Source organism: Leptodactylus fuscus, chromosome 1 (assembly GCF_031893055.1).
Source record: "Leptodactylus fuscus isolate aLepFus1 chromosome 1, aLepFus1.hap2, whole genome shotgun sequence".
Lineage (NCBI taxonomy): Eukaryota > Metazoa > Chordata > Amphibia > Anura > Leptodactylidae > Leptodactylus > Leptodactylus fuscus.
Genome location: NC_134265.1, coordinates 292,669,104 through 292,788,178, shown reverse-complemented (window position 1 = coordinate 292,788,178; position 119,075 = coordinate 292,669,104). Strand labels below are relative to the sequence as shown.

Sequence of the window (119,075 nt, the reverse complement as noted above, 5' to 3'; positions counted from 1 at the left end):
TGGCACTGTATACCAGTAGTAAAAATTGTGGGTGCACGTAACCCCAATATATTCTTTGAATTCCCAGTCAGACAATGGCACTATATACCAGTAGCAAGAAATGAGGGTATTTATAACCCCAATATATTCTTTGAATTCCCAGTCAGACAATGGCACTGTATACCAGTAGTAAAAATTGTGGGTGCACGTAACCCCAATATATTCTTTGAATTCCCAGTCAGAAACTGGCACTATATGGCAGTAGCAAGAAATGAGGGTATTTGTAACCCCAATATATTCTTTGAATTCCCAGTCAGACAATGGCACTGTATACCAGTAGTAAAAATTGTGGGTGCACGTAACCCCAATATATTCTTTGAATTCCCAGTCAGACAATGGCACTATATGGCAGTAGCAAGAAATGAGGGTATTTATAACCCCAATATATTCTTTGAATTCCCAGTCAGACAATGGCACTGTATACCAGTAGTAAAAATTGTGGGTGCACGTAACCCCAATATATTCTTTGAATTCCCAGTCAGAAACTGGCACTATATGGCAGTAGCAAGAAATGAGGGTATTTATAACCCCAATATATTCTTTGAATTCCCAGTCAGACAATGGCACTGTATACCAGTAGTAAAAATTTTGGGTGCACGTAACCCCAATATATTCTTTGAATTACCAGTCAGAAACTGGCACTATATGGCAGTAGCAAGAAATGAGGGTATTTGTAACCCCAATATATTCTTTGAATTCCCAGTCAGAAACTGGCACTGTATACCAGTAGTAATAATTGTGGGTGCACGTAACCCCAATATATTCTTTGAATTACCAGTCAGAAACTGGCACTATATGGCAGTAGCAAGAAATGAGGGTATTTGTAACCCCAATATATTCTTTGAATTCCCAGTCAGAAACTGGCACTGTATACCAGTAGTAAAAATTGTGGGTGCACGTAACCCCAATATATTCTTTGAATTCCCAGTCAGACAATGGCACTATATACCAGTAGCAAGAAATGAGGGTATTTATAACCCCAATATATTCTTTGAATTCCCAGTCAGACAATGGCACTGTATACCAGTAGTAAAAATTGTGGGTGCACGTAACCCCAATATATTCTTTGAATTCCCAGTCAGAAACTGGCACTATATGGCAGTAGCAAGAAATGAGGGTATTTATAACCCCAATATATTCTTTGAATTCCCAGTCAGACAATGGCACTGTATACCAGTAGTAAAAATTGTGGGTGCACGTAACCCCAATATATTCTTTGAATTACCAGTCAGAAACTGGCACTATATGGCAGTAGCAAGAAATGAGGGTATTTGTAACCCCAATATATTCTTTGAATTCCCAGTCAGAAACTGGCACTGTATACCAGTAGTAAAAATTGTGGGTGCACGTAACCCCAATATATTCTTTGAATTCCCAGTCAGACAATGGCACTATATACCAGTAGCAAGAAATGAGGGTATTTATAACCCCAATATATTCTATGAATTCCCAGTCAGAAACTGGCACTATATGGCAGTAGCAAGAAATGAGGGTATTTATAACCCCAATATATTCTTTGAATTCCCAGTCAGACAATGGCACTGTATACCAGTAGTAAAAATTGTGGGTGCACGTATCCCCAATATATTCTTTGAATTACCAGTCAGAAACTGGCACTATATGGCAGTAGCAAGAAATGAGGGTATTTGTAACCCCAATATATTCTTTGAATTCCCAGTCAGAAACTGGCACTGTATACCAGTAGTAAAAATTGTGGGTGCACGTAACCCCAATATATTCTTTGAATTCCCAGTCAGACAATGGCACTATATACCAGTAGCAAGAAATGAGGGTATTTATAACCCCAATATATTCTTTGAATTCCCAGTCAGAAACTGGCACTATATGGCAGTAGCAAGAAATGAGGGTATTTATAACCCCAATATATTCTTTGAATTCCCAGTCAGACAATGGCACTGTATACCAGTAGTAAAAATTGTGGGTGCACGTATCCCCAATATATTCTTTGAATTACCAGTCAGAAACTGGCACTATATGGCAGTAGCAAGAAATGAGGGTATTTGTAACCCCAATATATTCTTTGAATTCCCAGTCAGAAACTGGCACTGTATACCAGTAGTAAAAATTGTGGGTGCACGTAACCCCAATATATTCTTTGAATTCCCAGTCAGACAATGGCACTATATACCAGTAGCAAGAAATGAGGGTATTTATAACCCCAATATATTCTTTGAATTCCCAGTCAGACAATGGCACTGTATACCAGTAGTAAAAATTGTGGGTGCACGTATCCCCAATATATTCTTTGAATTACCAGTCAGAAACTGGCACTATATGGCAGTAGCAAGAAATGAGGGTATTTGTAACCCCAATATATTCTTTGAATTCCCAGTCAGAAACTGGCACTGTATACCAGTAGTAAAAATTGTGGGTGCACGTAACCCCAATATATTCTTTGAATTCCCAGTCAGACAATGGCACTATATGGCAGTAGCAAGAAATGAGGGTATTTATAACCCCAATATATTCTTTGAATTCCCAGTCAGACAATGGCACTGTATACCAGTAGTAAAAATTGTGGGTGCACGTAACCCCAATATATTCTTTGAATTCCCAGTCAGAAACTGGCACTATATGGCAGTAGCAAGAAATGAGGGTATTTATAACCCCAATATATTCTTTGAATTCCCAGTCAGACAATGGCACTGTATACCAGTAGTAAAAATTGTGGGTGCACGTATCCCCAATATATTTTTTGAATTACCAGTCAGAAACTGGCACTATATGGCAGTAGCAAGAAATGAGGGTATTTGTAACCCCAATATATTCTTTGAATTCCCAGTCAGAAACTGGCACTGTATACCAGTAGTAAAAATTGTGGGTGCACGTAACCCCAATATATTCTTTGAATTCCCAGTCAGACAATGGCACTATATACCAGTAGCAAGAAATGAGGGTATTTATAACCCCAATATATTCTTTGAATTCCCAGTCAGAAACTGGCACTGTATACCAGTAGTAAAAATTGTGGGTGCACGTAACCCCAATATATTCTTTGAATTACCAGTCAGAAACTGGCACTATATGGCAGTAGCAAGAAATGAGGGTATTTGTAACCCCAATATATTCTTTGAATTCCCAGTCAGAAACTGGCACTGTATACCAGTAGTAAAAATTGTGGGTGCACGTAACCCCAATATATTCTTTGAATTCCCAGTCAGACAATGGCACTATATACCAGTAGCAAGAAATGAGGGTATTTATAACCCCAATATATTCTTTGAATTCCCAGTCAGAAACTGGCACTATATGGCAGTAGCAAGAAATGAGGGTATTTATAACCCCAATATATTCTTTGAATTCCCAGTCAGACAATGGCACTGTATACCAGTAGTAAAAATTGTGGGTGCACGTATCCCCAATATATTCTTTGAATTACCAGTCAGAAACTGGCACTATATGGCAGTAGCAAGAAATGAGGGTATTTGTAACCCCAATATATTCTTTGAATTCCCAGTCAGAAACTGGCACTGTATACCAGTAGTAAAAATTGTGGGTGCACGTAACCCCAATATATTCTTTGAATTCCCAGTCAGACAATGGCACTATATACCAGTAGCAAGAAATGAGGGTATTTATAACCCCAATATATTCTTTGAATTCCCAGTCAGACAATGGCACTGTATACCAGTAGTAAAAATTGTGGGTGCACGTAACCCCAATATATTCTTTGAATTCCCAGTCAGAAACTGGCACTATATGGCAGTAGCAAGAAATGAGGGTATTTGTAACCCCAATATATTCTTTGAATTCCCAGTCAGACAATGGCACTGTATACCAGTAGTAAAAATTGTGGGTGCACGTAACCCCAATATATTCTTTGAATTCCCAGTCAGACAATGGCACTATATGGCAGTAGCAAGAAATGAGGGTATTTATAACCCCAATATATTCTTTGAATTCCCAGTCAGACAATGGCACTGTATACCAGTAGTAAAAATTGTGGGTGCACGTAACCCCAATATATTCTTTGAATTCCCAGTCAGAAACTGGCACTATATGGCAGTAGCAAGAAATGAGGGTATTTATAACCCCAATATATTCTTTGAATTCCCAGTCAGACAATGGCACTGTATACCAGTAGTAAAAATTTTGGGTGCACGTAACCCCAATATATTCTTTGAATTACCAGTCAGAAACTGGCACTATATGGCAGTAGCAAGAAATGAGGGTATTTGTAACCCCAATATATTCTTTGAATTCCCAGTCAGAAACTGGCACTGTATACCAGTAGTAATAATTGTGGGTGCACGTAACCCCAATATATTCTTTGAATTACCAGTCAGAAACTGGCACTATATGGCAGTAGCAAGAAATGAGGGTATTTGTAACCCCAATATATTCTTTGAATTCCCAGTCAGAAACTGGCACTGTATACCAGTAGTAAAAATTGTGGGTGCACGTAACCCCAATATATTCTTTGAATTCCCAGTCAGACAATGGCACTATATACCAGTAGCAAGAAATGAGGGTATTTATAACCCCAATATATTCTTTGAATTCCCAGTCAGACAATGGCACTGTATACCAGTAGTAAAAATTGTGGGTGCACGTAACCCCAATATATTCTTTGAATTCCCAGTCAGAAACTGGCACTATATGGCAGTAGCAAGAAATGAGGGTATTTATAACCCCAATATATTCTTTGAATTCCCAGTCAGACAATGGCACTGTATACCAGTAGTAAAAATTGTGGGTGCACGTAACCCCAATATATTCTTTGAATTACCAGTCAGAAACTGGCACTATATGGCAGTAGCAAGAAATGAGGGTATTTGTAACCCCAATATATTCTTTGAATTCCCAGTCAGAAACTGGCACTGTATACCAGTAGTAAAAATTGTGGGTGCACGTAACCCCAATATATTCTTTGAATTCCCAGTCAGACAATGGCACTATATACCAGTAGCAAGAAATGAGGGTATTTATAACCCCAATATATTCTATGAATTCCCAGTCAGAAACTGGCACTATATGGCAGTAGCAAGAAATGAGGGTATTTATAACCCCAATATATTCTTTGAATTCCCAGTCAGACAATGGCACTGTATACCAGTAGTAAAAATTGTGGGTGCACGTATCCCCAATATATTCTTTGAATTACCAGTCAGAAACTGGCACTATATGGCAGTAGCAAGAAATGAGGGTATTTGTAACCCCAATATATTCTTTGAATTCCCAGTCAGAAACTGGCACTGTATACCAGTAGTAAAAATTGTGGGTGCACGTAACCCCAATATATTCTTTGAATTCCCAGTCAGACAATGGCACTATATACCAGTAGCAAGAAATGAGGGTATTTATAACCCCAATATATTCTTTGAATTCCCAGTCAGAAACTGGCACTATATGGCAGTAGCAAGAAATGAGGTATTTATAACCCCAATATATTCTTTGAATTCCCAGTCAGACAATGGCACTGTATACCAGTAGTAAAAATTGTGGGTGCACGTATCCCCAATATATTCTTTGAATTACCAGTCAGAAACTGGCACTATATGGCAGTAGCAAGAAATGAGGGTATTTGTAACCCCAATATATTCTTTGAATTCCCAGTCAGAAACTGGCACTGTATACCAGTAGTAAAAATTGTGGGTGCACGTAACCCCAATATATTCTTTGAATTCCCAGTCAGACAATGGCACTATATACCAGTAGCAAGAAATGAGGGTATTTATAACCCCAATATATTCTTTGAATTCCCAGTCAGACAATGGCACTGTATACCAGTAGTAAAAATTGTGGGTGCACGTATCCCCAATATATTCTTTGAATTACCAGTCAGAAACTGGCACTATATGGCAGTAGCAAGAAATGAGGGTATTTGTAACCCCAATATATTCTTTGAATTCCCAGTCAGAAACTGGCACTGTATACCAGTAGTAAAAATTGTGGGTGCACGTAACCCCAATATATTCTTTGAATTCCCAGTCAGACAATGGCACTATATGGCAGTAGCAAGAAATGAGGGTATTTATAACCCTAATATATTCTTTGAATTCCCAGTCAGACAATGGCACTGTATACCAGTAGTAAAAATTGTGGGTGCACGTAACCCCAATATATTCTTTGAATTCCCAAGTCAGAAACTGGCACTATATGGCAGTAGCAAGAAATGAGGGTATTTATAACCCCAATATATTCTTTGAATTCCCAGTCAGACAATGGCACTGTATACCAGTAGTAAAAATTGTGGGTGCACGTATCCCCAATATATTTTTTGAATTACCAGTCAGAAACTGGCACTATATGGCAGTAGCAAGAAATGAGGGTATTTGTAACCCCAATATATTCTTTGAATTCCCAGTCAGAAACTGGCACTGTATACCAGTAGTAAAAATTGTGGGTGCACGTAACCCCAATATATTCTTTGAATTCCCAGTCAGACAATGGCACTATATACCAGTAGCAAGAAATGAGGGTATTTATAACCCCAATATATTCTTTGAATTCCCAGTCAGAAACTGGCACTGTATACCAGTAGTAAAAATTGTGGGTGCACGTAACCCCAATATATTCTTTGAATTACCAGTCAGAAACTGGCACTATATGGCAGTAGCAAGAAATGAGGGTATTTGTAACCCCAATATATTCTTTGAATTCCCAGTCAGAAACTGGCACTGTATACCAGTAGTAAAAATTGTGGGTGCACGTAACCCCAATATATTCTTTGAATTCCCAGTCAGACAATGGCACTATATACCAGTAGCAAGAAATGAGGGTATTTATAACCCCAATATATTCTTTGAATTCCCAGTCAGAAACTGGCACTATATGGCAGTAGCAAGAAATGAGGGTATTTATAACCCCAATATATTCTTTGAATTCCCAGTCAGACAATGGCACTGTATACCAGTAGTAAAAATTGTGGGTGCACGTATCCCCAATATATTCTTTGAATTACCAGTCAGAAACTGGCACTATATGGCAGTAGCAAGAAATGAGGGTATTTGTAACCCCAATATATTCTTTGAATTCCCAGTCAGAAACTGGCACTGTATACCAGTAGTAAAAATTGTGGGTGCACGTAACCCCAATATATTCTTTGAATTCCCAGTCAGACAATGGCACTATATACCAGTAGCAAGAAATGAGGGTATTTATAACCCCAATATATTCTTTGAATTCCCAGTCAGACAATGGCACTGTATACCAGTAGTAAAAATTGTGGGTGCACGTAACCCCAATATATTCTTTGAATTCCCAGTCAGAAACTGGCACTATATGGCAGTAGCAAGAAATGAGGGTATTTGTAACCCCAATATATTCTTTGAATTCCCAGTCAGACAATGGCACTGTATACCAGTAGTAAAAATTGTGGGTGCACGTAACCCCAATATATTCTTTGAATTCCCAGTCAGACAATGGCACTATATGGCAGTAGCAAGAAATGAGGGTATTTATAACCCCAATATATTCTTTGAATTCCCAGTCAGACAATGGCACTGTATACCAGTAGTAAAAATTGTGGGTGCACGTAACCCCAATATATTCTTTGAATTCCCAGTCAGAAACTGGCACTATATGGCAGTAGCAAGAAATGAGGGTATTTATAACCCCAATATATTCTTTGAATTCCCAGTCAGACAATGGCACTGTATACCAGTAGTAAAAATTTTGGGTGCACGTAACCCAATATATTCTTTGAATTACCAGTCAGAAACTGGCACTATATGGCAGTAGCAAGAAATGAGGGTATTTGTAACCCCAATATATTCTTTGAATTCCCAGTCAGAAACTGGCACTGTATACCAGTAGTAATAATTGTGGGTGCACGTAACCCCAATATATTCTTTGAATTACCAGTCAGAAACTGGCACTATATGGCAGTAGCAAGAAATGAGGGTATTTGTAACCCCAATATATTCTTTGAATTCCCAGTCAGAAACTGGCACTGTATACCAGTAGTAAAAATTGTGGGTGCACGTAACCCCAATATATTCTTTGAATTCCCAGTCAGACAATGGCACTATATACCAGTAGCAAGAAATGAGGGTATTTATAACCCCAATATATTCTTTGAATTCCCAGTCAGACAATGGCACTGTATACCAGTAGTAAAAATTGTGGGTGCACGTAACCCCAATATATTCTTTGAATTCCCAGTCAGAAACTGGCACTATATGGCAGTAGCAAGAAATGAGGGTATTTATAACCCCAATATATTCTTTGAATTCCCAGTCAGACAATGGCACTGTATACCAGTAGTAAAAATTGTGGGTGCACGTAACCCCAATATATTCTTTGAATTACCAGTCAGAAACTGGCACTATATGGCAGTAGCAAGAAATGAGGGTATTTGTAACCCCAATATATTCTTTGAATTCCCAGTCAGACAATGGCACTGTATACCAGTAGTAAAAATTGTGGGTGCACGTAACCCCAATATATTCTTTGAATTCCCAGTCAGAAACTGGCACTATATGGCAGTAGCAAGAAATGAGGGTATTTATAACCCCAATATATTCTTTGAATTCCCAGTCAGACAATGGCACTGTATACCAGTAGTAAAAATTGTGGGTGCACGTAACCCCAATATATTCTTTGAATTACCAGTCAGAAACTGGCACTATATGGCAGTAGCAAGAAATGAGGGTATTTGTAACCCCAATATATTCTTTGAATTCCCAGTCAGAAACTGGCACTGTATACCAGTAGTAAAAATTGTGGGTGCACGTAACCCCAATATATTCTTTGAATTCCCAGTCAGACAATGGCACTATATACCAGTAGCAAGAAATGAGGGTATTTATAACCCCAATATATTCTATGAATTCCCAGTCAGAAACTGGCACTATATGGCAGTAGCAAGAAATGAGGGGTATTTATAACCCCAATATATTCTTTGAATTCCCAGTCAGACAATGGCACTGTATACCAGTAGTAAAAATTGTGGGTGCACGTATCCCCAATATATTCTTTGAATTACCAGTCAGAAACTGGCACTATATGGCAGTAGCAAGAAATGAGGGTATTTGTAACCCCAATATATTCTTTGAATTCCCAGTCAGAAACTGGCACTGTATACCAGTAGTAAAAATTGTGGGTGCACGTAACCCCAATATATTCTTTGAATTCCAGTCAGACAATGGCACTATATACCAGTAGCAAGAAATGAGGGTATTTATAACCCCAATATATTCTTTGAATTCCCAGTCAGAAACTGGCACTATATGGCAGTAGCAAGAAATGAGGGTATTTATAACCCCAATATATTCTTTGAATTCCCAGTCAGACAATGGCACTGTATACCAGTAGTAAAAATTGTGGGTGCACGTATCCCCAATATATTCTTTGAATTACCAGTCAGAAACTGGCACTATATGGCAGTAGCAAGAAATGAGGGTATTTGTAACCCCAATATATTCTTTGAATTCCCAGTCAGAAACTGGCACTGTATACCAGTAGTAAAAATTGTGGGTGCACGTAACCCCAATATATTCTTTGAATTCCCAGTCAGACAATGGCACTATATACCAGTAGCAAGAAATGAGGGTATTTATAACCCCAATATATTCTTTGAATTCCCAGTCAGACAATGGCACTGTATACCAGTAGTAAAAATTGTGGGTGCACGTATCCCCAATATATTCTTTGAATTACCAGTCAGAAACTGGCACTATATGGCAGTAGCAAGAAATGAGGGTATTTGTAACCCCAATATATTCTTTGAATTCCCAGTCAGAAACTGGCACTGTATACCAGTAGTAAAAATTGTGGGTGCACGTAACCCCAATATATTCTTTGAATTCCCAGTCAGACAATGGCACTATATGGCAGTAGCAAGAAATGAGGGTATTTATAACCCCAATATATTCTTTGAATTCCCAGTCAGACAATGGCACTGTATACCAGTAGTAAAAATTGTGGGTGCACGTAACCCCAATATATTCTTTGAATTCCCAGTCAGAAACTGGCACTATATGGCAGTAGCAAGAAATGAGGGTATTTATAACCCCAATATATTCTTTGAATTCCCAGTCAGACAATGGCACTGTATACCAGTAGTAAAAATTGTGGGTGCACGTATCCCAATATATTTTTTGAATTACCAGTCAGAAACTGGCACTATATGGCAGTAGCAAGAAATGAGGGTATTTGTAACCCCAATATATTCTTTGAATTCCCAGTCAGAAACTGGCACTGTATACCAGTAGTAAAAATTGTGGGTGCACGTAACCCCAATATATTCTTTGAATTCCCAGTCAGACAATGGCACTATATACCAGTAGCAAGAAATGAGGGTATTTATAACCCCAATATATTCTTTGAATTCCCAGTCAGAAACTGGCACTGTATACCAGTAGTAAAAATTGTGGGTGCACGTAACCCCAATATATTCTTTGAATTACCAGTCAGAAACTGGCACTATATGGCAGTAGCAAGAAATGAGGGTATTTGTAACCCCAATATATTCTTTGAATTCCCAGTCAGAAACTGGCACTGTATACCAGTAGTAAAAATTGTGGGTGCACGTAACCCCAATATATTCTTTGAATTCCCAGTCAGACAATGGCACTATATACCAGTAGCAAGAAATGAGGGTATTTATAACCCCAATATATTCTTTGAATTCCCAGTCAGAAACTGGCACTATATGGCAGTAGCAAGAAATGAGGGTATTTATAACCCCAATATATTCTTTGAATTCCCAGTCAGACAATGGCACTGTATACCAGTAGTAAAAATTGTGGGTGCACGTATCCCCAATATATTCTTTGAATTACCAGTCAGAAACTGGCACTATATGGCAGTAGCAAGAAATGAGGGTATTTGTAACCCCAATATATTCTTTGAATTCCCAGTCAGAAACTGGCACTGTATACCAGTAGTAAAAATTGTGGGTGCACGTAACCCCAATATATTCTTTGAATTCCCAGTCAGACAATGGCACTATATACCAGTAGCAAGAAATGAGGGTATTTATAACCCCAATATATTCTTTGAATTCCCAGTCAGACAATGGCACTGTATACCAGTAGTAAAAATTGTGGGTGCACGTAACCCCAATATATTCTTTGAATTCCCAGTCAGAAACTGGCACTATATGGCAGTAGCAAGAAATGAGGGTATTTGTAACCCCAATATATTCTTTGAATTCCCAGTCAGACAATGGCACTGTATACCAGTAGTAAAAATTGTGGGTGCACGTAACCCCAATATATTCTTTGAATTCCCAGTCAGACAATGGCACTATATGGCAGTAGCAAGAAATGAGGGTATTTATAACCCCAATATATTCTTTGAATTCCCAGTCAGACAATGGCACTGTATACCAGTAGTAAAAATTGTGGGTGCACGTAACCCCAATATATTCTTTGAATTCCCAGTCAGAAACTGGCACTATATGGCAGTAGCAAGAAATGAGGGTATTTATAACCCCAATATATTCTTTGAATTCCCAGTCAGACAATGGCACTGTATACCAGTAGTAAAAATTTTGGGTGCACGTAACCCCAATATATTCTTTGAATTACCAGTCAGAAACTGGCACTATATGGCAGTAGCAAGAAATGAGGGTATTTGTAACCCCAATATATTCTTTGAATTCCCAGTCAGAAACTGGCACTGTATACCAGTAGTAATAATTGTGGGTGCACGTAACCCCAATATATTCTTTGAATTACCAGTCAGAAACTGGCACTATATGGCAGTAGCAAGAAATGAGGGTATTTGTAACCCCAATATATTCTTTGAATTCCCAGTCAGAAACTGGCACTGTATACCAGTAGTAAAAATTGTGGGTGCACGTAACCCCAATATATTCTTTGAATTCCCAGTCAGACAATGGCACTATATACCAGTAGCAAGAAATGAGGGTATTTATAACCCCAATATATTCTTTGAATTCCCAGTCAGACAATGGCACTGTATACCAGTAGTAAAAATTGTGGGTGCACGTAACCCCAATATATTCTTTGAATTCCCAGTCAGAAACTGGCACTATATGGCAGTAGCAAGAAATGAGGGTATTTATAACCCCAATATATTCTTTGAATTCCCAGTCAGACAATGGCACTGTATACCAGTAGTAAAAATTGTGGGTGCACGTAACCCCAATATATTCTTTGAATTCCCAGTCAGAAACTGGCACTATATGGCAGTAGCAAGAAATGAGGGTATTTATAACCCCAATATATTCTTTGAATTCCCAGTCAGACAATGGCACTGTATACCAGTAGTAAAAATTGTGGGTGCACGTAACCCCAATATATTCTTTGAATTACCAGTCAGAAACTGGCACTATATGGCAGTAGCAAGAAATGAGGGTATTTGTAACCCCAATATATTCTTTGAATTCCCAGTCAGAAACTGGCACTGTATACCAGTAGTAAAAAATTGTGGGTGCACGTAACCCCAATATATTCTTTGAATTACCAGTCAGAAACTGGCACTATATGGCAGTAGCAAGAAATGAGGGTATTTGTAACCCCAATATATTCTTTGAATTCCCAGTCAGAAACTGGCACTGTATACCAGTAGTAAAATTTGTGGGTGCACGTAACCCCAATATATTCTTTGAATTCCCAGTCAGACAATGGCACTATATACCAGTAGCAAGAAATGAGGGTATTTATAACCCCAATATATTCTTTGAATTCCCAGTCAGACAATGGCACTGTATACCAGTAGTAAAAATTGTGGGTGCACGTAACCCCAATATATTCTTTGAATTCCCAGTCAGAAACTGGCACTGTATACCAGTAGTAAAAATTGTGGGTGCACGTAACCCCAATATATTCTTTGAATTCCCAGTCAGACAATGGCACTATATACCAGTAGCAAGAAATGAGGGTATTTATAACCCCAATATATTCTTTGAATTCCCAGTCAGAAACTGGCACTATATGGCAGTAGCAAGAAATGAGGGTATTTATAACCCCAATATATTCTTTGAATTCCCAGTCAGACAATGGCACTGTATACCAGTAGTAAAAATTGTGGGTGCACGTATCCCCAATATATTCTTTGAATTACCAGTCAGAAACTGGCACTATATGGCAGTAGCAAGAAATGAGGGTATTTGTAACCCCAATATATTCTTTGAATTCCCAGTCAGAAACTGGCACTGTATACCAGTAGTAAAAATTGTGGGTGCACGTAACCCCAATATATTCTTTGAATTCCCAGTCAGACAATGGCACTATATACCAGTAGCAAGAAATGAGGGTATTTATAACCCCAATATATTCTTTGAATTCCCAGTCAGACAATGGCACTGTATACCAGTAGTAAAAATTGTGGGTGCACGTAACCCCAATATATTCTTTGAATTCCCAGTCAGAAACTGGCACTATATGGCAGTAGCAAGAAATGAGGGTATTTGTAACCCCAATATATTCTTTGAATTCCCAGTCAGACAATGGCACTGTATACCAGTAGTAAAAATTGTGGGTGCACGTAACCCCAATATATTCTTTGAATTCCCAGTCAGACAATGGCACTATATGGCAGTAGCAAGAAATGAGGGTATTTATAACCCCAATATATTCTTTGAATTCCCAGTCAGACAATGGCACTGTATACCAGTAGTAAAAATTGTGGGTGCACGTAACCCCAATATATTCTTTGAATTCCCAGTCAGAAACTGGCACTATATGGCAGTAGCAAGAAATGAGGGTATTTATAACCCCAATATATTCTTTGAATTCCAGTCAGACAATGGCACTGTATACCAGTAGTAAAAATTTTGGGTGCACGTAACCCCAATATATTCTTTGAATTACCAGTCAGAAACTGGCACTATATGGCAGTAGCAAGAAATGAGGGTATTTGTAACCCCAATATATTCTTTGAATTCCCAGTCAGAAACTGGCACTGTATACCAGTAGTAATAATTGTGGGTGCACGTAACCCCAATATATTCTTTGAATTACCAGTCAGAAACTGGCACTATATGGCAGTAGCAAGAAATGAGGGTATTTGTAACCCCAATATATTCTTTGAATTCCCAGTCAGAAACTGGCACTGTATACCAGTAGTAAAAATTGTGGGTGCACGTAACCCCAATATATTCTTTGAATTCCCAGTCAGACAATGGCACTATATACCAGTAGCAAGAAATGAGGGTATTTATAACCCCAATATATTCTTTGAATTCCCAGTCAGACAATGGCACTGTATACCAGTAGTAAAAATTGTGGGTGCACGTAACCCCAATATATTCTTTGAATTCCCAGTCAGAAACTGGCACTATATGGCAGTAGCAAGAAATGAGGGTATTTATAACCCCAATATATTCTTTGAATTCCCAGTCAGACAATGGCACTGTATACCAGTAGTAAAAAGTGTGGGTGCACGTAACCCCAATATATTCTTTGAATTACCAGTCAGAAACTGGCACTATATGGCAGTAGCAAGAAATGAGGGTATTTGTAACCCCAATATATTCTTTGAATTCCCAGTCAGACAATGGCACTGTATACCAGTAGTAAAAATTGTGGGTGCACGTAACCCCAATATATTCTTTGAATTCCCAGTCAGAAACTGGCACTATATGGCAGTAGCAAGAAATGAGGGTATTTATAACCCCAATATATTCTTTGAATTCCCAGTCAGACAATGGCACTGTATACCAGTAGTAAAAATTGTGGGTGCACGTAACCCCAATATATTCTTTGAATTACCAGTCAGAAACTGGCACTATATGGCAGTAGCAAGAAATGAGGGTATTTGTAACCCCAATATATTCTTTGAATTCCCAGTCAGAAACTGGCACTGTATACCAGTAGTAAAAATTGTGGGTGCACGTAACCCCAATATATTCTTTGAATTACCAGTCAGAAACTGGCACTATATGGCAGTAGCAAGAAATGAGGGTATTTGTAACCCCAATATATTCTTTGAATTCCCAGTCAGAAACTGGCACTGTATACCAGTAGTAAAATTTGTGGGTGCACGTAACCCCAATATATTCTTTGAATTCCCAGTCAGACAATGGCACTATATACCAGTAGCAAGAAATGAGGGTATTTATAACCCCAATATATTCTTTGAATTCCCAGTCAGACAATGGCACTGTATACCAGTAGTAAAAATTGTGGGTGCACGTAACCCCAATATATTCTTTGAATTCCCAGTCAGAAACTGGCACTATATGGCAGTAGCAAGAAATGAGGGTATTTATAACCCCAATATATTCTTTGAATTCCCAGTCAGACAATGGCACTGTATACCAGTAGTAAAAATTGTGGGTGCACGTAACCCCAATATATTCTTTGAATTACCAGTCAGAAACTGGCACTATATGGCAGTAGCAAGAAATGAGGGTATTTGTAACCCCAATATATTCTTTGAATTCCCAGTCAGAAACTGGCACTGTATACCAGTAGTAAAAATTGTGGGTGCACGTAACCCCAATATATTCTTTGAATTCCCAGTCAGACAATGGCACTATATACCAGTAGCAAGAAATGAGGGTATTTATTATCCCAATATATTCTTTGAATTCCCAGTCAGAAACTGGCACTATATGGCAGTAGCAAGAAATGAGGGTATTTATAACCCCAATATATTCTTTGAATTCCCAGTCAGACAATGGCACTGTATACCAGTAGTAAAAATTGTGGGTGCACGTATCCCCAATATATTCTTTGAATTACCAGTCAGAAACTGGCACTATATGGCAGTAGCAAGAAATGAGGGTATTTGTAACCCCAATATATTCTTTGAATTCCCAGTCAGAAACTGGCACTGTATACCAGTAGTAAAAATTGTGGGTGCACGTAACCCCAATATATTCTTTGAATTCCCAGTCAGACAATGGCACTATATACCAGTAGCAAGAAATGAGGGTATTTATAACCCCAATATATTCTTTGAATTCCCAGTCAGACAATGGCACTGTATACCAGTAGTAAAAATTGTGGGTGCACGTAACCCCAATATATTCTTTGAATTACCAGTCAGAAACTGGCACTATATGGCAGTAGCAAGAAATGAGGGTATTTGTAACCCCAATATATTCTTTGAATTCCCAGTCAGAAACTGGCACTGTATACCAGTAGTAAAAATTGTGGGTGCACGTAACCCCAATATATTCTTTGAATTCCCAGTCAGACAATGGCACTATATACCAGTAGCAAGAAATGAGGGTATTTATAACCCCAATATATTCTTTGAATTCCCAGTCAGACAATGGCACTGTATACCAGTAGTAAAAATTGTGGGTGCACGTAACCCCAATATATTCTTTGAATTCCCAGTCAGAAACTGGCACTATATGGCAGTAGCAAGAAATGAGGGTATTTATAACCCCAATATATTCTTTGAATTCCCAGTCAGACAATGGCACTGTATACCAGTATTAAAAATTGTGGGTGCACGTAACCCCAATATATTCTTTGAATTACCAGTCAGAAACTGGCACTATATGGCAGTAGCAAGAAATGAGGGTATTTGTAACCCCAATATATTCTTTGAATTCCCAGTCAGAAACTGGCACTGTATACCAGTAGTAAAAATTGTGGGTGCACGTAACCCCAATATATTCTTTGAATTACCAGTCAGAAACTGGCACTATATGGCAGTAGCAAGAAATGAGGGTATTTGTAACCCCAATATATTCTTTGAATTCCCAGTCAGAAACTGGCACTGTATACCAGTAGTAAAAATTGTGGGTGCACGTAACCCCAATATATTCTTTGAATTCCCAGTCAGACAATGGCACTATATACCAGTAGCAAGAAATGAGGGTATTTATAACCCCAATATATTCTTTGAATTCCCAGTCAGACAATGGCACTGTATACCAGTAGTAAAAATTGTGGGTGCACGTAACCCCAATATATTCTTTGAATTCCCAGTCAGAAACTGGCACTATATGGCAGTAGCAAGAAATGAGGGTATTTATAACCCCAATATATTCTTTGAATTCCCAGTCAGACAATGGCACTGTATACCAGTAGTAAAAATTGTGGGTGCATGTAACCCCAATATATTCTTTGAATTACCAGTCAGAAACTGGCACTATATGGCAGTAGCAAGAAATGAGGGTATTTGTAACCCCAATATATTCTTTGAATTCCCAGTCAGAAACTGGCACTGTATACCAGTAGTAAAAATTGTGGGTGCACGTAACCCCAATATATTCTTTGAATTCCCAGTCAGACAATGGCACTATATACCAGTAGCAAGAAATGAGGGTATTTATAACCCCAATATATTCTTTGAATTCCCAGTCAGACAATGGCACTGTATACCAGTAGTAAAAATTGTGGGTGCACGTAACCCCAATATATTCTTTGAATTCCCAGTCAGAAACTGGCACTATATGGCAGTAGCAAGAAATGAGGGTATTTATAACCCCAATATATTCTTTGAATTCCCAGTCAGACAATGGCACTGTTTACCAGTAGTAAAAATTGTGGGTGCACGTAACCCCAATATATTCTTTGAATTACCAGTCAGAAACTGGCACTATATGGCAGTAGCAAGAAATGAGGGTATTTGTAACCCCAATATATTCTTTGAATTCCCAGTCAGAAACTGGCACTGTATACCAGTAGTAAAAATTGTGGGTGCACGTAACCCCAATATATTCTTTGAATTCCCAGTCAGACAATGGCACTATATACCAGTAGCAAGAAATGAGGGTATTTATAACCCCAATATATTCTTTGAATTACCAGTCAGAAACTGGCACTATATGGCAGTAGCAAGAAATGAGGGTATTTGTAACCCCAATATATTCTTTGAATTCCCAGTCAGAAACTGGCACTGTATACCAGTAGTAAAAATTGTGGGTGCACGTAACCCCAATATATTCTTTGAATTCCCAGTCAGACAATGGCACTATATACCAGTAGCAAGAAATGAGGGTATTTATAACCCCAATATATTCTTTGAATTCCCAGTCAGACAATGGCACTATATACCAGTAGCAAGAAATGAGGGTATTTATAACCCCAATATATTCTTTGAATTCCCAGTCAGAAACTGGCACTATATGGCAGTAGCAAGAAATGAGGGTATTTATAACCCCAATATATTCTTTGAATTCCCAGTCAGACACTGGCACTATATGGCAGTAGCAAGAAATGAGGGTATTTGTAACCCCAATATATTCTTTGAATTCCCAGTCAGAAACTGGCACTGTATACCAGTAGTAAAAATTGTGGGTGCACGTAACCCCAATATATTCTTTGAATTACCAGTCAGAAACTGGCACTATATGGCAGTAGCAAGAAATGAGGGTATTTGTAACCCCAATATATTCTTTGAATTCCCAGTCAGAAACTGGCACTGTATACCAGTAGTAAAAATTGTGGGTGCACGTAACCCCAATATATTCTTTGAATTCCCAGTCAGACAATGGCACTATATACCAGTAGCAAGAAATGAGGGTATTTATAACCCCAATATATTCTTTGAATTCCCAGTCAGACAATGGCACTGTATACAAGTAGTAAAAATTGTGGGTGCACGTAACCCCAATATATTCTTTGAATTCCCAGTCAGAAACTGGCACTATATGGCAGTAGCAAGAAATGAGGGTATTTATAACCCCAATATATTCTTTGAATTCCCAGTCAGACAATGGCCCTGTATACCAGTAGTAAAAATTGTGGGTGCATGTAACCCCAATATATTCTTTGAATTACCAGTCAGAAACTGGCACTATATGGCAGTAGCAAGAAATGAGGGTATTTGTAACCCCAATATATTCTTTGAATTCCCAGTCAGAAACTGGCACTGTATACCAGTAGTAAAAATTGTGGGTGCACGTAACCCCAATATATTCTTTGAATTCCCAGTCAGACAATGGCACTATATACCAGTAGCAAGAAATGAGGGTATTTATAACCCCAATATATTCTTTGAATTCCCAGTCAGAAACTGGCACTATATGGCAGTAGCAAGAAATGAGGGTATTTATAACCCCAATATATTCTTTGAATTCCCAGTCAGACAATGGCACTGTATACCAGTAGTAAAAATTGTGGGTGCACGTATCCCCAATATATTCTTTGAAATACCAGTCAGAAACTGGCACTATATGGCAGTAGCAAGAAATGAGGGTATTTGTAACCCCAATATATTCTTTGAATTCCCAGTCAGAAACTGGCACTGTATACCAGTAGTAAAAATTGTGGGTGCACGTAACCCCAATATATTCTTTGAATTCCCAGTCAGACAATGGCACTATATACCAGTAGCAAGAAATGAGGGTATTTATAACCCCAATATATTCTTTGAATTCCCAGTCAGAAACTGGCACTATATGGCAGTAGCAAGAAATGAGGGTATTTATAACCCCAATATATTCTTTGAATTCCCAGTCAGACAATGGCACTGTATACCAGTAGTAAAAATTGTGGGTGCACGTATCCCCAATATATTCTTTGAATTACCAGTCAGAAACTGGCACTATATGGCAGTAGCAAGAAATGAGGGTATTTGTAACCCCAATATATTCTTTGAATTCCCAGTCAGAAACTGGCACTGTATACCAGTAGTAAAAATTGTGGGTGCACGTAACCCCAATATATTCTTTGAATTCCCAGTCAGACAATGGCACTATATACCAGTAGCAAGAAATGAGGGTATTTATAACCCCAATATATTCTTTGAATTCCCAGTCAGACAATGGCACTGTATACCAGTAGTAAAAATTGTGGGTGAACGTAACCCCAATATATTCTTTGAATTCCCAGTCAGACAATGGCACTATATACCAGTAGCAAGAAATGAGGGTATTTATAACCCCAATATATTCTTTGAATTACCAGTCAGAAACTGGCACTATATGGCAGTAGCAAGAAATGAGGGTATTTATAACCCCAATATATTCTTTGAATTCCCAGTCAGAAACTGGCACTGTATACCAGTAGTAAAAATTGTGGGTGCACGTAACCCCAATATATTCTTTGAATTCCCAGTCAGACAATGGCACTATATGGCAGTAGCAAAAATAGTGGGTGTATATAGCCCCAATTCTATTGCTAGGGGACTTGCAGGGTATTTCTGGGGTGAAGGTGGGGGGGCACACCGTTGGAACGGGTATCGGGGGTATATATCGGGTATACGGGAATACACTGACAGTGTATTCCATTCAGGATCCTGGGAAAGCTGGGTTGCGGCGATTGAGCCCGTCAGTGCCACGTTACACTGACAAGCTTCTCCCTGGAATTTAGCTCTTACAAGAGCTGTTGTGGTTGTCTTCTCCTTCCTATCCTAGCCTGTCCCTTCCTACCCAGAATCTAAGCCCTAGCTAGCTGGACGGAAACCTCCGTCCTCGGTGAATTGCAAGCTCAGAATGACGCGAACCTGGGCGGCGCTGTTCTTTTAAATTAGAGGTCACATGTTTTCGGCAGCCAATGGGTTTTGCCTACTTTTCTCAACGTCACCGGTGTCGTAGTTCCTGTCCCACCTACCCTGCGCTGTTATTGGAGCAAAAAAGGCGCCAGGGAAGGTGGGAGGGGAATCGAGTAATGGCGCACTTTACCACGCGGTGTTCGATTCGATTCGAACATGCCGAACAGCCTAATATCCGATCGAACATGAGTTCGATAGAACACTGTTCGCTCATCTCTAATAACCATATAATCTTAGTTGATATAAAAGTGAAAGAAATAAAAAAAACTATGGCTTGTACCATGAGAAGCTTTGTATACAGTATCCCCATACATATGCCACCCAGTCGGGTCTGCATAGCAGCACATGGAGGCAGCTTGGTTGTCTCATAAAGGCCTACTACTTCCATGCACTGTACAGGCCTTGTGCATTCAACTTACGCTAGGTTCACACTAGCATTCACCTGTCCGTTCTGAGCTTTCCATCTTCTGCATGCCAGAAGTCGGAAAGCTCAGACCGGGTCCGGCCATGAGCGGCGGTGAGCGTTTTATGCTCTCCGCCGCGAAACCGGATTTTTTAATCCGGACACAGAGTACTGCATGTCCGACTCTGTGTCCGGATTATAATACACGGTTTCGTGGCGGAGAGCCTAAAACGCTCACCGCCGCTCACGGCCAGACAGCTTTCTCACACATTCAAATGAATGGGTGAGAAAGTCTCCTGCAGGTTTCCGTCTCCTGCCTCTGTTTTAGGCAGGAAACGGAAACCTGAACTACGGAGAGGAGAACGCTGATGTGAACGAGCCCTTAGCTGTGTGCATGAGCCTGTATTCTCTGCGTGTATGAGCCTTTATTCTCAGTGTTTTTCTCACTTAGTAAGTCCCTTCAAGTGCAAAATAAAGGCACATCTTTTTAGACAGGCCTATCACAATTCATAATGTAAACCCTTCTGCAGTTAGAATCCCTAAAACTAACCCTCCTCTGTTCACGGTCCAACATTACCCCACAGGATATGATGCCGAATCAGACTGTAACCGTATATATGTCCAGGCACCATCTGCACATTAAAGGACACGACTGGTGATGGTTCATATAGTTTTATGTGTAATGAAAGTAACGTCTATCACATAAACGGCTTCTGCACTGTATAAGAAATCAGTGGCGTAACTAGGAATGGTGGGGCCCCGTGGCAAATGTTTGTCATGGGCCCCCCCGACCGACACCGATGCCGAAGACCTCGACCAACCCACTCCTATGCATTCCTGCGCACTCTATTATGCCCCATAGTGGCCCCTCCACACAGTATTATCCCCCATAGTGGCCCCTCCACACAGTATTATCCCCCATAGTGGCCCCTGCACACAGTATTATCCCCCATAGTGGCCCCTGCACACAGTATTATCCCCCATAGTGGCCCCTGCACACAGTATTATGTCCCTCAGTGGCCTTTGCACACAGTATTATGTCCCTCAGTGGCCCCTACACACAGTATTGTACCCAATAGTGGCCCCTGCACACAGTATTATCCCCCATAGTGGCCCCTGCACACAGTATTATGCCCCATAGTGGCCCCTGCACACAGTATTATGTCCCTCAGTGGCCCCTACACACAGTATTGTACCCCATAGTGGCCCCTGCACACAGTATTATGTCCCACTGTGGACACCCATAAACAATTATTATACTCTGGGGTCTTTTCAGACCCCAGAGTATAATAATCGGTGTCCCAGGGGAGAAAAACATTAAAAAACTCTGTTACTCACCTATCTCCCAGCTCCTATGCTGTCGGCCTCCGAAGTAGTCCATCTTCAATGGCGTCAGACGTCACATGACCCGGGACGCAGGCCGGGGTCATGAGACGTCAGACGACTAGGCTGAAGCCTGCCCGGATCGTGGAGAGGTAAGTAACAGTGTTTTTTATGTTTCTTATCTCTCCCGGGCTGCCGATCATTATACTCGGAGGTCCGAAAAGACCCCGAGTATAATGATAGCAGCGGTAGCGGCTGTCACCAGGTCCCTAATGTCCCGGGTCCTGTGGCAGCTGCCTCTGCTGCTAAGGCGGTAGTTACGCCACTATAAGAAATGCTACCTCTTGCGAGCAGGGCCCTCAGTCCTGTTGTGTGAATTGACTATTGCTCTGCAATGTATCTTTTTGTCTGTACTTGAACTGTAAATCTGATCTGTAAAGTGCCGCAGAATATGTTAATTATATAAATAAAATGTATTATTATTATTGTTGTTATTAGTAGTAGTACTATAGTGTACTTAGACATAATAAACTAAGGAGGAATTCATGCCATAGACTTTCATTTCTATCACATGTTATGCATACTGACAACCTCCTAGATTACCATTTATCAAAAATTTTAGGTACCTATCTCAATCCGCAATCTTTGATGCTGTAAATGTAGGGTGTATATATGTATATGCTGTCAATCACCAAAATTCCACATGATACTTTGTATGTCCGCCATAAACAGCAGAATTTTTAGTCATTTCTAGATGTCCATGTGAGTGGAGATAGGCGGCTAGCACAAAGAGTATAATGTTTTTAATGTTAATTGTTTGATATTACACCAGGATGCAACCTTCACATTTCACAGTTCACATTATTATATTTTTTTCTACTTTCATTATGTTTTATATTGAGTGATTCATTCCAATGGTAATATTTTCCTGTAATTTAAAAGAAAAAAATAGCCTAGAGAAAATGTTAATAGCAGGCTGCATCTGTGCTTCCTCCATGTCTCAGCCAATCACCATGTCAATGTCAGCCAAAACTACTGATATTCCATTATCCAGTATATCTAATGGCCCATTGTTCACAAGCCCCCTATTGTCTTCAAAGCATAGACAGCAGTACATGATAATGGATTTTTGCTATATGATTCATATATGTGTTAGCAGCAGTCTGCATTACTGATGGTAGATAGATAGATAGATAGATAGATAGATAGATAGATAGATAGATTAGATAGATATGACACAGATTGATATCTGATGAATTTGTGATTCATGAAGAAATCTCTACACATCATGCAAATATGCTTTTTCTAACACCTTAAGTTGAGCTCTCATACATAGTAGTTATTCTCCCTGAGACATCAATATCAGCATCAATGACCATATTAAAGTCCACAGAAATTATAATGTATTTTCCCCATATTCTTCTATATATAAGATATTGTCTGTTTAAAGAACTGGTTAGTGTTTGGAGTCTAAATATTACCCCTTCCGAGTTGCAGACATTTAAAATTTTGGGGTTTTCATTATTTACTCTGTGCCTTCCAAAAGCCATAACCAGAGACGTAATGATCATGCACCAGACCCAGAGGGGTAGAGGCCCCTAGAAAGCTAGAAAAAGTTAGAGCCTAATTCTCCGACCGTTTTTTCCTATGTGAAGTGAATATACCCGGGCATCAGAGATGATGGGCACTAATCTCTGCTCTATGTGGAGTGACTAGTAAAAGAAAAAACTCATATTTTGCACTTGAAAAAAGACATCCCTTGCCTGAAACACGTTGTGTTTATGCTGTAAATAAAGACTATTTCCATGGACCAGCACCAGTGATCTCCTTTATTCTTCACCTGGGGATTCTTCTCCTGTGTTACTTTTGGATGCTCTCTATGGAGGTCACTGTACTAAACTCTCCAGACAGCAGAGATTAGTGATCTCTGTTATCAGAGGTGTATTAGTTTCACGTAGGAGACAGTGGTCAGGATGTCAGACTTTGCCCAACCATTATCATGAAACTGGAATGGTAACCCCTTTGAGAATACCACCTCTAGGCTAAGGGCCTATGCAACCAAAAAGCACTGTGGGAAAAACTGTGACGGAAATGCACCGTGCTTTTACAGAAAGTCTACAGAGTATTCCTCTGCGAACTTTCTGCTTCAATTACAGTATATCTATTCAGAAACTGCCAGTGTTTCCATAGGTATAATTGACATGCTGCGATTTCCAAAATCGTAGTTGTGTCAGGACCAGTCTCTCTAGGACCTTCATCAGGTGGGATGTTTAGTGCTACAGGTCGCTAGTCATTGTAGCCCATCGGGTTGGGTTTCTTTGGGACTGGTATCACACAAGATGTTTTCCAAAGTTGAGGTACCACTCCCAGCTTTAGACTCATATTGTACATGTGCATAATAACACCACAAAGCTGATCTCTGCACATTTTAAAAACTCTTGCGCTTAAACAATCGGGAACTCCGGCCTTGTCTGCTTTAATCCTCTTGATTTCCCTACACACTTGAGACTCCTTGAGGATCAGATAGTGAAATTGCAATTGACTGCAAGTCGGTGGGGTTTGGGTCTTGGTGTGTGAGGGGAGGGGGGTTGTCTGACATGCTGGTGAAGGAAAAATAGGCTTGGAGTCGAATCTGTTGTAGAATAGATTAAGCTCATTAAGCCACTTCCTGTCACCTACTATCTGGAGACCAGCCTTTTGTTTATGTCCGGATATTACCTTCAGGCTTGGAGATCCTACCTTCTCCCATCTGTAGTTCCATCTTCCGCCTGTAGTTGGCTTTCTCCTCTCTGATCAGTTGTCTCAGCTGTTTTTGCACCTCCCCCAGGCCATTTTTGTCCCCAGACCTAAAGAGTCTTTTTTTCTCCTTGAGAAGAGTTTTAATCTCAGAGTTGATCCATGGTTTGTTATTGGAGAAACACCTCACCTTTCTAGTTGGTACCGTGCTGTCCACACAGAAATTAATGTAGTCCATTATGCAGTGTGTAAGTCCTTCAATGTCACCTGGAAATGAGTCTTGAAACACTTCCCATAATGTTATATTAAAGCAGTCCTTCAGAGTCTCGACACTTTCCTCTGACCAAATTTTTACTGTATGGGTAACCGCTGGTTCTCTGTGCACCAGTGGAGTGTAAGTGGGTCACAGATGTACCAGGTTGTGATCTGATCTGCCTAGGGGCGGTAGGGCAGATGAGTTATATGCATCCCTTACATTGGCAAAGAGTAAGTCCAGCGTTTTGTTGTCTCTTGTGTGGCAGGTTACATACTTTGTGAAACCTGGTAGAGTGGATGCTGGAGAGACATGATTGAAGTCTCCAGACACCAGGAGGAGGGCATGGGGGTGAGATGATTGCAGCTCGTTCACAACAGCATGGAGGAATTCAAAGGCAGAGTCAGCTTTAGCAGAGGGGGGATATATGCCGCTAGCACAATAACATGTGATAGTTCCTTGGCAGGTAATAAGGTCTCATGCTCATGGCTAGTAGTTCAATATCCTTTTCAAACGATTGTTTCTTAACTACAGTATGTCCTGGGTTATACCATCTCTCATTCACAAATATTGCAAGCCCTCCTCCCTTGCGCTTACCGCTCTCCAGCGTCCTCTCCGCAACAAGAAGTTTGAAGCCCACCAAGGAGGCAAGTGTGTCCAGAGTGATTTCAGTAAGCCAAGTCTCTGTAAACAGCATCATACTGCACTCACGAAACTCCTGGTGATGCCTGGTCAGTGCTGTCAGTTCATCCATCTTATTCACAATTGATCTCACATTACACATAATGATGGCCGGAATCACATGCTTGTAGCGTCTTTTTCTCTCGCACTTTAATGTACTGGCTCTACGTCCACGTTTCCTAAATTTCCTAAGTTTTCTTCTTAGCTCGTGGGGTATGGTGAGTGCATACGTATCTAACATTTGGCAAAAAATTAGTCTTTTGATAGAGAAGGAATAAACTTTCTTTGTCTGCTACATCATCCATGTACTACTGACAATCCCTATTGTTCCTTGGGGTACATGTGTTCTAAACTTTATCTCTTTTGATAAGCAAAACACAAATGGGCTAGGAGGAAGCAATTTTAGTATTACTGACTATGTATGTAAGATATGTATAAAGCTGATGGCTGGTAAATACTATTTATCATGATAGAAACATATACGTAATATAAAACTCAGTGAGTATGTTGTGAGATAACTCATGCATAGACTCTGATATTAAGCTTGTAGGGTTGCATAGAATATAGATTTCTTATTGTATTCCATTCTGGATACATCTCTCAGGTTTGGCTAATACATCTATTTCCCTAATGAACTTGGAAGAGGTCCTGGAAAATGCTAATATTACAATTGACAGCCATTTTCAGGTTAATGTTTTTGCTTCATCAAAGAGAAATGTCAGACTGGTACTATTTTTTTTTTAACTATTCAAGATTGAATGACTTGACTGCATAAAACATTACGTTTTGTCTTTTATGCACATTTTCATGTTTTATTAATAATAATAATAATAATAATAATAATAATAATACATATTTCACCTTGCATTTACTAAATTAAAATAAAGATTGATGCTGATATAGTTCATGGTGTAATGAATATAGCAAAACAATAAAATAATAATAGTGTAAAAAAAATTATGAAACTTATTAAATGGCTAGACCAAATGTAGTATGTAATGGATTCATTTTTTTATTCACAAGGCAGAAGAAAATGATTAAAGTGCTTATCTGGTTTCTAGTATTGATAATCTATCATCATCTGAGTGTAGGTACTGCAGCAATGTCCCATACACTTTAATTGGACAGCACTGCAGTACATATTAACAAATTTGGGGTTATTCAGTTTAGAGAAAAGACATCTACGGGGAGATCTAATAACAATGTACAAATACATGAAGGGACAATACAAAGAACTTTCTAAGGATATTTTTACTACTAGGCCAGTGACTGTGACAAGGGGACATCCTCTATGTCTGGAGGAGAGAAAGATTCACCAGAAATATAGAAGGGGATTCTTCACAGTAAGAACAGCGAGACTCTGGAACTCTCTGCCCCAGGAAGTGGTGATGGTGGATTCACTGAACAAGTTCAAAGAGGGCCTGGATGCCTTTCTTGAAGAGAAAAATATAACAGGTTATGGACCGTAGATATTAAGGACACGTTGATCCAGGGTTTTATACTAACTGCCAGATTGGAGTGAGGAAGAATTTTTTTCCCCTGAAATGGGGCAATTGGCATGAGCCTCATGGGGTTTTTTGCCTTTCCCTGGATCAACACTGTAGGTTGGACTTGATGGACTGATGTCTTCATCCAACCTCATCTACCGTGTAACTGTGTAACTTTGTACATATACTTGCCACTACAGTTTGTATGGGAGAGCAGCATGGCTTGCAGTATGTAAAAATTATCAAGAGCAGCGCTAACTTGGTATAGGTGATCTGCAAGGGACCCAGGTGTTGGAACCTAACAGAGCTAATATTGATGACCTATCCTAAGGAAAGTACATGGGACATCACTCATGTACGTCACCTGTGCCATCTGGGTTACTTTCCTGAGGCCACTGATTGGGGACAGGTGAGTTTTTATTTTTTCACCTTCCTCAACCTCTAAAGAAAAAAATGTTTATTCCCGGACAACCCCTTTAAGCAGAATTTGTCTTGGGTTGGATAAAATGTACTGTAGTATGGAAAACAAAACAACAATGAGCAGGAGTGAATGCTCAGAAACGTAAAAAGAAATGTAAATAAGAACAAAATATTATATAAAATGACATTTCAGTTACAGATTTAGCAGTTGCCAAAGGAACCTACATCACATTAAAGAACATTTATTTTGCAATTTCATTTTACTGTAGGAAGAGGCTATAGAACACGTTATAGTTGTATCATTGGCTCTAGTGTCATATGAAAGCTCTCAGCTCTCAGCTTTCATATGCTACTAAGATCATGACAATAAAAAGTAAAAAAAGAAAGAAAGCAGTCATTGAAATCAGTCTGAAATGTAACTTTTATATGCAGCATGTAATCTTTACAGTGATCTAAACCACTGCTATTTCCAATTTTTTTTCCTACTTAGAGGTGCAATCTTAGTTGCATATGAAAGCTGAGAACGCCTAAGTGTTATAAATACTAGTTACGGCTCAGAAGTACACTGAATACCATCAGGATACCAACAATGTTACATTTGTATTTTGCTAACGTAATAGTATCTCCATGCAGTTACCATTTTGATACCAAAATTACCTTATAGAAAATGTGAAACATAAAAGTACTGATTATTAACATTACAAACCTCAGTTCATCTTCCAACTCAGTGGTAACTTCACTCTCTGCATCATCTGGGTCTTTAAAGCATATATAACATCCTCACTAGCAACGAAATCCAATCTTTGACTGGCCAGCCCTGTTTGTTCTTTATGGAGATAACACTGTGTTGCTAAGTAAACATAAATTTGGCTAATACCATCCAGACATTGCTGCCATCTTCAGGTTGAATATTGCAATTTTGTTCATAACAATAACAACGCTACTGCTGAGGATACTTATAAATTCAACAAGTGAAAATGTTGCTTAAAATTATGTCCCCCCCCCAGTCTGTGTTTTTTGAGCCAAAGCCAAGAATGGTTACAAAAGGAATGAGAAATACAGTGCAGTGTAGTGTATTGTCGGCTTTCTCATTATGTGCCCAGGGCTGGAGATATCATTGCCCTTATTACTTGCCCTTATTACTTGCCCCAGTACTAGTCTATGAGTGAGTACTGTCAGGAGGGGTGGGGTGACGTTCATGGCATGGCATCATGGCTGGGCGGTAAGGAACGCCCCCTCTGACAATACGGCACTATGGACAGTACTGTCTGGGAGGCGTTCCTCAGAGCCCAGCTACACTGTCAGGAAAGCCCTTCTGACGGTATAAATATATCGGTAAGGGCACCAATATCTCTTGCCCACTGTTGGCTTTCTAGCCATATATAAAACCGCATGTGCCTGAGGACATGAAAAGTCCTCTTTAATATGTGGGGAAAAAAAATGTATCCTTGGGAGGTTTGTCCAATAAAAATTTGAAGACTTGGACATTATTACTTACTGCTTTTGCATTGACCATCTTTGAAAATCAGAGAAAAGTATCATTTGCAAAATAATTTGGAATGTGGTGTACAAAGTGCTTCACAACCTGGTCCTACTCTACATCTTTGTGTTCCTCTCCAGATCTGTTTCTCATATAGCTTCTCTTTTCCACAAGACCTTCTGTTTCCACATGTCTCTCCACATGTCTTCTCTTTACATATTAGCCCTTAGGACTCTTCATGTGCATTTTCCTTCCAATGGAATTTAGACCAACGGAGCTGCCGCTGCTAGAGACAAGTTAGCAACAGTATTAAATAATAAAAATATGGACTGGTCAACCCCTTTAAATAGCTCAAGATATCAGATTTTTCCTATTCCAAAACAACCTTAAACATAACCCTTTTAAAGGGAGTCTGTTACCAGGAAATTCAATATTAAACCACCCACAGTGCATTGTAGGAGACAATCTGCTGAGCACCATTATATTTTTAGATAGTCCAATATGTGCACCATTGCCTTAAAAAAAGCAACATGCAAATGGCTTCAAGTGCAATGTGGCGTGTCAGAGGTTCCAAGAGCTCTGTATTCATGGTTGGCGTCCCCTGTTGTACTTTTATCATTAGGTTGGAAACCCACACAAATCTGTAACAATTGGTGTCAAACCAGACCCACATGTCACACTAACATCACACTGCACGACCACAACCCCAGTCATTCTTATTGTTAAAATAAACTAGATTTTTCTATATTCACCGTTCAAGTTTATCTTGGTTTTACACTTGAAGCAATTTGTGACTTGTGTGCAATATAAGATATTGAGTCAAGGTTTACAATACAAAAGCAATATTTTCAGGAGGTTTTTTTTTATATTTTTACTGTTAAGCGGTTAAGGTTAAATATATCCACATTATACAAAATGTGATCCCTCTTTCACTCATCTAGCCCTGTGGGTACCAACTGCCGAAATACAGTGTCTCATCCATCTCAGACTGTTACTTGGGTGTCAAGCATTAGTCAAAGAATCAGCATTTATGTGGCTTTTACATAAGCAACACAGATGGAAGCGCTCATTGCAGTGTTAGCAGAGCCAAGTGGTAAGGGTAGATGTTATTCTCACATACTGCTCTTAGCTCCTTGACCCACGCTCCTTCTATGCTCCAGTGCCGACAGGGTTAGGCCTGCTGGTCCAGGAACAGGAAAGGGGAGGGGGTTTGAGAATCTAAGAGTGGTAAGTGAGAATGAAATCTGTCCTGACTGCTCACTTGCCGGGACCCTGCATAAGTGTAGACATAACTGGGCATTGTACTGTATGGGGACATAAGGGGCTATTGCATGGGCACACTGTACTGGTTGGGGACATATTATACTATGTTATTATATTATGTGGGGTGTAAGGGGGCCATTATACTATATGAGGCATAACATGGGGGTGTTAGGCAGTGTTAGGGAACCCTGGAACAGGAACACAAGAGACAGTGAGCCCTAAGCTATGCCCCCTACTGTCCCTTCCTATTGCCAGGCCCTATCCTACGTAATAGGCGGCAACCATGAAGACAGTCCCTCCCTGAGTATGTGACACACAAAACTCAGACAAGACGAACAACAACAATGGGAAGTCAACTTAGCCAAGGGTCAGTAACAGTCGGGCAATACAGTACCAAATCGGAGTCCAAAAAGAGAAGTCAGTGAGGAAAGCCAAAGGTCAAGTATAATAGAGTAAACAAAACAGAGACAGTAAGAGCAGGTATGCGCACGGCAATAGCAAGCACTGGTGTGAATGGGAACCAAGGCTAAATAGGGAGAAAGAACCCGCCCATGGAGTTGACAGGAAGGCCGGCCGTCAATCACAGGGCAAGATCAGATTAACCATTAGAGGATCAGAGCAAACTGAAGGTGAAGGAGATGGGTGTGGTGGAAAATCAATTACCAAGGTAAAGAATAGAGCAGTGTTCAGACAGTGCAAAGAGAAACCAACTGAATAAATTACAACCGAACACATCTCCTGCGCCGCAGCGTGCAGCCGGATGATGACGCCAACGCCCAGATGGGCAAAGATGTTACAGGGGGCCATTATATTGTATGAGGCATAATATGGTGGCTATTATACTTTATGGAGACATAATAAAAGGACCATTATATTGTATAGGGGCCAGTTTGCTATGCAGGGGTATAGGGCAAACATTATATGTGTGGGGAAATGAGTGCTGCAGATCTCACCCACAATTTTCAACCTTTGCAATGAAGAGGTTGAAAGTTATAGCCCTAGAGTCATTCCAATAGATCTGCCGCAGCAAAAACAACCCAACTTCTGCGGAAGCTATTTGATTTGCGTTGCAAAGGGGCCCACTGAGTCTCTAGTGCCGAGGTGCCCACACAAGCCTGGAGTGGATCTTTAACAAAATCCATATTCACTAGTAACAGAACAGGCACCATTGCAGTTTGTTTCCCAATTGTTACATTTGATAACTAAGTAGAGTATTATTATTAAGTAGCATTTTATTAGGTTAAAATCTTTACATAAGGCATAAATGACTAAGGCTCAACTATCCAATTTTCCAGTAACTACTGGCCGTGCTCCTAAATAGGATAATTATATTACACTATGAAAATGCTCCCTGGACATTCTATAAAATTTGGCCAAATGATGACTATATGTTTTAGGCATTTCTCTTGGCCCTGTTCATTCTTTAGATTACATATGAGTTCCAAAATATTCTCTCTGATCTGACGGCCGTTTCCTAAAGCAGGAGCTCTGCCATTCCTTTCTATGATACTGGACAGTATCAGAATGTCATCAACAGCTCAACTTGATGGTTGATATAAAGCAATAAGGTCAAGGCTTAAAGTGTGATGAGAACGCTACGAGACCTTTCAGAAATGTAATGTTTCCATAAATATGTGGCTCATTGCTATATGCAAATCATATCAACATGTGGAAACATGTTTGCAGATGAAATTACTGTAATGGGTTGGCAAACACTGAAAGGTAATAAGAGCCATCCCGGGAAGTCAAATAAGGTCGTCTTTACCCTTTCATCAAAATCATACAAGTCCCTGAAATCTATTTGGCTGCAATAAGGGTGGGAAAAAAATTAATTTTGGTTAACATGTGCTCAATTGTTAGAAAATGCAATATGTTACAAAGCTCACAAAAATATATTGTAATATATTGTAATATTGTAATATATGTGATATAAAATACGCTTCCTTTTCCACTTATTAGACTGCTCTCCTCTTCCTCACCTTCACTCAGATTGACGATCTCCAAATTCAACTTACACAGAAGTCTATCTAGTGTCATATCTTAAAGATACAGCAGTGTCGAAATAAGCTCACAGAGAAAAAAGTAACTCAGCCTGATAAGTGAAGAGGAAAACATATTTCTCTAATAAGATATATTATATTACAAAGTTTCTTATTTCACTTCACTATTCTTTTATGAAAGGTTGTTTGAGGCTGTGACCCCACGTTGCGGAAACACAGCTTTTTTTGTTGCAGCTTTTGCAGCTTTTTTTGAGTTTAAGCCAAGAAGGGCTACAAAAGTAATGAGAAATATGTAGGAAGTTTTTCTATTTCTACCTTCTGCTCAATCCACTCCTGACAAAATCTGCAACAAAAAAGGCTGCGTTTCTGCAGATTGAGGCTCCTCTCACTCCCTGGATCTGCCCTGAAGTGCAGGATTTTCAGCCTTTTCTGTCCCAGTAATGAGCCAATCACTCACACCTGGAGTTGAGGCCTACTCAAGACCCGCACTGGATCACACATAAACTATAAACTTGGGGAAGACATAGCGAGATTCCAGCGCCCTGCCTTTCACCGTCTCATAAAATGTAATAAAAATGTTGCATTACACTTCTTGAACCAATGTTACAACGTCTCTATATAACCTTCTAAACAAGCTGGTGAAACAATTTTTTCTAGCAGTCAAATAGTGGCCACTTGAAAAAGGTGCTGAACACGCAACAGGAATCTGAAAGTCTTTCCTTTGTAGGCAATTTTACCCTATCCACAGGATAGTAGATAAGTGTTGTTTAACTGGGGGTCTGATCACTAAATTTCAGTAGTCAAACCCCCAATTATCAGGAGATTGGTGGACCACAAGCTCCCCTGAGTTCTTCATGTGAATGGAGCAATAATGTACCAGACCTGGCAGTCCCATGTAAGTGAATTGTGCAATGGAATTTTTTGAGTCATCATTGTCAGTAATGTTGTGGGCCTTAGTGGTGGAATCCCCAAAGAACAGACATTTATCCCCTACCATACCCTGTCATTTTCTGTCATGTCTGGAAGGGAATAAGAATTGCAGCATAGTGGAAACACAGGCACTGTGGTAGAGACAAGGAATTGGTGGAAAATACCATCAAAGAGGGCAAGACGTAAAACCCTACTGCACTTTTGAAATAAAGTTAAGTATTCGTTTCTACAGTTTGGCTCCATTCACACAGAGTAACGCGCCGCTCATTCTGACACGTAAACACGTGTCAGAGTGAGCGCTGCAAAACACAATCCCATTGACTTCAATGGGTTCCGTCTTACGCGCACTACCCATTGAACTCAATGGGAGGCTTTTTTACCTATTGCTTTCAATGTGATACGTGCGTAATTCAATGGGATTCTGTTTTACAGCGCTCACTCTGGCACGTGTTTATGTGTCAGACTGAGCGGCGCGTTACTCCGTGTGAACGCAGCCTTTGACTGTTTTTTTTCATACAATATCACTTTGGAGAAATTTTATATGACCTATTTGCCTAAAGTTATACTTTTCTTCAGTAACAGCAGCTGTCTAAATACGCTTTCTACAATTTCACTTCAAGCCCATTCATTTGACTGAAACTGAGCTGCAAAACTAGACGCGGCCATGGACACAAAGTGGTGATATTTCTGAGAAAGGAGCCCCTCTTTTCCTAATCTCATATAACCCTTTTCTCCCCCACTGCAAAAGATAGAAGGTGCTTTGTAAATAGTTATATATACTGTGAAGGATCCTGACCATATTTAAAAATTTCAGAAACATTTTTGGCCCCTTGCAGTTTTATGTAGTTAGCACCCTTACATTTCCCATAAACTGTGCCTGGAAAGGTATTTGGTTTAGTTAAAGTGCCACTTGTGTGGCTATCACAAGGAAACTCATTGTGACATCAGTCACCATTTCCCCCACTTAGTCATCAGCTACGAGCACAACAATATTTTTACATGTCAGTCTTTAACCTTTTAATCTCTTCCGGTATCCCTCACTTGAATGTTTGGGTTTTCACCATTCAGGCTTTGCTTTCCCAGCTGAGTAAATGTTGTATGAAGCCGTCATTATGTAATGTACATTAAACAGAGACACCTCGGTTGACTAGTATGCTGCTCTGCAAGGCTTATATTCAGTCCTTCTTTTCCGGTAATTTAGCAAGTGCAGGACGCGTAAATTAAAATATAAGCAAATGTGACTAAAGAGGAAGTATTTCCTGGAATTTCTGTACACAACACACAGGAAATACCTGACCCAGAAGTGAATGCTGCTAACTGAAGTAAGCGTTTCCTGATTCCTGACTATGAATGGGCACACTTGCTGCTCACAATTCCCATGATATTACTGCAGTGTAATAAATGACCTACACATGGACTTACATTCTCATGAGCTTAACAGCGTTACATCTGCTTGGAAAATTTCCCCAAGTAATTAAAAAGCATTATAATATATTTCCATCAGTCTATGGTTTAGAACACACACTAGTAAAGGCATAAAATATATAATAGTAATACTCTATTAACTAAGGCTATGCTCACACTAATGGTATTAATGTCCGCTGCCATCATCCATTACAAGATGACAGCAATGGACAATAACCGTAGCAGAGAAATGGACACTGAAGAACTCCTCCGTCTGTATCTGTTCCCATTAACTCTAATGTAAACAAAATAATGGACGCTTTCTTCTATCATATGTATTTTATGTTGTGCATGCAGGATTTTTTTCTTCTGTCAGAAAAATAAAAAAAACATGATGGAAGAATGCTTCATGTTTTTTACATTGGGGTGAATGCAGGCAGACCAACAACAGAGGGGATCTATCTGTGTATGTCATTTAGTGTCTGTTACTCTTTGCAAATGAACTCCAACATACCAATTCTCATTGTTATTGATCACCATTATTTCTGAAATTATGAACTGTGAACTTAATATTGAAGGGGAATATTTTGGGATTCATTTAAAATCCATTAAAATATCTGAACATTGAAATTTACCCAGGTGGACCCTGTTTTATTTTAGTTACTCCCAGCTCCCTTATTTTTACATTGGCTGAGGCAAACATCTGCTGAGAAGGGTTGGATTTTGATTGAAACGTTCAGATCTAATAGTCTAAACATTCAAATTTGCTGTAATCTAGTCTCTGTCATTACTTTTTCTGGCATTCTACATATTTGCATGTTATGTACCAATAATGGTGTTTTACTGTATACGACAACAGACACTTTTACTGACCATCTTTGATATCATCTGGAAGTCACACACCTATCTAGATGAAGTTACAGCCAGACGGTGTAGCAAGTACAGCTCAGAAACTCTGCTTAACTGTGACATATACTAACCATATGATTTTGCAGAGGTAAGATTGAGTTATACCTCAGTCTTCCCTGCAAGATGGTGTGGCCACTGGATGCCACAGTTGGGCAGGACCCTTAGGACACCCAATAGAGACAGCATGACATCTGAGACCCATCCAACTGTGATGACCAATGGCTGCATGCTGTTGCTGGTGAGACTTTCCTCACATTTATGTGTAGCCATTGGCCAGTGCATGTACTTTGGGCTTTGGATGCAGCTCTCTTTCTCTTTTTCTCTTTCATCTCTCTGAGATGTTTTCCTGATTCCAGATTTTTTGATAAACCAGATGCCCAGTCTGTAGACACCCTGAGCAGTCATCCCATGGAATCTCCCTCACACTATCTGCCTCACTTTCCTCCCCCTCTTCCTATATCAGAACCATGGCTGTGCTGTATCATTTAACACTATGCACACATACCATAGAAGTAATCCATACAGCTCATATAAGGTTCATACCTCTATGGACTTTTGTGAGTCTGCCAGGAATCCCCTTAGGACAGGTTATACAGTTTATAGGTGTAGGTATACGTGATGTAGAGGACGCAGTCATACCTAGAACCTGGTCAAGTAAAAAAAATCACAAGTTATATATTTGTCTCTTTGGAGATGGTAGGCTATGTAGATTTTCCTTTATGTTCCAGGAACTTCATTACTTTTCTCTTTTGAAGTATCATATTTTTCAAAAAGGCTCAGTATTCCACATGGAGGTTTATTATGTCATCATTTAGTTAAATTGCATAATTTGATATGTTGTAAATTGAAATCATTCTTGTTTGCTGCTTGAAATTGCCAATTTTTCTTGATAGTCAATTTAAATGTGAATTCTAGCTAGCAATAATATTAGTTGTAAACTGCAGGGTGTGCAGTTATTTCTGCCTTGTTGAAGTTAGTGTGCCATCTAGTGGCAATTGGCTTGCATTACTCATGATAAATATTTTTACAGCTGTTGATTTGTGCAATTAGAATATCTTTACAGTCACAATAATGTAATGCACAGTCTATGTGGTTACAAAATGTCGTGGATGGACAGACTGAAATTAACTGCAAGGTTAGAATGTAGCCCTAGATCCCTACATCTGTTATACCGTTATGATGTTACTGTTATACAGATATAGTGAGAAATAAAACAAACTCACTGTAGCTAATAAAGATATTGTGGATGGTATTGTGACCAAGACTAAAGTCTTGTGAGCCTGGGTGCAATCTTTTGCCTGAGGCCCCCTACCTCATCCCTACAGTGAATTCTTCATAGCGATGGTTACGGGTTCTAAGGAGTTTAATCAAACTTAGTGTGGTTAGGGGAATCTGTGGGTCTCATTGGCTTATGGGCCAGATGGGAGCTGCAATCTCAGTACTGATACCAGTGCTTAGGCTCCTGGGCCCTGGTGCAACTGCACCATCTGCACCCCCTCAAGCTGCGCCCCTAGTATTGTAATATTCCATACCTGAATAGATTCTCCATACCCGTGTTCTTGAGATCATAGTGGTCCCAGCACACTCCCATCGATCACTTATTCCTTTTTCCGGGGTATCGCAAAACTCAGACGACCATGTGCAATTTCAATGTGCTCTTCATTTCTATCAGCCATTAACATGACCATTTATTAGACTGATTAGTGGGCGGGCCAACATCCAGGCCACAAAACTCAGAACAGGTCTTATTCCTGTCCGGTGATGCGGCTGTACTTCCAGGGCTCCTATTCATTGAATGAATAGGGTAACAGAAGTATGGGCGGCACATGGATGACATCCGTGCACCGGCCATGGTCGCTCAATCTCATCCAGCGGCCAGTCATTTGCAAGGGGCCTAAGGATAAGTACTCACATAGCGAAACACAGCAAAAAAAATGCTTCATTGTTTTTTGACAGAGTTTTCCTTTGCGGACTTTCTGGCATTATTATACTTAAATGGAAAACCCAACATTTCCACAGGTATAATTGGCATTGGCATTTTTGAAAAACCTGTTTTTCCACTGTGGATTTTTTCTGCAATGTTTGGATGGGATTAGTCAGAATCCCATTTACTTTGCAGGTACTGTTAAATGCAGCGTTCTTTATCGCTTTGCTTCCACAGAGGCATTGGTTTTCGCAATGTGGGGCTTCATTCTAAAGAGGGTCTGTCAGAAAGAATACAATGCTAGATCATATGCTCTTTTGATTGACGCTGCGACCCCGATTAATTTTTATTTTTACATATTTTTTAAGTCCATCCACTCAAAAGGTCTAGCCCCTGATAGGTTATATGTAAATCCACCCGTTGGAGAATAACAGTTCATTTACATATAACCTTCAATAAGAAAATAGAAAAAAAAAAAAAAAAATTCCAAATTTTGGATTTTTTTTAACAAGTTAAATCATATCAAAAATTATATAAATCTGGTATTACCATAATTGTGTCAAACTACAGATTTCAACTAACGTCATTTTGTCTACAAGATGAATACCATAACAACTAATCCTGTAAGAATGTTGTACAAAGGCAGTTTTTCTGTAATTCAACCCAATTCTTTTTTTTTTCAGGTCCCCATTACATTGTAAGGTCTATTCAATGGTATATACACAGGGTTTAGAGTCCTATTTCAACATCTAATCAAGGGTACCATTACAAGGTACAAAAAAAGTATGGCTCTTGGAAGGTGGGGTGTAAAAAACGAAAGTAGAAAATGGCTTTGACAGAAAATGGTTGAGTGTTGATTACGAATATGAACAATCACGTACTTACTCATCCATGCTCCTAAGCGATCTGGTCTCCTGTTCAGTCAGTGCAATGATGAGTCTTGCTCTTGTGGCTAGCAGGGAAACTCGGTGGATTATTTCCAATTAATTTTTTCCACCATAGGCAGGGGAAAATAACAAAATATATGTACTTACCTGTGAATTGTCATATATGTACTTACCTGTCAGTTGTCATATATGTACTTACCTGTCAGTTGTCATATATGTACTTACCTGTTCGGCTGGGGATACAATGTTTTTTGGTCTCTGGTCTTTATTGATCTTCTGGGGGGTAATGCTTCATTTGAGTACAGCATCATCAGTGCTTACCCATTGATTGGCTGCATCGCTCACATTATGGACACAGCGGACATAAATGGAAACTTGCAACTGGATCCCCAACCGAACAGAAAGTTGACCATACATATTTGGTTATTTGTTATTGATGGCTAGTTTTGAGCAGGTAGTATTCGATCGATTACCTCGCCAGCATAGGAATGCGTGTAATTGGCCGAACACCAAGGTGTGTAAACGCTTCGAATATTCGATGCATTTAACCCCTAGGTGTTTGGCCAATTACACGCATTCCTATGACGCCGAAGTATTCAATCGAATACAACTCGCTCAACACTATTGATGGCCCATCTATAGGCTATCAATTTTATTTCCACAAATCACCTGTTCAGGGAGATGTTCCTTTAATGTTTACACAGCAACAATGCTCATATGTAGGTTTTTCTGGTAAAAAGCATCTTGCCAACTTCAGGCATTTTCCATCTAAAATTCCCATTGAGACAGTTTGTGCAAAAAAATCAATGTTTCAAAAAACATTCTTAGTTTTAGGAAACAGAATTCTGTATCCCAAGCATAAAATGCTTCAAATACTGCTTCAGACAACCTATTCAAAAATGCATCAAAAACCACACGGGTTTGACAAAAAGCTTCCAAAAACTCCTTCAAAAATCTGCCTGACAACAAACTCTGTGTGAACATACCATACAGTTTTTTGGTCTCGACAACTCTTTATCACATAAGACATCTTTTGACAATGCAGTCGATATATAGAAGATCACGTCACATTACATGATAAATACAGGTAGTCCTCGGCTTACAACGTTGATCCGTTCCTACACGGCGTCATAACCCGGTTTTCGACGTAAGTCAAAAACATATGTAACTGTACCATATACAGTACAGTACAGTAAAGTCTTCCTTGCTGCACACTAAATCACGTACTGTACAGGGAGAGCTGGCAGCTTGTGTTTATGCGCGAGCTGACTTTTTCTCATAGGAATGCATTGACCAGCATTGATTGGCCAGTGTACAGCATTCGGCCAATCAACTCTGGGGGTCTGTGAGGAGGCGGAGTCTAATATTGGACCACAATGGAGACTGCTGTGATCCGATCTTAGACTCCGCCTCCTCACAGATGAGCCTCCGGCAGAACCAGCGTTGATTGGCCGAATGCTGTACACTGTATAGCATTCGGCAAATCAACGCTGGTTCTGAATCGAATCTTTACTGCGAATAGCAATAGTATTCGAACGAGTACCCTAGTCGTAACCACGAAACGTCGTAACCCAAGACCGTCGTAACCCAAGGACTACCTGTATGCAAGGTACAGAGAAAAACATCTTCTTTAGCTTTATCTGATAGCTTTCCCTTTTGGCTGATGGAGGTAGTTTGAGAAGAAGATTTCAATCCCTAACATCGAAACATCCTAAGGGAGCATTCACACAGAGTTTTGGTGGCACTGATTTTGCCACAATAACTCGAGTAAACAAATAGCGCTGAAAAAAAGACCCCCATTGACTTCAACCAGCATGTCACTTATATCTACGGAAACGCCAGCAGCTTCCCCGTTGATATAATTGTAACAGAAAGTCAGCGGAGGAAAACACTGCAAAAGCGCTGTGGGAAGGACCACGATGTGCTCCAGACGCGGTTTTTCCCACAGCCCTTTATAGCTACAGGTCGTCCCATGGGGCCTTAGCCTTAAACAACTTTTTTTTTTAACATTTTAACCCTCTAAAAAAATATCCAACACTTTGCAAAAAAGATCAAAATTCTCGAAGCCGCCATATTCTGACATCTGCATCTTTTTTATATTTCATGTTTACGGTGCTGCATAAGGTGTCTTTTTTACGGGGCCAGATATACTTTTTATTTATATTATTTTGAGGAATATCTTATGTTTTGCTAGCTTTTTATTAAAATTTTTATAAGAAGCGAAACAGCAAAAATTCAAACAAGCAAAATCAATATTTTTATTTGTAGACCGAGCATTTCTGGTCGCAGCCTGTAATAGAAGCCTTCCTTGTAATGACAACCCTGGGAGTCTTAAATAGGCTCACGGCTGTCATACTTTGGGATTGCCGGCTACAAATTCACTCTATTGGAGGAAACCTATCCCATGGGCTGCGCCCATGTATTGATAGAAAATAGCTCCTTATTCAGCGCTGACTAAGTGATATGGGTGTTTTACGCCGTGATCAGTGTTTTAAAAAAAGTACTAAATCCTTCAATTCTTACTATGTCACTAAATTTACTAAGTCATTCCTTTTTATTAAGTCACAACTGTTAATAGACTGGCACTTGACAATTCTGAAGGTTTTTGTTTTTTGGTTTTTTTTGCTGAAATCACGCATTGCATCATAGGCAAGGCAGACAGCAATACAAAATGTAACATCTCTATACACATTATTGATTCTCCAACTACCCATAAATTATATGTCACAGCTTATCTCCTCTCCCTACCTGCTCAGAGCATGCCTTGAAAACTCACCCATAGACCTCAATGAGGTGCGTCACACTATTGCTGCCTATGGCTATGAGAGTGCTGTAAAGTATATTATTAAATGATGGTTAAGGGATTGTATGCAGTGAACAATGGCTTCGGTGCTATTACTTGAATAGGAGCGGTGCTACACACGTCGCCTGTCCTTTGGCAGCTTCCAGTACTCATTAGAGATGAGCGAGTAGTACTCGATCGAGTAGGTATTCGATCGAATACTATGGTATTTGAAATACTCGTACTCGATCGAGTACCACTCACTATTCGAATGTAAAAGTTCGATGCAGAACCAGCATTGATTGGCCGAATGCTATACAGTCGGCCAATCAACGCTGGTTCTTCTCCTACCTTTAGAAGTCTTCTCCGTGCAGCTTCCCTGCGGCATCTTCCGGCTCCTCATTCACTCTGCCAGGCATTGGGCCTGGACAGAGCCGACTGCGCATGTCCGCTTGTAGTGCAGGCATGCGCAGTCGGCTCTGCCTAGGCCCGATGCCTGGCAGAGTGAATTCAGAGCCGGAAGACGCCGTGGGGATGCTGCAAGGAGAAGACTTCTCGGAGGATGCAACCCGACCCTCACTCGTGGACTTGGTAAGTATAATTTGATCGAATGTTGCCTACCCCTGAAACCAGCATTTTCCCCCCATAGACTATAATAGGGTTCGATATTCGATTCGAGTAGTTGAATATTGAGGGAATACTCAAAACGAATATTGAACCTTGAACATTTTACTGTTCGCTCATCTCTAGTACTCATTCTGTGGATAGTTTATCAGTGTGAAAATTTGATTTGGGGCCGGACAAGCCCTTTAACAGAGTAAAAAGCTCAGGCAAGATGGCAGCCACATAACAATGGACAGAAGATACAATGAAAAAAACTACAATCACATTAGAAAAAGTGATACTTTTCACTGCCTGATTTTAATAAATAAATAATGGTGATACATTCTCTTTGTAGAAATTACAGGCATGGTTTATTACTATTAGTTCATTTTCTTTTAGCACCATGTTTTTTCGTTATTGAAAGATTCAATGGATTATCCTATCACTAAGATCTTTCCTACTAGCAGGGAAGAAATGCCTTGCTTTAGGAGAGCCGTGCCCTAGGTGGCATTGCCAAGTACAAATATAAATGTCTCATTGAGCGCCATTTACATCAGTGTTTTATGCAGACAGAAGGGCAGTTCATTTATGATAACATTTAATTCCATCTTATTTGTCATGTTAACATTTAAACATCTAGAGTGAGCCACGAGATTCCTTTCAGTGCAATCCAGAGGAAAACACATGAGTGTAAGGACACAGTATATCCTCCAGAGTAAATATGGAGCTTCACTGCTACTTCATTGAGGATAATGACCTTGGCTTCCCCTTCCTTCCCATCTCAAAACAAGTCAATATCTGGTTTTGTTATATGAGCAGTTAATGGGTTTCAGAAGTCAATACATTGCTTGTTTCAAAGTGACTGATGCTGCATACCTTGTAATTAAAATGGTAACGAGAAATCCGACCCTGAGAATCAGGAAAATAAGAAGAATGCGTACTACAGTCATTTGTCCTATTCTAAAGCTAGCCATAAATTCTAAGAGTTGCCCATTCACCAAGTCAACTAACTAATGTCCACTTACATGTAATATGACAGACACAGCTATCTGGGGATTAGAAATTATCAGCAAACCAACCAAGCAAGATTCTCAAACTCAAACCAGAATAGTTAAAAATGACCAATTTAAAGGAATTGCTTAGGTCAGAAATTGATGGATTATCCTTAAGAAAGGTCATCAATATCAGATTGTTTACAGTACAACACCCAGCGCCCACACCAGTCAGCAAATACGGAACCATAAGCAAGACAGTACTCTACACTGTGTAGTGGCCATGCTGCATTATAACTTGGAACGGAGTCACTTTTAGCTTGATACTGGTAAATCGCATGGTTTGCTAAACTGTATGAATGGAGAAGGTTATGGAGTAGCATTTGTGTGTGGCATGTCATTCCTGACAGATGTAGGGGCTGGTGGAATGTTGAGTTAGAGGTAAAAAGTCTCTATCAGCACAACACGTCATTGTAGCCAAAATTAGGGCTATGATCATACAAGGAACGATCCGGAGTACATGGAAGGATCGTGCCTACACTTTTCCATATGAGGAAATAGCTTAGATGAATGTAAAGCATCCTCAGCTATGTAAGCAGACATTGGTAGCATGAGGGTAGAACACTAACTCCACCTTCACACCTGCTCTCATTCTCTTCATTTTAACACTTGGCATCTGTCATGCATATTCTATGTTATTCTAACTTTTTAAACTTTTGGACTGTAACCTATTTAGTTGTTTGAATTTAAAGCCCTTTGCTGTTTTCAACTACGAAGTGGAGTCCAGCTGTTTCTTGGTGTCACCGGAGTGCACCTCTTGTCACATCAGTCAAGAAGTGCGGGAGTATAGTTTACAGATACATTCATGCATTGTCCAGATATCAGCAAAGTGTTGAGGTTGCTGAGTGTCACACCCCACTGATCTGATATCGATGACCTATCCTAAGAATACACAGGAAGGACCAAAAGACGACCCTGAGCCTGGGTCTGGAGAAGAGGAACCACGCTTCACCAAGGATCCATATCCTAAAAACCTTTATTAACCAACACTACGTATTTTGGGGTTTATACCCCTTTTTCAAGTGTACAAGGAGAATAACAGTTCTGTTTTTACAAACTCCCAAACGGTGTTACACTATGCACTGCTCGGTGCTGTCTTTTTGTTTTATTTGAATTATTATCCTAAGAGTAGACCATCAAGATCTGATCTTGCATGACATCTTTAAAGGGTTTCCATATGTAAAAAAAAGACTTGTCAGGTTCTTATCTTAGATGTCAGCATTGTGCAGTTTCTCTGTTACTCTTTTTGGAAGTATGTGACTAAATTGAAAACTAGATGTTACCCCACAAAGGTGATTGGAAAAATATTGTCATTTACTACTATCTTTTTAGTTATAGTAAGTGATGGGACGGTTAATACAAGCAGGAAGGCCAATCTGAGGGTTGATGACTTCAATAGATATTAGCATTGCTGAATAGCTGCTATTACTGCTGAATTCTGGAAAGTCAGTTTCCAACTATTCTTTAAACTTTATTTTTCCTCATTGGTTTTGACATTGACATTCATTTTGACTATTTTCCATTTTACGTTCTGTACATTTACTGCATGTCAGCTGATAATTAACACATTCCTAGATGTAAAAGTCCTTATTCTACTGGCAGACGGCTTGCTAGAATTAAGCTATTCTACAGTTCAGTAAGTCTACGGTATAGAGGCCTATACAGAGCTTTTGATGTACTGTATGAACTCTGCAAAGTGCCTGGAATTTATTTGCAAATGTTGGCAAGTAATGCATGAACAGTTACTTTTTATTAAAAACTGCCAAGGAAATACTTGTAATCATTTTGTGCATAACCACCAGACCTAATGATTTATAGGATTAAAAGTACATAAGTAAAGCCAGCACACTGAATAGTAAAGTCATTGTGACACACTGGAGCTGTTTGGCAGGCAATGGGGTTCTGTGATTTTCAGCTGAGTATGTGCAAGAAAAAAGTAAATTTACAAAATCGCTCGGCCTGGCCCGTATTAGAATTCTTTTATTATACTCAGTGAACTTAGCCTATAATTCATAAATTGCTCCACCAAAATTCATTTAGCACAAATATCCATTGTTTGCAGACATGAATGTAGAACCCATTTGTTAGGGCCCCTTCACACGGAGTTTACGCTCTGCTCGTTTAGACACGTATATACGAGTGCTTCAAAACACATCCCATTCACTTCAATGGGAGCACGCATAAAGCCGGCTTTACGCGCGCTCCCATTGAAGTGAATGGGATGTGTTTTGAAGCGCTCGTGTATACGTGTCTGATCGAGTGGAGCATAAACTCCGTGTGAAGGGGCCCTTAGGTATTATGTGACCCCAAAAGGAGCAGTGACAGGCAATGACAAGAAACCAATGAAGGAACTATACAGAGCACCTGTGGTGTAACTAAAGTCTTGTGGGCCCGGGTGCAATCTTTTGTCCAGGCCCCCCTACCTCATCCCTACAGCGAATTCTTGATAGGGATGGTTATTGGTACTAAGGAGTTTAATCCACTTTAGTGTGGTTAGGGTACTCTGTGGGTCTCCTTGGTTTATGGGCCAGATGGGAGCTGTAATCTCAGTAGTGATACCAGTGCATATGGGCCCGCTAAGGATCCTGGGCCCCGGTGCGACTGTACCCTCTACGCCCCTCAAGTTACACCCCTGCAGAGCACCAATTGATGAATAATAAAGTCAATAAGTCCCTCTTACTGGGTATCACTATCTAGAATTAAAGAGGTTGTACAAGATTAGAAAACATGGCTGCTTCATACTTCTCTGGAAGTGACCTCAGGTCTGTTATTACATGGCAATGCTAGAGCTCAGTCCTATTAAAATCAATAGGACTGAGCTGCAACATGACCATGTGACCATTGGACATGAGGTCACTTCCTCAGAAGAACAAATCAGCCAAGTTTTCTAATCCTGAATAACCCCTTTAACCCATATTACTCGGTTAGCCGGGTTGAAAAAACACAAATCCATTTACAGTTGTTGATTTCATCATTGGAGATATAATTAAACCAAAAATTAGTATTATTGTCCCTACACTGTAAGTTAAAGTTGGTATTCTCATCTCCTATCCACAAAATAGGGAATCGGTAGCAGATTGCTGGAACCTCCACTGATCACAAGATGCGGAGTGTTTTACTACCATTCTGATTGGAACAGTGTTCTGGAGATAGGTGAACACTGTACTTTGAGGTCCCATTGAAATTAAAGGAGCAGGGATGTTCCTAAACGATCTCGGCTCCATTTAGAACAGAATGCCCCCATTATAGTGAACTGTCAGGAACCTAGTAGTCACACCTAACCAACCTGGAACTTTGTTGCTTCATTGGGAAACTCTTTCTAATCTTGAAAAAGGAAAACATCAAATTAGAGCATCTTTACCCTCTACAGTGAAAAATAAAAAGTTTACAGTGCTGCTCGTGTTTCTTTGTGGACGCTTTCCATTTACAGTTCAGCTGATTCTGCTGCTTACATTTGCTCACATTACACTTATCATTCCTTCTTACTTCTATCATAAACTGAAAAGATACCGCTGTATTGAATCAATGCCAATGCTGCTGTGATCGCAGGGCGTTATTACCATATATACTCAATTATAAACCGACCCGAATATAAGCCGAGGCCCCTAATTTTACCACAAAAAACTGGGAAAACTTATTGACTCAATTATAAACCTAGGGGGAAAATGCAGCAGCTGCTGGAAAATTTCAAAAATTAAAATTGCCCGAGTTTTTGGGTGCAGTAGACACTGGGGAAGGGGAGGGGGTGTTTTGGTTGTCTGTCTGCCCCTTCCCTGAGCTTGAGGACTGTTTTTTTTTTTCCCCACTTGGAATTCAGCCTGGCTGAATATAGGGTATCTGCAGTGCTCCTATTAACCCGCTCCCAACGGAATAGGAGCACTGCAGATACCCTATATTCAGCCTGGCTGTAGTCAGATAGAATTCCAAGTGTGTGTGTGGGGGGGGGATCAGTCTCGGGGAAGGGGCAATTAGACAATTTTTTTTCCCGCTACGGCATTTACCGTACAGGAAAAATATATTTATAGATTTGTAGAGCGGGCGTTTTCAGACACTGGGATACCGAACATGTATGTGCTTCACAGTATTAACATTCTTAACAGTATTAATATGTGTTCTAGGGAAAGGAGGAGGATTTGAATTTTTAATACTTATTTTTTTTTTACTTTTTTTTATATTTTTTTTTTTGCATTTATTAGACCCCTAGGGGTCTTGAACCCCAGGGGGTCTGATCACTAATGCAATGCATTGCAATGCTAATGCATTGTAATGCACTGCAAAAATTGTCATTTCTTTTGCTGTCTGTTTAAACTGGGGCAGCTGGAGGGGGATATTAAACTATGGAGCAACTGGAGGGTGACATTAAACTGGGGCAGCTGCAGGGGTACATTAAAATGTGGGTGCACTAGGAGAGAGACTTTATATTGTGGAGTCAATTTGAGGAGAACATTATAATGTGGGGGCATATAATATTATGGTGACAGTAGGAGCAACCAATCACTGGTCTCAGGATGCATACTGGCAACCTATTAGTAGTGGTGCCACTGGTACTCGAAATTGTGACTGCTGAGGCCATTGACTGGCATTAGTGCTCACTTGAGCCACTTCACTCCTGACCTGGTCAATGCCTACAGGTGATGGAATAGAGGATCAAGAGTAGGTGAGTATTGCTTTTTTATTTTACCCTTTATGTTCCCCGCCCTGCAGGATTTTCAGTTTGAAGGAAAAAAATGTTAAGTGTAATGTCCATCATACTCCTATTAGTCTTGTCTTTAGCCTGTGTCACTTTGCTTTAGGATGTAACAAATTTGCTTTATTTCCATGGGAAAATTCCTTGTTGCCATTTCAATGTTATGGTTGGCAGTATCAGCCATTTAGCACAGGTAGTTTTATTGACATCTTGACTTCCTTTAACTGCTCACATAACAAAAATGGAAGAGGAAGCCAAGATCAATTTCCCCAGTGCAGCAGTGAGCCTTCATTTTTATTCATTTTAGTAAACTAGAATATTTTTACATAGATTACATCTGCCAGCGCATTTGTTTTAGTCTGCAAACATTTATGTATTTCATATTAGCTTCATTAATTAGATTTATGTGAGTTTAATGATCACTATGAAAACTAGAATATTACAAAATATGTATAGTCATAAAACAACAGTGTGAGTAAAATAATATAGAATTTTCAGATGATACTCCAGTATACGTAACGAGTAGATATGAGCGAAGCCGGGTTCAATTTGAATATTGCAAATTGTTCATCTTTTTACAAAACTGAACATGTAGCAAATTAAAATGGTTCCCACATTGTACTCTGGGGTCTGTTCAGACCCCAGAGTATAATAGGTGGAACCCAATGAAAGTGACAAAAATAAAAGAAGAATTCACACTCACCTTCCTCGTGACATCCGGCACTCTCCTGATGACGTCATGCGCCTAGGCCAGGAGTCCTCAAACTGCGGCCCGCCAAGCACTTCTGTCTGGCCCCGCTGACAATGCCGGCAGGCACGCATTTATAATGAAGATCCTGGGGAGCTCGGGCCAGGCCATGGAGCGCACTTCACTTTACCTATTGGAGGGCAGCGCTCCCGATGTCTGTGCGACCTGCTCTGCCTCTGGCCCACTGTTTAAAAAGTTTGAGGACCCCTGGCCTAGGGTCACTGCTATTCTTGTGATTGGGTCACCAGTAGTCACATGGGCACAGCAAGTACCATGACATCATAATGCTTGGCATGCCCATGTCCCCGCTGAAGCCCAATAATAATGACATAACTTCAGCTGTGTTTGCCTTAATAGCACTAGAAACTGGATAGATAGGTTGCTTAAAAGCTGTGACAGTGCTATCAACTATGTTTTAGGCCATTTTAAGGTGTTGTTCATATCGAACTTGTTCATTCCGAAACAAATCATGGACCCAAGCCACCAAAATCCGAATCAAAAAAATTCCTGAGAAGTTTTGCTCATCTATAATTATGAGTAATTTTTGTTACACATCTACTGTAGAGTGTGCTTTTCCTCTGTTAGACTCCGTTCTCATGGAGTAACGCGCTGCTCATTTAGACACGTATACACGTGTCAGAACGTGGCGCTTCAAAACAGAGCCCATTGATTTCAATGGGTGCCGACTTACGCGCCGAACACATTGAAATCAATGGGATCTGTTTTGGAGCGCCACACTCTGATACGTGTATACGTGTCTAAATGAGCAGCGCGTTACTCCGTGAGAACGGAGCCTTATTCCTCCTAGAAACTTATGAATAAATTGTTGGTACAAGTTGTGGGTTTTCCTTGCACACTTAGGGCTGCATTCAAGGCCCGGTCCAAGTTTGTGTGAGCCTTTGGGCAACAGAGCCTCAGTGGGCCTCTTTTGAAGCAACTCACACACCATAGCAAAGAAACAACCATAATTGAGTGTTTTGTTTTTTTTACTGAGGCAAACCTACTGGAATGGACTGTAAAGCTGGGTTCACATGGGGCTTTTTGGTCTGGATTTTGAAGCGGAATCTGCATCAGAATCAAGCTCAAAAAACTGCCTCCCATCGAATTCAATAGGGAACAAATCGCTTGCGGAAAATAGAAGCAACAGGCACTTTCTTCAGGTGAAAGTATGCAGCGCGACACCTCCCTCCCGACTAGGTCCATTTATTTGGGCCTAATCCGGAGCGAAATGCCGTGACTGGATGCCGGTGCCCTGCAGCGGCATCTAGTTGCGGCTAGCTGTTTTTTGGACCGGATTCTGAGGTGTCCTCCGCCTAAAAATCCAGTCCAAAACCCCCCCGTGTGAACCCGACTTAAGACTAAGGAAAAAAAAAAACACAGCAGAAACGCATAATGTTTTTTGTGCAGAATTTCTCAGAGAAGATTGACAGACGGACTATTATACCTATATAGAAGCCGCCAGTGTTTCCATAGGTATAATTGGCATGCTGTGGTTTACAAAATGCAAGCGTTTTCTGCAATGTGTGGATGGGATTAGCCACTTTACAAGTACTGTAAACCAGTGTTTTTTGCTCTGGCATTTCTGCCGCAGCCACAATGCTGCGTGTACGCAACACGGTGCCCCAGCCTAATGCAGTTCATTCCATTCACATAGAACCTGTTCAGATGTTGGAAAGTATAGAGGAATTTTAGGCAGACATTTGACTCAGATTTCTCTTTATTTTCTGCCCCCGGTTCATGGTGGTGGATGCAGAGCATCAGTACTCAGTTGTGGATACTCTATGCAAAAACTGAGTGGGCCCCCACAGATATATATATATATATATATATATATATATATATATATATATATATATATAAATTTATTTATATATAGCGAACTTTTGACTTGTCCCTCGCCCCCCCCCCCCCCAGCCTTACACAGCATAGCGCCCTCTTTCCTGACATCCACACAGCATGATGCCATATTCATACACACTATAATGTCCCATAGTGGCCGCTCCACACACTATAATGTCCCATAGTGGCCTCTTCACACACTATAATGTCCCATAGTGGCCGCTCCACACACTATAATGTCCCATAGTGGCCTCTTCACACACTATAATGTCCCATAGTGGCCTCTTCACACACTATAATGTCCCATAGTGGCCTCTTCACACACTATAATGTCCCATAGTGGCCTTTTCACACACTATAATGTCCCATAGTTGCCGCTTCACACACTATAATGTCCCATAGTGGCCTCTTCATACAGTGGGTTTAGCAATGAAAATCCTGGTGGCAAGTCTGACTATACCCAAAACTACATTTTAATCAAAGGAAATTCTGGAGAAGTCTGAAAAAAATGTGAAATATTCAGTCTAGAAGACCAAGACCATCATCAAGGTCTCGGAACCTCAGTGAACCACTACAAAATCCAAGGAAGAACATCTGAAGAAATATATGTCTTATTATCCCATTCAAGCATCAGTGTTCATGACACCACAATGAGTCCACTCTGATGGCTGTGTATAATCTGAGAAACACAATCTGTGTGAAGGCTGCAATTTCTGGACCAACCATGGCTTGTCGGAACTGAGCTGACAGATTCTTAGTGATTTATGATGCTGAGTTCCAGAACTATCATGGCTCTACTGTCATGTACTCTAGCATCATATGGTCATTACACGGACCATGTTTCTTGGAAAGAACATGGCTGCCTGAATAGGCCCTAAGAGGGGTAGAAATTGTACTTATGATCCAGAATGATCCAGAACCAATTTGCATGGTTATAGGGATCAATAGCTGGACACTCATAGCAACAATTTAATGGAGGATGCTTGCTGCATCAGGACAGCATCTGAACTGACCTAGCCAAATTCCCAAGTTTCTGTGTTTCTATCTCTTATCCTACATTATTCACTATTAAGGGATGTTAATGAATTCTGCTGACTTACCGATGGCACCACAAAGGCACAAAGTGCCGGTTCCCAGATCAGTTTGTTGTTGTAATATTGTAAGTAAATATGGCTAACAATCACCAAGCATTGGTTGGAAATAAAGCAATATTTTATAAATACAGTAATGAAGAACATACACCAAGAGCATATAACAAACTACACAAATAGGACAAGGTGCAGATGATGAGTCTTCAAAGCAGTTATGTCTTCATATGCTATACACAAGAATACCTGGCAGTTTACATTTGGGAATGGGACCTTTTATTTATTAACAAGTTATATATTTCTGGTCATGTAGAAGAGTATAGATCATATAACACACATACTGTTACTGTGCTTCCATAAAGGCAATGACTGTATTAACATGTACAGTACTTTGTAGTAAAATATTACTATTATAGAACTACCATAAATAGTCATTTAATAAATGAAGGAAACATACAAGTTATTACACAGAACATCAACTAATGCCACTGATGACAGTATTAATCCAACTATAAAGTCTGCAGTGCTTTCCAATGATGCTGGACTATTTGTTACACTTAGGCCTTGTTCACATGGGGTGGTTTTTAAAGAAAGTACCAAACACTGCTGGGTGAACAGGATTCCGTTCACTACTATAGAAACATGTGGCTGTCAAGGTGGTAAACTATATGTACAGTATACGTATATGTACTGTAGGTTCACCATTTACAGAATATTAAGAGGACAGGCCTCCAATGGGCCCAGGATCTAATACAACCACAAAGGGACCTGGATGTCTTAGCTTGGTTAGCCCTATTAGCAGATCATTGCTGCTGGGATGTTCCTGACACTATTACTATAAAATACACAAGAAATTTGTGCAAAATATAGCTGATATCTGAATGAGCTGGCATGGATTTTGGTTTCTGGAACGCAGGCATTTTACTCTGTATTACTTCTTATTAAAACTGATATATGAAAAGTTACAAACTTGGTATTCTACAAAAGCCTTTCTTTCACTGTTCCCTGTATAAAACTGGATGCAAAAGGTAAACCTACTATTTAGTCCAGCAACATGGAATGACACCTTAACGTGTGCTTCTTTTTTACCGTCACTAAGTAACTGCTTGTATTCAGACTTGTGGGTGAGATGTGGTTAAAATCTCTTTTCGAAAAAAACCCCCAACTTATTCAACATTGTTGCAGTTTTCCATTGCAATCACAATTTTTATATATGAAACATGATATATAGATATATATATATATATATATATATATAGATAGATATATATATATATATATATATATATATATATATATATATATGTTTCGCCTATAAAAACTGTAACTGCATTAAATTTTTGATTTTTTTATTTTTTCGCTTACACTGCACCCTATCTGCAACTTCTGAATACAGTCTAGCAAGGTTATCTAGAATGGTGACGTTCATTTTTTGAGACAGTGTCAATATGCAAATCACAGTTGTGCACGGAAGAAATTACATTATAAGCTTAAGAATAAGAAATAATGCCAATATTGTGGTTTTTTTTCTTCCAAGACCCACATTAAGATACATACTGCCAAGACTTTTTTGGCTGGAGCTGTGCTCTATACTATTTTGTAAATGAATATGTACTCTACAATACATGGCTTGAACACAGAATATTGCATTTCAAAGTCTGTTGCTTCATTTTGACTCTTGACATAAGGTAGAAAGCTCTACACTGTTGCTCAAACATTGCCATATACTCACAGATTGTTTGTGCCAAGTTCTACAGTAACCCTAGCTGAAAGCCTAGCAAGTATAAAGAGTGCAGATCCCTAACCAGATTATCACAGAAACAGAGGAAACAGAGGCTGAAAGTTCAAAATTATACATGATCCAATATCTATAGGAATGTGCATAGATAACATGCATGTAAGGATGTACGTGCATTGTTGTGCACACCCACTCCTATAAATATATAGTCCACATTACTGCATACCAAGTCAACATATAATTTAATTTTAATATTAGAGATAAGTCTTTTTCTTCAAAAATTCAACGTTTGGGACATCATCTTCCACCATTCCATCAGTTCTTCCTTTTCTTCCTCCTTCCTCTCTGATAATGATTCCAGATCAAAATCAATCTGATTTAATAGAAAAGGCAAGTTAGTGATATTGTGGAGAATAGAGCTGCATTCATTATTCACAATAAAATAATAAATATAACAGTAATCCTAGAGATAGTGAGAACTGTGCAGCCTGTCACTTCTGTTAACCAAGGTGAGAAATTGACAGTGAGTTGGTTTTGAAAAAAATGAGCACGTTATAATGGTGGATAGGAAACCTAAATATTATACTTTACAGTATTCTACAAAGAAACTACATCTGCGAGGAAAGAGTTGGTGTTAGTACATAATATCTACAGTACACATACGCACCTTAGTAGCAGGGCTATAACCAACAGCGACTTTTTTAGTGACTGCAAGGAACCCTGGTGCTGAGGCTGTAACCTTGTAGTTGCCAGGAGAAAGAAGCCTCCAATAATCGCCATCCTTAGCTTGAGTCAAAAGAAGAAAAATAATGTTATAAGAGCTACATTACCATAATTCATAATTTAAGAATCATCATAGATGAAGAATCATTAATTGGAGGGGAGGGCGCTCTAAAATGAGGGTCCACTGGCGACTAGGTGAGTAGCATGGGTCTCAGAGAAGAAGCCAACCATTTAATACATGGTCTTCCAGTGTAAATCTCCCACTATGCAGTGGCCCTTTACTATGGCTTATGCGTGGTTCACATTTGCATTGGTATTACATTCAGGGAAGTCTGCAAACAGTCCTCAAACAGAATACCAAACACAACTGCAAGAGGTGTACAGTGAAACCACACAGACCCCAGAAACTATAATGGTGTCTGTGTGCTTGCTGCCCGCACAAATCATGCAGACAGGAAAGTAGATTGTGAACTACTTTATTGCCCGCATGATCCCTGCGGAGATCTGACGGCAAGCACACGGACCCCATTATAGTCTATGGGGTCCGTGTGCTTTCTCTGGCACACCACTTGCAGTTGCATTTGGTAGTCCATTCGGGGGGTCCTCATGCGGACTCCCCTGGACAGAATACAAACGCTGATGTGAACGAGGCCTTATAGAGGATACCAAACAAGGAGCCCTGCCTATATGAGGTCACTATAGTCTAGAAGGGCAGAGATTGCTATGGACAGAGATTGCATTTTACAAACAATCCCTTAAGGCAAGATCTATCATGTAATTTTAGGATTATGAATAAGTCTGTAATGTACCCCATTCATACAGAGAAGTCTGTGTAACTTACAATCGACACAATAAGATTATATGTACACGACTGTAGCAGTTTTTATTGTCTTCAGAAATGGATCTATATTCCACATAAAGAAAGTTAGGGCCGGGGCATAGGAACGTTGCTGGAGGCCCGCCATGACAGGGATTTATCTTGTCAGGCAATTTTGCTATGGTGTTTACAGCACTATGGGGGTTAATGTCCTCTAGGTGACTGATAATATTTTGGGTTCACTTTTAGGGCAAGGGGATGGTTTGTTTACATTAAGGGGCTATTTAACCTCCACTGTCCCCCCTGTCTAGCTGACATTTGTCTTACATGAAGCTTTGAGCTTTGATCCTACCCGGAGCAGCCAAGATGTCCTCCACTCCAACGGATGAAGAAATCCTCCAGGACTCCATGCGGCGGCTGTCTGCCCTCCATGGTGCGGCATGGCTGCGGGACACACTGCTAGCAGCCTTGCCTCCGTCTCCCCCGCCTGCTGTCTCCCGGCGTACGAGAACTTCCCGGCCTCCCCAGCGTCTGAGTCCCTCCACTTCACCAACGCGTCAGCGCCGTGCCCGGAGCCCCTCTAGGGACCCGGCTGCCCTTGCGTCTGCCTCCGGTACACGTGTGCCTCGCAGGGAGGCAGCGCAGGGCCGCCGGAATCCACCTGCACGGCGCCATCTTCAAACTACTGCGGCGGGTGCCTCGGGCCTACTCCCGCAGGCCCCGCCCCCAGCCGACGGGATGACGTCACCGGCAGCGTCCCAGACGGATGACGCTGCAGCCAGACCCAGCTCTGCTATGCGGCCTAGCAGGAGAAGCAGGCCTGAAACCAGGATGGTGGAGGCGGAGCCTCCTGTTCTACCTGCCTCGGCACCAGCTCTTTCCCTGGCCCCGGCATCTAAGCGCGGCAGGGTCCGGACCCGCACTCCCAGAAGTCCTGCAGCAGCTTCTCACAGCAGGTGGGTGGAACCCCCACCCTCCTCATCTCCGAGTCTCGTGCCCCAGCTTCCTTTGGGTGGACCTCCCCTGGACCAGCACGGTGTGCGGCGATCCTCTATTGCCGCGCTCCAGGAGTCATCTCTTCAGGCCCCTTCAGGATGTGGCCCTGTCCGCAGCGTCCGTCGGACCTCCCGGCGTGGTCAAGCAGTACTCCCTTCATCGGACAGCGAGGAAGACGACGACCATGGAGATCCGGAAGCTACTGCGGCGGCTGCCTCCGTGCTCCACCGGAGCCAGCCTGGTGAGTCCCTGCCTCCCCTCTCTCCCTCACGGTTAGGGCTCCCCCCCCCCCTGAATCACTCTGGCCCTTCAGCCATTTCACACCCCTCCCTCCCCCTTGATCCTTTGTCTGATCTGATTGCTTGTGCTCGGCGTTTCTTTGATAGTTATGTTCCATCTCGTCCTGAGCCTTCCCCTGCTGCTGCTTGGGTTGCCCCGGGTCCGTCTCCTCCGGCTGCGGTGTCGTCCCCTGTTGTGGCTTCTGGGCCTGTGGCTACGGTTTCTGTGCCGGGGGAATCAGTGCAGCCGGAGGTGCCGGTCGACCCGGTTAGGCTTGATGACGCAGCCAGGGGGGAGATTTATGTTTGTTTTGATGGTCCCTTGGGGGCGCATGTGAAGCAAGAGGTGCGAGAGAAAATATGGCGTGATGAGTATATTGAAATATTTTCTCTCCTGCCTCTGGAGAAATTTAATTTGGATAGAATTAAATTGACTGAATCTACGAAGGAGGAGGAGGAAAGGCGTCGGTATCGATTGATCCCGCGCACTCTCTCTAATTGGTCTCAGGCCTTTAACATTCTGGCCAGTATTATAGGTGAAAGGGCCCCCCAGCACACTTCCGCCTTATTTTGTTATCAGGATTCTATTGCTGAGGCCTACAGGATTTATGGGGGAACTGCATGGCTCCGTTATGACGAGCAATTTCGTCAAAGAAAAGCGGTTCGTCCATCCATCCAGTGGGACCAAAAAGATATTAATCTGTGGGTGCGTCTCATGGTGGCGGCTAGACTGCCTACTCAGCCTTTTCGGTACAGTGCCGGGGTGTCCTCTGCGGGACAGGCGTCCTCAATTGTGCAACGTCCCGGGTGTTGTTGGCAGTTCAACGAAGGGCAGTGTCGCTTCGGCGGCACCTGCCGCTTCAAACATGAGTGCTCTCATTGTGGAGGATCTCATTCTGCCTCTCAGTGTTTCAGGAAGCAGAGAGCTAAACAGTCAGATGCAGCTTCAAAAAGGGACGACACCGGTTCTTCTAGAACCGATGCTTCCTTACCTAAGTAGATACCCTGATCGCCAGTCGGCTCAATTTTTGTTGTCAGGTTTCAGAGAAGGTTTTGTTATTCCTTCAGTTGTTTCTGTTTCTTGCAAACAAAATTTAAAATCCGCCCGTTTGCATCCGAAGCTAGTGTCACAAATTGTATAAGGAACAGTTGCTTGGTCGTATTGCGGGTCCTTTTGCTCAACCTCCGTCTCCTAATTTGCATATTTCCCCTTTAGGTGTAGTTCCGAAGAAGGAGGCGAATAAATTTCGCCTGATCCACCACCTTTCTTTCCCCAAAGGGTTGTCTGTTAATGACGGTATTGATGAGGAGTTATGCTCCGTGTCGTACGTGTCATTTGACAGGGCGGTGGATTGGGTGAGACGCTGCGGTCCAGGGGCCCTTATGGCCAAGGCGGACGTGGAGTCTGCGTTTCGCCTCCTTCCCATACACCCAGACAGTTTGTTTTTGCTCGGTTTTCAGTGGGAGGGCGCTTATTATGTTGATAGATGCCTCCCGATGGGCTGTGCAATCTCTTGTGCGTATTTTGAGCGCTTTGCCACCTTTGTTGAATGGGTTGTGAGGGACGATTCCAAGCTGAGCTCAATCACACATTATCTTGATGATTTTCTCTGTATTGGGCCAGCTGGTTCTTCTGTGTGTTCGGTCCTTCTAGCTACTTTGCAGCAGGTGGCGCACCGCTTTGGCATCCCCCTTTCTCCAGAAAAAACGGAGGGACCGACCACACAGTTGAAATTTCTGGGCATAGAGATTGAGTGGCGATGGAATGCCGTTTGCCTTTGGACAAACTGTGTGATTTGCGTAAGGAAGTTGATTTGTTGAGTTCTTATAGGAAGGTGAGGTTGCGACAATTACAGTCGGTCCTCGGTAAGTTGAATTTCGCCTGCAGGATCATCCCGATGGGCAGGATCTTCTGCCGGCGCTTGTCACAAGCGACGTCTGGAGTTTCCAGTCCTGCGCATTTTGTTAGGATTACGGCGGAGCATAGGGCAGATTTGCAGGTTTGGTCTTCCTTTCTTTCTCGCTATAATGGCAGATCTGTTTGGCAGGAAGAATGGCGAGATAATTCAGACCTCTCCCTGCATACGGACGCCTCTGGCAGCCATGGCTTTGGGGCTTATTTTCAGGGCCATTGGTTTGCTGGTGAGTGGCCTGTTTCTTGGAGGGAGGCCGGCTTTACTCGCAATCTTACATTGCTTGAGCTTTTCCCTATTGTCGCTGCTGTTGATGTTTGGGGTTCGCGGTTTGCCAATAGACGTGTTCGTTTTTTGTGTGACAACCTGTCCGTGGTGAATGTGTTGAACACTTTGTCTGCCTCCTCTCCTCCAGTCATTCGCCTGGTCAGACACTTAGTGCTTGCATGCTTGTCTCTCAATGTGTGGTTGTCCGCTCGCCATGTCCCTGGGGTGTCTAACTCCATTGCGGATGCTCTTTCTCGCCTGCAGTGGGAACGTTTTCGGTCCTTGGCTCCGGAGGCGGCTCTTCAGGGAACTCTTTGCCCGGGACACCTCTGGGACTTGGCGTTCGGACAGCTATGAGTTTGGTGGGTCGGTCTCTTAGTTCTTCTACGTGGAAAGCCTATGTCAGCGCTTGGCAAGATTGGTCCACATTTTGCAGTACGGTAGGGCATGATTGTTACTCTGGTGCTCCTCTTTCTCTAGTGTTGTCCTGGTTGGGTTCTTATTTTTCAGATGGTAGGTCCAAGTCTGTTGCCCGCAAGAGCCTGTCCGCTTTATCATTTTGGTTTAAATTTTTTGGTATGGCTGATACCACCAAGCATTTCCTCGTGCGGCAGGCTCTTTCTGGTTTCAGCCCGTCTTTCTCTTCTTTGGATACCAGACGTCCGGTATCGTTTAGTCTGTTGGAATCCATGTTGCCTCGGTTGCGTTCGGTTTGTACGGATTCTTATGAGTCACAGTTGTTTGCGGTGGCTTTTTCCCTAGCCTTTTATGGGGCATTTAGGATTAGTGAGTTGGTTAGTTCCTCGGGTTCAGCTCACAACGGCTTGCTGTCTTCGCATGTCCTGTTGAGTGGCAATAGTGTTACCTGCCGAATACAGCGTAGCAAGATGGATCAGGAGGGAAGAGGAATGATAGTGCGTTTGTTTCCAGTGCCGGGTGCCGTCTCTTGTCCTGTCTCAGCAGTTTCCAGTTTCTTGACAATGCGGCCCGCTTGTGGCGGGGCCTTTTTGATTCATAGGTCGGGAAAGGCTCTTTCCCGTTTTCAATTTGTTGCTGTATTCCGGAAGGTTCTTCATAGTTTGGGTGTTCCCCCTAGGGACTATAGTTCCCATTCATTTCGTATTGGTGCGGCAACCGAAGCCTCTAGGTACGGGTTGCCTGAGAATATAGTCATGCGTATCGGCCGGTGGGAGTCCCGCCGTTATCGCCTTTATGTTCGCCCTCAGTTACTATAGTCCATTCTGTATATTGTTGCATGCATCTTCTGTTCTTCTTCATTATGTGATTTTTTGCAGGTGCTGCTCCGTGCCTAGTTTGGATAGTGGGGCATTCTTATGTTTACTGGGGAGCCCTCAGAGCTGCTGTTAGACCCAATGGTAGGCAACTCAGTTTTTCGCACAGTCAAGCCATAGTCCGTTGGATTGGGGTTCGCAGGATGTTGTGGTCTGGTTTGTTGTCTTCTTTACATTTCCATTCCCAGTTAGATCGCCCTCCTAACGTCTTGGTAGTTCACGCGGGAGGTAATGACTTAGGAGTTCGTACCTCCCGTGAGCTCATCAGGGACATTAAGTATGATTTGCTGCGGGTATGGTCCCAGTACCCTGGGATCATTATTGTTTGGTCGGACATTGTCGCCCGGCTGGCGTGGAGACACGCTCGTTCAGTTTCCAAGTTGAACAAGGCCAGGCGTAAGGTTAACACCGCTGTCTCAGCCTTTGTAGCCCGCAATGGGGGCATTGTAGTGCGACATCGTGACCTGGAAGTGCCAATGAGCGGCCACATGAGTCGGGATGGGGTTCATTTAAATGATGTGGGGTACGATTTGTGGATTCTGGGCTTGCAAGATGGAGTAGAAAAGGCTGTGCGTGTGTGGGCGGACTATCATGCATGAGGTATCACGCATGATAGTGTTGGCGGTTGGAAGGTCTTGTAGGGCACGCTTCTAAGGGGAGTTCCAAGCAAATACAGGGGACCCATGGAAGGGTACCTCTGCTGATGTTTTGTATCATTATAGTAAAGATATACAGATGAAGTGGGAGTTCACGGCAGCACCACATTTTGTCTTCTCCTGTGTCGGCGCGATGCGGCTAGGATGTTGTTTTGGGCTGCCGCTTATCCTATGTGGGCCCTGCTAGACCTTCCATTTAAGAATACAATATTATTTACTGTTAATAGACTTATTGTTTAATAAATTGGCTGTTGTGGCCGCTCCTATTCCAACGTATTCCTTGTATGTCTCATTTATTTAGGGAAGGGTTTTTCTTATACGCAGTCCTTGCGCATCTTTCTATGGGGTGGGGGGTGGGGTGGTTGTGGTATTTGTGGATTACAGATATATACTTAAAATGATGACATGGGAATATCCCTGTCATGTCTGTAGTGTATCCACATGTCATCCATGATCAAGAAGCTGCAAAAGCACTTGTATATAACCATGTACATGTATGTATGTGTATGTGCCGCAAGTACAGACAGGAATAAGACCTGCTCCATATGTTGCTGATAGTTTCTACAACCCAGACATTGATCTGTAAAAACTACAGTCATGTGTATGGAGAAGAAGAAATAAAGGGGTCCATAAACCATCTGTAATTAGCAATCTGTAATTGTGGATAATGTACAGAAAACAAGTACAGCTGTGTCCATGGGAGCCTTACACAGTATAGTATAGTCATACACTGCTACAAAACCAATAAATGTGTCTAACACATTGTCAAAACAAACCAAGGATTTCAGCTGCTTACAGGGGCTGGTACTATCGGTAGTTGCTTTGTATGACCATCTGAAGCTGCGCGGAATACGCAATTTTTAATTTATTTTTTGGCCGCATTCCGAGTACACATGTATCATATGGTTTTTATGTGCTTCATCTGCACATGTTATATAGTCACAATCTGCAATAAAACAGCATACATTGTTTGCCAAAAGGATTTTGGTCATGCAGGAAAAAAAAACTGCATGTATGGGAACTCTTAGGGTAAGCTCACACGGCGATTTTTGGTCCGGAACCTGAGGTGGAGGCCGCCTCAGGTTCCAGACCAAAAGCCGGGTAGCTGCGACTGAAAAGCCGGTGGAGTGCACCAGCATCCAGTTGCGCACTCCGCTCCGGATTAGGCCCAGTGAATGGAACAAGAATAAGCATCTCGCTTCTTTTTTCCAGGAGCCGGAAGAAACGGCTCCTGGAAAAAAACTCCTTTTTGGTCACGATTTTTAGGCGAATATGGCCTCAAAATCCTGACCAAAAAACTATGCGTGAACTTACCCTTATTCTTTCTCTTTTGACTTGCACATATATTCCAATAGGCTCTGCTCACACTGCATCTGAACCTTTAATCTGTAGCATTTCACGGGAAGATTTCCACGTGTCTAACTCTCAGGTACTGCATACTATTGTATATGCATACAGTGATGAGGATGACCCATAGTGTCCCATTGTTAAAAACAAACAAACAAAAAAAACAAAACATTTTTTTAAAAAAAGCATTCTTTGGGTTATTTTGTCTCTGGTCTTCTGTATAGCAAAGAAACGTCTGATTCTCTTTCTTATACAAGCTCCCTTTTGGCCTTCAGTGGATGAATAGAGCCCTATGGATATGTTCAATGTATACACCAGATGCAAAGTACACAAAACCCTATACCCTGCACCTTGTACAGAAGATTGTGAAGTACGACATACCTGAAGTCACGTCATGGTTGATTCCATCTACAGATATTGTTGCGTTAGCAATTGCATTTCCCTGATGATCTTTGACAAATCCTTTCACCCCACGATGAACCTGAAAAACAAACCAAGATGTTTCCTTTAACTAGATTAACCCTTTAAAGATGCAAGGTAGTTTAGGTTTTAAGGTTCTAGAACTATTTCATATATTTAATCTTTGTAGCCATGTGGCTTACTCATTGTACAACGACCTGTATTTTTAGTTGTCATCATTTCGGGGGATATACATAATGTTTTGATTAGTTTTTATTAATGTTTTGGGGTGATTCGCGTGGGGAAAAAAAGGACAATTTTGCCCTTCATTTTTGTGTTTTGTTTTTATGGCGTTCACACAGCCATTAAAATGACATGGCAACTTTTACAATTACCTAAAAAAATAAAATATTAATATTTTATTATATTTACCACTTTTCCTAAATAAAACTCTTTTTGCAAAAATAAATTTGCTAGTAGACACTGTATTCTGATGTTCATAACCTTTTTACATTTACGTTTATAATGCCATCATATTCCAGAGCGCTTTATTGTCTACAGCTATGTGAAAACTCTTTTTTGTGGGTCAAGTTGTAATTTTTTATTGGTACCATGGGGTTTGTATTTTTATTTATTTTGGGGTCTGTATTCGTTTAAGGGTGTCTTAATTGAATCTGGGGAATATAAGAGTTATTGGTCTGTAGTTATTATTGGCGTAGTCTGATGATTTATTTTGGTCAAAGGTTCAAACCTGTTTGCATATGTAGGGTCTGTATTTTTATTTTAGGAGATGCGGGACTGGTCCAGGTACTGTATGTAAGCAAGGGGTCTGGAGTCTGTAACTAATATGAGATCAGGGATCTGTACTGACCTAGGGAGTCTATGGGAGTCTGTATTCTAAGGTCTTTGGAACTATTTATTTCCAAGAATGGATTGAGGTCTGTATTTATTTTGGAGTCTGGAGTCTGAACTTTTTCTAGAGTCTTTATTTGCTTAGGTTAGATTAGGGGGGTCTGTATTCTTTCTAGGGGTTGAGTCTGAATACACTTTGGAGTCTAGTGTTGGGTATAGCTAGTTGTTTTTTGCAGGTGCAAATCAGGAATTATAACGTTAGTGGTGTAATGACATGGCTTACTGTTTGTAAATAAGCACTATAAGTTAAGAATTTCTGGGCGTCAGAATCTCCCTGCTGAAACTGGAAATAGCTGTGAGTATACATAAGTATATATGCTGTATGTATGTAGGTGTGTAAACCTAATATACAATTATAAGCCTGTTCCTGACTGTCCTTATGAGTGTTAGTGATCCTATGTCTCTGGCTGTCCTTAAGGCTGCGTTCACACGGAGTTTTTTGGTCAGAAATCTGTTTCGAAATCCTGACCAAAAAAACGCCTCACCATACAGTCCTATGTAATTTTTTTTTTTTCTGCTAGTGGAAAATCCACTAGTGGATTTTCCGCTAGCAGAAAAATCTGTTAGCAGTTTTTCCACTAGTAGAAAAAAGCAGCTACATGTCCATTCTTCAGGCGGAATAGATAAATGCTGCTGCACACCGTATGGACGTGAAAAGTGAAAAATTTATTGGTACATATATGCCATGTATTAGTTTGTAAAGCATAAAGACAGCACTAGATCATGGTAGTAAACATAACGTTTCGGTCGTTTTAGACCTTCCTCAGATAAGATCTAGAAGTTAGCAGAGTGTGCAGAGGAGTCATGGCGCACTCTGCTAACTTCTAGATCTTATCTGAGGAAGGTCTAAAACGACCGAAACGTTATGTTTACTACCATGATCTAGTGCTTTCTATATGCTTTACAAACTAATACATGGTGTATATGTACCAATAAATTTTTCACTTTTCACCTTCATACGGTGTGCAGCAGCATTTATCTATACTGTACGTGAGTCGCAGGACTCTTTGTCTGCTAGCACCCATACTCTTTGTTTAGAAGTGTGCGGTTCCATTGCTTTCTATACATTCTTCAGGCGAATTCCGCCTCAGGAAATCAATACAAGTCAATGGGAGGCGGAAAAACTGCTAGCATTTTTTGGCACGCTTTTTGGAAAAAAAAAAAACGCCTCAAAAAAACGCCAGGCATATTTTCCACCTCCCATTGACTTGCATTGATTTTTTTGAGGCGGAAACGCCTCAAAAAACGCCTCATGAATTTATGGAAGCAGATTTTTCCTGACCAAAAAACGCGTCATGAATTTATGGAAGCAGATTTTTCCTGACCAAATAACTCTGTGTGAACTTACACAAATATTCTCATTTAGCTAATCACTACCAGTGACTTAGGCTCCATTCACACAGAGTAACGTTGGCGTTTTTTGTGCTTATTTTGGCACATAGCGCCGCGTATACGCCACATTTGCGCCGTTCAACGCGACCGCAAAATAGCGCGGCGCAAACGCGGCGTATACGCGGTGTGTACGTGGAGCTATGTGCCAAAATAAGCACAAAATAAGCACAAAAAACGTCAACGTTACTCTGTGTGAATGGAGCCTTACACCATTCTGAACTGAATTTTTTCACCTGCCCAGCTGGGCCCTATTCGGAGCCTGACACCTACTTATACATACACTTATACAGAGAAGGTTGTTACTCACTAGCTAAAGCGTCCACTGGACTCCTAATCCCAGAATGAGCAGATATTTTAATGAATAAGTGACAAGCTAAAGTGAATCTTTCTCATAAGGTTATGTACCATTCTGCTTATCTCCTCCTGCTATATACTGTAATGTGCTGATACGACTGCATTTTCAATACGACAACTTCATTTTAAAGCTATGCTTCAGTAAAATCTGAAAACTTTTTCTTATACCTGCTTGATATAATTCACCAGCGAATCCTTGTTATCTTCCCAGTAATTCTTCAACAATTCCTCTGGTGGAAACTTGTCACAGCTCAGCTCCACGGTTATCTCAAAGCAATTACTGCTCAAGTAATTGAAGTCCTGCATACCTAGAATTACAGGACACCGGTTACAGCAACCACAGAAAACCATGTCAAATCTAGAACTTTATGAAGCTTTCCATTTATACTAGAGAAGGGTGTGTAAGAGTAGTCATAAAAGAAATTCACTGGGATGGTACTCAGTGGGATTTTGATTATGGCTAGCACTCATGAGGACAATGTGATATGGCACTGTTATGGTATTGCTGTTTCTATGGATAACTGTAGTATTGCCCTCTGAGAGGCTGTTATGGGAACACTTGTAGTACTACTATAGCTTTTATGGTAGAAAAACTCATTCTGATGCGATGATGGTGTCTTTATGGCTGACACTGTTACAGGGCACTGTGGTTGGCACTGTTACGTGGGGTACTGTAGTAACTTTGACAGATGCCACTGAGCTATTATTGGTATGGGAACTCAAGATTGTCAAGACTGCCTAACCACTCCACTGTTTCTCTATGGAAGTGCTGAAGATAGTCAACTACAGTACCCAGCTATCTAGAGCACTCATATAGTGGATGGTGCAATGGAGTGAATGCTTGGCCTGACACTCCATCATGTAGGGAGAAACCAGAACCCTGTTCACAGGATCGGTGATGGTTCCAGCGTTCAGATCTTCACCAGTCATTAAATTATCCCCTATCCTATCAATAGTGGTTAACTTCATAACTTGGTACAAAATTTAAACTGGTCATGCTCTTCTGTTTTTTTCCGACCCCCCTACACTCAGGGTATGAAGTAAGCAGTTGCCAGATACTTCTGCCAGTAGCAGATCTCCCATGAGAACATAGGAATCAGGTATGTTAAAATCAACTACTCAACCCTTCTCTCCCCATGGGATCTGCCATTGGGGAGAATAAAAAGAACCTCATATATGTTGGATGGTTGGCTGGTCTCACCACAATCAGGTTCAGCCTGACCATTATCTAATGTGCATGGCAATCTTTTTTGGTTTTCTGGTCTAGAAATATTGATCGACTTTCCTAAGAATATGTCATCAATATTAGATTGGTGGGGGTTCAACCCCCAGTGACATCATCAATTAACTGTTCTTAGTAGCTGATACACAGAGAATAGAGCAGGAAAGCAAACCAGGGTATTGAAAATCAGCTCGGATTAACTAGAATGAAAGCTTTGCTGCAGTGGCTCAGTTCAGTCACTAAACAGAGTCACTGTTCACTGCAGCCACTACTGCTCCATTCTGTGTGTATCAGCTGTTAGGAACAGATGATGGGTGGGGGTGCCGATTGTCAGTTCCTCACCGATCTAATGATCTATCCTTAGGGCACGTCATCAATCATTTTAGCCCAGAAAAGCTTTTTTTTAAGGTGCTAGCAGAAAAAAGAACCCATTAAAGTCAATGGGAGGCTTTTTTTCAGCGCTGAATCTGACGCGGATTCCACACCAAATTCAGCACCATTTTCCTCTGTGTAAATACACCCTTAACACTTGCTGTTTTTCTGAAAGACTAGAACATAGCAAGAAGGTACATGTGGAGGATAATATACATATCTATCTGACAAAGGGAAAAGAATATTATTCATTGTGAACATGAAAATTATGTTTGACATAAACTAACTCAAGTAAAAGAACAGACCTCGAAAAGAATCAAAGATTTGTGTTAGGGTGCATTCACACTACGGAACGCCAGCGTGTATCACAGCCGTACACGCCGGCGTTACAGCAGGGCTGCCGGACACTTCCCATTCATTTCTATGGGAGCCGGCATGCGAGCGCTCCCCATAGAAATGAATGGACTGCTTTTTTCCATTCATTTCTATGGGGAGCGCTCGCATGCCAGCTCCCATAGAAATGAATGGGAAGTGTCCGGCAGCCCTGCTGTAACGCCGGCGTGTACGGCTGTGATACACGCTGGCGTTCCATAGTGTGAATGCACCCTTATATTGTATATGTAAAAATAACTTTCATCCTCTAACCCTCCTGTTTAATGCTAAAATTTATAGGCTACAAAATAACGTGAAAAAGCACAAGATGCGCATTAGATATATTATACTGCATACATGTACATGTAGGGAGCTACACATATACAATACAGTTTCCTATTATACTTCCACTATAGGAATTGCTTATTTTATGATAATATAGAGGAGCACCAGTGGGGTGTGTAGAATTGGCACCATTGCACTATATTGATCTGTAGGATAAGGGCATTTTGATTTTCCAGCAGATTTTCTTCTATAATTTTAAACCGGGCCACAAAAAAAAAGGAGATTTCAACATAATGTACATTAGAAAACTGTGATATAGTATTATATTTAGTGACTTCATTTAGCGCCATGATCCAGTGTGTGAGTATAGCTCACCTCCAGGAACACTGTACCAAGCTGCTCCATTCGTGGTTCCATCAACAAAGCTGCTTTCATCGTCATTCTTGCGGCAAGGTGCTCTGTTTGTGTCAGACATGGCTGGGTTGAGTGAAGAGTATGATCGGGCTAAACTCTGAAAAATGCTGTCATCGGGACAAGCACTATATTCATGAGCACTACCTGCAAAACCAAAGAATGTCATCAATTATTCAGAAGGATAAAAGAGCAGAAAACATAGACTTGTCAGTTGAAGCAGCATTGTCCTTCCACTCTTGTTTTACCGCTGCTAATGAAATTGCACAATGATGTGTTCATCCCCATCCTATGCTGCAGCTGTCTGTTTCCCTTACATAGAGGCTTGTATACACACAGACTCTTATCACATGTGTTTTACAACACTTTAATAGTTACAGATGTTCATTGTTTTATTGTTAGTTTTTTCCAAAATATGTTTACAAGCAGTCAAGAAGCAGACGTGTATGCAAAAGGCAGCCATTCAGTCTCCACGGGCCATGTGTCTTAGGATTTAGGATCCAGTGTCTGCATAGTTCACAATCCAGCCAATTAGTGAGAGATTGCGCCAAAGTCCGGAGGATTTTGCCAGGTCATAATGTTAATACCGAACTGACCTATAACCTGAAACAAATCTAACGTAGACACATAACAGAACCCAGATGGTAGATGTGGTCAGTATAGTTCTCACCTGTAGGGAACTGTACTGTATTTTCTGGGAATGATGTTGCGTGAAAGGTAAAAATATACATTAAAAAATTTAAAAACACTTCATATTTTTTATTTCTAGGTTTATTAATCCATCTAATTATTAATCTAAATCCTAGATAATAAATGGCTTGATAGAACGAATAAAACTTAGCTTTCAATAAACTCTATATATAAAACCCAAATAAACTACTAGAGATAACAGATGTAATTCTTACTATAGCGATCCAAAAGTCATATAGGGGAGATAGACCGTAAATCACATGACCATGGACCGTAAATCACATGACCATGGTCAGAGTTTTATCCTTTAGAAGTAACAGAATGAATGACAGCAAGCAGAGATCTAGAAAACCGTGAGGAATTGATACAGAAAGTATATTGGAAAATTGTATATCTTTCTTTGTACATTTGTTTGTCAATATTGGTCTGAAAGTGGCCAACTTCTTTAAGATGTGTAGCATAGGAGCGATTTTTATGTATGCAAAGAGAAAAACATGCATACCCATTATGCCTTTACTTATTGAACAGATCTTATGCTAAAACACTAGAAAGAGGGCTGATATCACTATTCCCCATATGTATAGCAGCCTGTTCCAGCATAACTATCATAATAACTGCCCCAAATAGACACTTCCAACGCATTTTCCCCAGCTGATACATTGGTAGCTAGGTTCATCAGGGGAGAGAAAAGACCAATTGGAGCAACCTAACCAAAAATAACAAAGATAATGCAGTTATAACCACAGTTCCCGGTGTGCTACTGGTGGGCACTGGTACTTATATGTTGTATGTTATATGGAGGCTTAACATATAAGTACCAATGCCCACCATCAGGGCATTGGGAACTGTGGTTTTAACCGCACTATATTTCTTATTTTTGGTTAGGTTGCTCCACTACAGTTGTTAATGTCCATTGCTGGCATCTCTTGGATGTGTATCTGCATTCACCCCAGTGTAAAAAACATGAAAGAAGATTTCTTCCATCTTGTTTTTTTTCATGTAAGAAAAAAAGTTGTGCATGGAGACTTTGTCTTCCATTATAAAAGTAAATAAACATGAAGGAAGACAGTGAGTGTCCATCATGTTGTTTACATTAGTGTCAAAGGGCACAGAAGGCGTTGGCACTAAGAACGGTATAGGAAATCCACTCTGAGAGGGGTTCCCCACTTGGGAAATTCTCCATGAGCCAGGGCAATGCATGCTGGAAACAGTACCGTCTACTCTGGTGGGTTTAAATATGTTCTATCACCAGGTTTGGCACCCCTAAATCACCAGAATATAAATTATGCTGTTGAAGTTTATGGCCCCAAACCTGGATATAATTGTATTTACTTACAAGTTTAAATTGCTGGAGGGGAGTCCTGGACTCATGATGTGCCAACTTATGTAAGGCTAGGTTCACACTCGCGCTAGGCATTCTGTCATTTGGGCCCACCAGGGGACTTGAACGATGGAAAGCCCATCCACTAAAACAGCAGTTAATCACTTGGTGTCTGTCCGGTTTCTGCCGTTTTTATACTCAAACCTATGGAGACTCAGATATAGATGTGAACCTAGCATAAAGGAGTTGTTCTTTTTGAAGCAAGAGTGCCAGTTTTCTTAATGGTGCAGAGAGAGCAGCAATATAAGACAAAGACATGACATAGACATGAATATGGCATTATACTCTTACCACTGCGAGTCTTGTCATATGGATAATTGGCGACAAGATCTCCCCCATGTAGATTGGCAGAAAGTACAAAGGGAATATCCATTATCCAGTGGATCACTGCTTTGGTTTCAGGAGCAAGCTTTAAAAAGAAAGTATATAATTACCATACAATATATTTCAATGCATAAGTAACAAGAACAGATAGTATTCATAAGAATGACCATATTTTTGATAAATAGTTTTATACTTGGAATTTCTCTCCTATTACTACTAAAATATATAGATGTCAACATACTTCACCATAATAGGAGTGATCTCTGGAGCTGAGGATACGCCTAAAATAAGTCAGCTTAACATCACAGTAAGACCCGTTGCAGACAGCCGTGACCGTGTTCAGTGTGCTATCCATGTATTTCATTTGCCTCCACCATCAGCTAAGTACTGACACCCTCAGTTCCCCCATATGTATTAGAATGGTCCCCTTAGTGACCCCACACCTAGTATAATGGCCCTCTAGAGTGCCCCACGTGATATAATTGAGAAGATTCACCGAGCAGACCCCCAGGATTAGATTCTCATTAGAGGAGTGTCTTTGCACATAGGAGCTTGTCAGCAGCAGTAGTAACAACCAATACCTCCAGGAGGTGAAATGAACACGAACAGAAACAGACCAATGGATGTGGAAAGAACTGCGCTTGCTCCAAATTCCATAAATTCAACACGACCAAACCTCCCGGCTGCTGCTGTGTATAGACAGTGAGGATAAGTGTGTACAGTGGTAATACACTTGACAAAGGGGAAGCCCCGAAACGCAGCCCGCTGCGTCGTGTATTAGGAATTATAATAAAGATCGTGTTGAATTTATGGAATTTGGAGCAAGCGCAGTTCTTTCCACATCCATTGGTCTGTTTCTGTCCACGTGATATAATGGCCCCCACACTTCCTCCACATGTAATGAGCCTCAAACTGAATATAATGGCCGCCACAGTGACCTCACATATAATAATAGCTCCCTCAGTGCCTTCATACATAATGGCTCCCAAAGTGCCCTCACATTCTTACCACTCTGCTCCATGCTCCCTCTGGATGCCCACTGATGCCATCCATACCTTACAAGCACAATGTGCGCTTCTATCACTACTGGAAATGCTCATACCACTGGTAAAGTAAGGATGTCACCTGTGGGCATTCATCCTTCATCCTTGCCATGGGGGCAACTGTGGCTCTCAGTGAACAGAACTGCAGATACCTTAGTGTTTTGGTCAACTGTCTTCTTCAGATTCTGCAGCAAGTGGTTGTTGGTTCCTCCTTCTCGCTCATTAATGTAGACAATACGGTCAAGATCAGGGAAATTTCTGTTCAGGTCTATTCCTTGTGCATTGCTACGACCAACAAACCAGTCCTTTATATCACCAGGCTTATGCAAGAGAAAAAAAAAAATATATTATTTAAAAAGAAAAATCTATTACAAATATATTACTGGACAAGTATGTTTATTTTTTATGATCTGGCTAAAATCTGACAACCACTAGGGGGTGCCAGTAAACTTCAAATCACAAAGAATTTCAGAATCAACACTATCAACATGGGTATACCAGCTTGTGTTTGAGTAGTAAGATTACATATCTAGCCTGCTAGATCCACATATTGAATCAAAAGTCTAAAAAGTATATTTGCCTTTCCTTCAAAGGGTAAATATATCACATGTATGCGTATAGTACGAGGTTAGGTTCATACTGATCTGGATACAAAGGGAAAACTAAAGGGTTTATATGGCGTCGTCCATAAATATACATGTATGTGTACATTATGCTTCATCACTGTGTTGTAAAGTCATACATTGTTAAGATCCGTTTTTGCTGTCTATGAACTGAGCACGTTTTTGTTTATACTGTATTAAAGGGGAGGCTCTAGTTTAAAAGGTATCCTCTATCCACAGGATCTGATCTGTAGGAGTCCGACTGCTGGGACCCCCACCTATCAGGAGAATGAGGGTCCCATTCTTCCATCTGAATGGAGCAGCAGGATGGACAGACACTATGCTACTCCATGTTCTGTCTATGGGGCTGCCAGAGCACTGTACTCGGCTATCTACAGCAGACCCATACAGAATGAATGAATGAATGAAGGGGTAAACCCTGTCTCCTTATCAGTGGGGGTCCCAGCAGTTATCCCCATTCCTGTCACATTTGTAGCATTCTAAATTTCACTGAGAATTTGCCACAGTGTATTACTCTAGAGTCCGGGCTTAGGGAAATATCTAGATGAGATGCAACTGAAAGTGGTAAACGCTGTCACTTTTTAATGAAAAAAGTAAGATATTGAATAATTTTACATATATTCTAGCACCTACAAAATCTGTTGCCTTGCAGCTTTTATTAGGATCACAGCTCCATTTTCACAAGTGGAGAAATGAAACTAGGAACATTTAGGGTATGTTCACATGGCAGAATTTGCGCTGCGGACACCGCGACTGAGTCAGCAGCAGAATCCGCGGGAAGAAGGGGCATGTCGCTTCTTTCTTCCGCTACTAGCTAGAGGAAAAAAGAAGCGAGCGACTCCCATCGAAGTCAAAGGGAGCCCTTCTTGGCAAAGGATTTTGAAGCAGATTCCACGTCAAATTCTGCTGCCAAAAAACTCTGTGTGAACGAGTGCTTACTCAGCACGTCTTTCCAATACAGGATGAATAAAGCTGGCCATACACATTAGGTTACTCTAGGTGGAAATGGCTAAACATCTTATGTGTTTAGGGGTGTGCAGACTTTCCCTTAAAGAGATTGCCCTGTTGGATTTCAGCTTAGCGAATTCTTTTATTCTCCATTGATCCCAATGGACCTCATTGACTATAATCGGGTCCATTGGGTATCCATCATTTTTAAACTGAAACTGGTATGGGGTAAAAATCCTCCATGTAGGACTTTTTCCTTTCGTCGATTTTTGACTGACTCTGCACTGGAGTCTCCAACAAAATTCCGATACAGACGTGAACATAGCCTTAGCAACGCCTTCTCCCCTGTCAGAACTCAGCCATGATGAGTGTGTGTATAGGGACAAATGTCAGAAGTAACAGCAGTCAGCTGAACCATTTTCTTCTGTTTCCACTGTAGTTATTTTGGATTTGTTTGTTCTCAGCACATGGTATCTATGTGGCATTCTTTGACAATCAGTTTAAGCATATGACATAAAGTATACCCCAATGAGAATTTACCAATTATCTCACAACAGTGCACAAAGTTACACAAGACAGACAAAAGTGATAAACTATATACATGTGGACAAAATGGTTGGTACCCTCGTTTATTGAAAGAAAAACCCACAATGGTCACAGAAATAACTTGAATCTGACAAAAGTAATGATATATAAAAATTCGATGAAAATGTACAAATAAAAGTCAGACATTGCTTTTCGGTTCAATAGATTTAAAAAAAAAAAAAAAAAACTCATGAAACAGGCCTGGACAGAAATGATGGTTCCCATAACTTAATATTTTGTTGCACAACCTTTTGAGACAATCACTGCGATCAGACGATTCCTGTAACTGTCAATGAGACTTCTGCACCTCTCAGCAGGTATTTTGGCCTCCTCCTCATGAGTAAACTGCTCCAGATGTCTCAGGTATGAAGGTTGCCCTTTCCAGACGGCATGTTTCAGCTCTTTCCAAAGATGCTCAATAGGATTTATGTCTGGGCTCATAGACGGCGACTTCAGAATACTCCAATGATTTCCTCTTAGCCATTCTTGGGTGTTTTTAGCTGTGTGTTTTGGGTCACTATCCTATTGCAAGACCCATGACCTGCGACTGAGACCAAGCTTTCTGACACTGGGCAGCACATTTCTCTCTAGAATCCCTTGATAGTCTTGAGATTTCATTGTACCCTGCACAGATTCAAGACACCCTGTGCCAGATACAGCAAAGGAACCCCAGAACATAACAGAGCCTCCTCCATGTTTCACAGCAGGGACAGTGTTGTTTTCAAGATATGCTTCATTTTTCCATCTGTGAACATAGAGCTGATGTGCCTTGCCAAAAAGTTGGATTTTTGTCTCATCTGTCCATAGAATATTCTCCCAGAAGCTTTGTGGCTTGTCAACAATTTTTATTTATTACTTTTGTCAGACTACAAGTTATTTCTGTGATCATTTGTGGGGTTTTCTTTCATTAAACGAGGGGTACCAACAATTTTGTCCAAGTGTGTACATATCCTTTATGCACATAAAAGGGAATGTAGCCTTCATGTTCTACTCTTATATACGGTAAGTCTATTCCTGGCTTTTAGTATGGACATAACATGTATATCACAATTATCTAAAAATAAACTGGTCTCAAGCAAAACAGGATTTCCAGTAACACACCCCTAGTATATGCCATTGATGTAACTGCAGAGGGTCAAAGCATGAGTTATAGTAGCAGATACAGTCACATGTAGAGACATATCACAGTGCCTGGATAAACAAAAAAGGGACCACAACACTCCACTGCGTGTTTGGCCGATCAGTGGGGTCCTAATATTTGGACCATGACTATGACCAAGCATACATTGCTGGCCTATTCAAGGATAGGTCATCGATGAATATTCCTCAATAACACCTTTAATAATGAATGAAGAACACCCTCCAGTAGTAGTTTATGGACAAGTACAGTCAAGGGGGCATTCCTCACAGTTTATCATCATCGCTGGGCAGTAAGGAATGCTCCCTCTGACAGTACAGGTCTATGGACGAATACTGTGGGGGAATCCCAGGGCACATAAAAGTGCGCTAAATTCAGTGCACTGTCAGCTTTCTAGCGGTATATAAAACCTCATGTGCAGGACATGAAAGGTCCTCTTTAAGGGAATCACCAAGCAACAGAAACAACATCAGCATCACTTGACATCCTTTTTTTTACTTTACTTTTACTTACTTGCTGAGCAGCTTTCTCAAATCCATCTGGGTTCATGGAAGGCATGATATGTATACGGGTGTTGTGGATCAGATTGATGATCGTCTCATTGCCTTTCTGATATTCATTGCAGAGATACTGGGCCAAGTAAATGAGAAGTTCTCTACCCACTGCTTCATTGCCATGCATGTTGCCAACATACTTAAATTCCGGTTCACCTGTAAGACACCAGAAAACAAAATTTAACCTATGTTTCACACATTAGATATATAACCCTATGCCATCTGTTTTTCTTAAATAACATTTGGATATATAATACATTTTGTAGAATTGTCACATTTCTACAGTAATGTATCATGCTTAGTATTGTCTAACAGTGAAGATGGGATAATTTTAGTCAACTTCAGTTGTGAATTTGCTAGGTTTTTCCCAATATATTGAACAAGCGAAGAAAAAAAGCAGAGAAAACCTAGTTTTTCGAGTTGTGACCCAACTTGCTTCTATGTCCACCAAAGAGCCAGCCCTTAAGTTGTTGACTCCTTAGTAGAAACAGGAATAAAGTGGGTTCTCCTTAGCTTTGGCACGGGGATACTATAGTTCTCGACCCTTTTGGAGGATTGGGGGGATTCAGAGACCTTCTCTTGTGCAATATACTCTTGGAACCTACCCAGAGAAAGTGAATTGTTTAATCATGATCCAGTTTCATCTTAGCACTAGACACTGTCCTGGGCCAGTCAAGCTATAGTTCAGTTTACTATACGGTACAAGCAACATGAGTATAGTATAACAGGCATGAAGGAGATTTGGACAAGCTTTCACATAATGTATCACAAAATAGGGAAATGTCAACTAAGCCCGGATAGTGTCTGGATGCATTCTAAAACCAACGCCTTGGGCACCAACAGAGCTTATCCCGCTTATAATCAAACACATTTGGGTGGATGATCTTGGATGTGGTCTACTTTGTGCTTGTTATGGAATACTGGCTCATCTGCAGCCAATATAGGAGATGTACTACATCTTGAAGATCACAATACAACATTGCTGAAGATGGAAGAAAGTAATAGAGGACAGCTGTGTTGCAGATGTGCAGTTTTAGGTACATGTTCCCATCTGCAGGCTACATTGCTCGCAGTTCTTTTACAGTTGTAGCGGTACATTTAATTAACCAGAATTGTAACGTCCTCCCGATGCCCTACTTGTGTAGTAAAATGATAAAACTATGGTATGGTAATGTAACTTCATAAAATGTTTACGAAGGAGTAATATAAACCGGTACATAAAAAGAGCATATCACTGGATTTCTACATATGAGACACATTTTCTTTACATTCTGTATATATAAATGCGATACTTGTATACAGTAACCCCCCCATGAATAAAAGTCACTGAGGCTCCAGATCTTTTCACCTATAGAACCCATTGAGGCATCTCATTTTATTCAGACCATGTTTTATAACCGAATGTTGCAGGTCATTTTATGCAAACATTTCTTCTAATGTTAAGGCTAAGGTGCCAAGCGGCGGACCACAGCTAAAAACACTGCGAAAAAAGGCAATGTTTTGCTCTGCATTGTGTTGTTCCTTTATTAAATTTTGCTGAGTTTTTCAAAAAACACAGGTGTTTTTGAAGTCACAGATTTTCGGCAGTGTTTTTTTTCCCCACAATGTATAGATGGGATTACCAGTAGTTAGAATCTCATTCACTTTCTGCTACTGTAAAGCATAGCGGTTTTTTTTCTGCTGCATTTCCGCAATGTGGGGCCTAAGCCTAAAAGCCAGCCATACCAAAATTTTCATTGTCTAAAATGGGCACGTAAGCATATTTGACATGTAGTTGCTGGAAAACAGATCAGCTATTCTGAATATTTTAAGCAGGTGTTGGACGAAAATAACAGGGTTCAGCATGATCAGTCTCTTCTTGTTAATGTTGAGGTGAGATTGTTTGTAAGAACAGACGGTCAGATGACAACTGTCCGAAACCATAAGGGCTAGTTCACACAGAGTCAAAGTGGCTGATTTTGACAGAGGATTTCGCTTCAAAATCAGCCCCTTTACAATAGTGGTCTATGTAGACTGATAGCTTTTTTTTCTGCTAGCAGATTTTTTCTGCTAGCAGAAAAAAAGAAGCGACATGACCTTTCTTCTTTCGCCTCCCATTCAGAAGTGAATGGGAGGCGAAAAACACGCTTTTTTTCCGCCCATTCACTTTACGGGAGGGGAAAACAGCCAGGTTTTTTTTAAGCTGTTTTTACAAAAAAAAAAAAAAAAAAAAAAAAAAAAAAAAAAGCTCCTAAAAGCGCAGCAAGGTCCAAAAATAGATTCCTAATAAGGAAGCTTTTTTTCAGGACCAAAATAAGCCACACGTAATTTACGTGTGAACTAGCTTTATGGTCAGCCTTAGGGTCCTTTCACACAGAGGAAAATGGTGCTTTATTTGGTGCTGAATTTTCCACGCTGATTTCAATGGGTTCCGCTAGCTTTTTTTTTTCCACTAGCTGAATTTTCCGCTGGTGGAAAATTCCGTTAGTGGGAGAAAAAGCTAACGGCTTTTTTTTCAGCGTGGAAAATTCAGCACCAAATAAAGCACCATTTTCTTCAGTGTGAATGAACCCTAATAAGGGTATGCTCACACTGGTTTTTCGTTGTATGGCATTATGGTCACAATACGATCACTGATGAAGGGTCATCATACAATTGTGCTTATGTGTGTGGAGTTAGATGGGTCAGGACGGGGGGAGGACAGTTTTCCAGCATGAGTCATAATGGCAACTCACACTAGTTCCTAAATGGTGTAGATTTCCAATCTATTACAGGGATATCCAACAGATTTATAAGGAGGCTGCAGCAGTCTACTGGGATAGAGGATAGCTTGGAATTACCAGACTACATCTTTAAACTTGAAAGACAAGACCCAGAAAGTAGGAATAGCAATCTGCAACTTGATAAGGCAAAATTTAGAAGATAAACAAAGTGACAATTGGAACATTGGGACATTAAATGTCATCAGTATAAAGATATTGGCTGAGCAAAGAAAACACCCTTATACAATAACATTGTTTCCTTGGGATGGGCAGGAACTTTGGAATAATGCTTTGGTTTATAGAAAGAATCGGAAACTTTATAAACAGAGACACTTGATATATACACTATCAGTGATTAAGATACAGGCTATGCCAGAGGTGTTTAGGAAGGATTAAAGGGATTGCCCAGTTTGCCTGCCAAATGACAAACCAATCACAGTGTAAGAATGGTGTATACCGAGAATTCACAAAGCAGCGATTTTATCTTTCACTTCTAACAGGCCGCCCCATACACTTGAGTGACATATGTTAGTCCTGCAGCGATGGTTCTGCTTCCTGAAACCTAATCAGTTGAGATGGGTAACATAAAGAATTGAAAGTACTGAGCAGTCACATATGCAGTAGTGGTGACATTAGTAGTAACTTCATCAGGACCGCACATGTGAGCACTGAGGGCAAGTAACTGGTCAGTCCCAACACCATAAGGAAAGTAATGGCTACAGAAGGAATGGGAAACATATAGGAAGTTCTAATACTTCTCCCTTCTGCTAAATCCACTCCTAGCTTTGGCTCAAAAAGACAGCAAAATCTGCAACAAAAAAAAGTTTTTCTAAGGGAAAACTACAGCTACAAAAATGCAATTAAAAAAATGCAACAAAAACACATTTTGCTGCATTTTTCAGGTTTTTTCTTTCCCTTTCTTTCTGCAAAGTGTGGATCAGATTAATAAACTCTCATTCACTTTACTAGTACTGTGAAAAGCGCTGTGGGAAAAGCGCTTTTTCACTGCAACCCGCTACTTGGGCCTTAATGACAGACACTCTTCCGTCGGGTGTCCGTCTGCTTTCAGCCCAATGTAAAAAACATGACGGATGCTTGGGGGACTTTTCTTCCACTACCAAAGTAAACAAACATGATGGAACATAGCGCTTCTCGTGTTGTTAACATTCGTGTTAATGGGCATGGACACAGTAGGAAGGAGCTCCATCTGTATCCGATAGCCTCCATTTAGATCATGAGTTTTACCTCAACAAAACGGATGCAAAAAACAGACAAAGGGTAAGTTCACACGGGATTTTTTGGCCCAGAACCTGACGCGACTTCCGGTCCAAAATACGTGTAGTTGCGACTGGATGTTGGTGCAGTGCATCGGCATCCAGTCACGCGCTCCGCTCTGGATTAGGCCCAAATGAATGTGCCTAGTCAGGAGGGAGTGTCTTCAGGCAGATGTTGCAAGGCGGAACTAGCGGCTCTTGGAAAAAAGAACTGACCGGCTCCGGTTCCCGCCTCAAAATCCTGACCCAAAAACCCTGTGTGAACTTACACTAAGGGGGCATTCACACGGAGTAACGCTGCGCTGATTCTGGCACGATAACTCGTGTAAGAATCAGCGCTGCAAAACAGAATCCCATTGACTTCAATGGGTTCCATTTAACGTGTGTAACACATTGAAATCAATGGGTTAAAAAGCCTCCCATTGATTTCAATGTGCTACGCGCGTTAAACACATGAGGACCCCCCTCAACGGAATACCAAAAGCAAGTGCAAGTGCAGTAAAAGCACACGGACACGAATCGTGCGGACAGGAAAGTAGATGGTGAACTACTTTCCTGTCCATATGATCCCTGCGGAGATCTGGCGGTAAGCACACGGACTCCATTATAGTCTGGGTCCATGTGCTTTTACTGCACCAGCGCTTGCACTAGCATTTGGTATTCCATTCGGAGAGGTCCTCATGCAGACTCCCCCGGATGGAATCCAAATGCTGATGTGAACGAGGGGTAAGGCTGAGTTCAAACGGGGTATTTTGGTCAAGATTTTGAGGCTGTATCCACCTCAAAATCATGACCAAAAAGATGGTTCCCGGAAAAAAGAAGCGACATGCTCATTCTTCAGGAGGATTTGCCTCGCGAATCCGCCTGAAGACACTCCCTCCTCCCGACTAGGCCAATTCATTGGGCCTAATCCGGAGCAGAGTGAGTGACTGGATGCCAGTATAATGCACCGGCATCCAGTCGCAGCTACTCATTTTTTGGTTCGGAAACTGAGGCTCCTCAGTTTCCGGACCAAAAAACCCTGTGTGTACCCGGCAATAAATGGATGCAAATGGGTGACCATCCATTTACGTAGACATTAAAAAAAAAACTTACCTGTTCCTGTCCATTTTTTTTTAAAAGGACACAGAAATGTAGTATACCATACTTTTGTGTCCATCCAAAAAAGCAAGACAAAAATGGATCCATTTTTTTAAAAAAACATTGATGGCTATGTAAACAGACCAACACAGACATTAATAACGGTAGTGTGAACATTGCCTAATGCTGCTATATGTGAATGGAAATTTCAGAAATCTCATTCACCACCTAACAGACCTGCCTGTCATTATAACCATTGTATTTTACTTTTCTGTATTTATTATACCATTACTGCACAGATACAGAGGCCTAGGAATGATATATCTCTACACCAGGGGTAGGGAACCTTCAGCTCTCCAGCTATTGTAAAACTACAACTCCCAGCATGCATACTTGCTCTGCTGCTCTTGGAACTCCCATAGAAGTGAATGGAGCATGTTGGGGGTTGTAGTTTCAAAGCAGATGGAGTGACCCCTGCTCTACACCGAGTCATGTCATGCACATATGAATGATCATAATCTGCACTTTTATTTTTAGCAGGCAGCATATAAATGACACCTATATGTACCATCAACAGATGCTGTAAATGCTGTTTCAGGGGTTTCGGGACCATTAGAGATCATTTAGAGACAGAATAACGCAGGACACGGGGCTGATGACGCATCTGGCGGATGTGTGTAGGTGGATAATAGGAACAGGCTCTGGCAAACAAAGGTGCCTCGTCTAGTCTTAATAGGACACACAAAAGACAACAGCTGGCCTTTTAATGCAGGAAGATGTACTTAGGTCTAACAGTTCAGAGTCATGACGTAGAATAATTGAGAATTATGGCACTTTTCCATGTTGTCAAAGGAAAAAAATCATTTGAAAAGGTCTCCAATATGTCTATTCAATTGCTAAACATTGTCTGAAGTAGTAATGTGCAGATTATTTTACATCTATTTACTATGTACATGTAATACATATGCAGCTGAAAAGATTAGACAGCTAAATATTCCTATATAAGATGCACTCATGCTGGCGTATTCTTTGTAGGGACACAATACGGGTATAAACTGCAATGAGCTCATCTCATCCATGTAAAGTAGCTGCTTGCATAAGTAAATGTAATATAATGGAAATCCGCACTCGAAAAAGGATTTACAGCAGCAATGGATGTGGGCAAAACGCTTGTTCGGCAGACAAATATTCCTTGTGATCACCCCATACACATGCACACTCAGCTTGACTGGGGAGAGGGGACTAAGATGGTGCCAGAGACATTTGTCTGCCAAATTTATCTTCTGTCAGATAAAAAATCTGGTGATCCAGCTTTCTCCAGCCATCTGCTGCTTGTGCGCCAATGTGAAAAAGAAGAGCTTACTAAAAACTGGGGGCGGGATTCACTAGAATCTCATCCACTTTGTTACAACTGTAAAACGCCACATTTTTTTCCCACACTGTTTCCGCCACATGGGGCCCCTGGCCCATTACACTACAATCTGGCCAATTATATGGTTAACTAACAGGCCAATGCAAACAGATGCCGATCAAGGTCAATAGTGTAATAGGACCATAAAGCCCGGTTCAGACGGGGTTTTGTGGTCAGGATTTTGATGCGGAGTCGGCGTCAAATTCCGGGTCAAAAAAACGCCTCCCATTGAAATCAATGGGAGCCGGTCATTACCTTTTTCCATGAGCGGTTTGTTCTCGCTCGTGGAAAAAAGAAGCGACATGCCCTTTCTTCAGGCGGATTCCGCGGCTGATTCAGCCATGGACATCCGCCTCACAACACCTCCATTTGGGCCTAATCCGGAGCGGAATGCTGCGACTGGATGCTGGTGCATCCAGGTGCGGCAAGGCGTTTTTTGGTCCAGAATCAGAGGTGGACACCGTGTCAAATTCTGGACCAAAAAACCCATCTGAACCCAGCCTTATAGTGTACGCTAGCTACACAGAAATGGATGTTACCAGTATGGTCTGATAAACTGCATGATTTCCTGTTACAAAACATACAAAATGAACATTTCCTATACTGTGATTCCATCTACACAAGATATCATTTCTTTTCATCAAGGCCTCAGATCTCCTGAGAATAAACTTCTCTATGGCAACAATCTTCAGCTCCAAGATTTCTCCCATAACGGAAGGTTTGTCACGGAGGAAACACTGAATAATGAGTTCTATCCTCTAACAGCTAAACATATCTATGTATAGTCAATATGAACAGGGAAAAAGGGTTAAAACAAATGCAGATTACAGGGGCCAGAGATCTTCACTCTTTATTATTCCTTGTACTATGTATGGTTATGGAAAGGACACTGAAACAAGATTACACATATCAGGCCTCTTAAGAAAATGGGTATTGGAAATATTTAGACCATTCAGATCACCATTTCCATGGACTGATAGAATTCTACTGTAAGTAGATCTGAAAGAAAACTATATAGTAAAGGAATTATTATTTTATAATGAGATCTGCTGGGTTTCCACCAAGAAAAAAAAAAAACGTATTCGGGAACGGAATCCAAGCGCTGGTGTGAACTCAACTTTAGTCCCCTGCAAAATAATCTGTAATATGACCATGCAACCAATGCACATGATGTCACTTCCTGAGAAGAAAGCAGCCATATTTTGTAATCTTCGATAATCCCTTTAAATATACTTGTAAAGCTCCACACATGGTCCTAATGTCAACAGTTTTGTTTCTAATGGCAATGGCCTTCTTCAGAAGATAAGGGTAAGTTCTGCATAGAATATATCTGAAGACTCAGCAGGATGTTTATTTTTACTCATTGAAAGGAAAGAGATGCGTAAATTTTGTGCCGGATTCTGCCACAAAAATCTACTGTCTGAGTTTTTCCTAATACTTACTGACACACTGCAAAAAATGTTGAGGAATAGTATACAGGGAATTTAATTCTAAGTATATTCAACTGCTACCATGGCACTACATAGCAGATTACAGTCATAATTAACATATCGTTGTTATGTCACTTGTGTAGATCTAGAGAAAACCAACTTTTTCTTATGCAAATGAGGCAGTTGGTGAACTGGGGGTGGGCCTTCAGCACAGTTTCTGCTCAAGTAAGAAGGGTGGTGCCATAATAACATACCTCCCAACTTTTGAAGAACTGAAAGAGGGACAAAATGTGCCTGTGCCCGCACACAGTATAATCCTCCTACAGTCACCCGTAAATGATATGTCCCCCCTCTATCTCTCCCCCAGTTTCATATATACCCTTCATCTGCCCCCAGTTTCATGTCCCCCTTCCATCTCTGCCTCCAGATTCATGTCCCCACATCTCTGCCCCCAGATTCATGTCCCCTCCATCTCTGCCCAGTGTCATGCCGTCCTCTCCATCTCTGCCCCCAGTGTCATGCCGTCCTCTCCATCTCTGTCCCCAGTGTCATGCCGTCCCCTCCTTCATCTGCCCCCAATTTCACGTTCCAACTCCACATTAAACTTACCTTCTCCTCCGCTCCCTCGCCGCTCTCTGCGCGCCTCTCTCGCTGACACATATGCAGCTGAAGCGAGGAGCTGACCTGAGTCAGCTCCTCGCTTCCCCGCTGCCGCCGGTCTCGCTGACACATATGCGGCTGAAGCGAGGTCAGCTCCTCGCTTCAGCAGCATATGTGTCAGCGAGACCGGCGGCAGCGGGGAAGCGAGGAGCTGACACAGGTTAGCTCCTCACTTCAGCAGCATATGTGTCAGCGAGACCGGCGGCAGCGGGGAAGCGAGGAGCTGACACAGGTTAGCTCCTCGCTTCAGCAGCATATGTGTCAGGGAGAGAGGCGCGCAGCGGCGAAGGAAGAAGCTGAACTGTGTCAGCTCCTTGCTTCAGCCACATATGTGTTCAACTCAGATCTGTGTCCTCTGGACGCAGATCTGAGTTGAAATCGGGACATACCTCCCTCCAACCGGGACCGTGGGACATGTCACCCAAATTGTGACTGTTCCGCGGAAATCGGGACGGTTGGGAGGTATGTAATAATGGCATGATCCCTATCAATGCAGGAGGTGGTGCAGGCAAGAGACAGTAGAGGTCATTGTACAATGTAGTGCTAGCAAGAGACAATAGGGGTCGTAGCATGAGGTGGTGCAGGCAAAAGACAGTAGCAATCATTGCACAAGGTAGTGTAGGCAGGAGACAGTAGGGGTCATTGCATGAGATGGTGCAGAGAGGAGACAGTAGGGGTCATTGCACAAGGTAGTGCAGGCAGGAGACAGTACGGGTTATTGCAGGAGGTGGTGCAGAGAGGAGACAGTAGGGGTCATTGCACAAGGTAGTGTAGGCAAGAGACAGTACGGGTTATTGCAGGAGGTGGTGCAGGCAGGAGACAGTAGGGGTCATTGCACGAGGTAGTGCAGGCAGGAGACAGTAGGGGTCATTGCATGAAGTGGAGCAGACAGGAGACAGTAGGGGTCATTGCACAAGGTAGTGTAGGCAGGAGACAGTAGGGGTCATTGCATGAAGTGGAGCAGACAGGAGACAGTAGGGGTCATTGCACAAGGTAGTGTAGGCAGGAGACAGTAAGGGTCATTGCACGAGGTAGTGCAGGCAGGAGACAGTAGGGGTCATTGCATGAAGTGGAGCAGACAGGAGACAGTAGGGGTCATTGCACAAGGTAGTGTAGGCAGGAGACAGTAGGGGTCATTGCATGAAGTGGAGCAGACAGGAGACAGTAGGGGTCATTGCACAAGGTAGTGTAGGCAGGAGACAGTAGGGGTCATTGCATGAAGTGGAGCAGACAGGAGACAGTAGGGGTCATTGCACAAGGTAGTGTAGGCAGGAGACAGTACGGGTTATTGCACGAGGTTGTGGTACGGTGCAGTCTGGGTTATTGCACGATGAAATGCAGGCAGGAGACAGTAGGGGTTGAGTGGCAAGAGCTGGAACACTGATTTTTATTTATTTATTTAAATTTTATACAATTTGTAGATATTTTTATATTTTATTTTAGAATTGGACACCCCTGTAAGGATCTATCTGCTCACCTACATAAAATAACATAGAAGTTAGAGGAATACCATATAAAAACCCAACGGGTGCAAATTCATAGGGTCGACAAATGATCCCTCCAACAATAGACAAAAAGAGGCAACACTCCAAAATAATGAAAAAAATCTCAGACGTGAATTTATTCCAAGAACAACGTTTCGGTCCTAGGAGTGTTGGACCTTTCTCAGGCTAGATCTCCATAAATATATAGACATAGATTAGACCATTTTGGTGTTACTGAGGGATGATTAGTAAGGTATACTGTGACTATTGTATTTCCAAGCAGTATGCAGTATACACAGAGTGGTATACAGAGAGCAGAGACTGACGCTGGCTGACAGCAGATGGCCATACACATAGAGCAGCAGGAGCCCGCACATTAATGCAGCTCAGAACAGTAACCAGAGCCAGCGCAAGGACCAATGAAATCACCCCGTCTGCTAATCCTCTCTGTCACCATGGTAACATGGCCTGGACAAATCTTTCATATCTCAATCAAATGGCCACGTAGGAACTTTCCAAGTGTTTATGCACTATACCCATTACAGGGCCACGTACAGAGCACATTTCTATGGAAAAACAGCATGGGCGACTGCAAAATGTGCCACTAAACAGCAAGATATCACCGCAAAGGGTTCCTAAAATTCTGATACTAATATTAGACAGCGGTTATAGCATGGCTGATGCTTGTGATCTATTGTGAGGAACAAAAACCTAGTTTTGTGATAAAAAGCACAGTATCGTCTGCATTTACTATCAAAGAGGTAGTTCACACGGAGTAAACTGGCGTGTATCTTGGCGTGTAATTTTACACGTGTAAAATAAGACTCCCATTGACTTCAATGACATTTTATTACACGAAAAAAAAAAACACGCCAAAATACACGTCAAAATACACGTGTAAAATGTCATTGAAGTCAATGGGAGTCCTATTTTACACGTGTAAAATTACACGCCAAAATACACGCCAGTTTACTCCGTGTGAACTAAAAAGGAAAAACCTAAACAGGTAAAATTAAGGACTTAAAGTTAAGGCCCCACGTAGCGAAATGCAGCTAAAATGGATATTTTTCCCGCAGCATTTTTTACTTCATTTTTGCTGAATTTTTCTCTGCTTTTTTCCTTCCCCTATTAAAGGGGTTGTCCCATCACAAGGATCCTATCTATACTGCTGGTTAATGTGGATGTAAGACTTTTCCTAAATACACTGCTTCAGCAAAACTGCTTTGTCTGTCCACTATCTTACTTTATTCAATTCATTGTGGCCACAGCCCTGACCTAGCTGCTCCTGAGTCAAATGATGTATCTGCTGCTCTCAGGGGGGAGGGAGGAGGGGCTAAGTGCAGGGAGCCAGCCTGTGTATCCAGCTATTCCTGTGTCTACACCATGTGACCTAGCTTCCTGCACTCAGATAGAGGAGCTGCTTTCATTTCTTCTGTTCTCCCAGTTATCAGGCTAGCTAATACAATTGTGTTCATTATGGCAGAGACAGGCAGTCTCTGTATGTAACACAGAATGGAGTTGCTGCTGCCTGTACTTCATAGTCCAATGTGGGTGGGCGGAGCTACATGACAATTTGGGGGCGGAGCTAAACAGCAGGTTGCCTGTGAAACCCCGCCCACCAAATGATGCAAGAAACCAGGAAGAAAGAAGATTTTACAAGAGTGAAGACTGCTGAGTATGTGAGGTGGGAATACCCCTTTAAATCTCTAAGAAAAACACCCTAAAATAAACATGCTAATTTATCATGGCAGGGACAATACTTGTTGAGTGATAAGATAACCCGGCCACAATAAGTAAACCATGGCTAGAAGTGTCAGATCATACAAAGTCAGCACGTTCATGGTGGTATCCCTGAAAACTGGTCAAGACAGAAGACTATCACTGCTAACCTATAGAAAATCTTTGTTAGAGAAAATCTTTAAAATTTACCAAATTTTATTAATTATTTACAAAAAATGTTTAACTTTTAATTGGCAACAAATTTAAATATGGTTATGTTTGTGGGAAAACCCAGTGGTGTAACTACCGTAGGAAGGGCTGGGCCCCAAGGTGGACATTTGACATGGGGCCCCTACCTCCTCCGACCATTATACATTAAGACCCCAGAGTATAATCATAGCATTGTTTATAGGGTTAGCAGGCCTGTGGTCTTATTTACTGGTCCCCGCTCCTAATCACAGCCGCTTCCGCAGAAAGGGAAGCACAGGCGGCCATGAGCAGGAGCGGGGATCGGTAAGTAATTAGGGCCCCATAAATACTCTAGCAGGTAACAACCTATTAAAAAAAAATCAGGAGCCCACCGGACCCCCTAATGTCCGGGGCCCTGTGGCAGTTGCCACTGCAGTTACCCCAGTGTTTACGCCACTGGGAAAAACCCCTTTAGGTCTACATGCATACGACCGAGTACCCTGTATGGATCTGTGAAAAATGGAACAGACATCATACAAATAGCATCCGTGTGCCATCTGAGATCTGTTCATGAAATTGGTGGACAGTGAACTGAGGAACAGACTAGGACACCTTTTGTAGAGTTTGTCAGGATTTTTATATTTCCGAAATTTACAAGGAAATTTTCTAAATTTCCTAAAAGGCTTACCTGTATATACTCGAGTAAAAGCCGACCCGAATATAAGCCGAGGCCCCTAATTTTACCACAAAAAAACGGGAAAACTTATTGACTCGAGTATAAGCCTAGGGGGGAAATGCAGCAGCTACTGGAAAATTTCAAAAATTAAAATGGTCGCAGTTTTTGGGTGCAGTAGTTGCTGGGTACTGGGGAAGGGGAGGGGGTGTTTTGGTTGTCTGTCTGCCCCTTCCCTGAGCATGAGGATTGTTTTTTTTTTTCCCCCACTTGGAATTCAACCTGGCTGGATATAGGGTATCTACAGTGCTCCTATTAACCCCTTCCCGACGGAACAGGAGCACTGCAGATCCTCTATATTCAGTAGACCGGTCAGACACAGGGATACCTAATGTGAATGTGTTTCACAGTAATTTACTACTTTTATATGTATTCTAGGGAAAGAAGGGATTTAGAACTTTTATTTATTTTATTATTTTATTAAAAAAAAATTAAGGTTTTTTTTTTCACTATTTTATGGGAGATTCTATATATTACTATTGCGGCTGGTCATAGACCCCCCCCCCAAAAAAAAATATATATATATATATATTTTTTTTTTTTGCCTGACTCGAGTATAAGCCATGGGGGGCTTTTTCAGCACAAAAACTGTGCTGAAAAATTCGGCTTATACTCGAGTATATATGGTAATCTGAAACTCCAGGGCAACAGCACAAAATCTATAAAAGCCCCATCTACCACTTATCATGTGTCGTCTGTGGATAATACAGACGTCTTCCAATGTGCCAGAAGAAACCTTGGGTGTGACTGCTACTTATGCACCCCCACTACAGCCATCCGCCTGCCCAATGAGCACTTTCTCACTCATTAAATCTACTGTGCCCACAATTCATCAAATGTATTAACTACACTGAAATCCATTTCAAAGGTCGAACTATTCACTTGTTAATGAAAGAAACAAAAAATTAGAATGTATGAGCAGCTTTCCGTACTTTTCCTTTCTGCTGCTGACGTCTTTGAGAACAGGCAGTACTGTACTTTGCATATCATTCTGTGCACAATATGTCCATATTCTGAGAAGCTGACAGAAGAAAAGCGAGCTCTAGGCCGCTCAGAATGCATTTATTGCCAAAAAGAGAATATTTTTGAGATTTGATTTACAGTAATTAGATTCTGTGGATTAAGGTGTTTGTTACACAAGAATTCTTCTCAGCCTACAATATGCTACCCTTCTTACAGTCTACTGTGCACAATGGTAAAATATAGTGTGGCATTAAAAGGACAGGATATTGTATTGTTATAGGGTATGTTTTTGAGGTCTGCATAGTATACATCTATCATAGCTTTGTCATGGTACCTGTCCTTCTGTTTAACCCCCTCCATTGTATCAAATTTGCATTTTTTTTCTCCCGTAGCCTTAGTGACCGCCATTGTTCGCCAGCGGCCTCTCCATAAGGAAACCATTTTTTTGGCCGGACACAAAGTCGGACATGCAGGAAAAAAACTGTTTCCCATGCGGACAGACCGCATGTAGACACTGGCGGTCACTTTCAAAAACCCATTCAAGTGAATGGGTTTTAAAGTTGACCGTCGGGTTTCTGTCCCCTGTCCAGTTTCGCTGGGGCTGAGGACAGAAATCCGGCAGAATGGCAAAAACTGGACAGGGGCGCAAGTGTGAACAAAGTATTACTTGGTCATATTTTTACTATTTCTCTGTTCATATAGCTGTAGTAAGGTTCATTTCCTGTGGGACAAACTGTATTTCCTATTGGCACCGTTTAGTATGTAAGTTGCGCCATTTATTTTGTTATTACAGCCTATGATCATCGTGTATATCAATCTTCTGGGGTCAATACGGAAATCCCTTCAAAGCCAGGACAGAAGGCATAGTTAAGTATATAGTGTAAACCCGTGTTTGATCCACTCATAATGCATTTTTGTTTTCCTGGGTGAGGTTTTAGGAAGTAGGTCATTAAATATCAGGGAATGGAAAATACACAGTCTGGTTAGTAATATAGCCTGTAGCACAATGACGTGGGTGCCATCTGCATCACTTTAGAGAAACCTCTGATATCTTTTCTTGTTATCTTCATCCTGACCACAATAATATACACGTTATGTGTGGCATAAAGTACAAAGGTTTCCGTTTATTAACTGACCCAAATATCAGATATGTGGAGGAGATGGCACAAAGGAAGAGATTTACTAATGACAATACGCCAGAAGTTTGGGTCAGTATGTGCCAGCACTGGCTTACACCTATCAGTTGTTATGGACACTTTCCATAACCTGTTCTTCAATGAAGCTTGGCTTATTGGCTTATACTAAGTTCACACTAGCATCCCCTCTCCGTTGATCTGGTCTGTCTGTTTAAATTTTGGGGGATATAATTGAACACAATAGATAGATGTAGACTATGCAATCTACAAATGCATGAGATTTACCATCCAGCACCATCCACTGAGATAAATCTGGCAAGTTTACGATTTTCTAGACTCACTTTACACTGTATAATGTGGTGTTCACACTTGTGCCTTGATCTGTCCACCGTGATTCTGCCTAAATTCCCAGTAAAACTGCTGGGGGACGGCTTGCCGGCGGTCACTTGTAAAAGCCATTCATATCAATTGCTTTTAATCGCAAACCACCGGTATCTGTATGCAGCCTCTCCGCTGTGAAACCGTTTTTTTGGCACGGTCACAAAGTTGGACATGCAGGACTTTGTGTCCTTTAGAAAAAAAAAAAATGGTTTCACGGCGGAGAAGCTGCATACGGACACCGGCGGTATGCTTTAAAAACCCATTGAAATGAATGGGTTTTTAAACCGACCGCAGGTAATCCTTCTCTATGCAGTTTTTCCAGGGATTTAGGCAGAATCATGGTGGAGAGGTCAAAGAGCAAATATGAACACTGCATAACTTATACTGTTACCAAACCTATCTATTTGGTTGTCTGTGACTATAGAAGACAGGGTGCTATTGGTGCATCATAATGGGCTACAATATTAAAAAGCACTATGTATAAAGCTTCTGTCGGCCTAGACTGGTACACTGCCTGGCCAAAAAAAAAGTTGCGAGTGTTAATATTTAGTTGGGCCACCATGAGCACGAATAACAGCACGCTTCCATCTCGGCATGGAGTCTATAATGTTTTGTAGTGTAGACTCAGGGATTTTGATCTAATTCTCGAGTATCAAGGAGCCCAGGTTACACAGATTCGTTGGGGGTGGTGAGTGACAGCGCAGGTTCCTTTCCAGCCAGTGTTTTGTGTGCTTCTCGTCACACCCGGACACGACCATCACTCTGGAACAATGTGAAACGTGATTCATCTGACCACATGACCTTTCTCCACTGCTCTAGGGTCCAATCCTTGTGGTCTCTTGCAAATGACAGGCACCGACGTCTGTTGGTCTCTGTCACCAATGGCTTTCGTGTGGCGACACAACTGTTGAGACCCATTCCTTTGAGTTCTCGTTGCATTGTTCGCTCCGAAATGTGTTGCTCCGTCGAGTTGAACATCTGTGTGAGCTCAAAGGTGGTTTTCCGGCGGTTATTCTTCACCAGTCGCTTTAGGGACCTACGACCTCGAGTTTCGAGTATAGTCTTACGCCCACACTTTCCACGGTTGGAGGGGGGTTCTCCACCATCTCGCCATGCTCGTGTGATACGCTGAACAGTTCTCTGTCTGATACCAGTTACTTCGGCTATCTCCTTGGTCGATTTGTTGGCCTGATGCAATCCAATGACTTGCCCCTTCTTGAAGGCACTAACATCTCTTCCTCTGGTAGCTCTTCCGTTGGTAGACATCGCTTCACACCTTTAATTATGATCTGCACGTGACAGGCTACAGCTCAATTATATATATTCATGAATATATGCAAATTCCTGTCATGAACAGTTCATAATTATATCAGGGGTGGAACGGTTTTGGCAAGGCATTGTATATATGCAGCCATCTCTTTTTATTACCTATATTAGTACTAGCCAAAGGGGATTACATTGTATGTTGATCATGGAACATCGCTCTTTTCATTGACGCAGAATTCATCTAAATGTGTTGTGATATAGATATGATCCAAAGTTATCAGATGAGACACAAAATAACCTGGCGTGTTAGAGCTATTGTGTCTATTCCCAATATTATCAGGTCACTTTCTATTTTACTTATTGCAATTTGTATTGTACAACACTGAAGATTTCACTTTACATTTAGATTTCTACTTTTCTGCCTTTGGGCACGTGCAGGATTATACAATCTCTTCCAATTCTGAGCATTATGGAGATGTGATTGATCCACTATTCTTTTTATAGTTTTATGTGCACTTTATTAAAATTAACATTTCTTAGTCTGATTAAAAATTTATGACAATTTAGATTTAAATGCATAAAAGAAATGCCAAAATAAATCCAGGGAAGCTCTAGTTTACAGGTACTTACAAAATATGATATGGCAATGCATAATGCGCTGCTTTCAACAGTGCCGCCACCCAAGGTAGATGTCTGCATGCATACTGATCACACAGAAGTTTAAGGGTAAGTTCAGACAGAGTTTTTTGGTCCGGATTTTGAGGCTGTATTTGCCTCAAAATCCTGACCAAAAAGAGTTTTTTCCAGGAGCCGGCTTGTTCTGGCTCCCGGAAAAAGAAGCGAGGTGTCAATTCTTCAAGCCGTTTCGCCTCATCATTCGGCCTGAAGACACTCCTTCCTCCCGACTAGGGCCATTCATTGGGCCTAATCTGGAACGGAGTGCGTGGCTGAATGCCGATGCAGTGCACCGGATTTCAGTCGCGGCTACCCGGTTTTTGAATTGGAACCTGAGGCGGCCTCCGCCTAAGGTTTTGGTCCAAAAAACTCCATGTGAACTTACCCTAATTCTCAGGGGGCCAAAATACTGGCCATGTTAAAATCAGACATGTTTCTTTTTTTTTTTTTTTCCCAAAGGTCTGCCATACTTTATTTTTAACAAGGACCTTTCATCATGTCCACTAGCACCATTTCTACTAACATGGTGGTTTCCATATAGGTGTAATGTGAAAAACTGTGTATGAAAAACTGCAATGCATTGTCACTGCATATGTTTTTTCTGCTCTTTTTTGCTGCGCCCTGCTATGTGGGGCCTTACCCTAAAACAGACATGTGAATAAGACTTTATTCCTGTGTGCCTATTTATTTTGAGTGCATAACTGAGCAAATAATACAGTTGAAGAAAACAGAATGGAAGAACAAATCAAACATAAAGAGCACAAATGAACAAAGATGAGCCACATCATCATCCCCAAACCCCCTCCCACCGCCCGTACAGTTCAGAGCAACACATTACATATCATACTGAGGAAAGGAAACATTATTATAACAGAGGGGGGCCATGAAACCGGCACCAGCCACCCCTTACAGAGTGAAGGCATCAATAGCCAAACGCATTGAAGGGGCCGAGTATTGGGTTATCGGGGAGGCACACCAGGCACCCCAAACTTTATCAAACTTCTAGGGACAGCCTCTACCTTTATATATGATCTGATTAAACGGGATAACTGTGTTAACCAGTTTGCGCCACTGAGGAACAGATGGGGGTTGAGGGGCCATCCATCGCAAAGTGATGGCTTTCCTCGCATAAAACAAGCATTCCCGTAGGAAAATACGGACGTGGCGCTGCCACAATTCCTCCTCCAGCACACCAAACAGGCATACTTCGGGAGAAAACGGGACAGGGCGGTTATGTTGCTTTTTTAAAAGAGGACATCATGCAATGATTTGGTTTTACCTCCGATATACCCTGGTGTTGCTTTCTAATGTATTTTATTATACTATAAGTAGCACACACCTGGGCAGTAGCTCCTTGTATAACATCATTTAGCTGCACAAAGCTCTTGCAGATTACCTCAATTAGGACAAACAGGATTTCATGTTACATGTTACAAATAGAACGTGTTTATCTGGCACATACACAGTTTTCTCATGTGGAAACCTCAGACACTCTAATAACAACTAAACTGCAACTGCTTCACTGAAGCAAGCTGTTGTGACTGGGATTATACTGAACTCTGCCATTACATTGTTCCCCATATGTCACAATATATCAATATAGCAATTACTGTTCTATAAGTCCACGTGTCCGAGGATTGCTGGAAAGAGTCCTATTAAAGGGGTTGTGGGACGTCAAACCTTGAATAGAGGCCAGAACATGGATAAACAACAACATAACTTTAAATGTCCCCAATGGTCTGTTCCGTTTCCAGTCCCTGACGGACTAAGACGTAATGACAAACTGTAGGTCACCAGCCTCATAGGTGCCGTGTGCAGGAGTGGCACATAACCCACTGGCCTCAACAGTAACATGTCTCAAATGGAAATAAACTGAACTAATACAATTTTATAAGAAGCTCTGTGTAAGGTTCATTTGAAGAGTGCAGATATCCTTGTAGGTAATATCAATGCAGTTTTTGAAGACAAAACCAGGAGTAAATCCAAAAAAAGAGAATATCTAACACCTTTATATTTTCTGATTTCTGTCCTGTTACATTCCAGACCTAGTTTTGACCTCAAAACTGACTAAACAAAAACTTCCAGGGGTGAAGCATCCTAACACTGCATCAGCCATGACGGAGAAGATGACTGGCTTAGTTATTGAACTAAAGCAGACCGCCAGATCCCTTCATACACTTCAGCAACACAGAAGGGGGAGGAAGGTTTTCTCAAAACAAAAGCAGAAGTGGTGGTTCCTGGATCCCAGGGTTCATGCTGAAATCGGGACATCAGGATAGCTTCCATAATAAACCTACATAAGTGATGTCAATTCACTTCCTTTTGAAACACACTAACAAAACTTTTAAAGATAACCATTCACCTCCTGAAAGATCGCCAGTATTATACACTGCTAGACAGATGACCAGTATGTGTCTGGGCGGGTGCTAGAAATATCCCAGCCCTCCACTGTCAGGGTATGTTCACATGGTAGAATTTGCATTCCGCATGTGAAAATTCTGCACGGCTAGCCGCGACGGGATGCCGATGCAGTGCACCATAATCCCATCGCAGCATTCCACACCGGATTGGGCCCAAATAATAGGTGTAATTGGAAGGGAATCTCGCGCCGCAGACAGAAGGGTCATCTCGCTTCTTTTTTTCGCTACTCGTGAGCGGCTCCCATTGATGTCAATAGGAGCCGTTTTGGGGATTCCCCATCAAAATTTGCTGCCATAAAACTCTGTGTGAACAGACCCTCAGAAGGATGGGTGTTACTGCTCTGGTCATCACTGGGTTATGGGGAACGCCAACCTTGACAGTACTCTTCCATAGCCTTGTACTGTCATGGTGGGCGTTCCTCAGAGTCCAGCAATGGCGCTAGGCTGAAAGGCCTGCCCTTCTGACAGTGGAGGGATATCAGTGGTGAAAATAATGGTACCAGTATCTCTTACAACTGGGCACATATCAGTAATGCTACAGTGCACTGAATTCAGTTAAGTCAACTTTATAGGGGTATATAATAAGCCAGTTGGCCATTACTAATTCATATATACATTGTATGGGTTATTACATGGTTCCATTATAAATTACAATTTGTTCTACAAAACAAAACCCATTCTATCCGTCCATCCCCTTTCCCACATAGATAGTAAGCCTTTGTGGGCAGTGCTCTCTATCCCACTGTTCCAGTTGGACACCATGTTAGTATTGTACTTGTTTTGTGCATTTTGTCTTTTGCATGTAAGCCCTGATATGTACAGCGCCGTGGATCTAATGGTTCTCTAAAAATAAACAGTAATAATAATAACTAAACTTTTAATTTTTTTTTTTATAAATTCATAGTGCAAGAGAAGATAACAAACTTTGCAATATACATTATTAAAGAAAGGTGCCTATTTCTTCATCCATTTGCCTCCTTCTGCCACTCATCACATTTGTACAATAGATGTCCATGGAGACATCCTCAAAGCACAAAGAGACCTGCACTGTGGAGAGACAGTTTTCTTTCACAAGACAGCTGGGTTATCTATCCAGCCCTCTCCTGACAGAATTCATTCTGTAGAAGTCTATATCTCTGCGCCTCTCCTACTCTCTTTCCTCTCCATTGACCTTGTAAACTGATCTGCTTATGTACAGGGCACTAACTGAAATGACTCAGATGAGAAGTAAAGATAGAAGTAATAATTCAAGACACAGGTATTCTAAGCATATTATAAAGTTTGTTCCCTTCACTATTTGAGATTTATATATGCTTTAAACAGTGGCGTAACTACCAGGGTAGCAGGAGTAGTGGCTGCCACAGGGCTCGGGACATTAGGGGCCCAGCAACAGCCGCCACCACTGCGTTTTTTTTCCCCTTTACCAACGGGCCTTATTTACTTACCGATCCTGGCAGTGGCCGGGATCAGTAAGTGACGCCACGGGCCCCACAGACATCATTATTATACTCAGGGGTCTTTTCAGACCCCCGAGTATAATGATTGGAGGCCAGGCAGAGGTAAGGAACATAAAAAACTATGTTACTTACCTTTCCACGCTCTGGGCAGGCTTCGGCCTACTTCTGGACGCTCCCCAACGTCACATGACCCAAGACGCAGGGCCCGGTCATGTGACGTCCCAGACGTCATTAAAGAAGTCCGACGCCACCGAAAACTGCAGGGGAGCCGAGGATAGGTAAGTAACAGGTTTTTTTTTTATGTTTGTATCCCCTCTGGGTCTCCAATTATTATACTCTGGGGTCTGAAAAGACCTCAGAGTATAATAATTGTTCATGGGTGTCCACAGTGGGGCATAATACTGTGTGTAGGGGCCACTATGGGACATAATACTGTGTGTAGGGGCCACTATGGGATATAATACTGTGTGCAAGGGCCACTATGGAGATAATACTGTGTGCAGGGGCCACTATGGGGATAATACTGTGTGCATGGGCCACTATGGTATGTAATAGTGTGTGTAGGAGCCACTATGGGGATAATACTGTGCGCAGGGGCCACTATGGGGATAAAACTGTATGCAGGGGCCACTATAGGGATAATACTGTGTGCAGGGGCCACTATGGGATATAATACTGTGTGCAGGGGCCACTATGGAATATAATACGGTGTGCAGGGGCCACTATGAGGCATAATACTGTGTACATGGACCACTATGGGGCATAATACTGTGTACATGGACCACTATGGAATATAATACGGTGTGCAGAGGCCACTATGAGGCATAATACTGTGTACATGGACCACTATGGGGCATAATAGAGCAGGGCAGGAATGCGGGGGGTGGGGGTGGGGGTCGGAGGGGTCTTCAGCGGGCGTGGGGGGGGGCATGTCAAAAGTTCGCCCCGGGGCCCCACTGGTCCTAGTTAAGCCACTGGTCCTAAACTATATTCTACATCTAAAACACTAACAGTCCTATTTCTTTCACAAAGACAACTTTTTCTGAGTGTGTTACTTATTCTTGGGCATGACATTACTATATTTATCTTGACCCACTACAGGAAGTCCTCCGTCATAGAGGAAACGCTTATCAAAGATACTTGAATTCAGGCAGAAGGTTTCCTGGATGTCTCAGAAGAGAAAGCAGAGTGAACAATGCGCTCACTTCTGGGAGACATAGGAGTAATAGGAAACCTATTATATCTGTAGTAAATCAGATATAGTTAGGATGTGAAGGCAGGTAACTTTTCTGCAAGAGATAATCTGATTTTTATTGCCTACTCCATATTGACATTTCTTTCTGTTTAGTTTCTTAGTCTAATAGACATTAGTTTTCTGGGAGTGTTTACACAGACTGCTGATACTCTGATAGCATTTACATGCTAGGTTTATTACAGACGTATGGCAAGTTAACATCAAAAACATGCTTTATTTCAGGCTCACTGTATTTCAGCCCTATGTTGGTGTACATGCCAGAAACATTGAGGCGAATCCCATCCACACCTTGCAAAAAAAGACACAAAGTGGACACGCTGCCAAACCCACCGCAGCAGGTCAATTATATGGCAGAAATCATGATAAATCTTAAGAGGTCAATGGTCCCATGTCATGCAATGTGTCCCCAAATCAAAAAGTGCCGAGGACAGTGTAAAAACAGCAGATACAACAATCCTAGGATGGATGACTTTTTTTTGCCAGAAAACTGGCATTGGGTGATAATAAATATTCCCCTCTTTGCCTACGCAATAGAATATGTGAGAGCCTTCCATTGGAGGCATACATTGGGAAAGATATACACAGTAGGACAAATTTATCATGACTTGTATGTAACATGGGGCCTCAGCCTAAGGCCTCGTTCACATTAGCATTCGTATTCCGTCCAGGGAAGTCCGAACGGAATACGGAACGCAACTGCAAGCGGTGTGCCAGTGAAAGCACACGGACCCCATAGACTATAATGAGGTCTGTGTGCTTGCCGCCAGATCTCCGTACAGTAACACAGGACTAGATACAAACTCCCTGGAAGTTCCGAATCTTAGGAATTGCGCTTCCACCACAAATGGATCTTAATCGGCTTTACTGGGCAAAACACTACGCGTTTCGGGCTTATACCAGCCCTTTTTCAAGTGTAAGTAGCTGTGCTAAAGTCCAATCAGAGAGGAACCCTCTGGTAATTGGTTCCAGTGCCTTCAAAAGAGTTGTGCTAAATTCACAACTCGATCAGGTGAGAACCTGTCCATTTCTATTTACCCAATCAATCTAAAAACAATACCACACTATGGACCGCTCAGTGTTGTTCTATGTTTTCTCTTGAGAGATCTCCGCAGGGATCATGTGGACAGGAAAGTACTTCACAATCTACTTTCCTGTCCGCATGATTCGTGCGGGCAGCGCGCGGCAAGCACACGGACCCCATTATAGTCTATGGGGTCCATGTGCTTTTACTGCACAGCGCTTGCAGTTGCCTTTGGTATTCCGTTGGAGGGGTCCCATGCAGACTCCCCCGGATGAAGACCAACGCAGATGTGAACCAAGCATAAGAGTTTCCTTTATATTTTCCATGCTACTTGTAGCTAATCTTGGCTTGGCTCAAGAACCCCAACAAAAGAGGCATCTTTTCCACATCGTGTGGCCTCAGCCAAAAACGTCCATGTGCAATAGCACCCTAAGACCTCCTTTCTAATTTATACAATGTGTAATGTCCAATTTGTCTATAAACTCCAGACAAAATACTTGTGTGAACTGTGCATTGATACACATTGTTGTTACGATATACAGGGGAATACTCGGAGGAAAGTGGTTTGCACGGCATAGAATGTTTCAGGCAGACATCTGCAGTGTGACTACATTCTAATGTCCATATTACATCTGGAAATCCTAGGTGCATCTCCAACTCCACCCCCTATGGAATCATATGGTGACGTAAACTTGCTTCACTTGGGTTATGGGGTCTGGATTTTGTAGATGATAGACAATAAAATGTGTCCCTATTAAGGCCACGTCACTGCAGCCTAAGGCTATGTGCAGCTGCAATGTGCTAATAGATATATACAGATTTTTTGTTTAGATTTTTTCCAAAGCACATTTAGCTTTTTTCCCCTTTGCTTATTCTACTGAATAAATCACAATTTATGACTATGTAAATCCCCTTCTATTATTGCTGCAGTACATATTCTACTAAATAGACTCCCTGTATTTAGGTATATACACACAGGAGGTATAGCATTACATTGTGTGTTCTGTACTGTGTGTCCACATCACCAGCCATCTGTATATCACACCTGCCGTCACTAAAAGTAGATCACACAAAGGCCCGGAACCTATTCCACTCAGTATATATCATGTGGTGTTTATGTTTCTGCAATAATAATGTGGGATTATCATAGTCTTCTATTATTTTACATGATGAAAAATGCCATGCCAAAATAATCCCATGTTATGATGTTTATCCTCTGGACTGGGACAGATACTTTGGTAATGACACAATATGTTCTATACCATTGTACCATACTTTCTACTCAAAAATATTCCTTCTGTGTAGATGAGATATTAATATAACAATTTTTCTTTCCAGACTGTGTAGTGTAGTGTAGTGAAAGGAACATTTTTTCCTATTTGGAAACCATAAGTAAGCGGACGAGCTGCCCCTTGTTCTAGCTGTCAGTGCCCAGGTCATGGACACATGAATAAATAATGCTTATTAATTAATGACTCATTAACATATAGATGATAACTACATTATGCAGGGGGTATAAAGGTGTACAGCATGCAGCCCCATGACCCTCTGCCCATTACCACAGGAGACCATTATGTATACAAAGAAATAATGGAAACAGAAAAACTGCAGTTGTCAACAGCAATTTGCTGTTAGTTTCCAGGTAGTAGTAGTAAAAATGAAAAATGTGGACTTTATAGTGCAGTGCTGGATCCTCCTGACGTATAGTCACTCTAAGTGTGGCCCAGTTCTCATCTGCATTAGGGTTTCCATTTAGGGAGTCGCCTAGGAGACCCCCCGAATGGAAACCTATACGCATTAAAAAGCGGTTATGTAAGGAACCAACACGGACCCCAAAAACTGTAATGGGGTCCGTGTGGTTTCTACATGAAACACGCGGTGAGAAAAGTGCTGCTTGCAGGACTTTTCTCTCCGAATGTTTCATGCAGAAACTGAGCGGAAACCACACGGACCCCATTATGGTCTATGGGGTCCGTGGGTTTCACAGTTAACCGCTGTTTAAGTGTAATCTGGCTTTATTGAAATTTTTCAACAGGAAAAATATGACATAACAAAAAGGGCTACATGCCCAACAAACAAGAAATGCTGAAGGACGGACACTCACAACACACGAGTCAAAACAAAAAGGAAGAAAAAAAAAGAGGTAAAAAATACAGGGAACACAAGACACAGACGAGACACGAGGGGTGGGGAGGTAACCGCTTTTTAATGCATATAGGTTTCTGTACGGGGGGGTCCCCAAATGCAAACCCGAACGCAAATGTGAATAGGGCCTGAGGGTGCAACCCTGAACATAACCAGCCCACCCAACAATTAATGCTCAATGACAACACAAATTTGAAGGTAATGCCTCAGATATGGCTTTACAATTACAAAATCGGCCGCAAAATTACGCACCTTATACGCCCGTAACGATACATTGAAATGAATGGGATCTGTTTTGAGCGCTCACATTCTGACACGTGTATACGTGCCAGAATGCGAGCGCGTTAACTCCGGGTGAACTCGCCCTAAGGCCTCACGATGCGGAAAAGCTGCTATTTTTGTTGCAGATTTTGTAAAGCCAACAGAGGAATGAACAGGAGGGAAAAGTATAAGCGCTTCCTTTTATATTTCCCATTCCTTTTGAAGCCACTCTTGACATTGGCTCAAGAAAACACAGCAAAATCTGCCACAAAAAAAGCTGTTTTTTCTCAATGTGGGGCTTCAGCTTAGAGCCCCAGGTTGTGGAAACATCAGAAACAAATGCTGTGTTTTATTTACAGTATTTTGGTTAATCTCATCCACACATTGTGGGAAAAAAAGCGCTATGGAAAATTTGCTTTTTGAAAAACGAAGGATATTAATTTTGGCTATTGAATCACAAGTATTGTATTTTCTCTATAGAATAAAGAAATAAAACCTAATTAAAAAAACTCCCTGCATTGGTTTTTAGCATTTTGATAAAATAGATATGCATCCAAGTGACGGGTGTTAAAATGGATCAGTGGGTTGGGTCAAAAATAAATAAATAAATAATAAAAACTCCCTACAAAAGATAAGAAATTGGAACAAAACAGTGCTCACCTTCTACATGGAATAATCTTTATTGATACTAACAACATACAAATGGGGATTTAAAAAAAAACAACTTAAAACCATACACATACAGGGCCTTCCAAAATGAGGGTGACCCCAGCCAGAGCAAAATCCATAATAAGAGCCCAAAAGGAAACTGAGGCTAAGGCCCCACGGGAAGTCCCGCAGCTACAAAGCGCTGCAGGAAAAACCGCAGCGGCAACGCATCGCGGTTCTTCCCACACCGCTTTAAACAGAAAGTTCATGGAGTTTTCCTCCGTTAGACATTCTGTTACAATTATACCTATGAGGAAACTGCCGGCGTTTCCATAGGTATAATGGACATGCTGCGATTTCCAAAACCGTGTGGGTTTTGGAAATCGCAGCGTGTCAGCACAGCGTTTTTTACCGCACAGTGGGCATTCACTTTGCTCATACTGTAAACTGCTGTGATTATTCCCACAGCGTTTCCACCACGGGCAAATCGCAGCGTTTCCATCCCATGGGGCCCGGACCTTAATCAGTATATTTAGTCTAATACATCAGTTCCAGCTATTCATAATACACCACAATGGTGACAGCACAATCCAAAAAAATACCCAAGAGATACACTAGATGGAAAACCCCAGGTTTATCTCAGCTACAAGAAATGTTTTTCCAATGGATAGTTTAAGGCTGAGGCCCCAAAGTTACAAAAACGCAGCTTTTTTGTTGCAGATTTTGCTGGGGTTTATTTAGCCAAAGCCAAAATTGGCTACAAAAGAAATGGGAAATATATAGGAAGCTCTCACACTTCTACCTTCTGCTCAATCCACTCCTGGAGTTGTCTAAAAAAAAAACACAGTGAAATCTGCAAGAATAACAAAATCTGCGCTTTTGCAATGTGGGGCCTCAGCCTTAAAACAAATGACAAACGAACATTCAAACAGACGGCTGGAAAATAAATAAAAAAAATATCAGCCATACGGATGGGAATTAGACATTAGAATCTGACTGGAGAATCCATTTTTTTAATGATGGCTTTTTCCAATGTTTGTGTGCATGTGGGCACCTTCTTACATGTCTGCTCCTGGCACCACAGCGAGTGTTGCCCCTCCTTTCATGCTGCGTTTTGCAATGTCCATTGGCGGTATATGTCAGGAGGATTTCCCAATATACCGTATACTTACTGTATGCCATTGTAAGGACGTCCCTAGGCTCCAATGTTAAAAATAAATCCAACCACACAGTATATTTATTAATAGAAGTCTCTCCTAGGAATAGCAGAGCAGACTCCACTATTCCATCAGAAAATATGGCCTGTGTGAATGAGGGCCTATGGGGACGTGTCACGTACACATACAGTAAATATACCGCAAAGCCTGGTGTGACAGTGGTGTGCTTCTCATGGGAGACTGGGGGTGGGCAATCTAATGGGATTGGCTTTCTACACCCTAATAAACCCTTTTGACCTGTTCTTGGTGTTTTCTAGCACACTAGGTGATGGTAATGGCTGATCCTGTTATGTGGCTGAGCTATCACTGACAAGTCCGGCCTGCACTAATCATATGATGCTAATATAACATACTACACGACTGCACCTGTCCCCGCCATCACCCCCAGCTGCCTCCTATCACTAGGTGACTCTGATACAGGACTGTGCAGGGTGACCACCCCTCAGCACACAGATGTCACCAGGCTTCCTAATCGTCCATAGGATTATCCCCCATCTGATTCTATAGGATAACCCTGGCCGTCTGCTCTATACATAGCACATGATGCCGCACTCTCACCACTCACCGGGCTCATGTTCTCCGGGCTTATCCGACATCTCAATGACCAGCAGCTCCCGGCCCTCGTAGCTCCGTCCTACCGTGTAGATCCTGCTGATGGACGGACATTGCAGCCACACAGCCACCAGCGCCTCCTGCAGCTCCGGGTACCGATGATACTCAAACGAGATGCCGCCCGGTTCTCGGCTCAGCCTCCGCCGCCTGCCCTGTGCCTCGGAGGATGAAGAGGGAGAGCAGCCTAGGAGAAGCAGAAGCCCGCAGGCGGCCAGACACCAGGAGCCCCGCACCATCTTCTCACCTGTCTGCTAGCGGAATATGCAATGGCCGCGTACAATGTGCTGCTGTCAGTGGTGTGTAGTGGCCGCGGCGCCCTGTACCATTACCTGACGTGAGGAGGCTGTGTGTGCTGCAGTGTGTGCTGTGTGTGCCCTGTGTGTGTGCCCGGTGTCTGCTGCCTCCAGGTCCCCAGCTGCTTCCCTTTGTCTCCTTATCTCTGTCACAGGCTGCTGATGTGTTCTCCAGCCCTCCTTCTCCTCCTCCTCCTCCTCCTGTGTGTCAGCCTCTCCTCCCTCCTCTCACCTTCCCATCCTGGGTGAGGATACAGCTCTCTGAGGTGGATGGAGATGGAGCCATGGATGTGATAAACACTATGTAGCCAGCACCACCATGATCACATAGTATACATTACAGTCTATGTGTTAGGCCATATTTAGGGGTACTGGTACAGAGTGGCAGCACCGCCACACCAGAATGCCACCAGTAATGGCACCATGGGAAACCCCCTGCAGATGCCACCTGTGACCATCAGCCTGCACCTTTACCCAGGTTACAGCTTTTCCAAGGTAAAGACAGTGATGAAACGCTGACCATGAAATGGAAAATAAAGCACAAGCCCTGAAAACATGTGGTTTATTCTACATCTGGACTCTGCTGGGAAAAAGCAGATGAATCAGACGAAAACTGAGGCCAAATGTACTGCAGGAGGGGCGCGCTTGTCCAGAAATGGCTAGGAATCTGTCTACAGCCCCGAATCAGGAGGGGCAGGCAGGAGAAGCAGACCTCCTCCCCACCTAGGGTGCCATATCTTAAGGGAACCTTATGGTTGTCACTGCTGTAAAGATGCTATGAATAGTATAGCAATACACGGGCCCTGCTGTGCATAGGTGGAGGGGCTCAGGTAGTGCAATGCGGTACAGAAGTTATGGAGGCAGATTTAATATTGTGGTTATGACTAGATGCTAGCGTAAATGTGGCGCAACTTTGGAACATTTCAGCACATCTTTGCTAGAGATGAGCGAGTAGTATTCGATCGAGTAGGTATTCGATCGAATACTACGGTATTTGAAATACTCGTACTCGATCGAATACCACTCGCTATTCGCAGTAAAAATTTGATTCAGAACCAGCGTTGATTGGCTGAATGCTATAGCATTCGGCCAATCAACGCTGGTTTTGCAGGACGAGTAAAAGCAAAGCGGAAGGAGTCTGAACCCACAGACAGAGAAAGAACCGTACAGAGCAGAACATTGCGCGGGGAGAATGATAGGTCCGATCTTAGACTCCGCCTTGTCAAAGACGAGCCTCCTGCAGAACCAACGTTGATTGGCCGAATGCTGTACACTCTATAGCATTCAGCCAATCAACGCTGGTTCTGCAGGAGGGATGCTGGGGATTGCTACTCAAAGGTAAAATATTATCCTGCGGGTCTATCATTCTCCCCGCGCCGTGTTCTGCTCTGTACGGTTCTTTCTCTGTATGTGGGCCTGGACTCCTTCCGCTTTGCTTTTACTCGTCCAGCACTCCGGTACTAGGCTAGTTTTGACAGTCTGTGCTCTCCTGGTAATATACAGAAACCGCATGTGGCCCTAGATAGTTCCCGGTGTTGACTGCCCACTGAGTATTGCACTCTCCTTCACTCCTCCTCAACACTCTCCTCCTGCTACTCGTGGACTTGGTAACTCCCATTTGTCGAATTGTGGTTTCCCCTGCATTTAACTCCCATAGACTATAATGGGATTCGATAGAGTAGTCAAATATTAAGCCTCTACTCGAAACGAATCTTGAATATTTCACTTCTCGCTCATCTCTAATCTTTGCCCATCTAATTAGATCTAACCTTTTTCCAACTTGCCAGATGTGTGGGTGTGAGTTCTTGTAGGAAAGGGGGCTATCGTTTAACCCCTTAAGGACCAGGCCATTTTTTGGTTTCGCATTTTCGTTTTTCCCTCCTCACATTTCAAGAGCCATAACTTTTTCATTTTTCAGTTCACAGAGTCACATGATGGCTTATTGTTTGCGGGACAAATTGTACTTTGTAATGGCACCATTCAATATGCTGTGCAATGTACTGGGAAGCTGGAAAAAAATTCAGAATGAGGCGCAATTGGAGAAAAAATGCATTTGCGCCATTTTCTTATGGGTTTAATTTTTACAGCATTCACTGTTTGGTACAAATGACATGTTACCTGTGTTCTACGTGTCAGTACAAACGCGGTGATACCAAATTTATATAGTATTTGAAATTTTTTGATACTTTTAAAAAAATGATAAACTTTGCAAAATAGAAAAAAAAATTTGTGTCATCATGTTCTAACACCTGTAACTTTTTCATATTTCCATGTATGGAGCTGGTTGTGGTGTCTTTTTATGCGGGACAAGATGACATTTCTATTGATACCATTTGGGGAAAGATCCGATGGTTTGATCACTTTTTATTAAATTTTTTATAGGAGGCAAAGTGTTGAAAAAAACGCTTTTTGGCTGTTTTTATTTTTTTTGCCGCTACGCCGTTCGCAGTATGGGATAAATGTTTTAATATTCTAATAGTTCAGGCATTTTGGAGCGCAGGGATACCTAATATGTTTATGTTTAATGTTCTTTAATTACTTTTATAGCTGATCTAGGGAAAGGGGGGTGATTTGAACTTTTATATTTTTTTTATTTTTTTAATACTTTTAAAAACTTTTTTTTTTCTTCTGTTACATTTATGATCAGACCCCTTAGGTACCTTGAAACCTAGGGAGTCTGATCGCTCATACTATTCACTGCAATACTACAGTACTGCAGTGAATAGCAGAATCCCAGCACTTCTATTAGACGATGCCTCTGGCATCGTCTAATAGATCTAGTGCAGAGACAAGCCTGGAAGCCTTCAATAGGCTTCCGGCTGTCATAGCAACCGATCACCGCCCTCTTGTGACGTTCAGGAGGGCGGCGATCGGGGAAACATGGCGGCGCCCATGCCGCCTGCGCTGTTTACACGCTGCGATCGCGTTTGACCGCAGTGTGTAAAGGGTTAACAGCAGCGATCGGCTCGGGCACCGACCGCTGCTGTTAGTGGCAGGTCCTGGCTGTATTATACAGCCGGCATCTGCCGTGTATGGAGCGAGCTCAGTGTGTGAGCTCGCTCCATACATCCCCATGCGACCCATGACGTACAGTTACGTCAAGGGTCGCTAAGGGGTTAAGCGGGTATTAGTATAAACAATCTAGGGCCCCATGTACGCAACAAGTAATGTCCATTTTTATACCAGTGGGAGTCAACAAGAGAAATTTATGAGCTGTGAGGAAGCCCGCTCCCCCAGTACAAGTCTATGGAAAAGTACTGTCGGGAGGGACCTTCCCCACAGCCCAGTGGTGATGCTAGACTGTCAGGAACGCCCTTCTGGCAGTGCAGAGAGATTAGTGCCGAAATTAACAGCACCAATATCTCCAGCCCCAGGGCACATAATGGGAAAGCCTACAGAGTGCTGAATTCAGCGCACTGTCAGCTATCTAGTGATATATATGCATGAGGACATGAAAGGTCCTCTTTAAGTAACTATTAGTAACTATGGGTCATTTTTTTGGAAAAAAATTGAAGAATTGATTTTCTACTACCTACCTTATGTGCAGAAAATGTTTCCATTAATTGGTTGCCGTTCACATAAAAGTAGTTATGTTGCTCTTTGCATTACTACAATAAATCCAGGTACCTACAAATCCTGACAGATTGTAATAAACAAGACTATTTACGCTGGGTTCACACCTGCGTTCATGTCTCCGTTCTATGGTTTCCATCTTCTGCATGGCAGAAGACGGAAACCATAGACCGGGTCCGGCTGTGAGCGGCGGTGAGCGTTTTAGGCTCTCCGCCGTGAAACCGGATTTTTTAATCCGGACACAGAGTACTGCATGTCCGACTCTGTGTCCGGATTATAAAACCCGGTTTCGCGGCGGAGAGCGCAAAACGCTCACCGCCGCTCACGGCCGGACAGCTTTCTCACCCATTCAAATGAATGGGTGAGAAAGTCTCCTGCAGGTTTCCATCTCCTGCTCTGTTTTATGCAGGAAACGGAAACCTGCAATAAGGACAGATGAACGCAGATGTGAACGAGCCCTTACTGGATGAGCAGTGGCAACATCTGATAGAGAAGTTGTCTTATTTATTCTGTATTATCCATAGACACCTTTTGATTAAAACAATTGTTTTTCATGTATTCTATTAGGACATAGGGCGTTCCTCTTTGCAACCAGAGAATCTGTTGTGGCTTTCAGAGCATCTGAGAGCAGATTTAAAAGCTAAGTGATAAAGTAAGTGTGTGAGCTTGAGAGTGTGTTTAGATTCTAAGTGCAGTTTTGTGTGAAGTGTGACTTAATATTAAGTGACTTTAGATTCAGCAACATGTGCTCCATGATTAGTGATGCAGTCCAGTGTACATTTTGCAACAGGGGGCAAAGATACCTGCTGTGCAAAATGTAAAGGGGTTGTCCAGGATAAAAGCTAATTCCCACACTAATCTAAACACCCTCCCCCATCCTATTTTCTAAATTACACAATTTATCAAAAATATATGGTTACTCTTATCTCTCGAGCGGCCATGTAACCCCCCAACCCTGCAACATTTTCTGGCACCCGGTGACGATCCATTTCCCCATTTCCAGAAATAGAATGTCACTACTACTCCCCCCCCCCCATGCACCCCATTATGCTTACCGTCCCGCAGGATTAAGTCTGGAAGGAAGACAGATAAGTATGATGGGGGGGGGGGGGGTTGAGTTAGTTGGGAAGGGCTAGTAATAAGTGGGATAGTTAGAGAGAGAGAGAGGGTGTATGGGAGAGAGGAATTCAATTAATAGGGGACTGACAGGGCAATATGTCACAAAGACTGGGATCATCAAACGTTGTGTTGCCTTCCTGGTGCTCATGTTCGACACATCATGGATCAGTTGATAGATTGCTGGGGTGAATCCAGCAGTCATCGTGCACATTGGCACAAATGACAAAGCTAGAGATAGGTGGAAGGTCCTTAAAAAATATTTAAAGGATCTAAGAAGCAAGCTGAAGGCAAGGACCTTCAGGGTGGTATTTTTGGAAATACTATTTGTACCACAGGCCACTCAGGAGAGGCAGCACAGAAATTAGGGTAGCAAACAAGTGGCTCAAAAGCTGGTGGGTTCTTGGAGAACTGGGCCAACTTTGCTGCGGGATACAGATTCAATGGTAGGGATGGGCTACACTTCAGAGCAATTTTCACAGTATTGAGTTGGACAAATAAAACCTAAATTGCAATGTTAATAAATCATACTACCCCCCCCCCCCATACCAATATCTTTTCTGAAAGTAGACACCTACTAAGACACCACTTAGTACTGTATACGAACAGGCACCTTCATGCAATTTTGATTTAAAAAAAATAAATGCATAAAAATGTATATTAGTTGCTAAAAGTGAAAACTAAACAAAAAGTTATATGCACCAAACCTCCTGAGTTCAATATGTGCAAAATTCATTTATATCACTAAGGCTTACACTCGCATGCACATGTCTTCAGAAATATCGCCAGAACTGGAAGGAACAAAAATTCTGCTTTGAAGCTGGAAATATTAAAAAAAAGTATCATCCTATGAAATGTAGGGATTACTGTGAAAAGCAAGTGCACCCCTCAACCCTACATATTTCTGGAAAATAGACAACCTGAAAATTACGTGTCTCAATGGCTTATCAATAGCCATGTCTACCATCATGTAACTTTGTGACAAACACAAATTATTTTTTAATAATTTGTACCTACAACTCTTATTCAATCATACATTCAAACACAAAACACATATAACATAATAGTTCAAGGTGTGTATAATTTATATCTACTGCAAACATCAACTACAACAAGAGCTCGTACTATCAAAATCACTAATAAGAGATGACAAGTAATATTTTGCTGTTATTCACAAATATGTTAAAAATCTATACTGCATATAGCAAACTGTGACACTGATACCAAAATCAAACTTTTTTGAGATTGCACAGCATACTGTATATAAAACACACCTTAATATTTCATATATACAACCACCTTCATGCAATTTTTACAGCAAAAAGAGATTACAAGCAAAAATTGCACAAAAATTCAAATTTGCCACTAAAGTCCATGGTCAAGCAATCCCTTTCTGCAAACAAAATGTACTATCCCAAAAAAACTGCAGGTTGTGAGGAATTCATACATACCAAACATATATACAGTATATACTTACAAGTTCAGGTGTTATACAGTAGAAATGCCATAATTGATTAAATGCGCCAACCAATTTTGTGCATGCAAATGAAATAGGGGATTACTTAAGAATATAATTGTTTATCTCCCTATAAAAATTATAACTGTAATGAATAATTCTAATCTCTGTGCCTAACTAATGTGATAACTAGGATTGGTTTCAGATTGGTGTAACACGGCCCCTTTAGTGCTCAAATGTTATGGACTCAACCAATGAAGTTCCGGCGGTTCATCATTACTGGTGTTAGAGAGTCATAATTTTGGATCTAATGAACTACTGTAAGTCCAGGTATTTTGTTTGTAATGTGGGTTCTATACTCATCTTAAAGCTGACAAAAACTAGGATTTTATATGGATGAAAATGTATTATCTGACTGGTGGAACTTTTCCATCTGTCAGAAATGTTTTATACATTCATCTGTAGTGATAATAGTTATTGCTATTATTTTAGCGTGTATTAGATATCGCTAGAGAGGCGGTCAGAGTATTTTACTCTTTAAAGATCAGGTATGGACAGGACAGGGTTAAATGAAAACTTTATCGATGACCTTGTGTAAGTGTTTGGTGCAAATCTTTTGGATCTGCGATCTGGACAATGGTAAATTTCTTTGTCACAGCGCCAGTAAACTTCCTGGTTATGTTCAGAGGGGTATTACATAAAAACACCCCTCTGATTAATCTTAGAGGGGTATTATATTATCCCTCTATGTGACAGTCAGAGAGCAAAAGTATAGTATGATAGGAGTCACATACAGGTTATGCAGTGACAATGATAATTTATCATCCTCTCTGCAGCTGTACTCCTTCCCCCTCCTTCAGAAGCTCTAAGATGCTGCCTGAGGCAGAAGAACAGTTTAGTGCCCTGTGTCTCAGGATCCGTTAGGGCTATGAAGATGAATCTCATCTTTAAAATGATACCAAGATCATCTTGCAGATTTGGACCAATTTGCTGTTAAAAACGTCTGGAATTAAAATCTGCATTAGGATCATTTTAAAGATGATATTTTATCCTTTAAAGTAAACCCAAGATCATCTTCATAACCCTAACCAATACTGAGATATCAGCATTAGTAGAAAAGACATAGTTACATAGTAGATGAGGTTGGATAAAGACATCAGTCCATCAAGTCCAACCTATAACCCTACAATCCCCTACAGTGTTGATCCAGGGGAAGGCAAAAAACCCCATGAGGCTATGAGTAAGGGGCTGTTTTAAAGCTCCGAAACACGTCAGCCAGACGCTTTTTCCTTGTCATCATGAGCATTTTTAATTAATTTTGTTTGTACCATATTCCGTATGATTGCATACGGCATCACCACTTCCTGGGGCAGAGAGTTCCATAGTCTCGCTGTTCTTACTGTGAAGAATCCCTTTCTGTGTTGCTGGTGAAACCTTCTCTCCTCCAGACGTAGAGGATGTCCTCTTGTCACTGTCACTGGCCTAGTAGTAAAAAGACCCTTAGAAAGTTGAATCTTTAACCAAAAATAGCAGGTCCGCACTCCTCGGGTTTCATAAAATATAACTTTTAATAAGCCATTAAAAGCTCACACAACATAGAACACTTTGTGAAAAAGTAAGAAAAAGACGCATAGTGCTTAAAACCGCCGACGCGTTTCGAAGCTTTACAGCTCCTTAGTCATGGATGTCTTTTCTCTAAACTGAATAACCCCAAGTTTGCTAATCTATCGTTGTACTCCAGTCCACCCATTCCCCTAATCATTTTGGTTGCCCATCTTTGCACTTTTTCTAGTTCACTTATGTCTTTCTTGTATATCGGAGCCCAAAATTGCGCACAATATTCTAAGTGTGGCCGTACCAGTGATTTGTATAGAGGCATAACTATGTCCTTGTCATGAGAATCTAGACCTCTTTTGATGCATCCCATAATTTTATTTTCCTTGGCAGCAGCTGCCTGACACTGGTCACTAAAGGTAAGCTTACTGTCCACCAAAATCCCTAAGTCTTTTTCATTGGCAGTCTTACCCAGTAATTTACTATTAAGTACATAGTCATACATTTTATTACATCGCCCAAAGTGCATTACCTTACATTTGTCTACATTAAACTACATTTGCCAAGTCTCTGCCATGCTTCCAGTTTCCTTAGATCCCCCTTGTAATATTCTACTATCCTCCTCATTATTAATTACCCTACAAAGTTTAGTATCATCTGCAAATATGGACACCCTGCTTTGTAAACCCTCTACCAGGTCATTAATAAAGATATTAAACAAGAGAGGACCTAATACTGACCCTTGTGGCACCCCACTGGTGACTGTGGCCCAGTCTGAATATTTACCATTAACAAGTACCCTGTTTCCTATCAGTGAGCCAGTTGCTAACTTAAATGCATATGTTTTCCCCCAGTCCCAACATTCTCATTTTGCATACCAACCGTTTATGTGGAACAGTATCAAAAGCCTTTGAAAAGTCCAGGTACACCACGTCTACTGCATTACCCATGTCCAGGTACACCACGTCTACTGCATTACCCATGTCCAGTCTTGAACTGACCTCCTCATAGAAGCTGATCAGATTAGTCTGACAGGACCGATTCCTCATAAATCCATGCTGATTTGGTGTTATAAGATTATTTACAGTGAGATACTCCAGGATAGCATCTCTTAGAAAGCCCTCAAATATCTTACCCGCTACAGAAGTCAAACTTATTGGCCTATAGTTTCCAGGTTCACTTTTACACCCCTTTTTGAAAATTGGCACCACATTTGCTAATCGGCAATCCTGTGGAACAGACCCAGACTTTACTGAATCCTTAAATATTAGACACAAGGGTCTATCTATGACCATGCTTAATTCCCTCAGAACTCTGTGGTGTATACCATCTGGTTGGGGCGATTTCTCTATTTTAGTGTTTTGCAGGCGGCACCGCGCTTCTTCCTGGGTTAAACAGGTGACATTACATACGTCCTCTGCTCCAAAAGTGCCACCCTGGGAAGAGGTATACATAGATGGGTGGCAGAGAAAGGGTTAAACTAGGGACTGGGTGGGAGGATAATAACAGATGTAGAGGGCAAGATAGTGTAGACCTGAAAAGGGGGCTAAATAATGTAACTGGGGTGGAGCGGGGATGAGGTCAGAACAGTCAGTAGGGAGAGGAAAAATGAGGATAAAGATAAATCCATGAAATGTATTTATACTAATGATAGAATTCTCATTAACCTGATGGAGGAACTACAAGTGATAATATTGGAAGAAAAATCTGACATAGTTGGGGATAAGTGAGACATGGCTGGACTCTACCTATGACTGGGCTGTAATTATTCAGGGGTACAGTACGTTTAGAAAGGAGCGTACCAATAGAAAAGGGGGAGTGGTTTGCTTGTACATAAAATTCTGCCTTAAAGGTGTATTCCTTTAACCATTAACCATTTTTAAATTTGTAGATAATTAAAAGTTAAGCGTTTTTGCAAATGTAAGTAATTAAACATTTTGCAGAGTTTTAAAGAATTTCTCTAAATATCTTGTGGTACAAATTGTTGTTTTAATTGGTTGCGATTGGATACAATCATGAATGCAGGCAGGGCCGCTTTAACCATAGGGCCAATGGTCCATCTGCATCAGGCCGTATGATAGCGATGGCCATTGGGACAGCTTGAATATGCTCTCCTGCCAGGCTGCCACAGTTGCATAGAATGATGAAGCAGTGACTGTGCACTCCCTGCTTCATCATTCATCCTTTCCTGGAGCTGTAGGCATGATGTAATGATGTCACTTACATAGGGCCTACAGCTCCCTAAAGACTCAAGACTGAGACAGCAAGGGAGAGAGGAGAGGTTAGTATCAGTGTTTTTTTATTATTATTATTATTATTATTATTATTATTATTATATTTCTGTAGTAGGAGGGGGACATTAAACTATGGGGACACTTCATGGGAACTTTAACCGTTTCCTGAGTGGCACTTTAGTTCCAGAGCACGTACAGTATGTAATATGTCCTTGCTACTAATGCCAATTTCTCAGGATTGGTTAGGACTATTAAGATTATCTTGGATTCATTTTATAGATGAGAATCTCATCTTTAAAATGATGCAAGATCATCATGATAATCCTTATAAATTCTGAGCAACTTGCTGATGAATATAATGTCTGGCATTGAGATCCTAATGCAGATCTCAATTCCCGACAGCATTTTTTAACAGCAAATTTCTAAGAATATGTAAGGACTATCGTGATGATTCTCATCTTTAAAATGAATCCAAGGTCATCTTTATAGCCCTAATGGATCCTGAGATATGGGACTCCAAAGTGTCCTCCCCCTTCTGCTTCAGGTAGCATCTTAGAGCAGCGGTAGGAAGAAAGGGGGGGGGAAGCTGCAGACTATAGAGAGATGATAACTCGTCAGCATCTGTGCATAAAGGAAAAGGGGAGGGCAGGGGTAGCATGGACTTTGGTCCATGTTATCCCCTCTAGTATCAATCATAAAATACTTTTGCTCTCTGAATGTTATATTAGATAACGTAATACCCTACTGAGCCTAATTAAAGGGATATTCTTATGTAATATCCTTCTGAACATAACCTAAAAGTTTTTTGGTGCTGTGACACAGACATTTACCATTGTCAAGTTCGCAGCACCAAAAGAGTCGCACCAAACACTTACTCAAAGTCATCAATAAATTTTACATTTTTTCACTGTCCCTGCCCTGTCTATACCTGATTTCTATAGAGTAAAATACACCAACCGCCTATCTAGCGATATCCGTCACACTCTAAAATAATAGTAATAATAATTATTACTAGAGACAAATGTATAAAACATATCTGACAGGTGAAAAAGTTCCACCAGTCAGAAAACACATTGTCACTCATTGAATGTCGCCATATAAAATCCCAGTTTTTGGCAGGTTTCAGATGGGTATAATAGTGAGTGGTGATGAAAGGGGGCCCACTCCTGAAACCCTTGCACTGGACCCACCAATGTGTTAAAACAGCCCTGAATGCAGGAACTTTCTAAGGTCAGAAAATCAGCCAGGATTTTCTTATTGTGGCCAGGTTATTTTCACATACATTGTGTCCCTGCCTGATAACCTGTCCACAATAAAAAAATAAATAAATTATGGCTGGGTTCTTGACAAGTCCCAGGCCATAGAAAGGGCTTTCTAAGAGATGCTATCTGGGAGTATCTCAATGTAACGCCCAATCAGCATGGGTTTATGAGAAATTGGTCTTGTCAGACTAATCTGATCAGCTTCTATGAGGAGTTCAGTGGACGTTGTGTATCATGACTTTTCAAAGGCTTTTGATACTGTACCATATAAAAGGTTGGTATGCAAAATGAGAATGTTGGGACTGGGAGAAAACACATGTGTTTGAGTTTCTATCAACTGACTCAGTGATAGAAAACAGAGACTACTTGTTAATGGTAAATACTTACAAAGTCGGACATGCAGGACTTTGTTTCCGGTAAAAAAAAAAAAACGGTTTCCCCCTGGCCAGGCCGCAGGCAGACACCGGCGGTCACTTTTACAAACCCAATCAAATGAATGGGTTTTAAAACTGACCCGCCGGGTTTCCGTCCCTTGTACAGTTTCGCCGGGACTGAAGACGTAATGTCGGCGGAATGTATACACCAGACACCGAGCGCAAGTGTGAACTAAAACTACCACTGAAAGAGGCTGGGGGATTTTGGTAGACAGTAAGCTTACCCTTATTGACCAGTGCCAGGCAGCTGCTGCCAAGGAAAATAACTTTGACTTTTTTAGGCCCCGATATACAAGAAAGAATTACAGAGAGTGCAAAGAAAGGCATCCAAAATTATTAGGGGAATTGGGTGGATTGGAGTACAATGATAGAATAATAAACTTGGGGTCACTCAGTTTAGAGAAAAGAAGTCTACAGAGAGACCTAATAACAATGTACAATTACATGAAAGGACAGCGCTCAGAACTTTCTAATAATTTTTTACTCCTAGGCCAGTGATAGTGACAAGGAGACATCCTCTACGTCTAGAGGAGCTAAAGTTTCACCAGTATCATAGATTCTTTACTATACAGCGAGACTATGGAACTCTCTGCCTCAGGCAGTGGTGATGGTGGATTCATTGTGCAAATTTAAAGAGGGCCTGGATGCCTTCCTCGAAAAGAAAAATATTACATGTTATAGGCTGCAGATTTTGTTAAGGCCAAGTTGATCCAGAGCTTTATACTAATTGCCAGATTAGAGTCAGGAAGGAATTTTTTCCGCTGACATGGGGCAATTGACATAAGCCTGATGTGGTTTTCTGCCTTCCTCTGGATCAACATCGTAGGGTTATAGGTTTGACTTGATGGACCTGTGTCTTCATTCAACCTCATCCACTATATAACTATATGCATGTAATAGAGGGTAAACTCTTCTATGAGTCAGAACAAATATTCAAGTATCAGTATTGTCCCAACAAGATGGAGAAGCAATCCTCAGGGGATTCTTCGGTTATAACTATCTCTGGAAATACAGCATGGCAACCAATATGTTACATTCATCCAGTGCTGGAGTCCAGGGCCTAGCTTCTTTATTTAGTCTTTGGGTCTGGAATTATTGATGGTATATAAGCCACTATGCTTCCTGTTAAATAGCCAGTTATACCTCTAGTGTTGACTGAGCCATAGTGATCCCGTGGTGTCATTGACATAATACACTGTCTGTTTCTAAGCAACAATTCCAACATATTAGCACTTAGGCTTAGCAAATACAGTAGGTTAATGAATCATCACAGGGGAAGACGGCCTAGAGATCTGCTTAGTGATCGATTACAATGGTGCTTCCTGGGTTTTTCTTTGAAAAGCCTCTGATCAACTTGCGTTTTATCATAGTAATTCATGAATCAATAAAAAATAAAATCCTGTCGGCTGTAACAAACAAATTGATTTCCCGAATTATCTGAAAACCCTAAATACTGATGCCCTTGAATTGTAGTTCATGAATTATTACCAGGATACCCAGGCGAAAATAATGCCATCTTTCTGCTGTAGCTTTGTACAGTTTATGGCATGTGCTAGTCACTAGGGAGTTAAAAAGACTCAGCTATAATTGCAAACATTCTACCCTTCATCAATATTCATGGGGAATTATACTAATGCTGCACTTCAGGCCCGAGCTATTATATTTATAGTATACGCTTTATAACCAGAGATCGTATAAATAAACAATATATAAAAATAATATACAATGGCTGCTGTTAAAGGGGTTTTCTTGGAGTTTACTATTGATGACCTATTTCTAAGATTCAGTCATGAGAAAACCATAGAACACTGTTTAAATACTATGGTTTTATGTATCAGGACTAGAGATGAGCGAACACTAAAATGTTCGAGGTTCGAAATTCGATTCGAACAGCCGCTCACTGTTCGAGTGTTCGAATGGGTTTCGAACCCCATTATAGTCTATGGGGAACATAAACTCGTTAAGGGGGAAACCCAAATTCGTGTCTGGAGGGTCACCAAGTCCACTATGACACCCCAGGAAATGATACCAACACCCTGGAATGACACTGGGACAGCAGGGGAAGCATGTCTGGGGGCATAAAAGTCACTTTATTTCATGGAAATCCCTGTCAGTTTGCGATTTTCGCAAGCTAACTTTTCCCCATAGAAATGCATTGGCCAGTGCTGATTGGCCAGAGTACGGAACTCGACCAATCAGCGCTGGCTCTGCTGGAGGAGGCGGAGTCTAAGATAGCTCCACACCAGTCTCCATTCAGGTCCGACCTTAGACTCCGCCTCCTCCGGCAGAGCCAGCGCTGATTGGCCGAAGGCTGGCCAATGCATTCCTATGCGAATGCAGACTTAGCAGTGCTGAGTCAGTTTTGCTCAACTACACATCTGATGCACACTCGGCACTGCTACATCAGATGTAGCAATCTGATGTAGCAGAGCCGAGGGTGCACTAGAACCCCTGTGCAAACTCAGTTCACGCTAATAGAATGCATTGGCCAGCGCTGATTGGCCAATGCATTCTATTAGCCCGATGAAGTAGAGCTGAATGTGTGTGCTAAGCACACACATTCAGCACTGCTTCATCAAGCCAATACAATGCATTAGCCAGTGCTGATTGGCCAGAGTACGGAATTCGGCCAATCAGCGCTGGCCAATGCATTCTATTAGCCCGATGAAGTAGAGCTGAATGTGTGTGCTAAGCACACACATTCAGCACTGCTTCATCAAGCCAATACAATGCATTAGCCAGTGCTGATTGGCCAGAGTACGGAATTCGGCCAATCAGCGCTGGCTCTGCTGGAGGAGGCGGAGTCTAAGGTCGCTCCACACCAGTCTCCATTCAGGTCCGACCTTAGACTCCGCCTCCTCCGGCAGAGCCAGCGCTGATTGGCCGAAGGCTGGCCAATGCATTCCTATGCGAATGCAGACTTAGCAGTGCTGAGTCAGTTTTGCTCAACTACACATCTGATGCACACTCGGCACTGCTACATCAGATGTAGCAATCTGATGTAGCAGAGCCGAGGGTGCACTAGAACCCCTGTGCAAACTCAGTTCACGCTAATAGAATGCATTGGCCAGCGCTGATTGGCCAATGCATTCTATTAGCCCGATGAAGTAGAGCTGAATGTGTGTGCTAAGCACACACATTCAGCACTGCTTCATCAAGCCAATACAATGCATTAGCCAGTGCTGATTGGCCAGAGTACGGAATTCGGCCAATCAGCGCTGGCTCTGCTGGAGGAGGCGGAGTCTAAGATCGCTCCACACCAGTCTCCATTCAGGTCCGACCTTAGACTCCGCCTCCTCCGGCAGAGCCAGCGCTGATTGGCCGAAGGCTGGCCAATGCATTCCTATGCGAATGCAGACTTAGCAGTGCTGAGTCAGTTTTGCTCAACTACACATCTGATGCACACTCGGCACTGCTACATCAGATGTAGCAATCTGATGTAGCAGAGCCGAGGGTGCACTAGAACCCCTGTGCAAACTCAGTTCACGCTAATAGAATGCATTGGCCAGCGCTGATTGGCCAATGCATTCTATTAGCCCGATGAAGTAGAGCTGAATGTGTGTGCTAAGCACACACATTCAGCACTGCTTCATCAAGCCAATACAATGCATTAGCCAGTGCTGATTGGCCAGAGTACGGAATTCGGCCAATCAGCGCTGGCCAATGCATTCTATTAGCCCGATGAAGTAGAGCTGAATGTGTGTGCTAAGCACACACATTCAGCACTGCTTCATCAAGCCAATACAATGCATTAGCCAGTGCTGATTGGCCAGAGTACGGAATTCGGCCAATCAGCGCTGGCTCTGCTGGAGGAGGCGGAGTCTAAGGTCGGACCTGAATGGAGACTGGTGTGGAGCGATCTTAGACTCCGCCTCCTCCAGCAGAGCCAGCGCTGATTGGCCGAATTCCGTACTCTGGCCAATCAGCACTGGCTAATGCATTGTATTGGCGTGATGAAGCAGTGCTGAATGTGTGTGCTTAGCACACACATTCAGCTCTACTTCATCGGGCTAATAGAATGCATTGGCCAGCGCTGATTGGCCGAATTCCGTACTCTGGCCAATCAGTGCTGGCCAATGCATTCTATTAGCTTGATGAAGCAGAGTGTGCACAAGGGTTCAAGCGCACCCTCGGCTCTGATGTAGCAGAGCCGAGGCTGCACAAGGGTTCAAGCGCACCCTCGGCTCTGATGTAGGAGAGCCGAGGGTGCACTTGAACCCTTGTGCAGCCTCGGCTCTGCTACATCAGAGCCGAGGGTGCGCTTGAACCCTTGTGCACACTCTGCTTCATCAAGCTAATAGAATGCATTGGCCAGCGCTGATTGGCCAATGTATTCTATTAGCCTGATGAAGTAGAGCTGAATGTGTGTGCTAAGCACACACATTCAGCTCTACTTCATCGGGCTAATAGAATGCATTGGCCAGCGCTGATTGGCCAGAGTACGGAACTCGACCAATCAGCGCTGGCTCTGCTGGAGGAGGCGGAGTCTAAGATCGCTCCACACCAGTCTCCATTCAGGTCCGACCTTAGACTCCGCCTCCTCCAGCAAAGCCAGCGCTGATTGGCCGAATTCCGTACTCTGGCCAATCAGCACTGGCTAATGCATTGTATTGGCGTGATGAAGCAGTGCTGAATGTGTGTGCTTAGCACACACATTCAGCTCTACTT

At 41.6% G+C, this 119,075-nt stretch overlaps 1 protein-coding gene across 1 annotated transcript; it reads right to left on the bottom strand.

The window, feature by feature from the left end:
• Nucleotides 1-52,622: 52,622 nt before the first annotated feature.
• On the bottom strand, nucleotides 52,623-102,991 carry CPE (carboxypeptidase E). Its single transcript, XM_075258053.1, has 9 exons — nucleotides 102,439-102,991; nucleotides 74,267-74,463; nucleotides 70,612-70,779; nucleotides 69,384-69,501; nucleotides 66,986-67,168; nucleotides 64,528-64,667; nucleotides 61,684-61,783; nucleotides 53,681-53,799; nucleotides 52,623-53,386 (listed from the first exon to the last, which is right to left on the bottom strand). Exons 1-9 carry the CDS (start codon nucleotides 102,719-102,721, stop codon nucleotides 53,288-53,290), a joined length of 1,407 nt encoding a protein of 468 aa, XP_075114154.1. The 5' UTR covers nucleotides 102,722-102,991; the 3' UTR covers nucleotides 52,623-53,287.
• Nucleotides 102,992-119,075: the final 16,084 nt, after the last annotated feature.

Coding starts and splice junctions, on each gene's coding strand:
- CPE (XM_075258053.1), bottom strand. CDS start 102,721: ATGGTGCGGGGCTCCTGGTGTCTGGCCGCCTGCGGGCTTCTGCTTCTC. Junction 69,502..70,611: donor CAGTTGACCAAAACACTAAG/GTATCTGCAGTT, acceptor TTCTTTTTAAAG/CTTGCTCCTGAAACCAAAGC. Junction 53,800..61,683: donor CAACCATGACGTGACTTCAG/GTATGTCGTACT, acceptor TTTTGACTCAAG/CTAAGGATGGCGATTATTGG.